Source organism: Salvia splendens, chromosome 18 (assembly GCF_004379255.2).
Source record: "Salvia splendens isolate huo1 chromosome 18, SspV2, whole genome shotgun sequence".
NCBI lineage: Eukaryota > Viridiplantae > Streptophyta > Magnoliopsida > Lamiales > Lamiaceae > Salvia > Salvia splendens.
In genome coordinates this window covers 9,022,215-9,152,592 of record NC_056049.1, presented here as the reverse complement: position 1 = coordinate 9,152,592, position 130,378 = coordinate 9,022,215, and the positions used below count along the sequence as shown (strand labels likewise).

General features: G+C 40.8%; 7 protein-coding genes, 1 long non-coding RNA gene and 2 pseudogenes across 11 annotated transcripts; 6 read left to right on the top strand and 4 right to left on the bottom strand.

The window, feature by feature from the left end:
- Positions 1 to 7,403: 7,403 nt before the first annotated feature.
- On the bottom strand, positions 7,404 to 9,199 carry LOC121775847 (stress enhanced protein 2, chloroplastic-like). Its single transcript, XM_042172923.1, has 2 exons — positions 8,814 to 9,199; positions 7,404 to 7,906 (listed from the first exon to the last, which is right to left on the bottom strand). The coding sequence occupies exons 1-2, from the start codon at positions 9,099 to 9,101 to the stop codon at positions 7,646 to 7,648; spliced, it is 549 nt and encodes a 182-aa protein (XP_042028857.1). The 5' UTR covers positions 9,102 to 9,199; the 3' UTR covers positions 7,404 to 7,645.
- Positions 9,200 to 54,049: 44,850 nt separating this feature from the next.
- Positions 54,050 to 55,344, top strand: LOC121777974. Its single transcript, XM_042175322.1, has 2 exons — positions 54,050 to 54,387; positions 55,064 to 55,344. The coding sequence occupies exons 1-2, from the start codon at positions 54,181 to 54,183 to the stop codon at positions 55,205 to 55,207; spliced, it is 351 nt and encodes a 116-aa protein (XP_042031256.1). The 5' UTR covers positions 54,050 to 54,180; the 3' UTR covers positions 55,208 to 55,344.
- On the bottom strand, positions 55,091 to 57,242 carry LOC121777973. Of its 4 annotated transcripts, none has more exons than XR_006045568.1 (6): positions 56,867 to 57,242; positions 56,571 to 56,621; positions 56,238 to 56,371; positions 56,058 to 56,149; positions 55,839 to 55,957; positions 55,091 to 55,225 (listed from the first exon to the last, which is right to left on the bottom strand). XR_006045568.1 is itself a non-coding variant. In XM_042175320.1 (6 exons), the coding sequence occupies exons 1-6, from the start codon at positions 57,233 to 57,235 to the stop codon at positions 55,216 to 55,218; spliced, it is 786 nt and encodes a 261-aa protein (XP_042031254.1). In that variant the 5' UTR covers positions 57,236 to 57,242; the 3' UTR covers positions 55,091 to 55,215. The 4 variants fall into 4 exon arrangements, 3 of the variants coding, with proteins under 3 accessions (XP_042031254.1, XP_042031253.1, XP_042031255.1); XM_042175320.1 differs by having other exon boundaries at positions 55,839 to 55,968; XM_042175319.1 differs by lacking the exon at positions 55,091 to 55,225 and having other exon boundaries at positions 55,616 to 55,968.
- A 2,093-nt stretch (positions 57,243 to 59,335) lies between these two features.
- On the bottom strand, positions 59,336 to 59,728 carry LOC121776701 (B3 domain-containing protein At2g24670-like). Its single transcript, XM_042173881.1, has one exon. The coding sequence runs from the start codon at positions 59,726 to 59,728 to the stop codon at positions 59,336 to 59,338; it is 393 nt and encodes a 130-aa protein (XP_042029815.1).
- A 9,441-nt stretch (positions 59,729 to 69,169) lies between these two features.
- On the top strand, positions 69,170 to 78,104 carry LOC121776700 (annotated as a pseudogene).
- An 8,456-nt stretch (positions 78,105 to 86,560) lies between these two features.
- LOC121776699 (cytochrome P450 71AU50-like) lies at positions 86,561 to 87,100 on the top strand. Its single transcript, XM_042173880.1, has one exon. It carries the CDS (start codon positions 86,561 to 86,563, stop codon positions 87,098 to 87,100), a length of 540 nt encoding a protein of 179 aa, XP_042029814.1.
- A 4,648-nt stretch (positions 87,101 to 91,748) lies between these two features.
- Positions 91,749 to 92,746, bottom strand: LOC121776557. Its single transcript, XR_006045323.1, has 2 exons — positions 92,323 to 92,746; positions 91,749 to 91,966 (listed from the first exon to the last, which is right to left on the bottom strand). It is a non-coding gene; the product is annotated as an uncharacterized LOC121776557 (long non-coding RNA).
- Positions 92,747 to 94,161: 1,415 nt separating this feature from the next.
- On the top strand, positions 94,162 to 94,482 carry LOC121776698 (cytochrome P450 71AU50-like). Its single transcript, XM_042173879.1, has one exon. The coding sequence runs from the start codon at positions 94,162 to 94,164 to the stop codon at positions 94,480 to 94,482; it is 321 nt and encodes a 106-aa protein (XP_042029813.1).
- Positions 94,483 to 106,046: 11,564 nt separating this feature from the next.
- LOC121776156 (cytochrome P450 71AU50-like) lies at positions 106,047 to 107,697 on the top strand. Its single transcript, XM_042173300.1, has 2 exons — positions 106,047 to 106,904; positions 106,994 to 107,697. Exons 1-2 carry the CDS (start codon positions 106,053 to 106,055, stop codon positions 107,603 to 107,605), a joined length of 1,464 nt encoding a protein of 487 aa, XP_042029234.1. The 5' UTR covers positions 106,047 to 106,052; the 3' UTR covers positions 107,606 to 107,697.
- A 15,305-nt stretch (positions 107,698 to 123,002) lies between these two features.
- LOC121776352 lies at positions 123,003 to 124,567 on the top strand (annotated as a pseudogene).
- Positions 124,568 to 130,378: the final 5,811 nt, after the last annotated feature.

The following is a 130,378-nucleotide window of genomic DNA, read 5'->3' as shown; positions in this document are numbered from 1 at the left end:
CATTGAAACATAAGACACTTTCTGTAGTACCTCTCAAGTATCGAAGGATCCATTTAACTGCTTCCCAATGTTGCTTGCCCGGATCACCCATGAACCGGCTCACTACTCCCACTGCTTGTGCAATATCAGGCCTCGTACACACCATTGCATACATAATACTGCCAATTGCTGAAGCATAAGGAATTTTCTTCATTTCAGCGCGTTCTTCTTTTGTACTCGGCGACTCCTTCTTTGACAGCTTAAAGTGACTGCCTAAAGGCACACTTACTGACTTCGAATTATCCATGTTGAATCTTTCCAAAACCTTACCAATGTAAGCAGCTTGCGAAAGATACAATTTTCTTGCCGCCTTGTCACGCTCGATTCTCATGCCCAAAATTTGATTAGCCTCTCCAAGATCTTTCATGGAGAATCGTTCAGACAATTGTCTTTTCAACTTATCCATCTCCTTTTGATCACCTCCTGCGATCAACATATCATCAACATATAATAACAGGATAAGATAGCTCTTGTCAAACCTCTTGTAGTAACAACAATGGGCAGCGTAGCATCTTTTATAGCCAATCTCCATCATGAATCCATCAAACTTCTTGTACCACTGCTTTGGAACTTGCTTTAAACCATACAAGCTCTTCTTCAACTTGCACACAAGATTTTCCATTCCTTTTACTACGAATCCTTCAGGCTGTGTCATGTACAACTCATCCTCCAAATCACCATGAAGGAATGCCGTCTTTACATCCATCTGATGTAACAATAGATTTTCTGCAACTACCATACTCAACACTAAAAGAATAGTAGTTAGTTTCACAACAGGAGTGAACACATCTGTATAATCAATACCGTATCGTTGCTCAAATCCCTTGACAACCAGCCTAGCCTTGTAGCGCTTGCTACCATCAGCTTAACATTTGATTCGATAGACCCACTTGCAATGCAATGCCTTTTTCCCTTTAGGAAGTTCCACAAGCTCCCATGTGCCATTCAGGATAAGAGAGGCAAACTCATCATCCATGGCAATTTTCCACCTTCGCTTATCAGGGCCTTCTCTTGCCTTTATATAACACTCGGGCTCACCACCATCAGTAAGTAATAAATAGAAATTAGAGGGCGAGTATCTATCAGGTGCACGTCGCTCTCTAGTCGATTTAAGCAGCGGAATAGTCGGTGGTGGAGTGCTTGGTTCTTCTTCAAGCACCTCTTCAGCATTCTGACTCTCCTTGCTCCCACTCGAGTTTGAGATGTCTAGCTCGACCACTTGTGGCTCAGAACTGCTGGGACTCGACGCCTCCAATCTATCCTTGTACAATACTTGTTCATTGAAAATGACATCTCTACTGCGAATAACCTTACGGTTCTGCTCATCCCAGAGTCTATAACCGAACTCATCGCCTCCATAACCAATGAAAGTACACTTAATAGATTTAGCATCCAACTTACTTCTCTCAACGGAACTAACATGAGCATAAGCAACACAACCAAAGATGCATATGAAAGATAGATTTACCTATTTTCCTGTCCAAACCTCATCGGGTATCCGAAACTCCAAGGGAACTGATGGACCTCTATTAATTAGGAATGCAGCTGTGTTGACTGCATCTGCCCAAAAACTCTTTGGCAATTCACTTTTCAATCTCATGCATCTTGCTCGCTCGTTCAACGTTCTGTTCATGCGCTCTGCGATTCCATTCTGCTGTGGAGTTCCTTTCACAGTTTTCTCCATGTGGATTCCATTCTAGGCGTAGAACTCCTTGAACTTTGCAAGTTCATATTCTCCTCTATTATCGGATCTTAGAAACTTCACCTTCAGCCCGGTTTCAGTTTCAACAAGGGCTTTCCACTTCCTAAAAGCGTCAAACGCATCGGATTTACTCTTCAGAAAATAAACCCATAGCTTTCGAGTAGAGTCGTCGATGAAAGTCATATAATATTCAGAGCCTCCTAGGGACTTCACAGGTGCTGGTCCCCATAGATCCGTGTGGACCATCTCCAACTTCTGTGTCTTCAATTTTCTGCCTCCTCTTGAGAAACTCACCCTTTTCTGTTTCCCAAACACGCAATCCTCGCACAGGCCAACTTCAACAGTTTTCAGGCCAGGCAATAAACCTCTTGAGCACATTATCTTCATCACTTTCTCGCTCATGTGGCCAAGACGACAGTGCCACAAATCTGCATTATTTGCCTCACTTGCAATATCAATGCAATCTTTGGAGTTAGTTGTGGTATACAACGTACCCTCCTTCTTACCTCGAGCTACTATCATAGCACCCTTGGTAATCTTCCAATTGTTGCAGCCAAACGTCACGGTGTACCCTTCTGCATCAAGCAGCCCAATCGAAATCAAACTTCTCTGCAATCCAGGAATGTGTCTGACTCCATTCAGTTTTATCACGGATCCATTGGACGTCACTACCTTCATGTTTCCCTTTCCCACGATATCTAAGGGCTCGTCATCAGCCAGATGTACCTTCCCAAAATCGCCAGAAACGTAGTCTTCCATTATCTCCACATTGCTGCAGGAGTGGAACGACGCTCCAGAATCCAATACCCACGATTCCATCGGACTACTGACACTCAAGACCAACGCCTCGCCATCGTCATCAGACATGGTAGCGTTTGCTGTCTTCTTGTTCTTCTGATCCTTATTCTTATACTTCTTCGGTGCCTCACACTGATTTCTAAAATGCCCAAACTCATCACAATTCCAGCGTTTAACTTTATCCAAATCCTTCTTGGATTGGCTCCTCCCTCTGGAATTTGATCTTCCACGATTTTGCTTTCCCTTCGATCTGCCTCTCTGTTCTGTATTCAGTGTTGATCCTGAAGTAGAAGATTCTGATTCTCTCCGGCGAACTTCCTCACCAATCATCAGATCTCTTACTCTGTCATCTGTTAGGTTTGTCTCTGCAGCAGTAACTGCTGTCACTGTGCCAGCCCAACTCTCAGGCAGAGATGATAGCAAAATCAGGGCACGAATTTCATCATCGAATTTTATATCAACCGAGTTCAGTTGCGAAGTAATCATGTTGAACTCGTTGAGATGTTGTTGCACCAGCTTTCCCTCTTGCATTCTAAAATTAAACAATCGTCTAATCAGATGTACCTTGTTTGCCGTTGATGGTTTCTGATACATGTCCTCCAAGATCTTCATCATCTCCTTGTCGACTTTGCTGCAGTCGTGTAATAAGCCACATCCTTGGACAACGATAGCCTAATCGCGCTCATCGCTTTTCTGTCTAGCAGCTCCCACTCCTCCTGTTCCATCTTTTCGGGTTTGGTTTTTAAAGGCTTCCAGAGATCTTTACCGTACAGGTAATCCTCAATCTGCATCTTCCAAAATCCGAAATCAGATCCGTCGAACTTCTCTACAACAATTTTCTCTTCGATCCCCATCGTGATTTCTGCCTCTTAAACCCTAGGCTCTTGATACCAGTTGTTGGGAAATAAACACAGACAATCACGAATATGAAAGAGAATGAACACAAGAAATTGTTTACCCAGTTCGATACAATGTGTATCTACGTCTGGGGGCGATGCCAAGCCAGGGATTTCACTATATAATTTCAGAATAAGCATACCTTAACAATGAGGGAGCACCTCTATTTATAAGCAACTAGAGAGTCCTAATTCTAGTCAAACTAGGAAACATATATCACAAGGAAAAAATACTTCAAGGAAACAAATCCTAAACATGGTAGGAGATAAATTAAGCTGCATAATTAACACATGAATCAGTATGTGCACATCATGTGACTTATGGTTAGAAAGGTTGCGCTCTTTTAAGTTGGCACCTCTTGATATGTAGGAAGCATATCCATCAGACACTTTCAAATTGCTAAGGACACTTAAAAGTAAGTGTTTTTTCAGTAAAGACATATTGTAGGATGCCGTAGGCTTTAAGAAAACTTATTTTTCATAAAGGACCTGGAATTCTCCCTTTTGTACCCCATCCAGATAAGTTGGCATACACGGGAAATTCATTAATTGTCTACATGAGAGTAGCTTTCATATTAAAATTCCCACTAGCATAAGAGTCATATGATTACTATATAATGCTTATGGTTCGAAAATGATTAAATTCATCACTAGCTAATCCTAATCTCACATTACGGGAATCAACGGTGATATTTGCATATCACTTATCAAATGCGTTCCAAGCAGCTCTATGTTCCGAATGTCTTAGAATTCTATCCTTCGTGTCCTTCTTCATGCCACCTCATAGATAAAGTTGTTTTTGATGAACTATAAAGTCATTTTAGTCGAGGAATCAATGGAAAATAGCGTAAGACCTTAGTCGGTCATTTTTTCGTTGGTAAGGTACTAATTCCATTTCCCGAATCATCACTAACATCTCTTTGTTGGTCACACATCTCGAACTCCCACAAACATGACAAGAATCTCCATCATTTTCACCCCAAAATAACATACGGTCATTTGGACAAACATGTATCTTTTCATATCCAAGATCCAACTTTTATCAAGCAACATAGAGAATGCCTCCTTGAGTAAATCAAGCAACATAGAGAATGATTTTCCAGACCATGCATTCAATACTTTAAGATGATAAAGGTTCACTATGAGCTTCTCCTTTTTGTGAAGTTCCTCCAGTTCCTCCTTTTTGTGAAGTTCCTCTAGCTTCTCCTTTTCGTGAAGTTCATACAATCATTCATTGAACTCTGCCATAGTTATCTCTGTGCCGGTCTTCTTGTCACGGCCCCTGGGGCAATCATCCGCAAAGCTAGCATATTTAAGGTTAGACTTACAACCATTACCGCAGAACTTGCAAAACTCATCGCCTTTGCTGTAACCATCATGATCCATCCAATGGTTTTGCATTCGGATTGCCAATGACATCGCATTGGTAGAGTTCCAGTAGTTGCAATCACTATGATTGTAGTAGAACTTATGCTTTCTAACCTCCTTCTTTTCCGGTTTGGTTAGATGACGAACATCTTTCTTCTTTCCAGCGTCATTCTTCACAGCATTTTTTTCATCTTGCTGCTTATTCTTCTTGTCCGAAGGTTCCCTTGGTTCCCTTCTATTATAGCGTTGCACAACATACCTTTTTTTTAAAAGCTCATGTAGAAGCTCATTCTCCATGGAGCTAAGTGAAACTGACATCAAATATGCAATTATTTATCTATAGCAAACGCGCGCGCGATAGAGAGAGCGCCTGAAATATTGGACATCATTGCCGTGAAATGTTAGAGGCAAGCTAATTAATTATAATGATAGTAGATGTATGAATTTATATTTGGAAAAAAGAGTACACAAAGATCACCGGTGATACGCGTGAAATGGATGTTATGCTCTGTGATGGAAACTATAACCAAAGAAAAAAGTAGCATCTAATCTAAAATACAATTTAGACTTGTGGTAGGTATAAAATGAGGATAGCATGAACAATAAAAAGCTTTAAATCGTTGTACTGGAGCTTATATTTGTAGAAAATTTCAAAGGAAGAGGCAGAGACCATTGACAAGTGAGTATGTTGATAATGAAAACAACAATGGTAACAGATAATCCAAATTTACTAAGGAGATCAAAACTCATTTCAACAATATGCCTATGTTTTCTCTCAAATTAATTTATTTTATTGGAGTAAGGACAAGATACCTTTGGCGAATACCTTATTTGTGGATATTCAACCATGCCTCTAATGGTATGAATTTAAGCATGAGATAGGTAGGCCAAAGACTTATTTTTGTAAGATACCACAAAAACAATACTATGAGGTTTCAGCCTAATAAAAAGTTTAAACATCGTAGAATTAATTGTAGAAAAGAGATTACAAGAAAAATGTTACATTGAACCTCTCAGAGACCAAAGAAACTCCACTTCAAAAATGGTGACTAACTCTTGGCAACTTTAATCCAAGCAATCATTTACGAAGATCCATCTTATTAGAGGCATACTCCTACTAAGTTGCTAAGTCATAAACACAAAATTTACATAATTCTGCGTCCTAGATTTGACACGTTTTCAATGTATATAAGAAATGTAAAATTACGATCTTATATTGCATATATTGTACAATTGATATTTTAGCGTGTTTGTTGAGAATTAGTAGTTAAAGGATGCAGTAGATTATTAATGAGAAAAGATCTCGAGTGAAAGGATATAGAGGTATAGTTCATAGATGAATCACCAATATGAACAATAGGATCACTATAATCATCACTAAGGTGAAGAGAATCAACTCAAAGGTATTCAGCGACTTTGTTTAGATTAGAAATACCAAAAGTAGCCGATGATAGAGTCGAGTGAACTTGAGATGGGAATAAGAACAAGGAGACATTTAGTCTCCCTCCGTACCACATTAATAGAGTCATTTCATTTTCTACATCTGTTTTAGAAAAATAATTATAAATAGTTGAAGTGGAAAAAAAGTAAATAAGAGAGAGAATATTGTAGACAAGACTTTTCTCTACATTATTCTCTCTCGGGTGGGGATCCTCTGCTGTGCATTTTTGCACAGCAGTCCCTGCTATTTCTCTCAAACCATATATTTATTTGATTTGATTATTTTACTTTCTCCGTCCGCGAATAGGAGTCTCATTTTTTTCCGGCACGAGTATTAAGAAATGTTAAGAAAAGTGGGTGGAAGAAAGTGAGTGGAATGTGAGTCTCACTTGTATATACTCCCTCCGTCCATGATTAAATGTTTTATATCTAACCGGCACAGGTTTTAAGAAATTGTTTTATGTTATAAAGTGGGTAGAAAAAATTAGTGGAATGTGGGGCCTATTTTTATATATTGATTTTATAATAAAATGTGTGTGAAATGAGTTGATGGATTGTATGGTCCACTTACCAAATATAGTATAAGTGAAATGAGACATTTATTGACGGACAAACGAAATAGGAGAAATGAGACATTTAATGGCGAAGGCAGGGAAGGAGTATTAGTTTTAACTTTTAAATGATATGTCAGTGGAATGAGTTAGTGGAGTTGAGTTTCTTTACCAATTATAACAATAATGAACCGGGACTCCTATTCGCGGACGAACCAAAATATAAAAACTGGACTCCTATTCACGGACGGAATGAATATTTTCTTGTGAGGACAGCAGGGGCTGCTGTGCAAAAATGCACAATAGAGGATCCCAACCGTTACTTTATTTTCTCTCCGTCCCAATATAGTTAAGTTGTATTCATTTTTGGGTTGTCCTAAGACAGTTGAGTAAGTTCCTTTTTTGGCAAAAACTTTATACATTCTCATATTCTCTCTCTCTTCATCTCTTTTAATTTATCTCTTCTCTTACTTTACTCTCTTCACTTTAACTTTTATCTCTTCACTTTAGCTTTTATAATATTAATTTGTTAAATTTCGTACCCAAAAGAAAGTTATCAACTTCTTTAGAACGAAGGAGTTTCATTTTTACAAAATTGAAAGCAGAAAATAAAATGCAACTTTAATACACACCATTTATATATTAATAACAATAGTACTAGTTTTCCTTACCTATTTTTACAACGTTATCACTCTCACACCTCTCCACATATTACTTGTAGAAAGTAATATTTCCAAGTACTCCGTATATACATATAAGTTCATTTTTGCTATTACATTTTGGTATTGCACCATGTGTATTTGAGCGTTGGCTACCCTAAAGCAAGGGAAATAGCATGAAAATAAATATGGCTACATTTCATCCTTGAGATCGGAATCATAAAACAAGCCATCAACAATATTGTCGATGAGCGAGTCAATGAAGGTGTTGCATCCTATGGTGAGGATCCGCCCCACTCTGTTACGGTTGATCGAAAACCACGCGAAGACGGCAGCGCTGGCCACTGCCGCCGCGCAGACGCCCGCCGCTTCCTCTATACCTACCAAATCCATCTTCCTAAACACTGAATTCCCTGTCACAATCTCCACGCCTACTGTTGCTGCAAATACAATCTTGAAAAAAACAAACAGGAGAAAAATTAAATTTTCAATAGTTGTAGTTTATTGGACAATTTTATCAATAGTAGTAGTATATTTAATTTATCAGATTCTAAAGTTTGAATTGATTTTATTTTTCGAGGGTCTGTAGGTTGTTTTGACCTAAATACTAGTAATATTGGGACTAAATCATATTAGACGTACAAAACAATATAGTCTCAAGTACTATTCATAAAAACGACAAAAGAAATTCTAGAGATTGGTTGACGAGCACATCAATTCGAGACTATTAATTATAAACCAATGTTACACTTAACAAATACAACAGTTTTTTGTTGGAGATAATTAACCTTTAACACCATAATCTCAACACTACTTCATGTTATTTTCTCCTCCTCCGTCCAAAATAGATGAATCATATTTTTTTTAGCAAACAACTATATTTTCTTTTTTACTTTATTCTTTTCTTATTATTTTTATTACTCCATCCCTCCTTTAAATTTTGTCATATTTTTCTATTTTCGTACGCCACACAAAATTTGTCACGTTTCATTTTTATCATTTGTGACAGTGGACCCCATATTTCACTAACTCATTTTCACTCACATTTTATAAAACTAACTTTTTCAATTCAATTTCCATTACCTTTATTAAAATCCGTGTCTGATCAAAGTTTGACAATATTTAATGGACGGATGAAGTAGTATGTAGTCTACTACTATGTCCTCTACTTTAATCTTTAAAAGTTAAGTACTTGTATATTATTCAATTTATTGTATTTCCTCAAAAAATTGAAAGTCTCAAATTCAACAAACAAATTGATAAATTCATCATAGATTAGATCCTCCTCTAAAACTTGATAACTAATTTTCATTTAAAATAAAAATTACTAATTTATTTATTGAAAAGAATAAAATATTACCATGGCAAGACGACCAGAAATGATCTCAAAGTCATGGCTTTTCTTGGAGCTCTCAACATAATCCGACAGCATCTCAAAGAATCTCGACATCTCATCCTCCCTTCCGGCGGCCTTGATTACGCCGCCGCGATCGCCGCCATACGTCCGCAGCGTGCAGACCCTCGGCTGCAGCACGATCTTCGCCCCGGCGCCGCCGTCCTCCGCCACATTCACCCTCACGGGCTCGGGCGCTGCGGGCTTGTCTGAGCCGAGGCGACATAGGATCGGCCGTGCTGCAGTGAGGGCCATGAGAAATTATGAGAATCTTGGATAAGATTCAGGTGTGTGTGTTTTTGGGAAGAAATTAGTTGTTGTTTTTTTTTTATTTTCTGTGGGGATTTGTTTGGTTTGAACTTTGAAGAGATTGAAGGTGGCTGAAGAGTCCACGTCCGCGGAAGGGGCGGTGATTGGTGGTGGAGTGACGTGGCGCTTCACTTTGCCGTTAACGTTGTTGTCCGTCTCATTTATTCCTTGTAATAACTAGTCACTTCTTTTGTTTGAACCAATCCTCTTTATCCATGCATCAAAACCGTCCATCATAATTCTCCTCAATAATAAGCTTTGGATTCAATCATTCCCAAATACTAATACGTTACACATATACATACCCCCTTTCATTGCATTACACCATATTTATCCGAAACCTCAAACCATTAATCATGGAACTAGGATTTGAAAATTTAACAACAGTGCATGGTAACATTCTTGTCAATTGGAAGAGAAGTTAGCCTTTATCCAAGACTTATCCAAGATTATCAATTTATAGATTCAAAGCAAATATTCAATCGTTTTTATATTTATACAAATACATATGATATAATGTAACACCCGCGATTTTCAGATAATAAATTTTTCCTATTGAATGCGATGTGGTGATTAAAATGGAATATCTGAAAAATATTATTCTTTGGAGCGGTGAATTCTTTTAGTTTCTTCGTGAACCTTGGGAATTACGAACGTTGAGGAATTTTAATAGTACTTGACATAACACCAAGAGTCTATTTATTTTGTTGGATTGGTGAAGGGGAGTGCGTACAATGATTTAATATTCATACTCGCAGAGGGTGGAATATTTTTGGTGGAGAGGAATATCTTCAATATTCGTGGAATTTATTTAAAGTACTAAATGTAGTACGCGACGTGTTTTAATCAAGGATCGGTTGAGCAATTAATATTTGGAACAACACCAAATATTAATTGTTGCGTTGGGCGATTTTAATCTTGGTTGGGAACGGAACAACAAAATTAATTAAAGTCTTCCGTGAATTTTAATTAATAGAAAAGAATACAAACTGTGAATTAATAAACTTGGGCTTCCTTGTCACCATGACACTTGGCGAAAATCACAAGCAACAAAATACTCTCAAATTTCCTCTCACACTCACACCATTCCATTCCAAACAAAGGTAATTTCCTCTCACACTCAGACTTTGTATCTTTTCCAAACAAAGGTAATTTCATATCCACAATTCCATCACAATATCCATGACTGTATTTGAACCTTTGAGGCAGAAACCGAAAGGAAATTTACAAAGAGAAATCCCAAACTTTCTTATCCCCATTTGAGTACTCAGCAAGGTATACTCCCTCCTTTCAATCAATTGCATTCCATAAGCATACCATCATGTAATGTAATCGAAAACTTGAAAACACAACTCGAAACGCAATCAACAATCAACACCGGTCGAACATCACAATTGAAACCCCTTGCTGCGATTTGAAATCTGAAAACGAAAGAACATAAGTTTGAGGTAAATCGGGATCGTTCGGGGCTGTTTCGGGGGACTGTCGGTACCCTTTCGAGGCTGTCCGGTTGTAGTCGGAGCTGCTGAGTAGTGGTTCGGGTTGGTTGCGAGGCTGTTCAGTGCTGAATCAGGGTATTCGGAGGCTGACCGACGGGCTGGGACAGCAGCAGCTGACGACGGCTGTAGCAGACCTTTCGACGGTACAGCAGCGTGCGACGGAGGGACGAACTGATGGTGGCGCGGGAGCTGTCGCGGTCAGGGGAAGTGAGCAAGGAGAAGCACGGCTAGTGTCTCTCATCGGTGAAACCGAAACCGATGGAGGAAGTGAGGCGACGGAGTTAGGGATTTCCGATTTGGGGGAATTTGAGAAAGGTAGAGAGTGGAGTATTATTGGGCCTTTTTATTGTCACGACCGCCCATACTAGGGTTACTACAAACGCAGCGATCATGATACAACATGCAAGGAAAGCGTTTTATTTGAAAACTTAATTAACTTAAAAGAATGAAAAACATTTTGGTTTAAATAAGTTTAAAGTTATACTTTTCTATTAAATAAAAATGACTCATAATAAATACCTTTAAAAGAAAGCAACAGAGGAAAATTAATTATTAAAAACCCAATTAACTTCTAAAGAACCATTTAGTTTAAATCACGTAAACACCATTTTAAAGTAACATTTCAAATACTCGGTTAAAAACCTAACACAACCATACATGCTCAACACAGTACGAAAAAGATTAAAGTCTTGAGACATAGTTCAAAATATAGCAGCGGAAATAAGGTTTAAAGAGAGTCGAGGATAACGCCTATGTATGAAGACACAACGCATCCTAAGTTCTTAGGCCAACTCAACATCCTCCGCAACATCCCGCTCAACCTGCACATAAAGAAAAAGAATATGCAGGGCTGAGTACTTGTTGTACTCAATGGGCTCATGCCGAAAACATTGTAATATAGTTATGTCATCCATACCAGTGATCTCGAGTTTTATATGTAGTAAGAAATATCACGAGAACACAAAAATATTTCAAGTCTGGCCAGACAATTTATCTCCCCACTTTTCACATCAGTCCATCAATCACAATCATCATATCACAGTGCGATGAAAGTGTGGCCACACTATTCGCCCACGAGACCGGCCGACTAGCAAGGACGGCTCACGATCCCACCAGTGTACACAGCCTGATAGGGTTTACGGCCCTACTCAGACCCGAATTCGTTTCACAACACAACCATATAGCCTAACGGAGCAAGCTCAGACGAACTAGGCATCAGGCAACAATCTCACAAACAAAATAACATGGCATGACATAACAAGTTAAACCACACTTATAACACCACATCGTATTTTCGGAAAATAAAAAGGTTTGAAAAGAAAGCCCACCTCGATTGCTTAACAACACAATTCCAACTTATGCAAATCTCATTCCTCGAGCTCACGTATACTCAATCATCCTTGCCAACGACAACACAATCAACTTTCCATAAACTTATGTTATCATGCATGTCCTATTGTTCCTTTTTCGTTTCCCTTAAATTACCCATCCCATCATTCATCGACATAAGGAAAAATATGCCATAATATTTCTCAACGTGTCACGCATAATCACGTCATAGGATACTTTCCCAAATCATACATGCATCATATAGTTCATCAAACTTAGCAATAACTGATATTTTCACATAACAACAAAACTGGCAGAACTGCGCGATTGGTTTGTAAAAATAACCCAAAATTCATCCGACCTCATATGAAGCTAAAATTTGGTCACAACACATTAGACACATTCAAGTTCATTCAGGTAAAGTTTCACACTCAAATCATGGTCAGTCAAAACATTTATACAACTCTCTGGTCGGAACATAAAAATTCTGGCAGCATTGAGCAATTTATTTAAAAAATTCACCATAAATTCATCCGATGTCCAATGAGACTGAACTTATTACACGACTCATAAGACAATTCAAATGTTCATTTAGTTCAAGAATTACATCAAACGGAGGTCATTTGTTCAGTCAAACAGAATACGAAACTTTCTGGGCGAGAACACAAGTTTCTGGCAGAATTACGCAGTCAACTTCAAACATTTATTAAAAATTCATAGTTTGACAAAAAGGGCTGAAATTCACACGAGACACAGAAAACACCTTGAAATCTACTCAGTAAAATTTTCACATCAAAATTCGATCGTTTGATAGGTCAATTACACATCAGAAACTGCAGTTCGAACGTCACAGATTTCAGGCTCACAAATTCAAATTTAGGGTTTCTTCCTCAATCATCCAAATACAATTTTTCATGCTTATAACACAAAATCATGCTCAAAAAGGTTCTCATAATCATGTTTGCACATAAACTCACATTATTCACCAAAGATTCAAATCAAACTTCACATAAACTCCTTCAAAATCGCATGTTCATCAAAGTTCTCATGCAAACACAAATTTCCACCGACTAATTTTACGATCTATGGTTCCTATACTCACTATATGCATGTAGGATTCAAGAACACGGATTAAATGGAAAGATTGAGGGAAAGTGAATCAAATATACCTTTCTTGATAAAAACGAATCGGTAGAAACAAGAATTGATGCGATTCGTCGGAAACTCTTGAAAATCAACTCCAACGGATGCAAGAACAAGGATGAATGGATGATTTTTGGAGAGAATATGGAGAGGGAGAGGAGAGGCGTGTGAGAGAGAGAGAGGGAGAGAGTGGACGGCTAGAGTAGGAGAAAATGGGGACTAGGGTTTAGTTTAGGTGATTTTATAGTTCTAGGTTAAATCCAAAATTTAATTAATTGTGGGGGAATAAAATATAGGTCAATAATTAAAATCCCCACAATTCAAAGAAGCAAATTTTCGAAAATTATGGCTGAAAATTTAACAAGGAATTATTTGATATTTACTTGGAGAGAAATAGATCCACAATTTAGGAAATAAAATAATGAATATTCCATAAACAAGAGAACAAAATAAATTAAATCTCCAAGTAGGAAAAATGAAGTAGGGACCGAAAATTTAAGAGGAATTGCACAAGGGAATTATTTAAATTCTCAATTAAATAGAATAGGATTTAAATTTGGTAATTTCTTTATAGAAAAAAAGCTCCCATAAAATAGGTAACAATAAATAAATTCCCACAAGGAAAAATAATAGCATGGGGCGTGTGACATGGAGGGTGCAACACAAGGAAATATTCACATCCCCAATTAATTTGGCTTAGGTATTAATTTGAATAAAAGGGTCTCACAAAAAGGAAACAATAAATTCTCCTCTGCAAAATAATGAGGGGGCCGAAAATAATTAGGCTTAACTAGTCAAGGAATTATTTCAAATCTTTATTTAATTTGGGTGAAGAAATAAAATATGACATGATTCAATTGGATTTAATTCAAAAGAAGGGAGTCAACAAAACACCAATTAAATCAAAGAAAATAATTCATCTCCTATTTTAAATAGGGGATTTTCAAAACTCCCAAGGATAATAGGCTAGAGTTCGAAATTCATGTAGTACAATTTAGGGATCATTTGGTTTGGATTTAATTTGGATAAATATCCCAAAATAATTAATTAAATCCAAGAAATGAAATACTATTTCAATAATTAGGAAGGGCCGATAATTCCAATGAATTGACTCGAAAAATATAAATGCATGATCCTATTAATTATTTCCCCACATTGGAAAATATAAAATATCAAGCACTTCATTCCCCATCACTCACGACAATTAATTCACGCAATTAACTTAATCACATAGAAACAAAAGTTTCATAATCGAAATTTCAAATAAACATATAAAAAGAGTCAAAAAAATTTAGGATGTTACATCCTTCCCCTCTAAACAGAAATTTCGTCCCGAAATTTGATCGTCTCACATAAATAACTCGGGAAACTATTCTTTCATTTTATCTTCTAACTCCCACGTGGCTTCCTCGGGACCATGGTGCTTCCACAACACCTTCACAGACGCTATCGATTTGTTTCGTAAGTCTTGTACCTTCCGATCTAGGACCGCCTCGGGCCATTCCTCGTAGCTCTTGTCGAGGGTTAAGACCACTTCCTCTTGATGAATTACATGTTTGGGGTCGAACACGTATTTGTGCAACTGCGACACATGGAACACGTTGTGCACGTTCCCAAAGCTGGGAGGTAACGCCAATAGATACGCTACAGGACCTACTTCATCGATAATCTCGTACGGTCCTACAAAACGCGGTTTCAGCTTGCCTTTCACTCCAAACCTCACAACTCCTCTCGTCGGGGATACTTTCAAGAACACTTTGTCACCAACGTCGAATTTGATTTCCGTTCGACGCACGTCAGCATACGACTTCTGCCTATCTTAAGCTTCCTTGATCCTTGCGCGGATTTGATGCACAATTTCGGTCATCTCCCTTATGGCGTCGGGTCCTAACATCTTCCTCTCGCCAACTTCATCCCAATAAAGTGGGGATTGACACTTCCTGCCATACAAGGCTTCATACTGAGCCATATCGATCGTCGCTTGGTAGCTATTGTTGTAGGCGAATTCAACCAACGGTAGAACTGTTTCCCAACTTTCCCCTTGATCTAGGACAATGGCTCGCAGCATATCCTCAAGCGTTTGAATAGTCCTCTCTGACTGCCCGTCCGATTGCGGGTGATAAGCAGTGCTGAAGTTTAGTTGCGTGCCCAATTCACATTGTAAGCTCATCCAAAACTTCGATGTGAACTTCGTGTCACGGTCGGACACGATAGTCTTTGGCACCCCGTGCAAACGCACAATCTCATTCACGTACGTTTTGCTAACTTGTCCGCGCCATAAGTAATTCGAATTGGTAAAAAGTGCGCGCTTTTCGTTAGTCGATCGATGATCACCCAAATCGCAGTGTCGCCTCGCACTCCGGCGTCCAAACCACTTTGATTCCTTTCTTCAACAGTTGTGTCATGGGTCTCGCGATTTTAGAGAATCCTTCAATGAAACGTCGATAGTATCCCGCCAATCCCAAGAAACTGTGGATTTCACTCGGCGTTTTTGGCGATTCCCAATTCTGCACGGCCTCGACCTTTGTTGGGTCTACTTGGATTCCATTTGCCGTCACAATATGACCAAGAAAGTTCACTCGAGTCAACCAAAACTCGCAATTACTAAACTTGGCATAAAGCTTCTCCTTTCGCAACGTTTCTAACACTGTTGGTAGATGCCATCCATGTTCCTCCTCGTTCTTCGAGTACACTAAAACTCATCGATGAAGACTAACATAAACTTGTCGAGATACTCATGGAAAACTCGGTTCATCAAGTCCATGAAGACAGCCGGGGCATTGGTCAGCCCAAATGGCATCACGACGAATTCATAATGGCCATAACGAGTGCGAAAAGCAGTCTTAGGCACATCCTCTCGTCGGACCTTTAGTTGATGATATCCCGACCTCAAGTCCATTTTTGAAAATACGCCCGCTCCTCGAAGTTGGTCAAACAAATCATCAATCCTCGGCAGTGGGTACTTGTTCTTCAAGGTCATCTTGTTGAGCTTATGATAGTCGATGCACCTCCTCATCGTTCCATCCTTCTTCTTAACGAACAACACTGGCGCTCCCCACGGTGACACACTGGGTCGAATAAATCCCAAATAGAGCAATTCTTGCAACTGAATCTTCAATTTAGCTAACTCTTTAGGGGCCATTCAATATGGTGCTTTCGATACTGGCGCAGATCCAGGTTCTAAGTCGATGGTAAACTCCACTTGCCTGTTAGGCGGTGGTCCAGGCATAGTTTCAGGGAACACGTCGGTAAAGTCTCGTACTACTGCCACGTGTTTCTCCTTCAAATCCTTCTTTTCCTCCCCGTTTAAGTACACAAGATACGCCGTACGCCTTTTTCTTATCATCGTGGTTGCTTGCAATGCGGAGATTATGGAGGTTCGTCAGTTCATGGAGATCCCATATAAGATGGTCGGCTCTTTGCCCGGGGCTTGAAAAGATATCTGCCTCCCTTTACAGTGAATCGTCGCGTGGTTCTCGGCAAGCCAATCCATTCCCAAAATTATGTCAACGCTCTCCAAGGCATGACGTGTAAAAGTCGAGCTACTACTCTTAACTCTCCTAACACAAACTTTAGTCAAACAGTCTTAACTTGGATATGAACCGATTTTGAAATATAACAATTGGTTATGATCATCCCCACGGAGCTTGAAAGAACATAAGATAGGTCATGAATATGAGATGAAATCAAATAAATGTCAATTCTCATAGTAGGTGATAAGTCGTATTCTGGGCCTTGGTTACGGGTCAGTATGATGTGCTTAATTGATTATATTTGCAAAACAGTTGTTTAAAGTGTGCAGGTTAAGCATTCTAGCCAGTAGGGAAGTTTCGGAATGTTCAGGTGAAGAAGGCGCCAGCATGATCTCATACTGATCAGTATTCGTGCTAAAACGGCTTGAGATGGAGAAGACGGATAGCTGGGACGGATTACCCACAATTAAGGGCAAAGAAGTCAAATTGCAACGAGGATTTACCCTAAAATCAAGGGTAGCCTCCCTATAAAAGGAAGCCAAATTGGAGAGAAAGAGGAGAGGATACAACATTCACTCATTCACCACCATCTTTAGGTAGAAAGTTCTCTCGGTAGTTTCAGTCTTTCAGCCGTGTCCCGCTTCTTGCCTCGCCGTAGCCATGATCACTTGACGTTCAGATGTTCCCAGAATTCCAGTCATCGTCCATTCCAGCCAGCAAGATCGTAGTTTAGAGTCTCATCGCCCGGAGTGGCAAAACACTTTTACATTGCTTTCGTAGTTTTAAATTTCTCGCTTTCCTTACGTCGGATCTTGTTTACCTTTGGATATTTTCTGCTTTTGAAATACTTTGTTGAAGATCCGAACGTGTTTATGCTATGAAGTTGATTTCCGTTTCGTTTATGGTGGTGTTTCTTTATTCCCTTGCCTAGTTAGCTTAGATCTAAAGATTCTCGGTGTTTAAAGTGCTGATTCTCTCAATTCCGTTTACGTAACAAATTTCTTTAGGATAGATAAACAAGTACTGTTTGATCGGAAAGTAGGTCGTTGCATGCAAAGCTTAGTTTTAATTTCTGAATCGTTCTTTCATGTTGACCAGTATGCAGAAGTCCAGTTTCAGTGTTTGATTTCGGATTTGAATTCTTAGTTTTGGATCTGTGTTTGTAAGTTGTTAATCTGAGTTTTTTCCGGGTTGAATCTGGAATTGTTATCTGAATTTTGGAAGTGTTTGTTGAAGAAGATGATGTCTATTTCAATTGGAGGGGACCACTTACTTTTCAAGATGCTTTTGCTTTTGTCCTTCACTTTTAGTTAAGCCCTGTCAGCCCAGTCACAAAACTTCCACTACACTCTGAATATTCTGTTTAGCCCGAAATAGAAACCCGTACCTTCCAAATATTTTCTGTTACAAAATTGTCCCCCCATTCCACGTACACAGTTACATTCCAAATGTTTTCCTTACCGTCTGACCAGTAGAACACCTCCTTTAAGTTCCAGCCTAGGTAGAAACTCAACCCAGCGTGGTAGCTAACCAAATCTTCCGATTGTCACCGCGGTAGTTTAAGAACGCACCATCTCTGTGGGATTCGACCCTTACCACCACTATACTGATCAGTAGAAGTGGGTTGAGGAATCTTTGAAACCAAGGTCTAGGTTAGTTAGGATTTCTATCCTGATCAGTAGGATATATCCTTGCTTGAACGACACCTCCGCACCTTAGGTCCTTTCAAATGGCGCCGTTGCCGGGGATGGATAGCGTTATTTGCAATTACTGTGAGTGATACTTCGGTGTATATATTGTGCATAACCTTTCTTTTTTTTTTTCTTTTCTTTTCAGTTTATGAGAAGCAGTTCGGATCCTGACCAGTGGAGGCCGAAGATACTTCAGCGAGGATCGATACTCGTAACCACTCGATCCGGGTTGTCGACGGCTTTATCTGACTTAGGTTCGAGTAGCGACGAAGAGCAATACAACATAGAAGGACCAATACCAGAGGAGATACCACTGTTGGAAGGCATTCCAGTTCTGATGGCCGCCAACGGAGATGAGGATCCAGAGATCGGTACCCTTAACGCGCATACCGAGGGAGAACCATCGCAAGCCATAGTCGTCACTCCAGGGCAAACCGCCTGCGATGTGAAGCCTCATGTGATCGCGATTCTGCCTACATACTGTGGGAAGAGCTATGAAGGGCCGTATGAGTTTCTGCATGAGTTTTGTAAAATTTGTAGGGCGCAGAGGAGACCAGCAGGAGCGAATGAAGATGATTATAGGTTGAAGGCCTTGCCATTTGTGCTCAAGGGGGAAGCCAACACCTGGTTCATGCGCCTGCCCCCGAACTCCATTGAGACTTGGGCCGATTTCAAGTCAGCATTCCTAGGCGAGTTTTTCCTGTCATCAAAGACAAGCGCGCTGAAAAGGGAAATAACTAATGTGAAGCAAGGATATGATGAACCCTTGAGCGATTATTGGGCAAGATACATGGGTCTTTTGGAATCATGTCCCAACCATCGCATGGCGGACATTGAAGTGCATCATACTTTCTACGAAGGTATGAACGCGGTAACCAAGGATCTAGCAAATTCATCGTCAGGAGGAAGCTTCACACAATTACGGGTCAGCGAAGCGAAGAGAGTCCTAAGGAAGCTACTGAATGCAAAGAAAGAGTATGACCATTCAAGGGAAGGATACAACCGAGAGCGGGCTGCTGTTGTCTTGTCTATTGATCAGGAAAATAAACTGGAGCAGAAAATGGACTTGAAGATGGATGAGCTGAAGAAGTCACTTCTGAGTGCGATCGAGAAGAGCACCCCACCACCTCCCCCAGCTGGGAATTACAAAGGTGCAGAACAGGGAAATCAAGGACCGAACTATGAACAGCCTAGTGACTACGTGAATATGGAACAGGTCAATGCTGCAGGGTACTTCAATTCCAGTGGGCATTGGATTCAGGGTAGACAACGGGATGCACCATGGAGGGATCATCCAAACTTTCGATGGGGAGACGGGGGCCAAAATCAGAACCAAGGACAGAACCAGTATAACCCCAATCCAAACCAAAACCCTAACCGTGGACTAGCAAACCCAGACTACCAGCCCAACTGGTCAGGAAGAAACCAACAAACCCAAAATCAAAGCCCACAAAGCCAAAACCCGAATCCTGTTTATGTACCACCCCACCAGAGAAACTTCCACAGTTTCCAAAATCAGCCAAATCATGCACCCCAACACCATCAAAACCAAAATCAGTTTCAAGCCCAGCACCAGAATCAATATCCTCAAGATCAGTACGTCCCTCCTGCCCAGTATAACCAATACCCGCCTAATCAAGGCCAGCAAAACTTCCAGAACTACCAACACCAAGGGCCGAATCATTTCCAAAATCCGAACAGGCCAAGGAGGTCCGTTGAGGACATGATGGGTGAAATGCTAGCGTCACAACAGAGCATCAAAGGAGAATTGCAATCCCATAACGAGGTCGTGCAGGGGATACAAAATGCCCAGAAAGAACATAAGGCGAACATGGATATGATGAATAGGCAGTTAGCCCAACTGGCCAGTTCGGTGGGTGATTTGAAGGGAAATGCAGGGAAACTACCATCTACAGTCCAAATACCCGAAAAGGCAAATGTGAGTAAGGTTACGTTGAGGTCAGGAACTACTTATGACGCGCCTCAACCCAAACGACCTAGTGGAGGATCTAACGGAACGAAGATAGGAGGCGATACCGTTTCAGCGGAAGAACTAGGGAGGCCTATGCTTCAGATGCAGGATCCATTCTTCTTGGATGCTACACCAATTGCAGGAGATGAACCCGAAACCCTACTGACCAGAAAGGAACCTCATCGAGAGGAAGAGCCCAGAATGGAAGCCCAGACTCAGGAACTACCCCGGAAAGACTCCAAGAAGGTTGCTAAGGGACAAGTAGATGAGAAAAAAGGGGAGAAACCATTCCCATTCCGATTTGTTACAAAGAGGAAGAAAGAGAACCCGGTTGACTATTTGTCGATTTTTGGGAAGTTGGATGTCACCATACCATTTCTCCAAGCCGTGAAACTACCCCCCCTTGGGAAATTCATAAAGGATTTCATAGCCGGGAGAGCCCAGAAAGATGGCAAGATTATGGTGGAAGGGATAGCGTCAGCAATAGTGCAAGAGACGTTACCACCCAAGAGAGCCGACCCAGGTATGTTTACCTTACCAATAACTGTTGGAGATGTGAAGGTCGAACATGCAATGTGTGATTTGGGGGCATCTATAAATGTCATGCCATTGTCTATCTATAACCGGTTGAAGGGAGTGAGGCTGTCAAGTACTAGAGTATTGATCCAACTGGCTGATAGGTCATGCATAAGTCCGGAGGGAGTTTTAGAGGATGTATTAGTTAGAGTGCATGATTTTACATACCCTGCTGATTTTTATGTGATCAAAATGAGTGAGCATGAAGCGAGGGAGTCTAGTGGAGTCTTGTTAGGAAGACCATTTTTGAGAACGGCCAAGACGATCGTGGATATGGCTGAGGGGACAATTTGCATTGATTTCCATGGAGAGAAATTTACTTTTGATATCAATGATGCCATGAAGAAACCTATTGATTCTGAAAATCTATGCTATGTTGATGTGATTGACCCTTTAGTCCAAGATTTTCTTGAGACCGAACTATTGCAGGAGAGACTCCAGGCTTTAGATGTATATGAACATGCTGACGTAGAAGCTGCTGCATGGTGTGATCTGATCAGTAGCCAGGGGTTGACCGATGAAGAAATTGAAGGAGCAATCAAGGATTTTTGTCAAAAGTCGGAGTTCATAGGAGCCGCAGGGGCTCAGCTACCAGTCAGTATAGAAGAACCATCAGAAGGAGATTTAGAAAAAGGGAAAGAGTCCGAGAAAAACCCCCTAACCGAAGACACACTTCCACCCCAAGTTGAGCTGAAGAAGTTACCCTCGAATTTGAAGTATGCCTTCCTCGGAGGTGAGGACTCCTATCCAGTGATCATCAGCAGCAGCCTTACGAAGGAACAAGAAGCTAGGCTACTGACCGTGCTGAGCAAGAACAAGAAGGCGATTGGATGGAGTCTTACAGATTTAGTTGGAATTAGCCCCGACGTCTGCATGCACCATATTAGGCTGGAAGATGGAGCAAGGGCACATCGAGATGCCCAAAGGAAAGTAAACCCTAACATGCGAGAGGAAATATTGAAGGAAATCTTGAAGTTGTTGTCGCTAGGGATTATCTATTCAGTGCCAGACAGTGAGTGGGTCAGCCCAATCCACATGGTTCCAAAGAAGTCGGGAATCCAAGTCGTCCAAAATGAGAGGAATGAGCTGATTCCAACGAGGCTAGTCACGGGTTGGCGAATGTGCATCGATTACCGCAAGCTGAACAATGCAACAAGGAAGGATCACTTCCCCCTGCCTTTTATCGACCAGATGTTGGAGCGACTCGCTGGGAAGTACTTTTGCTTCTTGGATGGGTACAGCGGATATTTCCAAATCTACGTGGATCCTGAAGACCAGGATAAGACCACCTTTACTTGCCCATTTGGAACTTATGCATACCGGCGCATGCCTTTCGGCCTATGCAACGCTCCAGGTACGTTTCAACGCTGCATGATGAGCATATTTTCTGATTTGATTGGGGATTGCATAGAGATATTCATGGATGACTTTACGGTCTACGGAGACTCGTTCGATTCTTGCCTTCATCATTTGGATATAGTTCTTGAGAGATGTCAAGCGAAGAGTTTGGTTTTGAACTTTGAGAAGTGCCATTTTATGGTCACCGAAGGGATTGTTCTGGGACACGTGGTCTCGGAAAGGGGAATCCAGGTAGATCGAGCAAAGGTGGACGTTATATCTAAATTACCGTTTCCTACTGATCAGAAGGGGATTAGGGGTTTTCTGGGGCATGCCGGATTTTATCGACGATTTATTAAGGATTTCTCCAAAATCGCCCAACCCCTTACCAGGCTACTTCAAAATGACGTGGAGTTCGTTTTTGATGAGCAATGCAAGGCTGCTTTCAATCTTCTCAAGGAAAAGCTGATATCCGCACCTATCATACGGGCTCCTGACTGGGACCATCCTTTCGAAGTAATGTGCGACGCCAGCGACTTTGCGATAGGGGCCGTGCTGGGTCAGAAGATCGATGGGAAGAGGTACGTAATTTTTTATGCGTCCAAGACTTTGAATCAAGCCCAGCGGAATTACGATACCACTGAAAAAGAGATGCTGGCAGTGGTGTATTCTTTCGAGAAGTTCCGGCCGTATTTGTTGGGATCCAAGGTCATAGTATATACTGACCATGCAGCCATTAAGTATCTGATTGCCAAGAAGGAATCCAAACCACGCTTGATCCGATGGGTACTCTTGTTACAAGAATTTGATTGGGAGGTGGAAGATAAGAGAGGAGTCGAGAACAAGGTGGCAGACCATTTGAGCAGAATAATGCAAGATGGAAACAGTGACGGAGTGCATGATAAGTTTCCAGAGGAACATTTATTTGAGGTGATTTTTGTGTCCAGGAAAATTGATTGGGAAGTAGTGTACAAACTTACTGGTCAGAATGATACAGCAAAAGGAAAGGAGAAGGTAGGGCAGGAGCCATGGTATGCGGACCTGGCTAACTACCTAGTAACTGGAGAACTTCCAGAAGCACCAAGTATTACCAAGGCACAAAGAATGAAGATCAAGAGTGAAGCAAAATACTACTTTTGGGACGACCCCTACCTATGGAGGGTAGGATCCGATCAAGTGATAAGAAGGTGCATTCCTGACTGGGAGCAGCGGGATGTTCTAACCCACTGCCATTCGTTAGCATGCGGAAGACATTTCGGATCCAAGAAGACGGCAAGGAAGATTATGGATAGCGGCTTTTATTGGCCAACACTCAACAAAGATGCGTACGAGTTCTGCAGAAGTTGCGAGCGTTGCCAACTGACCGGTGGAATATCTGCCCGGGACGAAATGCCGCAGGTTCCTATAATAGTTTGCGAGCTATTCGACATATGGGGAATGGATTTCATGGGGCCTTTTCCTTCGTCCTATGGCAATCTGTATATCCTAGTCGCGGTAGATTACGTCTCCAAATGGGTAGAAGCCAAGGCCACAAGTACGTGTGAAGCAAAAGAGGTGGCCAAGTTCTTAAAGAGTCATATCTTCAGCCGGTTCGGAGTTCCAAGGGCGATCATATCAGATCAAGGTACACACTTCTGTAATCGCACAATTGAAGCCTTAATGAAGAAATACGGAGTGCACCATAGACTTTCCAGCCCGTACCATCCGTAAGCCAATGGTCAAGCGGAGATCTCTAACCGTGAGATAAAGAAGATTTTGGAGAAGACTGTGAACACTTCGAGGAAAGACTGGAGTGTGAGGTTAGAGGATGCTCTCTGGGCGTATCGAACAGCCTACAAAACCCCCATAGGCATGTCCCCTTACCGGATCGTTTTTGGGAAGATGTGCCATTTACCGGTTGGGATCGAACATCGAGCATACTGGGCAGTACAGAAAGTGAATATGGATGCTACAGCCTGCGAAGAGGAAAGGAAGCTACAGCTGCAGGAGCTTGAGGAACTTAGATTGGAGTCATTCGACTCAGCCATGTGGTACAAGGAGCGAACCAAACTGTGGCATGATCAAAATCTGAGAACTAAGGAGCTCCATGTTGGCCAGAAAGTACTACTCTTCCAGTCAAGATTGAAGCTTATGCCAGGGAAACTCAAGTCCAAATGGACAGGACCTTACATCATAACTGCACTCAGATCCAATGGAGCAGTAGAAATTTCAGGGAGTTTTCCTAACTCGGAACCTTTCATAGTAAATGGACATAGGTTGAAAATATTCAGGGAGAATAGCGAAGTGGGTGTAGTGGATGAAATTCCACTGCAAACACTTACATCGGTTTCATACTGATCAGTAAGATGGGAATTTGGAATTCCACATGGCTAGTTCCTTTTTGATAATTTTCTGCGTATACTGGCCAAGTAGGATTCCAAATTACCCAAGAAAGGTGTAAATATTGTAAATACGTAATTAGTCTTTGCATGTCAGATAATTTCTAAGAAAATCCAAAAAAATATTTTCGGGCCTTAAATTTAATTTGGAGTACACATTGACCAAGAGACTACCCATTTGGTGCTATTTCAATTCTAATTTAAGTGCCCATTTGAATTATTTCCCTTATTAAGTGGGTATCGAGAAAAGACGATATTTTGAATTAAGACTTATGCAGCTTTTGCAGGGTGGCAGCGGCTGGAGTGGCGTGGAGCAGAGAGAGCAGACGTGATAGCCAATCAGGGGCCAGCATTCCTAACCGCCTTCTGTCCAAGCGTCGCGACCGGCAACTCCCTATAGCCGGTTGAAACCACCTACAACTGCTATCTCTCGCCTAAATTAAACGACCGTCCCAAACTTTATCCCTCACAAACCCTCATTTTCAAATTCCCTTTCTCAAGAGATATTATCCCATACTCTCTCAAGAAAGCGTAAATCACAAACCCTCATTTTCTTCCATTTTCTCCCAGATATCAAGACCAAATTCCATTGTTTACAAGCCCTAATTTTCAGCCATGGGGAAGAAAGCATTTGCTACCAAAATCAAACCGCCCTCAAAGAAGGTCAGTGAGGAAAGAAACCTCGAAATACCACCACCACTAAACCCACAACGTCCCGCGCCAACACAACAAGCCCCGCCGATGGTCTCTCTGGATGCAATGACGGAGTTTCTCCGATTGCAGGATCCGAATAGGAATTGGGCAGCGGAGTTAGAGTATTTTAACCGAGGTAGAGGGCAAGGGAGCGGAGCCGGAGCAACCCATGCGGCAACCATGCCAGTAACCACTACGCAACCCTTGACCCCTATTTCATCTACATTGCCGATTCCGTCGATGATTCCCCAGGAAAGCGACCCCTCAACTGAAGCCGAAATGACAGAGACGGAAGAATTTTTTCCGACGACCCAGGAAGCCGAACTTGAGGATCTCGAGGCCATTGCGGCTTATTATGCCTCTGATGAGGAAGAAAGAGCGGAAAGGCTGAGAAGGGAGCAACAAGACCAGGAAGGGGGAGAAGGAATTGAGGAGACGCCTGAAGTGGAAGCGGTTCACCAAGAAGTAATTAGGGAGGAGATCGACCTGAATAAGTCGGCCCAAAAGCGCGGCCTCATGACGGAAACGGAGTTTGAATCAATAGTGGAGGAGGTGAATCGCAGGGAAGATACTGCTCTAATGGCTGAGGGTCTAGACCTCGCATCGAGGGCAGTAGGAGAGGATGAACAAGCTTTTACAGAACCCATACCGAAGGATAAGGCATCCCAGTCAGTAGGGGAAGAGGAGAGGGAAGAACAGAGTGAAGAAAAAGGGGCAGAGCCAGTTGATACCCAAGTGGAAGCAGGGGATGATCGAATGCAAGTAGAGAAGGGGAGACCAACCGTAGACACTCAAGTGCCGGAAACTGTGGCGCCTCCCGTCTTAAAACCCCACCCAGTGAAGCGGCAATTGGTCCTGAAGACGCGGGTATCCCAGCGATGCCTGGGCAAAAGAGCAGCCAGCAAGGCCAAGACAAACACGGCTGAGAACCTAGTAGAGATCGAGAGCGAGGAAGAACAAGCCACTCCAACGAAGGCAGGGGGTGAGCCTGCACAGCCTACTGCTCAGGAGGAAGAAGCACAATATCAGCGAGAAAGAAAAAGGAAAGGAAAAGCCGTTGTGAAGAACAAGCCGAGTACCAAAAAACCGCGTACCGTGAACACAAGCATCGTGATCACTGAGGCTGACCAGAGGACCCCATCAAACCGGCAAACACAGAGTGACAGTGAATATGAGATCAGTGAAGAATCTGAATCCGATAGCGATACGACCATGGAAGATGAGGAGTACAAGGAGCAGCAACTCCCTAACGATCATCGGGAACTATTGCATCCACCTGCAGAACCACTCCGATATAAGCGATGGACGGTGGAGCTCACAGATGACGTGGTGGAGGGGATGCAATTTTTTGACTCCAAGGAGCTCCAATCCATCTATCGCACCAAGAACGCAAAAGGCAAGAAGGTTAAGTGTGGAAAGTTAATTCATCTCCCCTCGTTAGATGAATTGAAGGTTCGGGAATCGTTTCTCGCCCTTTTCCACGAATTGGGTTTTGAATGGCTGTTAAGGAATGAGAATTTGAATGTTCCGGTCGATTTGGCCAAGGAATTTTTCGCGACCTTTCGATTCAAGGTCACAACGGATTTGGATGTAGAGTGCATCAGTTTCAGAGTATTTGGAGGAGAGATTAGGATGAATTTGATTGAATGGACTGTTCGGCTAGGTATATGCAGTTTGGAGGAGGCCATAGGGCCCGAGTGGAGAGATAGGGAGCGGGGGATTCCCCGCAGGCATGTGGACTTTGAGCCCCAGGTAGCTTGGGAAGAGCTTACTCACCCCGGGGCAGGTCAGTTTCAGTCCACTATCTCCCGATCTATCCATCTCAACGATCCTAATCTACGCCTGGTTCAACTCTTCTTGGGTTACAACCTTTTAGGACAGTCGAATTCGGCAGTCCGGACATCGATGACGGAATTGTATCTTATGTGGTGTGCCAAGAGAGGCAAGAAGTTGAACTTAGGGTTCTGGACTGCATACACATGTCACCTCATCGCTACCCACCCAGCACGGAATATTTCCCTCTGCCATATATTGGGAATCTTTGTGAGAAACAATGTCACCGTTTCAGAGGACGAAGACTTAACCCCCTTGGCGATGGTGGACGCCCCAGGATTGTTTGATACCCCCCTATTCGTCCGGACGAATGCGGTATACATGAGGCAAGGCGTGCCACACTTCTACGCGATGGGAGAGGAAGCTACACCCACTGCTCGGTTGGCAGCAGCTCATGAAGCACCGGCACACGACCAGAGACAAGAGGGGATGGAAAAAGCTATGGAGAAGATAGCGGAGGGAAGCAGACAGATAAGGGCAGACATGATCGGATTGGCATCGGACCAGGAACAGCGTCAAGCCAGAATGGAGAAGGAAATGGATGAAGTTAGAGGGGAGAATAAGCAATTGAAAGCAGAGATAGTCAAGCTAGCGGCAGTGATGGAAAGGATGTTGGAGAGATCTGCAGAGCAGGAGACATTAGCTCAAAAGCAAGACGCTATGGAGACGTTAGTGACTACTTTGGGAGAGGAAAATCATCGATTGATCACGGAGATGGGCCGGATGGCATCCGTGATAGATGTGTTGTTGGAAGAAGTGACCAGCTGGAAGAAAGAACAAGCTACAGGAACAAGCGGCCATGCTGGCCAGGATGTTGAACCACAAGTCCCAGAGACCGTAGTGAAGGAGCAAGAGGAAGAGAAAGCTGAGGTGCTGGCAACTGCCGAGGAGCCGGCAAAGGATGATGAGCACCAAGCTGGAATGGAGACAGACCAACCGGAGGACCAACCGATAGAACGACCTGCACCACCTGCCCCACGAAGGAGCAGGAGACTCCGATAGACCCCCCCTACTGACCAAGTTAGTTTTTCTTTTTAAGTTTCAGTTTTTCTTTTAACTTTTCGTATTGTTGTTATAAGTTGGTTTTGTTTAGGTAGTATAATTTGTGTTTGTACGCAAACCCCACTTCAAAACACTTAGCCTATTCCATAGTCTAAGTGTGAGAAGTTAAGGGTTTGTTTCTTTGGAGCATGTTTTCTTTGTTTTGTTTGTTTTGTATTCTATGTCGCATGCATGTTAGCTCACACTTAGCCCATTGCATGGTCTAAGTGTGAGGAGTTTGTATATATGTGTTTGTGGTTATGTTTTGTTGATCTCTGTATAGGTGATAAAACCTCTCTCACTTAGCCTATTCCATAGTCTAAGTGTGAGAAGTTTTTGTTTTAGTTTTGCTGTTTGTTGTCTGTGTGTCATCATACTGGCCATTACCTTTTCCACTTCACAGCCTTATCTGAGGGCAGACACTTGTGAAGTGAGAGGGGGGACGCAATGGCCAGTAAGATGTATGTATATATGTGTAGTCTTTGTGTTTGTGCTTTTGTTTGGTTTTGTTAGGTCTAGTTTTATGTTGTTTGTGATTGGGCTTAAAACTCAACCGTCTTGAGCTGAAGGTGAGGGGAATTGAGGGAGATAGGACATGCTGGAAAACCTAAACCATCCCCGTTAGTACCTCCTAGTCAGGATAGATGAGGTGAGTATGAGAGAAAAGCCCATACTTAGAGCCAAACACGAAAGCCCTCTAAAAATGCGAGTTATAAGCCTTAAAGTGGAACCACTTTCCACATATATTGAAAAAAAAAAAAAAAAAAAGAGAGAGGCTGCCATAATTCGCCTAGGGTGAAGTGATCACGGGTAGCAAATACTGAAGGCAGTAGGAACCCCCCCTCGTTAAAAAAAAAAAAAAAAAAAAAAGAAAAAAAGCCGCCTTTAGAACCCTTTCTTCTTAACCTTTTATATACCCAGATAAACACCCCAGCCGACTGGGACTGTGTAAGGCATGAAACAATGGAGCTTACTGGCCAGGAAGAAGTGCGGAAAAGCAGAAACCAGCTGGGCGAAAAAGTTAGAAGAAAATCGACCAGGGAGGCATTCCTAGTCCAAAAAAGAGAAGAAGGAATAAGGGTGGCGAAGCCACGAAGGAACGAAAAAAAAGAAAAAAAAAAAGGGAACCGAGAAAATGAAGAAAATGGTCAGAAAGATTTGACCACAAAAAAAGAGATGAATGAAGGAATAAGGGTGGCGAAGCCACAAGATGCTACTGACCAGTGGAGATCAAAGCCAGAAGCGCCAACTAAAGAAAGCAACTGATCAGAAGCCTAACATACACAGTTCCCCCGCATAAATAAAAATAGAAATTTTTGAACCTTAGAGCCTTAGGAACATCCACCGAAAACACTACAAGCCAACAGCCCCGTTACAAGCCTATAAGTCCTTCAGTAGCCACTCGTGGAATCTAAGTCCGAAGCAATTGTGGTGAGCATAATGAGAGAATGCAGTCCTGACATTCCTGGTGAGGTATGAGCGACTGAGCGAACCTAGTGTTGGGCCAAGAGTGTGGGCGATCTTGACAAACAGATATACTGACTGGAAGAGAAAAGGGGGGCGGCAGAAGTTCAAGACTGTCTAAGGCCGGATTGCACCTGATTCAGAGGGGAGGGATGGTTGAAAATATAGCCCGATCTATGTGTTTTCAGTCTTTTATGTGTTTATGTTTCTCTGTGTTTGTTTGTGTTTTTTCTTTGCGTCATAGTTTAGAGTCTAAGTTAGGTAGAGTCGGTCAGGGGAGTAACCAGGCTAGAATTCGACTTATTCTTTTCTTTGTTTGTTCTTCACGCTTGAGGACAAGCTTGTGGTAAGTGTGAGCAGTTTGATAAGTCGTATTCTGGGCCTTGGTTACGGGTCAGTATGATGTGCTTAATTGATTATATTTGCAAAACAGTTGTTTAAAGTGTGCAGGTTAAGCATTCTAGCCAGTAGGGAAGTTTCGGAATGTTCAGGTGAAGAAGGCGCCAGCATGATCTCATACTGATCAGTATTCGTGCTAAAACGGCTTGAGATGGAGAAGACGGATAGCTGGGATGGATTACCCACAATTAAGGGCAAAGAAGTCAAATTGCAACGAGGATTTACCCTAAAATCAAGGGTAGCCTCCCTATAAAAGGAAGCCAAATTGGAGAGAAAGAGGAGAGGATACAACATTCACTCATTCACCACCATCTTTAGGTAGAAAGTTCTCTCGGTAGTTTCAGTCTTTCAGCCGTGTCCCGCTTCTTGCCTCGCCGTAGCCATGATCACTTGACGTTCAAATGTTCCCAGAATTCCAGTCATCGTCCATTCCAGCTAGCAAGATCGTAGTTTAGAGTCTCATCGCCCGGAGTGGCAAAACACTTTTACATTGCTTTCGTAGTTTTAAATTTCTCGCTTTCCTTACGTCGGATCTTGTTTACCTTTGGATATTTTCTGCTTTTGAAATACTTTGTTTAAGATCCGAACGTGTTTATGCTATGAAGTTGATTTCCGTTTTGTTTATGGTGGTGTTTCTTTATTCCCTTGCCTAGTTAGCTTAGATCTAAAGATTCTCGGTGTTTAAAGTGCTGATTCTCTCAATTCCGTTTACGTAACAAATTTCTTTAGGATAGATAAACAAGTACTGTTTGATCGGAAAGTAGGTCGTTGCATGCAAAGCTTAGTTTTAATTTCTGAATCGTTCTTTCATGTTGACCAGTATGCAGAAGTCCAGTTTCAGTGTTTGATTTCGGATTTGAATTCTTAGTTTTGGATCTGTGTTTGTAAGTTGTTAATCTGAGTTTTTTCCGGGTTGAATCTGGAATTGTTATCTGAATTTTGGAAGTGTTTGTTGAAGAAGATGATGTCTATTTCAATTGGAGGGGACCACTTACTTTTCAAGATGCTTTTGCTTTTGTCCTTCACTTTTATTTAAGCCCTGTCAGCCCAGTCACAAAACTTCCACTACACTCTGAATATTCTGTTTAGCCCGAAATAGAAACCCGTACCTTCCAAATATTTTCTGTTACAAAATTGTCCCCCCATTCCACGTACACAGTTACATTCCAAATGTTTTCCTTACCGTCTGACCAGTAGAACACCTCATTTAAGTTCCAGCCTAGGTAGAAACTCAACCCAGCGTGGTAGCTAACCAAATCTTCCGATTGTCACCGCGGTAGTTTAAGAACGCACCATCTCTGTGGGATTCGACCCTTACCACCACTATACTGATCAGTAGAAGTGGGTTGAGGAATCTTTGAAACCAAGGTCTAGGTTAGTTAGGATTTCTATCCTGATCAGTAGGATATATCCTTGCTTGAACGACACCTCCGCACCTTAGGTCCTTTCAGTAGGCTACCAAAAGATAATTCAGTTGTTCGACCAAATTTGGAAGGTCCACACATCAATGGATAATTACTTAAAGAGTTGAGGATAAAAAGGATTAGTTGCGTAAGGATTGAGAAATGTAGGCAGTTGTCACAAAGCAGTACAGATCATGGTTCAACGAAAATCTTAATATGGAATGATAGATTCACGGGTTCATAAGTTTGTGAAAGACAACCAAAGTCAAAGGGGCTTTTGAAAAAAAAATCAAGTGTATTAAGTTTGTTAAGGCAAGGTACAAAATGTAGGCCTTAACTTCGTTTTGTAGAAAGAAAGGTCCTATTATGGAAAGGATACATATAGTGGAACTGAACCAAAAGAATTTCACTCTGTAAGAAAGAACTTGACACAGACATGGTGACCAAATGAAAAGTTGAACAAAAGTTCCAAGAGAAATATCCCACAGAAAACATGTCTGCGAAACGTGATCGTATTGAAGGACATACCTGCAAGCAGTCTTAGGAATGAAGTTCAATAGCAAAGGCTCACAAAGTCAAAATATTGTGCGTATAAATAATAAGTCATAGAAGACTACAATCAATTCAAGTGTCCAAAGTTATGAAGGCAACACCACTTTCCAAGAACTGAAAGTGAGTTAAGACTCAATGGATGAAAAGAAATAATATGCATCACTTGCAAGGGGTGAACGAAACAAGCTGTCAAGTAGACAAGGGTCCACGGTTATTTGAAAGGTCCTGAAAAATAACTTCTTAAAATCCAAGTAAGAGCTGTTGATTAAAATAGTTTGTTCTAGCTATTAAAGTCGCACTCCCTCGTTCATCTTTCGCAAGCCAAGACTGGTAACATCGCTCTCCACGCTGGGATTCTTCGTGTCATCGCCACTAATAATGATAGTCGGAATCCACATCTTCATAAAATTCTTTGCATGTCATAATGACTATCCTCGTACGACATTGTTGTCATCCTCGTGCTCCTTAGCAGGGTATGAAGATCATCTCCATCGTGTTATCACTTATGCAAGATTACACTATACTAATTTAATCGCGAGTATGATCGCTCGCCGTTGCATGAAAATATCACTTAGCTTCAGCTCTTCTTCTCTCGCACCTTGACTTAAGGGTTTGCCTCAACTTTCATATTCTCGTACGTTTCATTGCTCAGAGAAGCAATAGTTAAGTTTTCAACTTAGAACTACGATTCATGCGGTCAACTAGGCTTATATTTTAGGTACTCTAAGTTCACAACACAATTCATCATCTCATAGATCATCATCTACTTCAATTTACGTCATTCACACCTCAAGATAAACACACCACATTTTCACATCCCATATCAAAACACTTTCAAACTTTACATTATATTCAAAACTTTTGAAACAAAATTTCTTTACACTTTCACACTTTCCTAAAAATTTTCCACATCTCACTTTTAAAGTAAAAGTTTTGACTCAAACTAAATCGTAATTTCGCATCAACTTTCATCATTCGTATAAAACATTCCATAGAATAACACATTGATAAGTCGTATTCTAGGCCTTGATTACTGGTCAGTATGATGTGCATATTTGAACTTTATCTGCAAAACAAGTTGCTTAAGAGTGCAGGTTGAGTGTTCTAGCCAGTAGGCAAATCTTCAGATACTTCAGGTGAAAAGGGCGTCAGGACGATTACGTACTAACCAGTATACATGCAAAAATGGCTCGAGATGGAGAAGAAGGATAGCTGGGACTGATCAACCACAATTAAGGGCAAAGAAGTCATCTCACCACAAGGTTTTACCCTAAAATCAAGGGTAAGCCTCCCTATAAAAGGAAGCCACTTGGAGAGAGAAAGGAGGATCTAATTTCATCATCATCACTCTTAGGTAGAATTCTCTCGGTAGTTCAGTCCTTCAGCCCAGTCCAGAGTCTCGTTCCTCGCCACTGCCATGGTCACTTGAAGGTCGTGAAGAAGTTCCCGGAGTTCCAGACGTTCTCATCTAGTCAGCAAGATCGTAGTTAGAAGTTCCATCGCCCGGCGTGGCAAAACACTTTTATTTCGTTTTCGTAGTTTAATTGCTTGTTTTTCCTTACGCAGGATCTTTGTTTGCTTTTGAATTTCATTGCCTAGAAGTACTTTGTTTGCAGATCCGAACTTGTTTTATGCTATGAAATTGTTTTCTGTTCAGTTTACCTCGCTGATCTCTTTTCCTTCTGCCTAGTTAGCTTAGATCTAGAGTTTCTGGTCGTTTTGAGTATCGAATCGTGTGTTTCCAGTTAGTAGTTTATTTCTTCGAGTTAGCATAATTTGTTTACTTTTATTTCATAGAGGTTTGTTTCATGCAAGGTGCAGTTATGTGTTTCTTGTCTTCTTCCATGCTGATCAGTAGGCGGGATTTCAGTTTCGATGTTTGATTTTCGATTTGGAATTTTTGATTGTAGATCTGTGTTCGTGAGTTATTAATATGTGTTTTTATGGTGCTGAATCTGGTTTGTTTTCTGATTTTAGTTTGTGTTTGTTGAAGAAGATGATGTCCATATCCAAGTTTGGGACCACTTTGCTTTTTAGATGCTTTTTGCTTTTTGTCCTTCACCTTTAGTACACCCTGCAGATCTGTCAGTCTAGTCACCACAACTACCACTTATTCTCTGCTTTTCTGTTTAGCCTTTTATAGAAACCTAGTACTTTCCGCATATTTTCTGTTACACCGCATCCACCATAATTCCATGTACACCACTACATGTCGCCACCATTCACCCTTCCTAGTCAGTAGGACACCATCTTAATTTCCCGTCTAGGTAGAGACTCAACCCAAGCGTGGTAGCTAACCAAACCCTCCAGAATATCACCGCAATCTGTCCAACCGTCACCATCTCTATAGGATCTCTATCCTGATCAGTAGGATACATCCTTGCTTGAACGACACCTACGCAAACCGGTCCTTTCAAATGGCGTCGTTGCCGGGGATGGATGGCGTTTTTGAGTTGCTATTGTGTGTGATACTTTGGTGTATATATTGTGTATAATTTCCCTTTTTCTTTTCATTTCAGTTTATGAGCAGTAGCTCGTCTCCTGATCAGTGGAGACCGAAAATACTCAAGCGAGGAACTATACTCGTAACCACTCGTTCTGGCCTGTCGACCACCTTGTCTGACCTAGGCACGAGTAGTGACGAAGAGAAGTGCACCATAGAGGGACCAATACCAGAAGAGAAACCACTGTTGGAAGGCAACCCAAGGGAAATGGCCAACCAGGGAGATGAAGACCCGGAGATCGGGACGCTGAACGCACATACTGAAGGAGAGCCCCCGCAAGCCATAGTCGTTACTCCAGGGCAAACCGCCTGCGACGTGAAGCCTCATGTGATCGCGATCCTGCCTACATACTGTGGGAAGAGCTATGAATGGTCGTATGAGTTTTGTAAAATTTGTAGGGCGCAGAGGAGACCAGCAGGAGCGACTGAGGATGATTATAGGCTGAAGGCTTTGCCATTTGTGCTCAAGGGGAAAGTTAACACCTGGTTCATGCGCCTGCCCCCCAACTCTATTGAGACTTGGGCCGATTTCAAGTCAGCATTCCTGGGCGAGTTTTTTCCGTCATCCAAGACAAGCGGGCTGAAGAGGGAAATAACTAATGTGAAGCAAGGGTATGATGAACCCTTGAGTGATTATTGGGCAAGATACATGGGTCTTTTGGAATCATGTCCCAACCATCGCATGGCGGACATTGAAGTACATCATACTTTCTACGAAGGTATGAACACGGTAACCAAGGACCTGGCAAATTCATCGTCAGGAGGAAGCTTCACGCAATTACGGGTCAGCGAAGCGAAGAGAGTCCTAAGGAAGCTACTGAATGCAAAGAAAGAGTATGACCATTCAAGGGAAGGATACAACCGAGAGCGGGCTGCTGTTGCCTCGTCTACTGATCAGGAAAATAAGCTGGAGCAGAAAATGGATTTGAAAATGGATGAGCTGAAGAAGTCACTTCTGAGTGCGATCGAGAAGAGCACTCTACCACCTCCCCCAGCTGGGAATTACAAGGGTGCAGAGCAGGGAAATCAAGGACCGAACTATGATCAGCCTAATGACTTCGGGAATATGGAGCAAGTTAATGCTGCGGGGTACTTCAATTCTAGTGGACATTGGATTCAAGGTAGACAACGGGATGCACCATGGAGGGATCATCCAAACTTCCGATGGGTGACGGAAGCCAAAATCAGAACCAAGGTCAGAACCAGTATAACCCCCATCCGAACCAAAACCCTAACCGTGGACCAGCAAACCCAGACTACCAGCCCAACTGGTCAGGAAGAAACCAACAATCCCAAAACCAAAACCCACAAAACCAGAACCCGAACCCTGTCTATGTGCCGCCCCACCAGAGAAACTTCCAAAATTTCCAAAATCAGCCGAACCCAGGACCCCAACACCATCAGAACCAAAATCAATTCCATGGCCAGCACCAGAATCAATATCCTCAAGATCAGTACACCCCTCCTGCCCAGTATAACCACTACCCGCCTAATCAAGGCCAGCAAAACTCCCAGAACTATCAACACCAAGGACCGAGTCATTTCCAAAATTCGAACAGGCCAAGGAGATCCGTTGAGGACATGATGGGTGAAATGCTAGCGTCACAACAGAGCATCAAACGAGAATTGCAATCCCATAATGAGGTCGTGCAGGGGATGCAAAATGCCCAGAAGGAACGTAAGGCGAACATGGATATGATGAATAGGCAGTTAGCTCAACTGGCCAGTTCGGTGGGTGATTTGAAGGGAAATGCGGGAAAACTCCCATCTACAGTCCAAATGCCCGAAAAGGCAAATGTGAGTAAGGTTACGTTGAGGTCAGGAACTACTTATGACGCGCCTCAACCGAAACGACCTAGTGGAGGATCCAATGGAACGAAGATAGGAGGCGATACCATTTCAGCGGAAGAATTAGAGAGACCTATGCCTCGGATGCAGGATCCATTCTTCTTGGATGATACACCAAGTGTAAGAGGTGAACCCGACACCCTACTGACCAGGAAGGAACCTCCTCAAGAGGAAGAGCCCAGAATGGAGGCCCAGACCCAGGAACTACCCAAGAAAGACTCCAAGAAGGTTGCTGAGGGACCAGTAGAGGAGAAAAAAAGGGGAGAAACCATTCCCATTCCGATTTGTTACTAAGAGGAAGAAAGAAAACCCAGTGGATTACTTATCAATTTTCGGGAAGCTGGATGTTACCATACCATTCCTCCAGGCCGTGAAGCTGCCCCCTCTCGGGAAATTCATAAAGGACTTCATAGCCGGGAGAGCCCAGAAGGATGGCAAGATTATGGTGGAAGGGATAGCGTCAGCAATAGTGCAAGAGAAGTTACCACCCAAGAGATCCGACCCAGGTATGTTCACCCTACCCATAACTGTAGGAGATGTGAAGGTCGAACATGCAATGTGTGATTTGGGGGCATCTATAAATGTCATGCCATTGTCTATCTATAACCGGTTGAAAGGAGTGAGGCTGTCAAATACTAGGGTGTTGATCCAATGGCTGATAGGTCGTGCATAAGTCCTGAGGGAGTTTTAGAAAATGTGTTAGTAAGAGTGCATGATTTTACATACCCTGCTGATTTTTATGTGATCAAAATGAGTGAGTATGAAGCGAGGGAGTCTAGTGAAGTCTTGTTAGGAAGACCTTTTCTGAGAACGGCCAAGACAATAGTGGATATGGCTGAGGGGACTATTTGCATTGATTTTCATGGGGAGAAGTTTACCTTCGATATAAATGATGCCATGAAGAAACCCATCGATTCTGAAAATCTATGCTATGTTGATGTGATTGACCCCCTAGTCCAAGATTTTCTTGAGACCGAACTATTGCAGGAGAAACTCCAGGCTTTAGATGTTTATGAACAGGCTGACATAGAAGCTGCTGCATGGTGTGATCTGATCAGTAGCCAAGGGTTGACTGATGAAGAAATAGAAGTAGCGATCAAGGAATTCTGTCAGAAATCGGAGTTCATTGGAGCCGCAGGGGCTCAACTACCAGTCAGTATAGAAGAACCATCAGAGGGAGATTTAGAAACAGAAGGAGAGACTGAGAAAAACCCCTTACCCGAAGACACACTTCCACCCCAAGTTGAGCTGAAGAAATTACCCTTGAATTTGAAGTATGCCTTCATCAGTAGCAGTCTTACAAGGGAACAGGAGGCTAGGCTGCTGACTGTGCTGAGTAAGAACAAGAAGGCGATTGGATGGAGTCTTACAGATTTAGTGGGGATAAGCCCCGACGTCTGCATGCACCATATTAGGCTGGAAGAATGAGCGAAAGCACATAGAGATGCTCAAAGGAAGGTAAACCCGAACATGCGAGAGGAAATATTGAAGAAAATCTTGAAGTTGTTGTCGCTAGAATTGTCTATTCAGTGCCGGACAGTTAGTGGGTCAGTCCGATCCACATGGTTCCAAAGAAGTCGGGAATCCAAGTCGTCCAAAATGAGAGGAATGAGCTGATTCCAACGAGGCTAGTCACGGGTTGGCGAATGTGCATAGACTACCGAAAGCTAAACAATCCAACGAGGAAAGACGATTTTCCTTTGCCTTTCATCGACCAGATGTTGGAGAGGTTAGCCGGTAAGAAGTATTTTTGCTTTTTGGATGGATACAGCGGATATTTCCAAATTTACGTGGATCCTGAGGACCAGGACAAAACGACCTTCACATGCCCATTCGGAACCTATGCATATAGACGCATGCCTTTCGGCCTATGCAACGCTCCAGGTACATTTCAACGATGTATGATGAGCATATTTTCCGATTTGATTGAGGATTGCATAGAGATATTCATGGATGACTTCACGGTTTATGGAGACTCGTTCGACTCTTGCCTTCACCATTTGGATATAGTTTTGGAAAGGTGTCAAGCAAAGAGTTTGGTTTTGAACTTTGAGAAGTGCCATTTTATGGTCACCAAAGGGATAGTTTTAGGACACGTGGTCTCAGAAAGAGGTATCCAAGTGGATCGAGCCAAGGTAGATGTTATATCCAAATTACCATTCCCTACTGATCAGAATGGAATAAGGGGTTTTCTGGGGCACGCCGGATTTTATCGAAGATTTATCAAGGATTTCTCCAAGATCGCCCAGCCCCTTCCCAGGCTACTTCAAAATGACGTGGAGTTCGTTTTTGATGAGCAATGCAAGGCTGCTTTCAATCTTCTCAAGGAAAAGCTGATATCTGCACCTATCATAAGGGCTCCTGACTGGAACCATCCTTTCGAAGTAATGTGCGACGCCAGCGATTTTGCGGTAGGAGCCGTGCTGGGTCAGAAGATCGATGGGAAGAGGTACGTAATTTTTTATGCGTCCAAGACTCTGAATCAAGCCCAGCGGAATTACGATACCACTGAAAAAGAGATGCTGGCAGTGGTGTATTCTTTCGAGAAGTTCCGGCCATATTTGTTGGGATCCAAAGTCATAGTGTATACTGACCATGCAGCGATTAAGTATCTGATTGCCAAGAAGGAATCCAAACCACGCTTGATCCGATGGGTACTCTTGTTACAAGAATTTGATTGGGAGGTGGAAGATAAGAGAGGAGTCGAGAACAAGGTGGCAGACCATTTGAGCAGAATAATGCAAGATGGAAACGGTGACGAAGTGCATGATAAATTTCCAGAGGAACATTTGTCTGAGGTGATTTTTGCGCCCAGAAAAATTGATTGGGAAGAAGTGTTCAAACTTACTGGTCAGAATGATACAGCAAAAGGGAAAGAGAAGGTAGGGCAAGAGCCATGGTATGCGGACCTGGCCAACTACCTAGTAACTGGAGAGCTTCCAGAAGTACCGAGTGTTACCAAAGCCCAAAGAATGAAGATCAAGAGTGAAGCAAAATACTACTTTTGGGACGACCCCTATCTGTGGAGAGTAGGGTCCGATCAAGTGATAAGGAGGTGCATTCCTAACTGGGAGCAGCGGGATGTTTTAACCCACTGCCATTCGTTAGCATGTGGAGGACACTTCGGGTCCAAGAAGACGGCAAGGAAGATTCTGGATAGCGGCTTTTACTGGCCAACTCTCAACAAAGATGCGTACGAGTTCCGCAGGAGCTGTGAGCGTTGCCAACTGACCGGTGGAATATCTGCCCGAGATGAAATGCCGCAGGTACCCATAATAGTTTGCGAGCTATTCGACATATGGGGAATGGACTTCATGGGTCCGTTTCCTTCATCCTATGGGAATCTGTATATCCTAGTTGCTGTAGACTACGTCTCCAAATGGGTAGAAGCCAAGGCCACAAGCACGTGTGAAGCCAAGGAGGTGGCCAAGTTCTTAAAGAGTAATATCTTCAGCCGATTCGGTGTGCCCAGGGCGATCATATCCGATCAAGGTACGCACTTCTGTAACCGTACAATTGAATCCTTGATGAAAAAGTACGGTGTGCACCATAGACTATCCAGCCCTTACCATCCGCAAGCAAATGGTCAAGCGGAGATTTCTAACCGCGAGATAAAGAAAATTTTGGAGAAGACTGTGAACACTTCTAGGAAGGATTGGAGTGTAAGGTTAGAGGATGCTCTCTGGGCGTATCGAACAGCCTACAAAACCCCCATAGGCATGTCCCCTTACCGGATTATTTTTGGGAAGATGTGCCACTTACCGGTTGGGATCGAGCATCGAGCATACTGGGCATTACAGAAAGTGAATATGGATGCTACAGCCTGTGAAGAGGAAAGGAAGCTGCAACTGCAGGAGCTTGAGGAACTTAGATTGGAGTCATTCGACTCAGCCATGTGGTACAAAGAGCGAACTAAATTGTGGCATGATCGAAATCTGAGAACTAAGGAGCTCCATGTTGGCCAGAAAGTACTACTCTTCCAGTCAAGATTGAAGCTTATGCCAGGGAAACTCAAGTCCAAATGGACAGGACCTTACATCATAACTGCACTCCGATCTAATGGGGCAGTGGAAATTTTAGGGAGTTTTTCTAACTCTGAACCTTTCATAGTAAACGGACATAGGCTAAAAATTTTTAGGGAGAATAGTGAGGTGGGTGTAGTGGATGAAATTCCACTGCAACCACTTACTACGGTTGTCTACTGATCAGTAAGATAGGAATTTGGAGTTCCACGTGGCTAGTTTCTTTTTGAAAATAGTTTGCATATACTGGCCAAGTAGAATTCCAAATTGCCTAAGGAAGATGTAAATATTGTAAATACGTAGTTAATCTCTGCATGCAAGATAATTTCTAAAAATCCAAAAATATTTTCGGGCCTTAATTTTAATTTGGAGTACGTATTGATCAAAAAAAAATAAAAATTGCCTATCTGTGCTATTTCAGATTTTATTTAAGGGCCCATTTGATTTATTTTCCTTATTAGGTAAGTATAGGGGGGATTATGGAGAGGACGAAAATTTGAATTAAAGTTGGTGCAGCTTTTGCAGGGTGGCAGCGGCTGGGAGTGGCGCGTGAGCAGAGAGAAGGGACACGCTGACCAATCAGAGGCCAGCAATCTCAACCGCCTCCCATCTGAAGCGTCGCGACCGGCAACCCCTGATAACCGGTTACAACCACCTGCAACTGATCTCTCTCATCCAAATTAAACTCACCGTCCCAACCCTTTTCCCTCACAAACCCTCATTTACACTTTCTCTCCCAAAAGTTTCTTTCCCATTTCCACCAGTTCAAACCCTACTTTCCACCACCAAATCGTAAATTTCCGATCATGGGGAAGAAAGCGTTCGCCAAGAAAATCAAACCTCGCCGCCAAGAAACCCTGAAGGCACAACCACAACCAAATCCACCACCACCGGCACCGACCGCTCAGCCGCCACCCATGATTTCCATGGAATCCATGATGGCATTTCTTCTCCAACAAGACCCGACAAGGGACTGGATGACGGCGCTGACCAGTTTCGGCCAAATGGGGGGCGTAGGAACCGCACCCAGTGAAATTCCGCCTACGCCGGTCAGCCATACAACAGTACATTCAGAGGAGGGAACTCCCTCGGCGACCGCGCCATCGGAAACCTCAGTACCCAATTCAGCGGAACTTGACGCTGTCGCTGCCCATTACGACTCTAACCCTGAGGAGCGTGAGGCCAGGACGAGTCAAGAACAGGGAGACAAAGAAGGGAGCGGTGAGACAGAGAAGACACCGATAGCAGAGCCGGTTCCTCAAGGAATAGCAAGAGAGACCATAGATCTAAATAAGACGGCCAGGAAGCAGGGCCTTATGACGGATGAAGAATTTCAAGCGATTCTGGAAGGGGTATATCGGCAGGAAGAAGACGCTGCCAGGATGGTTGAGGGACCGGACCTCAAATCCGGGGTAGCAGGAGGAATGGTGGAAGACAAGTCAGAAACTCCCCAGCAAGAAAAAGGGGCAGTTGAGGAGCATACTACTCAAAAGGAGACGGCAGAGAGTTTAGAGGAATCTGAACAAGTAGTACCACCCGTGATAAAACCAAAGGCAGTTAAGAGGAAGTTAGTGTTGAAGGGAGACCAGAAGGAGGTACAACAGAAGCCGCAAAGGGTATCGTAGCGATGCTTGGGCAAATGGGCAGCTAGTAAGGCGAAGCCGAACACAGAGGCAGATCCCGTGGAGATCTTGAGTGAAGAAGAAAGGACCACTCCCACAAAACCTGGGGAGGAGCCTTTACCTGTTACCGACCTAGAGGATACTGCAATGGAAATCGGAGCGGTATCTCCAACACTGAGTGGCCAAGGACGGGATGGCTGAGGGTCTGGACCTCGCATCCAGGTCAGTAGGCCACAAGGAGACCAGTCCTACTATCCAGGATCCACTTTCAACACAAGCTGAGAAGGAACCCGAAGAAGAGAAAGACATAGATGACGGAGAGGAAGTTAGATACCGTGAAGAGAGAAAACGAAAGAGGAAGGCCCCTATGAAGAAGAAGCCCAGCAACAAGAAACCACGTACAATAAACACTGGCATAGTCATTACTGAGTCAGTTCAGCGAGTCCAGGAACACTGGAGGGAGCGAAGTGATAGCGAATACGCTGCCAGCGAGGAATCAGCCTCCGACAGCGATATCTCTTTGGAGGATGAGGAGTACAAAGAACAACAGCTTCATAATGATCATCGAGAGTTAGTCCACCCACCGGTAGAGAGACTGAGGTACCGGCGCTGGACAATGGACCTTACTGATGATCTGGTGGAGGAGATGAAGCTTTTCGACTCGAAGGAGCTACAGAAAGCTTTCGATAGCAAGGATGAAGGGAGTAAGCAGGTGAAGAGTGGAAAGGTACTTCACATTCCTTCTTTAGATGAGTTAGGTGCCCGCGAGCAGTTTCTATCTTATTTGCACGCGTTAGGATTCGAATGGTTGTTGGAGAATGGGGATCCGAGTGTCCCGGTTAGATTAGCGAAGGAGTTTTTCACGACCTTTAGGTTTAAGGTCACCACTGATGTAGATGAGGAATGTATCAGTTTTAGGCTGTTTGGCGGAGAGATACGGATGAGCTTGATTGAGTGGACCGTGCGTCTGGGAATGTGCAATTTAGAGGAGGCCATAGGGCCTGAGTGGAGAAGTAGGGAGCGGGGAATTCCCCGCAGACATGTGGAATTTGAGCCCCAGGAAGCCTGGGAGGAACTTACTCACCCTGATGCAGGGCAATTCCAGTCCACTATTTCCCGCTCCGTTCATTTCAACAACCCAATTCTGCGTCTTGTACAGCTTTACCTGGATTTCAATTTATTGGGGCAGTCGAACTCCGCTGTTAGGACATCGATTACGGAGTTATATCTTCTCTGGTGCGCCAAGCAGAGAAGGAAGTTGCATCTGGGTTTTTGGACCGCCTACCAATGCCATCTAATTGCCACCCACCCAGCGAGGAACCTCACTCTCTGCCATGTCTTGGGAGTGTTCGTCAGAAACAACATCATCATCACGGAGGCCGAAGACTTATCCGACCAGATCATGGTGGATCCTCCTGTCTTTTTGATACACCTTTGTTCGTCCGAACGAACACCGTTTACATGAGGCATGGCGCACCCCAATTCTACGCAATGGGAGAAGAAGCTATACCGACTGGGAGATCTGCAGCCCATCCGGGAACACAAGATCAGGAGTAGAGACAGGAAAAGCTAGAGAAGGCTGTGGACGAGATAGCGGAGGAAAACAGACATATGAGATCAGAAATGACACGGTTAGCATCAGTAATGGAAGGAATCCTGAAGGAGTCTGCAGGACAGACGAGGCAGAGTCAGAAGCAAGAAGCTTTGGAGACAATTGTTACCAGGCTAAGAGAGGAAAACCACCGGTTGATAACAGAAATGGCCAGGATGGCGTCCGTGATAGACGAGATATTGATGGAGTTAACACAACGAGGCCAAGAGGAAGCTGTTGAACCAAGTGGCCATGGAGGCCGAGCTAATGAACCACGAGTATCAGAGGAGGTATTAACCGAGACGAAAGAAGCAGAGCAGAAACTAGAGGCGGAACAAGAGGAAGGAGATGCCGAAGAGTCGGCAGAATCTGGGAACAAGCAATCCGAGAATGAGAAGGAGAAACTGGTAGAACCACCTGCACCACAACCTGCCCCGCGAAGGAGCAAGAGGAACAAGTGACCACCACACCTACTGACCAGTTAGTTTTTTTTTTATGTTTTTAGTTTTCCGTATTTCTGTTTGTGTTTTGTTTATTTAGGTAGTATAATTTCTGTTTGTGCGCAAACCCCATTCATAACACTTAGCCTATTTTATAGTCTAAGTGTGAGAAGTTAATGGTTTGTCTTTTTGGCGCATGTGTTTGTGTTTTCTGTTTTCTTTTTCGTAAACATGTTGGCTCACACTTAGCCCATTGCATGGCCTAAGTGTGAGGAGTTTTGTATATATGTGTGTTTTGTTTGTTGGTTTCTGTTTAGGTTTTCAAACTCTCCCACTTAGCCCATTCCATAGTCTAAGTGTGAGAAGTTTTAGTTTTAATATGTTGTTTTTGTCTGTTTGTCTATGTGTCCATCATACTGGCCATTACCTTTTCCACTTCACAGCCCTATCTGAGGGCAGACACTTGTGAAGTGGGAGGGGGGACGCAATGACCAGTATGATGAATATGTATATGTGTGGTCTGTGTTTGTGCTTGTGTTAGTGTCCTGTTAGGTATAGTTTTTTTTTTTATTTTGTGTGTTGATTGGGCTTAAAACTCAACTGTCTTGAGCTGACGGTGAGGGTAATTGAGGGAAATAAGACATGCTGGAAAATAGAAACCACCCCCCTTAGTACCTCCTAGCCAGGATAGATGATGTGAGTATGAGAGAAAAGCCCATACTTAGAGCCAAATACGAAAGCCCTCTTAAAATGTGAGTTATAAGCTTTAAGTGGAACCACTTTCCACATGTTTAGAAAAGAAAAGAGCGGCTGCCACAAATTGCCTAGGGTGAAGTGACTGCGTGTAGCAACACTGAAGGAAGTAGGAACCCCCCCTAAAAAAACCACATTTAGAACCTCTTTTCTAACTCTTTATACCCAGATAAATACCCCTAGCCACTGGGACTGTGTGTGTGCAAGGCATGAAGCGAATGAAGCTTACTGGCTAGAAGGGTGTACAAGAAAGTAGAATCCAGCTGGACAAGAAAGTTTGGAAGAAAATCGGCCAGGGAGTCATCCCAGGTCCAAAAAGAAGTTATAAGGGTGGCGAAGCCACGAGGGAAAAAGAAAAAAAGAGAAGAAGAAAGAATATGAAGAAAATGGTCAGAAAAAAAAAACTCGTCCACAAAAAAATGAAGAAGGAATAAGGGTGGCGAAGCCACAAGAAGCTACTGACCAGTTGGAGATCATAGCCAGAAGCGTCAGCCAAGAGAAGCAACAACCAAGAGCCCAAATGCACACAGTTCCCCCACCTCAATGAAGCAAAAATTTTGAACCTAGAGCCTTAGGAACATCCACCCCAAAACATTACAAGCCAATAGCCCATTTACAAGCTTTTAAGTCCTTCAGTCGCTGCACGTGAGATCTAAGTCCGAAGCATTTTGTGGTCCAACAATTAGAGAGAACAGTCCTAATACTCCTGGTGAGGTATGAGTGACTGAGTGAACCTAGTGTTCGGCCGAGAGTGTGGGCGATCTTGACAAGCGGATATACTGACTATGAAAGAAAAGGGGGGCGGCAGAAGTTCAAGGCTGTCTAAGGCCGGATTGCACCTGATCCCGATGGGAGGGATGGTTGAAAATATAGCCCGATCTTTGTGTTTTAGTCTTTTTATGTTTGTTTGTGTGTTTTTTCTATGTTTGTTCAAGTGTTTTTCTTTGCGTTGTAGTATAGAGTCTAGTTTAGGTAGAGTCGGTCAGGGGAGTAACCAGGCTAGAATTCGACTTATTTCTTTTTTTTGTTTGTTCTTCACGCTTGAGGACAAGCATGTGGTAAGTGTGAGCAGTTTGATAAGTCGTATTCTAGGCCTTGGTTACTGGTCAGTATGATGTGCATATTTGAACTTTATCTGCAAAACAAGTTGCTTAAGCGTGCAGGTTGAGTGTTCTAGCCAGTAGGCAAAGCTTCAGATACTTCAGGTGAAAAGGGCGTCAGGACGATTACGTACTGACCAGTATACAGGCAAAAATGGCTCGAGATGGAGAAGAAGGATAGCTGGGACTGATCAACCACAATTAAGGGCAAAGAAGTCATCTCACCACAAGGTTTTACCCTAAAATCAAGGGTAAGCCTCCCTATAAAAGGAAGCCACTTGGAGAGAGAAAGGAGGATCTAATTTCATCATCATCACTCTTAGGTAGAATTCTCTCGGTAGTTCAGTTCTTCAGCCCAGTCCAGAGTCTCGTTCCTCGCCACTGCCATGGTCACTTGAAGGTCGTGAAGAAGTTCCCGGAGTTCCAGACGTTCTCATCTAGTCAGCAAGATCGTAGTTAGAAGTTCCATCGCCCGGCGTGGCAAAACACTTTTATTTCGTTTTCGTAGTTTAATTGCTTATTTTTCCTTACGCTGGATCTTTGTTTGCTTTTGAATTTCATTGCCTAGAAGTACTTTGTTTGCAGATCCGAACTTGTTTTATGCTATGAAATTGTTTTCTGTTCAGTTTACCTCGCTGATCTCTTTTCCTTCTGCCTAGTTAGCTTAGATCTAGAGTTTCTGGTCGTTTTGAGTATCGAATCGTGTGTTTCCAGTTAGTAGTTTATTTCTTCGAGTTAGCATAATCTGTTTACTTTTATTTCATAGAGGTTTGTTTCATGCAAGGTGCAGTTATGTGTTTCTTGTCTTCTTCCATGCTGATCAGTAGGCGGGATTTCAGTTTCGATGTTTGATTTTCGATTTGGAATTTTTGATTGTAGATCTGTGTTCGTGAGTTATTAATCTGTGTTTTTATGGTGCTGAATCTTGTTTGTTTTCTGATTTTAGTTTGTGTTTGTTGAAGAAGATGATGTCCATATCCAAGTTTGGGACCACTTTGCTTTTTAGATGCTTTTTGCTTTTTGTCCTTCACCTTTAGTACACCCTGCAGATCTGTCAGCCTAGTCACCACAACTACCACTTATTCTCTGCTTTTTTGTTTAGCCTTTTATAGAAACCTAGTACTTTCCGCATATTTTCTGTTACACCGCATCCACCATAATTCCATGTACACCACTACATGTCGACCACCATTCACCCTTCCTAGTCAGTAGGACACCATCTTAATTTTCCGTCTAGGTAGAGACTCAACCCAAGCGTGGTAGCTAACCAAACCCTCCAGAATATCACCGCAATAGTTTTAGCGCACCATCTCTGTGGGATTCGACCCTTATCACCACTATACTGATCAGTAGGAGTGGGTTGAGGAATCTTTGAAACCAGGGTCTAGGCTTAGTTAGGATCTCATAAGACAGCATTGCGCAGTTTATTTGAAAAATTCACCATAAATTCATCCGATGTCCAATGAGACTGAACTTTTTACACGACTCATAAGACACTTCAAATGTTCATTTAGTTCAAGAATCACATCAAACGGAGGTCAATTGGTCGGTCAAAAAGAATACGAAACTTTCTGGGCGAGAACACAAGTTTCTGGCAGAATTGCGCAGTCAACTTCAAACATTTATTAAAAATCCATTGTTTGACAAAAAGGGATAAAATTCACACGAGACATAGAAAACACCTTGAAATATACTCAGTAAAATTTTCACATTAAAATTCGATCGTTTGATAGGTCAATTATGTTGTGGTACAAACCCATCCCACATTGGATGAGGGAGGGAAGTTGGAAGGTGTATATAATTCCTGTCCAACCCCAATTAGTTTGAGGCCTTTTGGGAGTGACCCAAAAACAAATCCGTGCGGGCTTGACCCAAAGCGGACAATATCAAACTAATGTTGCAGTCGACGATCCTAACAAGTGGTATCAGAGCCCAGGTGGCTATGGGTTGTGCCTGGATGAGCCCCGGTTAGGGTCGGGCCCTGAAGGACTCAGAGTTAGAGTCGGGCCAGGATGACCCAGGGGCCAGGGCTGGAACGACCCATGTTCGTGTCGACTGCGTTCCCGATGTGGTCTCGGTTTGAGGGGAGGTTTGTTGGGGTACAAACCCATCCCACATCGGATGAGGGAGGGAAGTTGGAAGGTGTATATAATTCATGTCCAACCCAATTAGTTTGAGGCCTTTTGGGAGTGACCCAAAAACAAATCCGTGCGGGCTTGACCCAAAGCGGACAATATCAAACTAATGTTGCAGTCGACGATCCTAACAAATTACACATTAGAAACTGTTGTTCGAACGTCACAGATTTCAGGCTCACAAGGGTTTCTTCCTCAATCATCCAAATACAATTTTTCATGCTTATAACATAAAATCATGCTCAAAAAGGTTCTCATAATCATGTTTGCACATAAACTCACATCATTCACCAATGATTCAAATCAAACTTCACATAAACTCCTTCACAATCGCATGTTCATCAAAGTTCTCATGCAAACACAAATTCCCACCGATTAATTTTGCGATCTATGATTCCTACACTCACTATATGCATGTAGGATTCAAGAACACGGATTAAATGGAAAGATCGAGGGAAAGTGAATCAAATATACCTTTCTTGATAAAAACGAATCGGTAGAAACAAGAATTGATGCGATTCGTCGGAAACTCTTGAAAATCAACTCCAACGGATGCAAGAACAAGGATGAATGGAGGATTTTTGGAGAGAATATGGAGAGGGAGAGGAGATGCGTGTGAGAGAGAGAGAGAGGGAGAGAGTGGACGGCTAGAGTAGGAGAAAATGGGGGCTAGGGTTTAGTTTAGGTGATTTTATAGTTCTAGGTTAAATCCAAAATTTAATTAATTGTGGGGGAATAAAATAGAGGTCAATAATTAAAATTCCCACAATTAAAAGAAGCAAATTTTCGAAAATTATGGCTGAAAATTTAACAAGGAATTATTTGATATTTACTTTCACAATTTAGGAAATAAAATAATGGATATTCCACAAACAAGGGAACAAAATAAATTAAATCTCCAAGTAGGAAAAATAAAGTAGGGGCCGAAAATTTAAGAGAAATTGCACAAGGGAATTATTTAAATCCTCAATTAAATAGAATATGATTTAAATTTGGTAATTTCTTTATAGAAAAAAGGCTCTCATAAAATAGGTAACAATAAATAAATTCCCACAAGAAAAAATAATAGCATGGGGCGTGTGACATGGAGGGTGCAACACAAGGAAATATTCACATCCCCAATTAATTTGGCTTAGGTATTAATTTGAATAAAAGGGTCTCACAAAAAGGAAACAATAAATTCTCCTCTGTAAAATAATGAGGGGGCCGAAAATAATTAGGCTTAACTAGTCAAGGAATTATTTCAAATCTTTATTTAATTTGGGTGAAGAAATAAAATATGACATGATTTATTTGGATTTAATTCAAAAGAAGGGAGTCAACAAAGCACCAATTAAATCAAAGAAAATAATTCATCTCCTATTTTAAATAGGGGATTTTCAAAACTCCCAAGGATAATAGGCTAGAGTTCGAAATTCATGTAGTACAATTTAGGGATCATTTGGTTTGGATTTAATTTGGATAAATATCCCAAAATAATTAATTAAATCCAAGAAATGAAATACTATTTCAATAATTAGGAAGGGACAAAAAAATTCCAATGAATTGGCTCGAAAATTATAAATGCATGATCCTATTCATTATTTCCCCACATTGGAATATATAAAATATCAAGCACTTCATTCCACATCACTCACGACAATTAATTCACGCAATTCACTTAATCACATAGAAACAAAAGTTTCATAATCGAAATTTCAAATAAACATATAAAAAGAGTCACAAAAATTTGGGATGTTACATCTATTTTGATTGAGGAGAAATAAGGATGGGAGTATAGTCGTTTGGGCTACTTTTTGGGCATCACTAAATAAATTGGAGAAATAAGGTGGGCTAAGATAAAAATTATCTAGGGTCAAATTAATTAATCCCTGGGCCGATAATTTAATTGTGGGGAATTATGTAGTTAATTCCTGGAATATTTCGAAGGATGAGTAATTTTATCCCAAGTCCGAAAGAAATATAAATTTCGAAGGGAAATAGTTGCGATAATTTAGTTATGCGCTTATGTAATTTTGGGAATTTAATTCGACATCGTGGTGGAAAATACGAGGAGTCAACGGAGGAATTTTGGGCGTACGCGGCCGACCGACATCGCACACGACGCCTTGGGCGGCCGCCGAATAATAAAAATACACGAAAAACTGAGGAACGAGATAAAAGACTTTAATTAGGGTGCATGCATTCTAATTAGTAGTTTTCCCACGCTAATTGTTGTGTTACTACCTTGTTTTATAAAGGGAATTCTTTCGTGAGACTCTAAATTCGGAATGAGGAATACTCAAGTGCGATATCTGTTAAGCGAACAAGGTGGGCTTTCTTTTAAGTACTGTTCATGAAATATTTTGGGCTTTGTTCCCAGTGATGATAAATACTTTGACGTGAAATGAATGATTGTCATGCCGTGTTTTGGATTTTATGGAATACCTATCTGCCCTGACTTTGTGTCGGATGCCTGGCTCTGCCAGAGGTTTAATCGAATTCGGGTATAAGTGTGGGCGACAAACCCCGCTTAGACTAGTGATCACCATGTGGGGAACGTGAGCCATTTGTCACTCATTTGGCCGGTTCAGTGACCGTCGTGGAATGTGGCCACGTTCCCGGTACACGAGGATAATTTCATATAGTGTATGGACAATGGAAAATGGTTGGCCGACCGATTTTATGGAAATGAAATACTTTGGTGTACTTGGGTTATTTTTGAAAGCTAAAACCCCAAGATCACTCGAAATTGGCTTGACAATTATTTTTATGCAAATATTTTCGGCAACTGTCCACTGAGTATCTTTTCAAGTACTTAGCCCTGCATGTGTTTTCCCTATGTGCAGGTTGAGTAATGACGAGTCGTGGTGGGTGTTGAGTGGAGCCTCTGAAGTCTGCTTGTTATCTCGTACAGAATGAGTCGTGTCTTCACACATGACGTCATTCCTTTACTCTTGTTTGCTTCCGCTAAAACTATTTATCTTTTTGATAATGTGTTGTGCACTGAGATACTTTAAACTCGATCACTCTGATACATCCTTTTTGATGATTAAATAAAATGTTATTTGGTCTACTTCTGTTCAAGTATGATATTGCTTCAATTCCCCTTTCTTCTCCACTTCTTATATCCCTCCCCAGTCGCGATAAACCGTTCTTTCTATCCTTAGAAAAGGACGGGCGTGACACGTAAGGATATAGTAAAATTTTTATTAAAATATGTATTAACGAAATAGTAGTGATAAATTGTAAATATAACAAATTATACTCATATTATAGTAATTAAGAATATTTTATTCTCTAAATTTTCTTAAGAAATACTCCACGGTCCCACCAAATATAAAATATCTATTTTTTGAATAAAGAAAATTTTCTTAAGAAATACTCCACGGTCCCACCAACTGAATGCATCAGGATTCAGCTTTACCAGTGGGGTGTCTCTATAGTTTTATGAAATGTTGTTTAATTGTTTTGTGAATTAAGTGTAAAAAGAATAAAGTAAAAAAAGGTAAAATATAGATTATATTATTTTCATTTTAGGAAATGTATCATTTTATTTTTTGGTGGGATAATTTAAAAAGAAAAATATTTTATTTTTAATAGGACCGAGTGAGTAATAATAAAAATTAAAACATTAAATTTTTCCCCATGTTCCTCAAGATTAATTATACTTCTTTCGTCCCCAGAAAATAGACAAACATGTAAATGACGCAAGTTTAATGTGCAATAGCAAAAGTAAGAGAGAGATGAGAAAAATGTTTCGATTCTCGAAGACCGAGCCTCACAGGCTTGGTCCGGATGACAATGCAGAGAACGTTGTGGGACACCGTCATGTCCCTCTCGGTGTGCCAAAACCCACAATAGAGAGAGCTCCTCCTGGGACTCATCAACCAACTCAAAAGCCAATTGGGATGAAGTGCTCTGGTTTTTATCTGCAGCCTACTATTTTTTTTTCTTCTTCTTTGCAACTTTTTTTTAGTTAAGCATTTTTAGTGTTACCTTTAATTTGTATTATTCTATTATTTATTTTATTTACAAAATTAAAAATTAAAAAAAGATAAAAACAAAATAGTGGTGATATTAAGGTGTATTTATAGAGCATAATTTAAGGGGATATTGCATGTGCATGAGCTGAAAGATAAAACACTAACGTGGAATGGGGAAAAATGAGGATGAGATGATTTAAAAGGCGTAGTTATGGGCGCTACTGTAAATGGCCTTAGGGACGATATGTGTTTCAATGCATAATTGGTAAAGCTTGATAAAGATATAAATTAAAAGTATTGATGTAATGTTAGTGGAAAATGTGGCACAGAGTTATTAGTAGGAAATATTTTCAATAAATAATTATGAATTATTATTATGAAACAAACTAAAATAAAAAATAGTGTCTATTTTTATGAAAAAGGGAGGATATATGTCTTTCATACTATAATGTAATTAAATTCACCTAGATTTAATTCTATTGTGAAAAAGAAAATCATAATTATGATTAATAGCGTTAATATTAATTTAGCATACTATTCTCTCCGTTCCCGGAGAAGACATGAATTTAATTGCAAAATCTATCATAATCTAAAGTGCAAGTTGGGTGAAAAGACCTTGATGCCTTTTCTGGATGGAAAATGGAAAGATGGAGTGTCTTCTATCCAAAAACAATTTTTGAAGGCAAAAGTAATTGGACAAATAATAGTCCAATAAAATGCCAGCTTCTTGAAGAAGTTTTAAAGCACATTTAAATAGTGCACTACCATTAATTTTTTTTATATAATTAAGTTATTAAATTTATAGTATATTATAAGCCTTATATTTGGGTTAAAATTGGAATTGTGCCAGAGAACTTAGTTTGCCTTCCATTTATTTAGGTTAAAATTGAGATTTAATCATTTATTGCAATACTTTTTCTCCAAATTAATTCACAAGATAAACGACAAAAAAATATGTAATGTTTACAATTTTCATCCTATATTTACTCAATTAAAGTTTTTAATTCTTATATTTTAATTCGCCTCTAATTAATTAAACAATACTACTAAGTTTTAGATTAAACTACGGAATAAGATGAAATTATAGTATATATTTAATATTAAATCTAACTTATAAAGTTTGTATAACTTCTTAATATAAAGAGTAATGTAAATTGTCATATTATTCAAAACAAACAAGATGCATAAAATATTATCGTATCTTAAGTTATAATTTACTTTTTATACGTATATGTGGCGGGAAGTAAGAAATTTATTTGTTCCAATATAAAAAATTCATTTTGTCTTTGGCCATGTATATCAAGTTATGCTATGGTCTGAAATTAAACGGAAGAAATAAATCAACTAAAATGTGATTATTGGATAATACAAATTTTCTAACTTGACTCCTCAAAGAAGTTTTAAATTTTTATGATTTAAATTATACATATATTTAATGTGGATATGTTTAATATTCCATATATATTTTTCAAATTAATTTTTTTTAAATTAAGCTATTAAATTTATATATTAATTTACCTTTTATTTGGATATATTTTCCATAAACATCTTTACTCACACATATTTTCTTTATTTGTATATCTTATTTTAATTAACTCATACTCTTTGATCATTAGTCACACATCTTTTGGTCAATAATTTTATTATTTTTACTCCACTTAGATTATAAATCAAAATTGCATAAATGTTTCATGCATTAGGGAGTAGTAAAATTTTCATTTAGAGTGAGCCAAGATAAGTACATTTCTATTTTTTTAAATCTTCACATTGCTTTGAATTCTTATTTTTTATATATTTATTATATTTTGTATACATTATTTGAAACTCTTATTTCCGGTACATAGCACGGATGTTAATACTATATAGTTAGTAAAATGGAAGAGAGATAAAAAGAAAAAATGATTGAAGTATTGTTAATGGAAAATGAGACTCTCCTTAGTAGAGAGAAAGATTCGTCAAAAATGAAAATTGACTAATTTCGCGGAGCAGATCATAATAGAAAAAATGAGATTCTGAATGACGAAAGATGAAACAAGTGTACCTTGTTGACAATAACGACAATATAGGGGACCTAGTTGACAAAACGACAATATAGGGGCCGGTAGGCAATATAACTTTTTTTTAACGAAGTAAACGGTCTCTTTTTTTTACTACTTGGTTTCCCACACGACAGTTTTCCTGATTAAAATCCATTTCCCTCTCTCTCTCTCTCTTGATGGTGCAAAGAAGCTGAAGATTTTGGGCGGTGGGTTAGTAGAAGAAATGGTGGGTTTTGGGGAGGAGTTGATAATAGAGAGCTACAAAATCCCATGGCTAATTTGGATCCAACTTGTTATCACCATTCTTCTCCTCCTCCTCTTTTTCGGCTTCGCTGCCTTCACTTATGACGCCTCTACCAGCTCCGTCGCGCCGCCGTCTGGTTGCCAACCTGCAGCCAACAACTCCACCTCTCCAAACACAATAATTACGGTTAGTTGGTTTTGGATCAATTTTTATTCTTCTTTATGACACTTCTCATTTAACTTTCGTACTTTGGATTTTGAACTTCTATATTAGTTGGATTTATGGGATTTGCATTAGTTTGGAATTGAGTTGATTTAACCAAATGCAAGTTCAAGGTTCAATAGTAGATGAAGAAAAACAAAAGAGAAGCAAAAGTTCAATTGATCAATTCATCTAGTTTTGTACAAAATACAGTCTTTTATTTGATGATTTGAAACATTTCATAATAGATTTTTTTGGCTTTAGCTGCTTTCTCTGAAGATTAATTAGCTTGTGTTCTACCATACTATCATGATTCGAGGTGTGGGGTGGGTGGATATTTCCTTGATGAATAAGGTTCGATTTTTAGTCTCTTATTCTTTACTTGGAGTCTTAGACATGAGAAGGTGAAAAAGATTGAATTTTATCAAAGAATTTTGTGTCCCTACACTTATTTTGGAGAATGCTTCAGCTACTCGCAAACACTATTCCACTCTACTTTTTAACACTTGCGTATAATATTAAAGCGAAAGACAATTTTTGTGGTGGTGGTGCATTAGCATTTGGAACATTAAGAATGACGATTGTACATAAGATATAAATTTGTAACATCTGGAAATGTTAAACATTTGTTTTAGCACACATCTAACTCGTTGTCTGCCAGGTGGAAAACGAGAGGGCTGGAGGGGACGCAGGAAGTAGTGGAGGATCGAGCAGAGAAGGGGAAGATGAGTTGTCTCTAAAGGATACCGTAATTCTGGGCATTTTCCGGCGTCCAAACAAGCGATTTTCAAGTGCTTCGGGATAGAATCTATCTCAGAGAGCTCTGCAAGTCAACAACATGAAAAGCAAGATTGACTATGCTACAGCCCCTTTCTTGTTTGCAAACACAATTACAAGCTCAAAGATCTAATGCAAAATTACTAGTGAGCTTCTGTTCAAAAACTGTGTTTTGGGGCTTTAATTGTATCATTATTTTTTGTAGCATTAGTCTACTAGATTCAGGCCGCGATTTTGGGGTAAATCATGGGACGTGTCTTTAGTCGAAGCATGTACGCTGCTAGCAAACATAGAATCCGAGCTCTTATTAGTAAGAATTGAACCCTAGCAACTACCTCAATCGAGTACCAAACTCAACCCTATAACTACTCGGAGAAGGTGACTCCTTGGACCAAACTCAACCCTCCAAATTTCCGATTCCACAGTAAAAAACACATCAAAAAAAGAAATTCACAACTGTAAGGCTTAATAAAATCACATATACAACTAAGGTGAAATACTAGTTCTCTACTGTGCCTAGCCTCCTTTGTTAAGAGCTCAAAAACTCTACCCAAACACAGTATGTACAGAGGTGGATTGGCCTCAAATTCATATTAAACCAGATCATAGATTATGCCTTCGAACGAGAAGTGAAGTAGTTAAGGATCATTTTGGAATACCGGGTTAGAGTAAAGAGCATCTGTACAACTCCACGGCCTTTAACAATGCCTTCCCTCATGCTCCGTGTAGTTCTAGCTAGAACCGGCTCGCCTATCTGGGCTCTCACTGGGGCGACCTCCTGCACAGATACTACTCAAGTAAAGATTAGGCGGAATTCATCACTTCAAAACAAAGTTGAGATGAGAAAATGAATGTGTATGAACCCCTGAATTACTAACCTACTGGTTTCATGCTTGTCAACCGGCTCCATCTCTCCTCTGCCATACGAACAGCTCGAGTAGAGCTTCTAACTCCCTGCGTTAACTCTTGACTGCAAATGTAAGGATACAAGTTCGTAAACATGATAATCTCTAAAGAGCTTCTGTATTTAAAGAAACTCGAAAGTGAAAGGTACCAACCCGAGGTCACTGAGCTCCATTGTCAAGTCGCTGATCTCCATGCCAGATAATCGAGCAGCAGCCATGGTGTCCGGCAGCTCTTCCCTCGTGGCATCCATTAGCTTCTCCAGTGATTCCGCAGCTCTCTTGAAGGCCTTCAATGGAGAAAAACAGAGGATAGTATAGCATGTCACCACATCCAATCAAAGAAACAAAATCATTGCATTTTACAACCATTGCCTAAAAATCAATATAATTTCACAATCGCATGGTCCTTGAAACTGAGTTCTTCATTAACATTAACTTGCATTAGAGTTTCCCCATAATAGCTACAGGAATTGAAAAATCACTAACCAGTAGGGCTGGAATTGCAGCGCAGAAAAGCCAGGTTGCAGAAACTGCTGTCTGCAAATCAACATCTAATTAGTGCTAAGATCCCTAAATTTGTATAATAGAAGAACACAAATCAAACAACGGAAGCTAAGAACCCTAATTTTTCAAAATGTGGAGATATTCATCTTCAGTTCAATTAGGCTAGCTGAACAACGCAGCGAGCAATCTCCAATCAAAATGCAATGAATCAATCACAAGCTAAGCAGATTTTCCCCAAATATATCAAATTCAGGTAGAGAGAGAGAAATAGAGAGTACGGCGCAGGCGGTGAGACTGAGGAATTGAATGTGGCGGTGAGACAGGGTCAACTGAGGTGGAGATCCGACGGAGGCAGTGAGTTGCGAGGCGGCGGAGGGCTCCGACGTGGCATTCTCGACGGAGAGATGAGTGAAAGAAGCGAAGCGGCGGGGAGCGGGCAGCCGGAGACTCAGCCGGCTAGGAGGGGAAACAATGCGGCCATTTCCGCCGGAGCTAGACCGAAGCGCGACTGGATTTGAGGCCTGCAACCTCACCGCATTAAACATCTCCGGCAAGCACAGATATATGGAGTGTATACTACTTTGAATTAGCTCTGGTTTTCTCTCTGGGTAAGAATTTCGTTCTCGCAATCTCCGAACTCTTATCATATTCAAACTGATGTCACCGAATAAGAATAAAAATAAAAATAAAAATAAAAATAAAAATAAAAATAAAAATAAAAATAAAAATAAAAATAAAATAAAAATAAAAATAAAAATAAAAATAAAAATAAAAATAAGAATAAAAATAAAAATAAAAATAAAAATAAAAATAAAAATTTGGAGACATAGTAACACTCAATTCGAATAAGTTCTTTTGAAAATTCTATTAAAAAAATACTCCACAGAACTAGAAAATTAAATTGAGTGATGTACATATAAAAATTTTAAGATTTGGAGTATGCACATCGAAGGTCTTAAGCCAATATATATATAGGAGTGCATTATAATGATAACCCCAATTTCCGTAATAACCCTATAACTAAATCTGGACCACACATTTTTAAAATCACGTGGTCTAGATTCAAACTTAGATTTACTTCATAAAAAAAAGCGCGGTGGTAAATATGTCATTTCGCTCATGATAAAATTTATGTATCCAAATTTCTCTCATTTAATTTCTGAATTTCGCTCATTTTATCATTTTATCAGTCAGTCAAAAGAATCATTTTATCAACTTAGAGTATCATTCTATCCGGCAAAAATATCATTATATGCAATAAACCTAACATATATCATTTTATCATTTTATCAGACAGTCAAAAGTATCATTTTATCAACTCAGAGTATCATTCTATCCGGCAAAACTATCATTCTATGCAATAAACCTAACATATATCATTTTATCATTTTATCAGTCAGTCAAAAGTATCATTTTATCAACTCAGAGTATCATTCTATCCGGCAAAACTATCATTCTATGCAATAAACCTAATATAATCGGCACAATACATAATATACAAACCTACAAAGCAGTAAACGTATCATTTTATCAACTCAGAGTATCATTTTTATAAGGTTACTGTCATTTTATCCGCTTAGATTATCATTTTATCAGGTAAAAGTATCATTTTATTAAACAAAAATGTCATTTTATACACCAAAAATACCTATCATTCTATCGGCTGAAAGTATCATTCTACCCGGCAAAACTATCATTCTATCGGCTGAAAGTATCATTCTATCCGGCAAAACTATCATTTTATCAGTTTTATGTCATTTTGTCACGTTAGAGTATCATTTTATCAGCTTATATGCAATTTCTTCAGCTAAACTATCATTTTTATAAGGTTACTGTCATTTTATCCGCTTAGATTATCATTTTATCAGGTAAAAGTATCATTTTATTAAACAAAAATGTCATTTTATACACAAAAAATACATATCATTCTACCCGGCAAAACTATCATTCTATCGGCTAAAAGTATCATTCTATCCAGCAAAACTATCATTTTTAGCAGTAGACCTAACATTTATAAGCTAAAAGTATCATTTTACCAACTCAGAGTATCATTCTATCTGGCAAAACTATCATTCTATGCAATAAACCTATCATTTTATCATTTTATCAGTCAGTCAAAAATATCATTTTATCAACTCAGAGTATCATTCTATCCGGCAAAACTATCATTCTATGCAATAAACCTATCATTTTATCATTTTATCATTTTACGTGATATTTGGAGAAATTCAGAAATTAAATGAGGGAAATGACAGTTTTACCCCCGCGCTTTTTTTATGAAGTAAATCTAAGTTTGAATCAAAACTATCATTCTATGCAATAAACCTATCATTTTATCATTTTACGTGATATTTGGAAAAATTCAGAAATTAAATGAGAGAAATGACAGTTTTACCCTCGCGCTTTTTTTTATGAAGTAAATCTAAGTTTGAATCTCAACCGCATGATTAGAAATATGTGTGGTCCAGATTTTGTTATAGGGTTATTACGATATTTAGGGGTTATCATATGATCACGACTCTATATATATATATATATATATATATATATAGGTCCATGATCAATTGAGATTTTTTAGGCTAATTGAGAAATGAGATGCAATATTAGCCACTCATTTTTATTAAATGAGTGGTCCAGAATTTGCCACATGAAAAATATTTTTAGATTAATTAATTATAAAAGGGCGGAATGGTAATTTCATGTTTAAAATGGGTTGTTCAGCTTGTGTTCTCCCTCTCCTTCCCAAATCACCGACGCAGATCCACGACCCTCACGTCCACGCGGCCCTTCCTCCTCGCCCTGAGGCGGCGCCGCTCCTCCTCCGTCAGGAAGCCGTCGCTGATCTGGCTCGCCGGGATCGAGAGGCGGTTGTGGTTTTTGCTCACGTCGGTGCGGAACAGCTCCTTCTGAATCACCAGCGTCGCCGACGCCGTCAGCTCCTTCCCGCGCGCCATCTCCTCGATCGCCCTCCTGAATTCCTCCGGCAGCCGCGGCGGCAGCGGCCGATCATGTTCCTGATGCGGCGAATTTTGCCTTATACTCCTCGGCGGCGCTAATTTGGATTGCGCGCTGCGCGGGCGGCGGCGAGTACGTCGAATTTGTGGCCTTCTATTGTGAACAACAGAACAAGTCTTCCACATCTTTCAATGTTAAATCCCTAAATCCCATGAAAATCTGTCTCTGCGGCGTTTCTCGGATGTTGTTTATTTGTTGAAAATCTGCGGCATTGGCTGTTGGTTTTTGGGTGAACAAATTTGCTGTTGACATTATACTGAAACTTCAGTTGTAGACATTTGCTGTTGACATGTTGAAATGTAGGAGATGCTGGTTTGTTGACATTGTGAATTGAAGATGAAAATTTAGGATGACATTTTGTAGGTGCCTTTGGAGGTCTGTTGACATATTGACATTTGCGTTGCTAGTGACATTTCTCTGAAATTTATGAATACATTATGGGATGTTTTTTGCTGACATTTGTGGAATTAGCATGAGAACATACCTTGAGCTTCGTAAGACATATCCATAAAATACCAATTTGGTAGATGAGATTGTATAAAATATTGACATGTCATGTCAACTACGGTACATATCGTGTCAACTACACGTACAAGCCATGTCAACTGTGTTACAAGTCATGTCAACTACACGTACAACCATGTCAACTGCACATAGAAACCATGTCAACAATAATTATAAGTCATGTCAACTAGACATACAAGCCATGTCAACAATCCGACACATTAAAACACGAAATGACACTTATACCCCCGTGTTGACATAATGTGATAGCTGTTGACATGTCGTTAATCTTGTGGATTAGTGGCTGAGATTGCATCTCATTTCTCAATTAAGCTAAAAAATCTCAACCTAACAGGACCCTATATATATATATATATATAGGGTTTTGATCCATGCAAAACCATTCTTAATACAAAAATGCAGAACCAAGCATACAAAAGTCATTTTTAGGTCATTGTAAGCTTATTTTTACGTCATTATAGTAAGGATGACATGAAATGATCTTAACATGACCTCAAATCCAAAGTTTATAATATGACCCAAAACTGCTTTACAATGACCCTCCGTGTTTTTGTTTAATTATTGACCATTGGATTGTCAAATCTCATGGTCAGGATTTTGTCTGGATTTTGTATTGAGATCAAGTTTTGTATTGATCATTTTCCTATATATATATATATATATAGGGGTGTGTTAAGGTCCTTCGCAACTTTTCAGTCCAAGCTTCAATCAGATCACAGCCCTTGGATCCTTGAATTGGATGGTTGTGATGATCTGCATTATTACACTATAATGGTGCATTATTAGGCGGTGTGCATTATTCAACTGAAAATCTGCATTATTACACTATAATGGTGCATTATTAGGCGGTGTGCATTATTCAACTGAAAATCTGCATTATTAAATGACACGTGACATCAATCTAACCGTCGATGATAAAATCGTGGGGCTGAGATTAAAAAGAACAATAGAACAAAAGATACAAAAAGGAAATGAATACATCCCTATATATATATATATAGTAGTGGTCTAGGGTAAGTGCTCATTAAGTATATAACTAGAGAACAAATCATAGCCACAAGATCAAGAAAATCAAGGGCTAATATTAATACATGTGATTTTCAAATTTAACGGAAAATCAGTTCACTCTTATCACAAATTTACTTCACTATAATAACGCGGGGGTATAATGGTCACTTTACAGATAAAATTAGGGCAGAAAGTAAAATGCTCTCATTTAATTAGGGCAGAAAGTAAAATGCTATCATTTGAAAATTAACATCGTCGCGCCATTCAACTTTCTCTTCTCTCTTTTGCAAAATTCGCGTGATTCAACCTTCTCGTCGCCGGAGGCAGCGGCGGAGCTGTGGTCGGACGAAAATGGGGATGAGGCCACAACGGAGGCGGAGGGGGACGAGGCGGCCCGATTGCCGATGGAGCTCGAGTGGCGGAGCTCCGTCGCTCTCTTCGGGTTGAACGTCAGCTTGGAATTCGAGATGCTGCTCCAATTGGCCTTGCCTTCGATTTTGTTCCCGTAATTTTAACCATTTAGAACAACCCGATCAACCAATAGTCGCCATTCAATTTCTCTGTAATTTCTCGATGGGTGATGGGCTGTTACATTAAATTATCTTTAATTGGTGAAATAAAAAGGCTTACGGTGAAATTTAGGTTGAGTTGACTAATACATACTGTAATTTTTTGAGTTTGATTTACAATACCATATGTAATGATTAGATATTCTCACAAATAAAATAGAACAAATAAAATAGAAGCATTAGAGCATCGCGGACCGGCTAGCCGATCTCCGGCGCTCGCCGGTTCGCTCGCCGAACTATTGTAACCGGCGAGCGCTATTTCAGCAAAAAATCGGCGAGCGCACGCCGATCCGCGAGCGCTGGGCGATGCGCTCGCCGGTCCGCTCGCCGCTATTGTGGGCTCCGGACCAGCGAGCGATTTTTTTAATTTTTTTTTAATTTTCGAAACACTATATATACGCGCTTTGCACGTCATTTTCATTCGCACCACTTGTTTTAAGGAGTACTCTCTCTATCTTAATTTCTGTACAAGATCAACAACGGGAAATGGGCAACGTTGGTGGTAGTAGTGGTGGTAGTGTTGGGGATGCTGAGGAGTACGAACGTCGAATGAATGAAGCGTTAGAGGCCTATACGAACCGTGAGATTGATCGGCTGATGCAGAGGGCCTTGCAGCCGGCGGTACCTCGACCACGACCAGTTGGCCACCACCGAACAGTGATTGAACGTGATCACGTAGCTGCACATCAGCGCGTATACGAAGACTACTTCGCACAGGAGCCGCGGTTCAACGCCAACCTTTTCAGGCGCCGTTTTAGGATGAGCAGAGCCCTGTTTATGAGTATTGTTAACGCCTTGGAGCATCAATATCTGTATTTCCGCTTCAGGCACGATGCGGCTGGCATACCCGGCTACACACCTATTCAAAAGTGCATTGCGGCAATCAGGCAGTTGGCCTACGGAGGCGCGACAGACATGAGGGACGAGTACCTCCACATCGGTGAGACGACTACCCTTGAATATATGAAGTATTTCTGTCAGGGCGTGATTGAAATTTTCCGTGATCAGTACCTTCGAAGCCCTATCCCCGAAGACTGGCAGGATCTGATGCAGATGCACGGGGAGAAGCATGGGTTTCCGGGTATATTAGGCAGCATAGATTGTATGCATTGGGAGTGGAAGAACAGTCCCGCTGCCTGGAAGGGGTTCTACACGACCGGCTACAAGGGAAAGAATCCCACGATGATCCTCGAGGCCGTAGCTGACTACCAGCTGTGGATTTGGCATGCGTATTTTGGGATAGTCGGGTCGAACAACGACCTCAACGTCCTCAACTCGTCGCCCCTTTTCAACGAGCAATGCTAGGGCGTCGGTCCGGCCATTAGTTTTGTCACCAACGGCAACCGGCATGATATGGGCTACTACTTGGCGGATGGGATATACCCTAGGTGACCCGTCTTTGTGAAGACGATCAGATGCGCATCAGATGAGATGAAGGCCTACTTTGCGGAACGGCAGGAGTCGGCGCGCAAGGACGTGGAGAGCGCATTTGGTGTGCTCCAGTCTCGATGGGCGGCAATTAGGGGTCCAACGCGTTTGTGGCATATTGACTGCATTGCTGATATAATGTACGCCTGTATTATCATGCACAACATGATTGTCGAAGATGAAGGTGTACAACTGACTAGTTGGGCCAACGACGATAATGAAGCCGATCCAAGCCACGGCATGGCCGCCCCCAACGTACGAAGTGGGGTCTCGCATGATGAAGCCGGCCTTCTCCAAGCACATGCCGACATGCGCCAAAAGGATGCTCATATTCGACTCCAAAAGGATTTAATTGAAGAGTTGTGGGCGCGGAGGACTGCACGGCGTTAGTTTTTTTTATTATGTAATTTTTTTAAATGTACTTTTTTTTAAAATTTAAATAAAATTATTGGATTTTCCCGTATCGGTGTCGTCAATTTAATTCCGTATTTTGTGTGATTGTCAATTATTTAGCTTATATAATTTTGAGTGATGTGGCTAGGTTATTGTTAGACTATTGCTGGGCTATTTGCTTGTCCTGATGATGTGGCAGAAGGATTTTTAGTGCTGATGCTGTGGCAGGAGGAGTTTGTGGCTGGGCTATGGCTGGGCTATTGTTGGGCGAAAGCCATTGTGGATGCTCTAAGAATAGCCCAGCAATAGCCCAGTCATAGCCCAGCCACAAACTCCTTCTGCCACATCAGTAGCACTAAAATCCTCCTGCCAGATCATCAGGACAAGCAACTTGACAAGCAATAGTCCAGCCATAGCCCAGCCACAATAAACAAAATTATAAAAACAAATAATTAACAATCACACAAAATACGGAATTAAATTTACGACACAGATACGGGAAAACTCAATAATAATATTTAGATTTAAAAAGTACATTAATTAAAAAAAGTACATTAATTAAAAAAATTACATTAATAAAAAAAACTCCTCCGCCACACACGAGCCCCCCGCCTCCGTCTCACACCTCTCCGCCGTCGCCGCCGCCGCTATCCGGGAACCCCAAATCTGGGGCATCTGAGCCCGCGTCTGAGCCCTCCTCCTGTGCCACGGCGGGATTCAAATCGGCCCGCATACTCACGAGCATGGCGTGAAGAAAACTCTTCTCCTCGGGGTCCGTTGCCGCCCTCCATTCGGCTAAGTTCTTGTACATCTGAGTTCGCGCTTGTTAACGCGCGAAGAAGAGGAGCTCGACCCTCAACCCGCCAACAGGGGGATGCCAACTGGACCTCCAGGGAGGCCTGGCGCGCCCGCCTTTGACCAACCGAACTCCTGTACATCCTCGGGGAGGTCGTGGGAACCGCCGCTGCTGCCGCCGCTGTAATCACCAGCATAGTTCAGGCGCTGCTTCTTTGGCCAGCCAGCATCGACACCTGCCTGAAACTTCTCAGAGTCCATCAGCACCTCATAGCAGTTCTAGTGGGTGAACTCCTTGTAAAGCCAGGGCACGGGGAAGGCTTTCTCCGCCATCCTCATGCAGTACTCGTCAGTTTGGCCACTGGACTGCATGCGGAGGGCGTTGGTGTACAAGCCCGAATATCAGGAGACCCCAGCCCTGATTCGGTACCACCCCTTCTGGCACTCCTCCCCGCTGCGTGGCCACCCCTGCGGGCAAAATGCCTTGTAGGCTGCTGCTATTTTAGCCAACGAGTTGACGATCCTCTGATTGTTCGAGGCGAGGGATCATCACAAACACTCACCTACGCCTTGGACAATGCGACGTTCTCCGCGTCCATCCACTTCCTCCGTGCCGGGCTGTCGTCACCAGCTGGCTACAAAGACATACCGACCACCCTCTTCCCCTTCTTCTTCTTTAGCGCGCCCCGACCCCGCCCTACTCCCCCCGTTTGAACAGGAGTGTCCGCATCCCCGAGATCTATTGCCAACTCCTCTTAGGAGAAGGTCTCAAACCAAGTGAACTGCGTCTCCGCTGGGGTCGATGTGTGCGAAGAAGCAGTAACAAAATCAAAACTGAGGCGATAGACGTTGTCCCCCCGGCGTCCCCTGCATCCCTGGCTGCATCCGCGGCATCATCTGCATCCCGAGTGCCCACCCCGGCATCATCTGCATCCCGGGTACTTCCTGCCCGCCCGGCATTGCCACCCCCCCGGCATCCCCTGTCATCCCGGCATACCACCCCCGGATGCCATCCCGGGCATCATCTGCTGCCAACGGTACATGTTGTAGTACCCGGCCATCGGACCCCATCCACCTCCCACGGGTACCGTGGTAGTTTGAGACCCGCTCGTCCTTGGAGTAGGCTCGTTGTTGTGCTCCATTTCGCGTTGTTGATATTGTACAGAAACTAAGATAGAGGAATACTCGTTAAAACAAGTGGTGCAAATGAAAATGACGTGCAAATCGAGTATATATAGTGTTTCGAAAATTAAATAAAAAAAAACATCCGCTTGTCGATCGCTCGCCGATTGGAGCCTGCAATGGCGGCCAGGCGATCGGCGAGCGCATCGGCCTGCGCGCAGGAATCGGCGTACGTTCGCCATTTTTCTCGCCGATTTGGCACTCGCCGGCTGCAATGGTTCGGCGAGCGCCAAGGATCGGCTAGCCGGTGGGCTCACCTCCATTGCGGATGCTCTTAGAGCATCCACAATAAGAATAGCCCAGCCATAGCCCAGCCACAAACTCCTTCTGCCACATCAGCAGCACTAAAAATCCTCTTGCCGCATCATCAGGACAAACAACTGGACAAGCAATAGGCTAGTCATAGGCTAGCCACAATAAACAAAATTATAAAAAACAAATAATTAATAATTACAAAAAATACGGAATTAAATTTACGACACAAATACGGGAAAATTCAATAATAATATTTAAATTAAAAAAGTACATTAATTTAAAAAATTAAACTAATTAAAAAAAACTCATCTACCACACACGAGCCCCCGCCTCCACCTCACTCCTCGTGGCCAGTGCAGTGGTCGCCGCTATCCGAGACCCCAAAATCTGTGGGACCTGAGCCCGCGTCTGAGCCCCCCAACTGTGCCGCGGCGGCATCCAAATCGACCTGCATACTCTCGAGCATTGAGTGAAGAAACCTCTTCTCCACGGGTCAGTTGCCGCCCTCCATTCAGCTAAGATCTTGTGCATCTGAGCCCGCGTTTGTTGACGCGCGAAGAAGGCGAGCTCAGTTGGCGACTTGCCAACAGGGGGGATGCCGACTGGACCTCTTGGGACCCCTGGGCGACCCCCTCGCTGCCCGTTGCGCCCGCCTTTGACCAACCGGGCGAGTGCGGCAAGTAAACGATGGAGGGGACGGGAACTCCTGAACTTCCTCGGGGAGGTCGTGGGAACCGCCGCTGCTGCCGCTGTAATCACCGACATAGTTCAGTCGTTGCTTCTTCGGCCAGCTAGCATCGACACCTGCCCGAAACTTCTCGGAGTCCATCAGCACCTCATAGCAGTTCCAGTAGGTGAACTCCTTATAAAGCCCGGGCACGGGGAAGGCTTTCTCCGCTATCCTCCTGCAGTCCTCGTCAGTTTGGCCACAGGTCTGCATGCGGAGGGCGTTGGTGTACAAGCCCGAAAATCGGGAGACCGCAGCCCTGATTTGGTCCCACCCCTTCCTGCACTCCTCCCTGCTGTGTGGCCCCCTCCGGGCAAAATGCCTTGTAGGCTGCTGCTATTTTAGCCCACAAGTTGATGATCCTCTGTTTGTTCGAATGGAAGGGATCATCGCAAACACTCACCCAAGCCTTGGACAGCGCGACGTTCTCCGCATCCGTCCACTTCCTCCTTGCCGGGCTGTCGTCATCAGCCGGCTGCGACGACTCGCCGACCACCCTCTTCCCCTTCCCCTTCTCCTTCTTCTTCTTTGGTGCGCCCCGACCCCGTCCTACTCCCCCCGTTTGAACGGGAGTGTCCGCATCCTCGAAATCTATCCCCAACTCCTCTAAGGAGAAAATATCACGCCCAGTGAACTGCGTCTCCTATGGGGTCGATGTGTGCGAAGAAGCAGCCAAAAAATCAAAACTGGGGCGATAGACATTGTTCCCCCCCCGGCTGCCACCCCGGCATCATCTGCATCCCGGGATGCATCCCCGGCATCGCCTGCCCGCCGTGCATTCCCTGCCTTCCCGGCATACTACCACCGGCTGCCATCCCGGGCATCATCTGCTGCCAAGGGTACATGTTGTAGTACCCGGCCATCGGACCCCATCCACCTCCCACGGGTACCGTGTGAGTTTGAGACCCGCTCGTCACTGGAGTATACTCGTTGTTGTTCTCCATTTCACGTTGTTGCTCTTGTACAAAAATTAAGATAGAGAGAAAACTCTTTAAAACAAGTGGTGCGAATGAAAATGACGTGAAAATCGCGTATATATAGTGTTTCGAAAAATAAAAAAATAATAAAAAATTGAGCTGGCCAATCGCTCGCCGATCGGGAGCTTGCAATGGCGGCCAGCCGACCGGCGAGCGGATCGGCAGAGCTTGAAAATCGGTGTCAGGTCGCCAATATTTTCACCGAAATGGAGCTCGCCGGTTCCAATGGTTCGGTGAGCGGACCAGCCAGCGCCGGGAATCGGCTAGCCGATGCGCTCGCCGCCATTGAAGATGCTCTAAGATGTGAATTTTGACGTAATCAAAGTGTACTTAATAATGAGAAAGTTTTCCGCGCCATTAACTTGTCGCATTGAGAAGATGTAACTCTTCAATTTTATGGCTTTGGTTTTCCAAAATCTGTCCTATTCCCGTGTTTGATTTTTTCTTTCCCGTTTTTGTCTGTACTATCATGACTTGTAAATTTCTTCCTCTCGACGAATTTACGCGACAAATGCAATTTAGTTATTCAGTGCATTATAGAATTATTTTTCCACATGGACGCGATCACTAAGAGTGTCCACAGTAGTTAGGCCAAGCCCAAGCCACAAATTCTTGTGCAAAAATATAAAAATTTGTCCATAGCCAAAAAAAAACTTGAGCCTAATAGTAGATAAGCCACAACCACAAATCTAATTATTTTTTCAATTGTTGGTATATTTTAATTTAATTAGAGTAAAAATTATCGGACAATAATAATTAGAAAAAAATGCGTAATTTAATAAAAAAAATATAGAGAGTGAAAATTACCATCTCCACCTTGCATATTGAGACTACAAAAATATAGAGAGTGAAAATTAGGATGTAAAATGTGTGTGAGGTGAAAATGTAGTATAAATAGAAAAATTTCGAACAAAAAAAGTTGGGTAGAGCCATGGCTCTCGGCGCCCTGCAATAGAGCGCCGCGGGCAGAGTCCATGCGCTGTGTACGCGCCAACTAGGTGGCACGCCGTGGCCCAGCTAAGTCCTTGGACAGGAGCTGCGGCTCCCTATTGTGGACACTCTAACGAATTCAAATCATATCACTCTCTTCGTCCTATAATAAATGTCATACTTTCCTTTTTAGTAGTCCCACAAGATATCACAAAAAACTCCCTCACAATAATATAAATATACTCCATCCGTTCTATTATTAAATGTCACATATATGATCAGCACGAGTTTTAAGAAATTGTTCGACTTTATAAAGTAGAGTAGGAGAAAAAGTTAGTGGAATACTGGGGCTATGTTTATATATTGATATAATAATATGCCAGTGGAATGAGTTAGTAGAAGGTAAGATTTACTTACCAAATGTAGTAAAAGTAAAATGAGACATTTATTGACGGAATGACATAAAAGGAACAATGAGGCATTTAATGACGGACAGAAGAGTACTATTTTCTCTCTCCACTTAACACACAAAACAATATCTCCTATAATCCCGTGTAATTCCCCAAAAATGACCTCTATTCTGGGTCAAAGGGAGTGCAAATAACGGCTGGACGACTTAGGAGTGCAGATGACGCCCGGATGACTTAACTATTGACCTTGACAAACCTCTAATAAAATGCCCAAAGCAAGTAGTAATCCAACACTATCAATTTATTTCTTTAAATATACTATCACTCCATATTAATCTTTATACTATCAAGATCTTCACTTCCGAAAATGGAGTGCATTTGTTCACTTGCAGCATTAGCACTAGCATTATTTCTCCACTTCCTAAATAATCAATGGCCGAGGAAGAAGAAAACAATGTTACATCTGCTACCGGCGCCGAGGGGGCTTCCGGTGATAGGCCACATCCATTTATTAGGCAAAAATCCCCACCAAGATTTCCGCCGCCTTGCTCAACAACACGGCGAGATCATGCACATGCGCCTCGGCTCTCTCCGGCCGCTGCCAAGCTAGTGCTGAGGACACACGACGCCGTTTTGTCTGACAGGCCCCACTACCTCTCGACCGCGCGCCTCACGTATGGCCACAGGGACGTGGTTTGCGCTCCCTGCTGTTAGGATCGTCGACTGCAACATTAGTTTGATATTGTCCGCTTTGGGTCAAGCTCGCACGGATTTGTTTTTGGGTCACTCCCAAAAGGCCTCAAACTAATTGGGGTTGGACAGGAATTATATACACCTTCCAACTTCCCCCCTTCATCCGATGTGGGATGGGTTTGTAACCCAACAAACCTCCCCTCAAACCGAGACCACATCGGGAACGCAGTCGACACGAACATGGGTTGTTCCAGCCCTGGCCCCTGAGTCATCCTGGGCCCGACTCTAACTTTGAGTCCTTCAGGGCCTGACCCTAACCGGGGCTCATCCAGGCACAACCCATAGCCACCTGGGCTTTGATACCACTTGTTAGGATTGTCGACTGCAACATTAGTTTGATATTGTCCGCTTTGGGTCAAGCCCGCACGGATTTGTTTTTGGGTCACTCCCAAAAGGCCTCAAACTAATTGGGGTTGGACAGGAATTATATACACCTTCCAACTTCCCCCCTTCATCCGATGTGGGATGGGTTTGTAACCCAACACCTGCGGCCCGTACTGGCGCAACATGCGCAAGCTATGCACGCTCGAGCTGCAGCGAGCCAAGATCAAGGAGTTTCAGGCGATGAGGCGTGCCGAGCTGGAGGTGGCAGTGGAGGGGATCCGCCGGGCGGCCAAGGGGAGGGAGGTTGTGGATGTTAGTGCTATAGTGGGGGGATTGTTGGGGATATGAATTTTTGATGGTTTTTGTGTAAGTTTTATGTCTTACATAGAATCCTAAATAGAATTGGATTTTTAATATAATACATAAATTTGGTACAAGACACATTTTTCCCTAATTAGCTATCAATTAGCTATTAATATATATTTGAATGGGACGTTTCTTAGTATGTGATTAGTTAGCCATTTAATTGGCAAAATCAATTAGTAGTCGATCACCATAAATAGAATATTTGATTTCTATTAATAAGGAAAATATACGTGTATATATATAACTATTTGATTAGCATTATGTAGGCAATCAAATGAGAATATATATATGGGTGTGACCACAAAGATTGATTCATATTATTGAGCAATTAGTCATTACCGATTTGACTATATATTTCATATGATTTGGATCAAATTAGTAAGTATATTAATGTAAAAGAATCGTCCATCTTATTATATAGCCACTTTGATGGAAATGGCTATAATTTTTTATAATTAGGGTTTTGTCCTCTCTCTGCCTATAAATACAAGTGTGGTGATCCCATCAAATCACACACATTACAGAGAACACATAAACGAGGGAAAGAGAGAGAAACAAATCCTTGGAGTTGCGCCACTACACCAAAGTGCGAGGAAGTTCTCTCCGTCTCCCCCAATCGCTTCCGCTATGGATCATAAAGTAAGTTTCTGATCCATTATGTTTATGGTTAATATGTGAAATACATGATGTTCAAAGATCTTTCTTTATTCATATTCAATTATGTATTCTTGAATATATTATGATAAATAATTTCCAACATTTTGGGGGGAAGTTTGTGGATAGGGATTTGGACGAGGAGTTGGGGTTTAAGGATGTTATTGATGAGACGACACGTATGGCTGCGCAGCCTAATGTCGGGGACTATTTCCCCGCGGTGGTGGCGCTTGATCTTCAGGGGCTCAACCGCCGCATGGAGAAGCTCAGTGCGACGTTTGATGGATTTCTCGACGCCATCATTGATGACCATGTCGCGAAAAAGGAGGAGTAGGAGAAGGAGAAGAAGAGCCGTGATTTTTTTGATGTTATGATGGCAATTATGGATTCCGGTGGGGCCGGGTTTGACTTTGACCGTCGTCATGTTAAGGCTGTGCTTTTGGTAATAAGTACAATGTTGTTCTTTACATCAAATTAAAAAAAAATTCCACCTGTCACGTCAACTTTTATAATATTTGATTTGTAATTTATTTTGAAGGATATGTTGATTGGTGGGATTGATACAACAACAACAACTATTGATTGGATAATGTCGGAATTGATGAAGAATCCAACAGTGATGAAGAAGCTACAAAAAGAAATTGAGGAGGTTGTGGGTTTGGATCAAATGGTGAACAAATCACAACTTTCTAGTCTCAAGTAGCTTGAGTGTGTGGTGAAGGAGTCAATGAGGCTCCACCATGTGGCACCGCTACTATCACACGCCGCCCAAGAGGAGTGCGAGCTCATGGGTTACAACATACCTAGTAAAACACACGTATTTGTGAATGTATGGGCCTTTGGAAGAGATTCCAAAGTCTGGCCCGATGATACGAGGCTCCCGACCATGCCGCTCCCAACTATATCTCCGGCGGCAGAGCAGACCGCAGAGCAGCCGGCAGACCAGGAGCTGGACGTTGACGCGGCGCCGCCGAGGGCGAGGGTCCGGGAGGAAGAGAAGTCAGTGACGAAGAGGACCTTGAGGCCCCGAGACAAGCTCAAGGCCCCAAGCAAGTTCGCGAGCTAGAAGTAGTAGCCGTGAGATTAGAATTAGTCTTTTACAATTCTTTCCTTTTATGTTTTAATCCTTTTTGGACGTTATGTTAATTACCGTGGAGTCGGGCCGAGTTATAAGCCCCGTTCGGGTTTTCTTTGCGGTTCTTTCCCGAATGCATTAGGATACGTCGAACCGCCCTAGGGTCCTTAGTATAAAATAGGGTATTTCTTCAACCATTATTTTCATGAATGAAATATTTTCCCTAAAACCTATCTTGAGTTCCAAGAAACAAGCCAATTACCGTCTCTTGTTGCTAGGTGGAGGACGTCCACTAATCAACAATTTATTGTGATCTTCCCTTCGAGGTTGTCGAAAGGGCGATCGCTAGTCTCGCGAGAAGGAGGATACTAAGCGTTACGGAGTACGTCCGTAACAACTGGTGCTTTCATCCCGTAACTCATCATCAATCACAGCGGAGGAATTGAATGGCGTCGGATTTTCCCGTCGCCGAGACATCGGCAGCGGTGCATCTAGGACCGCCGCGTCCACGAGAGGCATACGAGATCGGGGGTCGGTCCCAATCCATGGACCCGATCACGCAGGGGTTCGCGCAATTGAATGCGCGATTTGATAAGATGGACCGTAGGGTCGAATGTTTGGAGCGTCGACCGTAGAACCACGTCGACAACCCCACATCCGTTTGGGACGACGCCGACCAGGAATGGGAGGAATATCGAGGGAATGGTCGGCCAGTACGTGAGGATCTTGACCGCCCGTACCGTCCGCAGGGTCGGGGTCGGGGATGACCGAATCGGGGCAGTCGTGGTGATCGTGGTGGGGGAGGCCGCTTTTCTCAGCGGCGTGATATTCCAGAATATAGAACGGGTCACCGTCGGGATAATTGGGACCCGCCCCAGAGGCACGACGATGGGGACGAGGATACGTACGAGGATCGCGGGGTCTCCTGCTGGGACCCACCTCAACGTCGAGAGCGTTTTCCCCGCCAGGGGGCGGATTATTCTTCGGGGATGAAGATGGACGCTCCCCACTTTAACGGGGCAGATGCGCCTAATTGAATCTCCCGAGTACAATATTATTTCGATCACAAACGGATTCCAGAGACTGAGCGTTTGCATTATGTGGTGATGCTTTTTGACCCCCCCGCGTCAGAATGGATATTTAATTACAGAGAAACCAATGGGTTCGTTACGTGGCCAGAATTCCTGGACGACGTGAGACATCGCTTCGACCCACAAAGTTTTAGGAATTATACGGGTCTGATCGCCAAGCTGGTTCAGACGTCGACCGTCGCGGACTACCATGCAACGTTCGAACGGTATCTCAATCGGGGTGACCGATTTGTCGGAATCAGCCTTGATTCCTATTTTCATCCAAGGGCTAAAGCAACCTTTGCAGGAGAAGATAGAGTTGCAAAACCCGGAGTCGTTGGCGGAGGCAATGGCACTGGCACTGCGTTTAGCCGCAACACAGGACGAGCGTCCACCCCAGCCGTCGCCATATCCGCGACGGCCAATGGTCGGGGCGAGAGCAAAAGGCCACCTGGGGCCCTGTCTCGACCCCAGCCTCGGACCACAGCTGCAGGAGCCGCAGGGTCGTGACACGGAGAAGGCACGGACATACCCAATCCGGGTGTCAAACGCGGAGAAATCGGAGCGAGCCCGTCGAGGGCTTTGTTACCATTGCCCCGAAAAATGGGTCGCGGGGCACGTCTGCAAGGTCAAGCTCCTTTGCTATATGGACGACGACGCGGACGAACCGCAGGAGGATACCCCGGGGGTTCAGGTGCCCGATGAGGAGCTCATTACCGCGGACTTATCGCACCTCCACGCCTTGGATGGCCGGGGAAGCTCGAAACCCTTCGTCGTACAAGGGACATTGGGCGATACAAACGTCCGAGTTTTGATCGACACAGGTGCGACGTTGGACTTCCTCCAGCCGTGAATCGCGGAGCTACTCCAGTTGGAGCTTACACCCATCAGACCGTTCCGAGTGTTAGTGGGTAACGGCGCATCCCTGCTCTGCACTCACATCTCGCGGGGCACGAAGCTGAGTCTGCAGGGAAATACATTTTTGGTCGATCTCCACATTCTCGCTCACCATGGACCGGATGTGATTTTGGGAATGCACTGGTTAGAGTCGCTGGGGAAGGTCTCGGCGGATTTTGTTCAAAAAACGCTGGAGTTCACGCACGGGGACCGGACAGTATTCTTGCAAGGCGTGATACCGGGACCGAAACAGATCTCCCTTCACTCGTTATACACATTGACGGCCCAGCCGAGGACCACGAGTTTTATGAGATTGTGCCGATTGACAGCGCGTCCGACACCTTGGAAGGGGTCGGCAACGAGGGTTTCCCTCCTGATCTACCTCCCGGAATTTTGGAGGTTTTGACTACGCATCGCGCAGTGTTTGAGCAGCCCCGCGGGATGCCTCCACTGCGCCCATTCGATCATCGTATCCATCTTATGCCGGGTACACGACCAATTAATGTTAGACCATACAGATATCCCTACTTCCAGAAGACGGAAATCGAAAGGCAGGTTCGGGATATGTTGGAGCAGTGGTATTATTCGTCACAGTCACAGCCCGTTCTCGTCCCCGGTATTGCTGATCCGTAAAAAGGATGGCACGTTTCGGTTTTGCATTGATACCGGGCCCTCAATAGGGCAACCGTCCCCAGACCATTTCCCCATTCCTACGGCAGAGGAACTTTTTGATGAGTTGGGCAGTGCCAAGTACTTTACAAAGTTAGACCTTCGATCAGGATATCACCAACTTCGGATGAGCGAGGACGATATCTTCAAGACCGCGTTTCGGACTCATGACGGCCATTTCGAGTTCCTCGTAATGCCTTTCGGGCTGACCAACGCCCCGTCCACCTTTCAGGCTGCGATGAATGCGATTTTCCGGCCGCTTCTCAGACAATGTGTTATTGTCTTCTTCGATGACATATTGATTTACAGTCCGACGCTTGAGCTGCATAGTCGGCATTTGGAGGCAGTTCTTGAGTTGCTCCACGAGAATAATTTTTTCGTCAAGCTGTCGAAGTGCTCATTTTGTAGTATGTCGGTGGAGTATTTGGGGCACATTATTGACGACGGTCACCTCAAAGCCGACCCGGCGAAAGTACAAGCAATGACGGCGTGGCCTACGCCGGGGACAGTGCGGCAACTGCGAGGCTTCTTAGGTTTGACGGGCTATTACCGCCGTTTCATCGCACACTACGCGATGATCGCAGCGCCCTTGACAGATTTACTTAAGAAGGAGGCGTTCCGATGGTCCGCTGAGGCCGAGACCCGCGTTCGCAAATCTGAAACATGCAATGACATCAGCACCGGTCCTACAATTGCCGGATTTCACCGTCCCTTTTTGCGTAGAAACAGACGCTTGCGAGGTGGGAATTGGCGCGGTATTAATGCAGCAAGACCATCCCATTGCGTTTTTCAGTAAGAAGTTGGGACCTCGCAGACGAGTCGCATCGACATATCATAAGGAACTGTATGCTATTGTGGAGGCCGTGCAAAAGTGGCGACAATACTTATTGGGGCGCGAGTTCATTATTAGAACGGATCAGAAAAGCTTGAAGGAGTTGTTCCAACAAGTGGTTCAGACACCGGACCAACAGCTTTACGTCAGGAAGTTGATGGGATACAAGTTCGTGATTGAGTACAAGCGGGGTAGCTCGAACAAAGCGGCAGACGCTTGTCCCGGCAACATGACGCGCCGGGACCGCTCTCTGCCGAGCTCGCCGACGACAGTGCCCCGGCCCCAGATTCAGCAGGGCCGTCCGAGACCCAGCTTCTTGTAGCCGTCTCTAGACCCATGCCCGATATAGTGCGTGTTCTGCAGGAAGAGACAGCAACGCTGCCCGACTTGGTGGAGCTGTCGGCCAAAGTCAGGGCAGGCGAGGCGCCTCGCACTTGTCATGGGCCGAGGGCCTGATATACTTCCATCGCAGGTGTTAGTGAGTGCGGAAGTCAAAAGCAAAGCGTACGTTACTGCAAGAACATCACTGCTCGCCCATTGCAGGTCACCCGGGGCATGAAAGAACATTCCGTCTATTGGCGGCAGGTTTTTATTGGCCAAGGATGCGCAAGGATGTGGTGGCGTTTGTGAATGAATGTGTGGTGTGCCATTGCCCGTGCCGTCGCAGGTGTGGGAGGATGTGTCGATGGACTTCATCACTGGGCTGCCCCAATCCCGTGGGTATACGACCATTATGGTGGTGGTAGATAGGCTTTCAAAGTATGCTCACTTTGCTCCCTTCCCACCAAGTTTGACGCCTCTCGAGTAGCGCAGCTATTTGTGAATACGGTGGTCCGGCACCACGGGTTCCCTAAGACCTTGGTGTCGGATCGAGATTCGGTATTCCTTAACGCAACATGGGGAGGAAATGTTGCGTCTAAGTGGCACCAAACTTCATTTCTCGACTGCTTACCATCCGCAGTCGGACGGCCAGACGGAGGTCCGGAACCGGGGTTTGGAGCAGTATTTGCGAGCATTTGCTGCAGATAGACCAATCGAGGTGGACGAATTTTTTACCTTGGGCGGAACTAGCGCTAAATTGCTTCCATCACGCCGCATTGGGCACGTCGCCTTATAAAGCCTTATATGGGCGTGAGCCGCCGGCCCTAGGTGGCGTCCCTCCTTCGGCAAAAACACCGCCTAATGTGGCGGAAATTATCAGGCAGCGGGGGGAGCTACTGGTCACTCTACGTCGAAACCTCTTGCGAGCCCAAGCAGAGGATGGCGGAGGTGGCAAACCGACACCGCAGGCACGTGGAGTTTGACGTAGGCGATATAGTTTGGCTGAAGTTGCGACCGTATCGCCAACATTCGGTGGCAAGCCTCTATCGGCGAAGTTAGCTCCAGGTTTTCTACGGGCCCTTCGAAGTTTTGGAGAGGGGTTGGCCCGGTGGCTTACAAATTGCGTCTCCCGGAAGGGAAGTAGAATCCACAATGTGTTTCACGTGAGCCTGTTGCGCGAGTTTTGTAGCGGGTGACGGAGATGTTGACGGCGTTGAAATTGCCTCCGGATTTTTGTAGGGGATCGGCCGGTGGTCCGACCCGTGACAGGTTGGAGGAGCGGGGTCAGCTGGCGCGATGGCCGACCGGAGAGACAAGGCTTGGTGCAGTGGGAAGATGATGCTTCCACGCCTACGTGGGAGCCAGTCGAGGAAATTGGTAGGCAGTTCCTGGAGGTTTGCTTGCGGACAAGGAAAATTCTAACGGAGGGGGGGTTGATACGAGGCTCCCGACCATGCCGCTCCCAACTATATCTCCGGCGGCAGAGCAGACCGCAGAGCAGCCGGCAGACCAGGAGCTGGACGTTGACGCGGCGCCGCCGAGGGCGAGGGTCCGGGAGGAAGAGAAGTCAGTGACGAAGAGGACCTTGAGGCCCCGAGACAAGCTCAAGGCCCCAAGCAAGTTCGCGAGCTAGAAGTAGTAGCCGTGAGATTAGAATTAGTCGTTTACAATTCTTTCCTTTTATGTTTTAATCCTTTTTGGACGTTATGTTAATTACCGTGGAGTCGGGCCGAGTTATAAGCCCCGTTCGGGTTTTCTTTGCGGTTCTTTTCCGAATGCATTAGGATACGTCGAACCGCCCTAGGGTCCTTAGTATAAAATAGGGTATTTCTTCAACCATTATTTTCATGAATGAAATATTTTCCCTGAACCTATCTTGAGTTTCCAAGAAACAAGCCAATTACCGTCTCTTGTTGCTAGGTGGAGGACGTCCACTAATCAACAATTTATTGTGATCTTCCCTTCGAGGTTGTCGAAAGGGCGATCGCTAGTCTCGCGAGAAGGAGGATACTAAGCGTTACGGAGTACGTCCGAACACCCGACCCCGAAACATTTTCCCGAACGGTTTCTCGGGAGTAATGTGGACCTTCAAGGCAGAGATTTTCAGCTTCTGCCATATTGGTTCCGGTAGACGGAGTTGCCCGGGATTGCAATTAGGGTTGATGATAGTTCAATCTGTGGTGGCACAGTTGGTTCATTGCTTTGATTGGGAGCTTCCCGATGGAATGTTGTCTGATCAGTTAGACATCAGTTAGACATGTCTGAAAAATATGGCATGGTGATCACTAGGGCTAAGTATCTTATGGCAATTCCAACATACAGATTAAGTAAAATTATTTAATTTTTATTATATTACATTGTATCTTACTAGTATCCACAACCAAACATCACCTATATGTACTTTCCTATTTGCTTTGACCACGAGACCCCTGATGATGGATAAATCCAAAAAATTATTCATCAAAGTCAGAATCCAAACAACTGTATCTTTAATTCATGTGCTTATTTTTTCTCTTAATATTTTATCCTTTTTTCATTAATTATTAGAATTTTTTTTTGCCATATGTCATATTTAAGTATTCCTTTCTTAATCATATTTATAGGGATGATTTATTTCATTTAGTTTCAATTATATGTATTTTATTTGAAGTACTTAGTTCTTTTGCTAATCCTTTTATTTTAATGATTGAACTTTTAGTACTGTTTTTAGTATTTAAAAAATAAAAAGATGTTTCCTAAAAATATTTAAAAGGAAAAGAAGTAAATGGATCATGCGTTTGATGGACAAACTGGAGCATTTATTCCTACTTGAAATTCAAATCTGTAGAAATTGCAATTTATAAATTGTACTCCTTCCGTCTCCGTCTCTGATAATTTGTCACTTATTTTCATTTTTGTCTGTCCCTAAAATTTGTCACCTTATACTTTTACTATTTTTTATAGTGACTCTCATATTGCACTAACTCATTTTCACTCACATTTTATTATAAAATTAATGTATAAAAGTAGGACTCACATGCAGAGGCAGAGCCAGGATTTCAATTCAACTGGAGCAAAAATATACTTAAGAAGAAATTTTAAAAATTCAAGGTGGGGCATTTACAAAGGAAATCAAAAATGCCCCTTGTCCTCTCCTACTAGATGCCCATGTCCACGTGCCATTAAGTTTTTAATCCACTTTCTATTATACCTTTTGAAATTGTGCCGAATCAAACAATGGTGACAAATTATAAGGAAAGGTTGGAGTAACCGTTAATTATGAACGAATACGTCTAAGCTTCTAGAATATTTTCACTACGAAAAGTCTTTGTAGGTAGAAGTCAGCTATATAATCCAGTTATAGTGTTTTGTGATATTATATTGAACTCGCAACTGCAAGAATTAATTTGGATTTTCAAATCTATTTCGTGGAAATTAACAAGAAGCTCGGGGGTGGAATTGAAAGTGAAATATAATTTACTTCAATCTCCAGATAATATAATACTATTAAACTAGCTAAATGATGTATGCAACGAATCTGCAAGAGATGAAATTAATTCTCAATATCTATTAGTTAACGATCCATTGTAAGGAAAATGCGCTTATTAATACATGCAATGGTCATTATCATGTGCATATGTAATTAATTTTGCCGTCGATTTTTTGTACAGATAAAATAGTTGGTTTTCTAAAGATAAAATATTTTTTGTATTCTCTAATTCCTTATAATTGAGTTTAGCCGCCTTTCCTACGGAAAAAAAAAAAGAATAATTGTTCACCTACGGTGGGACGGAGGGTGTATATAATTATACAAAATGATGCATATTTCGATTTATTTAATGATGTCACAATATTTATCAGATTTTCATTGTTTAAATCTTGGGAAAATTTGATCTAATCTCTACCTCTTGCCAACCCATGACTTAGGCATTTCCTAAGAATTTTAAAATCGTCGCCATGCATCAGCAAATGTGTTATCAGTTTTGTTGAAAGGAAAGGAAGTGATTGCATCTCTCAACTTTTTTATCTTTATAGGAGAGTTGTATTCCATTCAAAACTTCGACTTGAGCTCTTCAAACAATGCCACGTTTGTAGCCCGATATTGAATCATAACATTCTCTTGTTATCTATCTCTAGTAAAAAGGAGAATAAAGCTCACTTGTCTTGATCGTGTAGCATATGATGCGGTCTATTGTTGACCGTCAACTCATAAAACGTGTTCAAATGGTATTCGAGTCTCAACATCTTGCCCTTAGAGAAGACTACCACGGTTCATGATAGGTCTTGTTTTAGGCCTTGGTTACTAGTCAGTTGTAACGTACTTAATTGGATAATTTCTGCAAAAATAGTTGCTAAGTGTGCAGGATACGGTACAAGTCAGGAGGAAATTTCCAAATGCCACAACAAAATATGAAACACATCGTCTCTGTGGGATTCGACCCTTTATTCCTTTACTAATTATCGTATTGTGGGTTGTTAGGTAAGGTCTTGAAAGCCCCGAATTTTGTTGTGCGCCCACCCAGCGACACATTAAATGGTTTCATTAAGTAGACTTGATTCAGTTAAATTTCTGCACTCTTGATCCATTTACAAAGCTAGCGTATACGAAGGCAAGGCATACCACCTGGATCGGTCAAGCATTTCCACTGGATTAGTTCGCGTAAATCAATTCACCATTCAGCGCGTGCGAATAGAAGATTTTGGACAATCTTTCACTAAGTCACCTACTATGATGACTTGTTACACTACTCAGTCAACAATGAAATAAACTTTGAATTTGATAAGGATCTTAATTGTTTAGATCCATTAAAATACCCAAGATTATGCCACAAGTGTAGATCTACCAATATCACACAAATTGAAACAAAGATAAGGTGGATCTAGCCATAAAAACTAGATCCAAAATAGTGAATTATGGAAGATAAGAAATGAAAGCATGTGTATAAGATGAAGGAAAAGAGTTACAATCATAGGACCTTGACCAAAAGGATGGAAACAACCCTAGGCAACTTTCATTAACTCTAATCACCCCTTGACTCCACTACCCAATGGCTATACTTCCATTGGTGCATACATCTACTTGAATCTATATAGGAAAGTGACAAGCAACCTTCAATAAAGAAATTGGATACACCTCAAAGAGGAAAAACTCACAAAGGAGATATCTTAATTCATCAATCAACGTACTAGAAAATGAGAGGATGTGATATTTATAGCTTTGGCCCAAATTCCAAGAAAAAGGCCCACAAAATCTAGTCCCTGCGTGCATCACTCGCTCGGGTGGAATTTCGTGGCCGAAAGCCACCCGTCGGGTGGAATTTGCTGTTTCAACCATGCTTTCGGGTAGCCACCCGCCCGGGTGGAATTTGCTGTTTCAACCGTGCCTTCGGGCAGCCACCCGCCCGGGTGGATTTGGTAGGTCAAAGTCACCCGACAGGGTGGAATATTCTGCGCTGCGCGACTTCTGTTAAACAACCATAACTCCCTCCTCCGGAATCCGATTGGGATGTGTAAGACACTCACTTGAAGTTCTCTCGAAGGTGAAGACAATGGTTGCAGTTTCAGAGCTTTTGGACGTCATCGCGATAGGCAGAATACTTATTGAAGCCAACTGCAGGTACAAACTTTGATGCACGGCTTCTATGATCGTATCAGAATTGTTTGCCTTTTAATATTAAAAGTTGTAAATCATATCATCAATGAATAAGTGAAGCACAATGTAATAATTAATAAATGAAGCTCAATGTAACAAAAATATTGATTCTCACTTATAGGTAAAAATGGATGAACAGATTTATATACAAGAAGTCTCGAAACATGCTTACCGTAAAATAACTCCAACATCGCATGCAAATGGCAAGACTAGGCAATAACGAGGAAGGCATGGCCATGCGGTGCTATTGACGCCGGTTCGTGTGTTGGTCAGGGGTTTCTGCGCTCGCTCCTTAGTCAATTCTGGACGAATAGCATGGGGAGGCCTGTTAGGTATGGTATACTGAAAAGCTTGTTTCGAACATGTTGCATGATCAGAATTGCTAGTATATAGTAAACTCTACAATCCATTTTTACCCAAGACGAGAAGAAGTAATTTATCGCATTGGGGTTTGCTTATGCATTTATAATGTGTTTCTCAAACATTTATATGTATAAGAAACAAACAATTCTAATTCTTCTGCATAATAAACTGGTTGTGAACGACAATCAAAGAAAGTGACGCAATTGGTTCTCTGTAGAAGAAAAATAGTATTCCTTACTTAATAAAATAAATGACACTGGTGTGTATAACACTGAATGATTTAACAGATGAGATCAATCTTTCTTGGCTATTAATTGAAAAACGAGGTCTTAGTAATTGTTATTTCTTAATCATTGTTGACATAACATTGATCATACGATTTGATTACGAACTACTTTGCTTTATGTGTGTTTAGGATGCAATTATGAGTTCAATGTGTGAATCCGTTATTAATAGTAAAGTAAGATAGAGAGTAAAGTAAGAAAGAGAAAGAGAAAGAGATAAAAAAAGTAAGAGAGATGATAGAGTAAGAAAGAGAAGAGAGAATAAAGTAACAGAAATGATAAAGTAGGGGAGATGAGTGATTTGCCTATTGCCAAAAAAGGAAACGTCTCACTTAGGTTGGGACGTATCAAAAAGGAATACGTCTCACTTAGGCTGGGACGGAGGGAGTATGATTTATTTGTTTTTACAAGTGTTCCCGCTGTGCAAGAGGAACCAATGCAAAACCCCAACAAGGCCGAACTCGGGCAAGGGCGTGCGGTGGCTGTAGATTTTCAGCCACAATTTTGGTTGATTTCGCATGGCTTGTGTGCCTATCCGGAGTCGTGCCCGATATGTATTGTTCTGCGGAGAGGTAATTCAAAGCTTCCTTCGATCACTTTTATGCTCCGACCCATATCCTACGATGAAGAACAATAACAAATGAGTCCAAAATGCGAAAAATGAATGGATGCGAAAGGGAAAAGAGAAATCTTATTTGATTCTCATTACCTTAAACCACAAATTTAAGTCTCAATTCTATTTTTAATTCACCACTTTTTTTCTATAAATATTAATATTTAGTAATTTCTTTTTCAAAAAATTATATTTTAAATATGAATGCACGAATTAATTTTTTAAAATTTTTTCCATAAAAAATCATAACTTATGTAGCAAATTAAAACTAGTTTTCTCCCCAAAATTTAGACTTCCTCTTCCACATCACTAATCTGTTACTTTTCTCCTCTCAATCATTCTTTGTAGGGGTGGGAAAAAATACCGACATACCGAAATACCAGACTTACCGTATCGAATAAATACCGAAAATACCGGTTTTTTGGTATACCGTAGTTTTCGGTACGGTATGATACCCTACCGAAAGTTTTCGGTACGACAACGGTATCAAATATCCTATACCGCGGTATACCATGGTATACCGAATCTTCGGTATATACTGTACATGCGGTATACCGCAATATACCAAATCTTCGGTATAATATATATAAATTTAAAATATTTAATATATTTCTGTGTTGCCGTTATTTTACTTTACTTTCATTTGGCACATAATATTAGTAGGTAGCTTATGATGGTTTCATCAAGTTTAAGTTTAATCATTTCATCCTCATAGTTAATTAGGTGGTATCGATATATGGATTCTACACTTTATATATTTATTTTGGTTTGGTTGTTTCATAGTATTTGCCATTGTGATTATGCTCCACCATTAATAAAGATTGTCAAATGCAGGATGACATCTTCAAAGATTTCTTGTGGGATTGTGAGTATAAAGACAACAAGGTTGAGAGAAATGAAGATAGTGTTGATCACTTGAAATGTATTTTAAATATTTTGGGTATAGGTTTGGTTGTTTTGGATTAATGAATTTTTTTTTTTGACTTTTTTCAAATAGTTTAAACACTTGGAAATGTTATTTTTTATATTTTGGATATAAAATTATAATAGATTTTTTTATAATAGTCGGTATAATGGTATTACGATATGTCGTACTGTATTTCGGTATACCATAATACGGTATAGTATATTGCAATAACGGTATGATAATGGTATTGAAAATTATCATACCGAATTTTCGGTATACCGGACTCCTGTATACTGAAAATTCGGTATTGTATCTGTATGGAATTTTGTCATATCACTACTTTCGGTACGGTATGCAGTATGACACTCTCGGTACGGTATACCGTACCGATCCGCCCCTAATCTTTGTCATTACAGGGGTGTTCAGTCAACTCAATCTAAACAATCTAGATTATTAAAAAAGCAATTAGTAGTGTGTTAACATTAGTGGATCGAACAGAATAACCAATAAAGTATAAGTCGTTAGTGACACAATGTTTCAATGGAATAGTAAAATTATAGTACTTTTGTAATTAATAAAATAAAAATGAGGTTATTTTGATTGCCGAGTTTAATTTGACATATCAATTTGAAAGTTTTTTTTATAAAAATTAGAAAAGATTAAAATTTATGTATATAAAATAATGAAAAAAATATAAAGTTTGTATATTCACATTCAAGTAACCCTTGATTTTACTAATCTATAGTTTGATATATCAATTTAAACGAAAAAGTTATAAATTAAAATAAATGATAAAAAATTAATAATTACGATAATTAAGTGTGATGACCCACCTTAAGTTATGCAATGTGAGCATATTAATAATTAGTTATTTTTTTTATAAAATTAAAATAAATGATAAAAGAACAATAATTACGCAATTAAGTGTGATAACCCACCCTAAGTTGCGCAATGTGAGCATATTCAATAATTAGTTGTTAAATCCCTACTTAAAAAGTCTACAATATTTTAGACTGCATTGCTAAAAGAATTGCAGGCTAATTAATATTACCATGCACGCATCGACCAAGTGCTTAATACTACTACATTTTTAGGCTAGGTTGGTATAATGGAATTGGACCCACGAAAGTGAGAGTGAAGCCTTCAATTCTAAATTCAATTTTGTTATTGAAAAATATTTAGATTTAGAATTTAATTACAATTACAATTCCTTCTAATTTAAAATTTTGAATTTTATATCAAAAAATAGATAATTGAAATTTCAAGTAATTATAAAATTGTATACTTCACACACTACACACATTACATGAACAACACACACACATACAAACACACAACACACATACACTTGCACACATACTATATACCCCCTCTGTCCGCGAATAGGAGTCTCGTTTTTCCATTTCGGTCCATCTGCAAATATGAGTCTTGATTCTTTTATACTATAAATGGTAATAGACCCCACATTCCACTAACTCACTCCATTCACATTTTATCTAAAAGTAATATATACAAGTGGGGTCCATTTATCACAAACTTTTGTTCACCCACTTTTCTTAACATTTCATAAAACATATGCCGAATAGTAATGGGACTCTTATTCGCAGACGGAGGGAGTAATTTCTTTAATATTGGTTTCATAACAATTACATTATTTTTATCGAACAAATGATTTGGAATTGGATTATAATTCAATTTGTTCAAATTCAATTCCATATAATTTCAATTCTGTGTACCATACAACAGACTTCTTAAAATACCTCACAGTCATAATATTAAATAACACAAATTCTCCACTTATTTATTAAAGAAGAAGATTTTTTTAATAAAGAGGAAACATTTTACTAATTAAGATGGAAGTTCTCATTACATTTGCTCTTTTTCTTTACTTTGGATATTCATAAATCTCGTATTACAAAAGATAGGATATACATGCAATTATCAGAATGTCAATAGTTGACAATATATTGACATTTTTTATATTATTTGTAATTGTTGACATCAAATGTGAAAATCTAATGATCCATATTTTAGTTTATAATTTGCAGGAAAGATGCAGGTTGCTGGAAAGATGGAAATCTAAAGATCCATATTTTTTTGCTATATGTGTTTTCTTATAGATAAGTTTAGGTTTTAGACACCATGTCAGTGTTGCTGATGCCCTATCTGTCACTTGGTTAGGTTAATATAGTCAATACTTTTACATTGTATACATGATCCGAACGTGTTAGAGGTCGTCCCTCTAACTGATACCGGAAGCAAATTTCGCTCGGTGGTTTAGGGGGTCCGGCGGCATTGCACTTGGAGGACGGAGATGTTTTGCGCGGGATTTCCCGTCGTGCATCTTTGGAAATTAGGGTTTACGAAAAACAACAGAATATTAAATCCGATACTTCTCATTATTTTTGTGAAAATAACGCCTGTTTATAATATATACAGATGGTTCGACCTCCTAATCATCTCGTGAAAGAACTAACAAAAACAACCTGAAACGAAGCTTTTAGATATGCTCAACTCAATATTCAATAATTAAGGAGGTCGCATCTGCCTACGCAACCGAGCAGACTTCCATTTCCGGCTTGTTCGGCACCGGTTCCTCCACTCCTCTGTCGGTGTTCGGTATAGCCTCACTCCCTCAATCTATCACCGGCTGCTCGCCTTCCATTGTGACCGCATCAAGACGCCTTCACATTAATTTTAAAGCCGTTAACTAGTGCGATCAATGGACCCAAACCCTACCATAAGAAATTAATGGACCCGTTCCATAATTCCCTAGATAGTATAATTAATGTCCTATAATAAAATAGAATTTGAAGATTCAAAACAAAAATGGCTTGGATTTGGATAGCAGTGATCACATTCCTCTTCCTCCTTCATCAACGGCGAAGCCTCCTCTCCCTCCCGGCCCGAAAGGCCTTCCGATAATCGGCCACATCCACTTACTATGCAAGAATCCTCACCATGATGTATACCATCTATCCCGCAAACATGACCCATCATGTACATCCGGCTGGGGTTCGCCCCAGCCATCGTCGTCTCCTCTCCTTCCGCCGCGAAGCTCTTTCTAAAAACCTACGACCACATCTTCGCGAACCGATCCCACCACGAGTTCTCCTACCTCGTCGCCTATGAGCAGCGGAACATTGTCTTCGGACGATACGGGCCGTATTGGCGCAACATGCGGAAGCTCTGCACAGTCCAGCTCCTCAGCGGCCTTAAGATCCGGCAGTTCGAGCCGATGAGGAAGGCGGAGGTTGGGAGCATGGTGGATTCGCTCAGAGAGGCTGCTGCGTCGGTTGATCTGAGCGCAATGATCATGTCTGTCAACGGTGGCATGACCTGCCTGATGGTGTTGGGGAGGAAGTTTGAGGAGAGGGATTTGGATGATAGAGGGTTTAAGGGGCTGATGTCGGAGGCGATGGCGGGGCCGTTCAATCTCGGCGACTATTACCCGTACCTGAGGTGGATGGATCCTCAGGGGTCGGCGCGGCGATTTAAGAAGATTGGCGTGATTTTCGACTGGTTTGTTGAAAGTTGATTCAATTAATTCTGTAAATATTGGATAAGTCGGGGGTTGGTTATTATTATTAGATTATGACACTATCAGTTATGTGGCAGTTCCTATTTAATAGGAAAGTAGTTATTTGGTAGTTATTTCGGTAGCATTATAAAAGGTGTGGTTGTATACTTAGTTTATATAGATCTTACTCAATTAATAAAACAATATTTCTAGCCTACAACAATTTCTTTACTCTGATATGCTTTTACCACAATAAGTGGTATCAGAGCATAATTTCAGGTTTGATCCCCATCCAAACACAAAGTAACAAAAATGGCAGGAAATGGAACAACATCTATTTCTCAGTCCCAGATTCCAAATTTCAGGGGAGAAAAATATCATCTATGGAGTCTTAAAATGAAGACTATGTTCAAATCCCAAGAATTGTGGGATTGGGTGGAGAACGGTTTCACTGAACCGAATCCAGCACCGGCTGTGCCCAATCAGCAATTAAGGGAGACTCGCAAGAAAGATGCTAAGGCGTTGTTCTTCATTCAGTCAGCGTTAGAAGATGATATATTTTCGAGGATTTCGGTAGCAAATTCAGCCCATGAAGCATGAGAAATACTCAAGCAGGAATATCTGGGTGATCAGAAAGTAATTAAAGTACGATTGCAAACACTTCGTCGCAGTTTTGCTGAATTGATGATGGGTGAGAAAGAAACTGTGCAAAATTATTTATCTAGAGTGACTGAAAATGTCAGTCAAATGGGTTCCTATGGAGAAACTATCAGTAATGAACAAGTTGTGGGAAAAGTTTTAAGAAGTTTGAATGAAAGTTTTGATTATCTTGTTCCTTCCATTGAGGAGTCGAAGGATCTGTCGACTTACACATCTGATGAATTGATGAGTTCTCTGTTGGCTCATGAAACCAGGGTGTGAAAACCTTGTGATAAGGTGGAAGAGAAGGCATTTCAAGTAAAAGGAGAGTCTTCTTATAGAGAAAAGATTGAAAATTTTGGAGGTTGATATGACAGAGGCGGATTTCGTGGCCGAGGTCGTAGCAATGGCAGAGGACGTGGACGCCATGATGACGAACTTCAAAACAAGTACAATATTCAATGTCATTATTGCAAGAAGAATGGGCACAGAGAAGCTTTCTGTTCGATCAAGCAGAAGCATGACCAAAAACCAAATTTTACAGAAAAAGTGGAAGAGGAAAATAATTTATTCATGGCACACTCGAATGTATATGGTGATGCAAATGAAAGAATGTGGTTCGTGGACAGTGGGTGCTCAAATCAAATGACCGGGTCAAGGTCTCTGTTCAAAGATCTTGATGAAAAGCAAAAGGGGGAAGTGCGTCTTGGAGATGATAAACAAGTCTCTATTGAAGGCCGAGGTACACTTGCTATCAAAACTGTTCAAGGTGATGTCAAACTTATACATGATGTGCAATATGTGCCTACCTTAGCCCATAGTTTAATAAGTGTTGGTCAATTGATGGCTAGTGGATATTCTATTGTGTTTAATAATAAGACTTGTGCCATTACTGATAAAAAATCAGGTCATACAAAAGTTTTTATTAAAATGACACAAAACAAGATGTTTCCTCTTGACATGTTTAATGATATTGGAAGTGCATTAGTGGCTAAGAATGACACTGCAACTAAACTATGGCATTTTCGTTATGGGCATCTGAATGTGAATAGTATAAGGGTCCTAAGTCAAAATGAGATGGTTGTTGGATTGCCAAAAATAGGAGAACATGTCTTTTGTGAAGGGTGTGTGTATGGTAAACAATGCAGGCAGCCCTTTCCCTTCGGGAAGGCATGGAGAGCGTCACATGTTTGGAGTTAGTACATGCTGATTTATGTGGGCCAATGCAAACCGAATCTATTGGTGGAAGTCGATATTTTTTGCTATTTACTGATGACTACACTCGGCTGAGTTGGGTATAATTCTTGAAATTAAAATCTGAGGCATTTGAACATTTCAAGAAATTTAAAGTGTTGGTGGAGAATCACAGTGACAGGAAATTGAAGGAGGAACTTGAAGGCTCTTCGCACTGATCGTGGTGGAGAGTTTCTAGGTCATGGATTCACAAGCTACTGTGAGGAACATGGGATACGTTGAGAGTTAACGGCACCCTACACACCTCAGCAAAATGGCGTGGCTGAGCGAACAAACAGAACGGTGGTTGAAATGGCAAGGAGTATGCTGCAATCTAAAGGGTTAGCAAAGAAGTTCTAGGGTCAAGCCGTTGCAACTGCAGTGTATCTGTTGAACATATCTCCAACAAGGGCAGTCATGTATCAGACTCCTTTTGAAGCACATGGATGGGTAAGAAGCCTCGGGGAAGACATTTGAAAGTCTTTGGTTGTGTTGCTTATGCTTTGGTTCCATCTAACTTACGTCGTAAGCTTGATAGAAAATATGAAAAAAAATATATTCATTGGTTACTGTACTGAAACCAAAGCATACAAGCTATATAATCCGGTGAATGGCAAGGTCACTGTGAGCAGGGATGTCAAATTTAATGAGGAAGAAAGATGGATATGGAACACTGACGAGAAGCAACCAGGAGCATTTATTGAATTTCCAGATCCTAGGCATGAAGAACCTAAGGAAAATGGCAGCAGCGACTCGTCATCATCTGACACTACACCACCAGATAGCCCAACTCAAAACTCAAGCAATCATACATCGCCCCACAACTCAGCAAGCAGCAGTTTAATAGGCAACAGTTGAGCGAGCAGCAACACACTATCGATGGGCAAGAAGACAAAGTTTACAAGTTGAGGAGAGCTCTTTATGGGCTGAAACAAGCCTCGCGTGCGTGGTATAGCAGAATTGACTCCTTCTTTCAAGCGAGTGGATTCGCAAGAAGTGATAATGAACCCACTCTCTACTTCAAGAAGCAAGGTAACAAAGATTTCCTTGTTGTTTGTCTATATGTGGATGATATGATTTATATGGGTTCATCTCAATTATTGGTGGATGAGTTCAAGTCTAATATGATGAATGAGTTTCAGATGACATACTTAGGTTTGCTAAGTTTTTCTCTTGGACTTGAGGTGAAGCAAATCAAGGATGGAATCTTTTTTTGTCAAGAAAAGCATGCTACTGATCTGTTGAAGAAATTTCACATGAGCAATTGTGAAATTGCAGCAACACCGATTAATGTTAACGAGAAGTTGCAGCGTGTTGATTGAACATGCTGACGGTACAATGTACAGAAGTCTAGTTAGAGGACTTAACTACCTTACTCATACAGGGCTTGACATCGATTGTCCTATAAGTGTAGTGTCGAGATACATGCGTAATCCAACGAAGCAACATCTTGGTGCAGCTCGAAGAATACTCTGTTATGTTGTAGGTATAGTAAAATTTGGAATATGGTATACTAAAGTGTCAGACTTCAAATAGGCTGGGCATACCGATAGTGATTGGGCAGGGTGCTTAGATGATAGAAAAAACACATCAGGAAATATTTTCCGCCTTGGTTCCGGGGCTGTAACTTGGAGTTCAAAGAAGCAAGAAACAATAGCCCTATCATCCTCTGAAGCAGAGTATGCAGCAGCTACATCAGCAACATACCAGGCTTTGTGGCTTCAAAAATTACTTACTGATTTTCCCCTTGATCACAATGATGCTACAGTTATATATTGTGACAACAGGTCTGCTATTGCAATGGCGAAAAACCCAGCTTTTCATGGCAGAACAAAGCACGTAGATGTGCAGCACCACTTCATTCGTAAGCTGGTTGCAGATGGAAATATTCAACTGAAGTTTTGTGGTACAAATGAGCAGACCGCTGATATCTTCACCAAATCGCTTCCGCAAGCTAAACATCAGTTTTTCACATCTCAGTTAGGAATATGTGAGTTTGAATCAAGGGTGAGTGTTGAAAGTTGATTCAATTAATTCTGTAAATATTGGATAAGTTAGGAGTTGGTTATTATTATTAGATTAGGACACTGTCAGTTATGTGACAGTTCCTATTTATTAGGAAAGTAGGTATTTGGTAGTTATTTTTGTAGCATTATAAAAGGTGTGGTTGTATACTAAGTTTATATAGATCTTACTCAATTAATAAAACAACATTTCTAGCCTACAGAAATTTCTATACTATGATATGCTTTTACCACAATAAGGTTTATTGAGAGGATTATTGGTGAACATGCTGAGAAGAAAGAGAGGAGTTATGATTTCGTGGATACGATCATGGCTATTCACGACTCGGGCGAGGCTGGATTCGAATTCGACCGTCGCCATGTGAAGGCCGTGCTACTGGTATCGTCATGATTTTAGTTTTATTTGTTTATTTGGGGGTTGTTCGGTTGCCATAAATACTGATGATTAAAGGCCATGACTAATCTTATCTGTTGTTCGATTAATTTTTTCTCAAAACCTCGGTATGTGACAATGTATTTTGGGGTTCATAATTACACTGTAACGCCCGTACTTTTTAAGTACTAATTTAATATGTCTTGTTTTAATAAACATAAAATTTTGTCGTTATTCTACGCCTCTCGTTTTGTTGTTATAAAGTATAGTATTTATGGTACTTGGAACAACACCAAGGTTTTTTAAGGTTTACGAACTTTAATTAGTGATCAAGAATGCAATATAATAATAATACACTTGGAAATTCTCAAATGATGAATTAGAGTCCAAATGTTTATTTAAAATGGCTTTGGGCCATAATAATCAACAAGTCCAACCAATTAATAATTATACAAACTTGGACTTACAATTAATTAGGAGCCCAAATCTTTCCAAACAAATGGGAGCAAGCCCAAGAAGCTCTTCTTCTTTTCTTCCTCTCCCACATGGTCGACGCCCCTTCAAGTGGAGACCCTCCAGTTCCACTTCTTCACCTTCCACCTCCCACATTTAATTCTACAAAACTAAGAGTCACCCATGTTATAACCTATGTTCATTCATCTTCCTCCCTATCCTACCACTTCAACTTTTCAAGCAAAAGAAAAAAAGGGGGGTGGGAGTCGAGAGGGAGAGTGTCGAGAAGAAGGGGGAGAAATTGCTACCATCCTTTGTGTTTTCACAATCAAGTTCAACCATTTTGAGGTATAATCTCTTTCCTATCACAAAGCATGAGATTTTAATAGCTATTCATACATATTGTGCATACATCCACTTTCATAACCAATTTAAACAATTTAACAATCAACATAATCGAACACTCGCCGTATGCCATCGAAAGTCCCAAAGAACATAACTTGGTAATAAAAATACACCTTGCGGGTCTTTTCGGTGTTAATAGGGGTTGTTCGGGTGGAGTGCGGGGCTGAGCGGAGTGGTTCAGGATGCCGGCGACAGCAGCCGTGCTATCCGGCGGCAGCAGCGACGACGGCGCCTGTAAGGCGGTGCGACAGCAGCGGCTTTTTCACCGTGGCAGCAGCAGCGCAGCGAGCGACGGCGACGGCCAGTGACTCCGGTGAATAACGCCGCGAGCAGCAGCGGCGGTGGCTCCAGGCGACGCGTTGGGTACAGCGACGGGCAGCGGCGTCGCCTCTTCCCGGCGACTCGAGCAGCAACTCCGACGGCAGCGGCGAGCCAGAACAAGCGACAAAGGCTGGAAGTTTCTGCAGTTTCCGTCGATTTGAGAGAGAGAAGAATAGAGAGAGGGAGAGAGGGAGATGTGGAGAGGATAGAGTAGTAGTTGGGCCACTTTTGTTTTATTTAAGTTGGGCCTTTCCTTTAATTTTTTTTTGTTATGGGGCTTCTTAATTTAATTGGAAGTAAGGTGAGGAAAATAATTAAGTCTTGGGCCGTTGATTTAATCGTAAAGAATGATTTAAGTTAATCGTGGGAAATATTAATTAATTTCGGGAATAATTCGAATTATGAATAATTTATCCCGATTCCGAAATAAAATAATTTCGAAGAGAAATAGTTGCATTCTCGACGTCGTGGAAAAAATACGATGAGCCAACAGAAGAAAGAACGAGCGTAAGCGGCCGACCGGCGTCGCACGCGACGCCTTGGGCGGCCGCCGAATAATAAAAAATGTGCGAAAACTGATAAACGAGATAAAAGACGTTAATTAGAGTGCATGCATTCTAAATATTTTCTTTCTTGAGATTGATGTGCACTTTAATTTTCTCAAAAAGGTTGTTCGCACGCTCGTTAAAGTCGGATCGAGAAGTTGTTAAGGAAACTACTAAGCTTTTGAGGTGGGTTTTATTACTTAAACTCTTTATTTGCAATGATATGTATATGGTGAGATAAGGGTGGTTTAACTGTTATGTCATGCCGTATTTTATGTTTTGAATTGCATATCTGATTGTCTACTAGGATAATGTCCTACTAGACTTTGATGGTTAACGAATTCGGGTCTGACTAGGGAGTGAGTCCCTACTCAGACTAGTGCACTGATGGGGATCGTGAGCCGTCCAGTGATCGAGTTTGTGGCCACATTCTCGTTTCACATGATGGTTCAGATATGGTAAATGATGGAGGATGATGATGATGATGGGCTGCAGCCATGTTTTACGATGGAAATGATTTTAGTGTTTCTCGGCATTTTTAAAGTAAAATCCGAGTTTCACTCAACGGTGGCTTGACATAACTTTATGGATGAAATGTATTTTGGGCATGAGTTCACTGAGTACATCAAGTACTCAGCCCCTGCATATGTTTTCTCTATGTGCAGGTTGAGCGTGGACGGGGGACGGAGGATGTTGAGCATTTGGACAAAGATAGTATTCAATAAATTATCCGGTTGCTATTGTGTCTTCATACATAGTAGTAGCTAACTCTATATTGCTTCCGCTACGTCAAGTTTTAAAACTCTTATGTTTCCTTAATTTGTTGAACTATTTTCATTCAAACTATGTTGCTTCGTGATCTCAGACTATAATTTGATAATAAAGTTTTGTCTTTTGCTCTACATGTCGTACCCCTTGATTGTTTTCCCTTTCTTCCCCGCTTCTTAATTCCCCCATTAGTCGCGACCCACCGTGCTTCCTATCCTTAGGGAGTGCGGTCGCGACAACCTTATTAAATCTTAGACAAATCTTATTTGGTTGTATCTCGCTATTATCTTATCTAAGGTAGTGTGGCACACATAGGATATGGTGCTAGCTGGGATGGACACTTCGGCAGCAACAACGGAATGGGCAATGGTTGAACTAATTAAGCATCCGAAAGCAAAGAAAAAACTTCAAAAGAAGCTAGAAGAAATTGTAGGGTTAAACCAAAGGGTGGATGAATCCCATCTCCCCAGCCTTAAATACCTTGATTGTGTCATTAAAGAATCCATGCGACTCCACCCCGTTGGCCCCATCCTTGCCCACAAGGCAATGGAAGAATGCGAGGTGGACGACTTCCACATACCCAACAAATCACGAGTTCTTGTAAATGTGTGGGCCATCGGGAGAGATCCAGATGCCTAGGAAGACCCTGAAAGATTTGATCCGGAGAGATTTCTGGGAAGCAATGTGGATTTAATAAACTCGTATTTTTGTTGGTTTGATTGGGTTTTTGATGTTCCTATTTTTTAGTTTTATTACGTGATTAATTAGTTTGCAACCAATTCTATATCGATTGTGATATTTGATTAGTTTGTTGAGTATATGTTAAACATGGATTATGCATGTATTAAGGGATAGATTCAGATCATTTTAAATGTCATATATACAAGATATCTACTTTAATTGCATATTTTATACAAATCGGTATTTTGACGTGTTTTTTTAAGAATTGTATAAATAGACTTAGAAAAAGGCAGAAAAAGGGTTGAAAATGAAAAGTGGTGGATTCGGACCCGCCAAGCGGTCTGCTGAACGAAGTCGCGGTCGTTGAGTGCGCCAACGGGTGATGGTTTATTGTAAACTTGAGATTGACAGGCAAAACGAGTCAAATCTAGGTCTTAGAAATATGCAAAATCTATGTTTATTAAGACCCCAAAAGTAAGCTAAAATCGGATCCAGGGTGTTTCACTTCACCGCTGGATTGTCACTCAGTCGAGTGGAAATCTCTACAATGCGCGATGTTCGTAAAATGACCATAGTGTTCTTTAACGAACTCTGATTGAGGTGTGCAAGATACCCACATGGATTGTGGCGTGCAATGAGCTAAAATCAGATCCAGGGTGTTTAACTTCGCCGTTGGATTGTCACTCAGTTGAGTGGAAATCTCTATAATGAGCGGTGTTCGTAAAATGACCATAGTGTTTGTCACGATCGCCCTTCTAGGGTAGAATAATTGCGGCGATCGCGACTTAAACGGACTTGATTGCAACAAGGAAAATAGGCTAGGGTTTCATCAAAGATGTTTGACCAAAGTATTTAATGAACAATTAAGTATAAGAAAAAAAAGGTGACGCTTTAGCATTGAAATCCAATGAAAAATGACTATCATAATTTAGGTCAAAATGGCATGGTTCAAAATAAGCCAAAATGTAACATGTCTCAATATCCAAAATAAGAATCCAATAGTTTCAGTATCAACCCAACGATAAGAGTAATCATGTTTTAGCGGAAGCATCCAAGAGAAGAGTGAAGTCATGTGTGAAGACACGACGACACTCGGAGTTTCAAGACAATCACATCAATTTAATTAATTTGCTCAACACCGCCAACCACTCGTCGCCGATCAACCTGCACATAGGGAAAACATATGCAGGGCTGAGTACTATAATATACTCAGTGGACTTATTGCTGAAAACAGTTTATCAAAGAAAAAATTATTTATCTATCATGCCTTTTTTTAAGTATCCGTCGGGGTTTTATCTTTAGAAAGGCCCGAGGTACCAAAATATTTCATCGTCAAAAGTCGACTGATTAGTCATTTTCCCATAGACGTTTACCATATCCTCATTCTACGTGACAAGGAATGCGGCCGCAATCCAGGTCACTAGACCGGCCAACCCGTACGCTAACACACGGTCTACCATTGGTGTACACTAATCCAAGTAGAGTTTGCGGCTCTACGAGGATCTGAATTCGATTTAAATAATAGTGGCAGAGCCACAAGGGATAGGCACGACAAAACAAATCACGGCATGATAAAAACAGATTTCATTCTCAACGATAAATATTTAGGATGTTGTCCTTATTGCAATAGAAAGCCCACCTCGTCTGCTTAGATCCCAAGTACTTTCTTCCCCTTGCTATCACGCTGAGAGCGCGAGTTATCACCTTTAAATTATGTGTAACACAAATCAGTCTCAATCATTGACTCAAAGACATGCATGTCCCCCAACGTTTTCCTTTTGCCCATCGATTCGTTTTATATTAACATTCATAATCAAGACATGCTCTTCACATCAATTTATTCATACACAACTCCAGATCTATCATCAAATCATGGTCACGCATGAGTGTTATTCAACACACCACGCACACACCCACACACACACGCACACATCGATCCACACACACATGCATCTCATTCGTAAATTGGTTTCTTTCTTTTCACTCGATCTATATGCATGAGGGTTCGAGGACACCGATTAATCGGTTAGATGAGAAAAGATAGATCAAAGTACCTCTTCTTAATGGAAACGTTCGGTAGAAACAAGGTATAATCTTGATTCTTCAACAATTCATGAGGCTTCAACTTAAATTCTTCTCAAAAGATGAAGAATTCTTGGAGAAAAATAGAAGAAAAATTGAGAGAGAGAAGTGGGACGTGAATTTCAAGGGAGTGGGAGGCGTGTTTTTTTTAATTCCTAGGTTTAGGGTTTCTCATGTATTTGTAGAGTACAAAATATAATATCTTTAATTAAATAAATTAAAGATTTGAAAGATATGGTAGAGTGTAGTTGGCGTGATTTTTGGAGAGGCATAAGGAGGAATTCGAAATCTGGGCTATTTAATTAGCCTACGATTTAATTTGGTATTTCACGGAGTAGAATAATACGGACCAGAATAAAAATAATAATTCCCTCAATAAAATAGGGAAGTGGCGTGAATTCTGCTTCTTCCACAAGGAATAAATTTCAAATCTTTAATTTGAATAAGATAAGGCAACATTTGCTAGGATATTTGAATTTATTCATGGGAGGGAATAAATAAGGGATCAAATAATATAATCAATAATTCCTTCTCCCCATAAATAGGAGATTTTCGAGATCTCCCTAGGAACAAGCATGGGGTCGATTTTCTCATGAAGAAAATAAAGAATAATTGGGTTTTGGATTTAATTTGGGAAAATATCCCTAGCAATTAATTAAATCCAAGAAAATAGGATTCCTCTCCAATAAGTAGTCATGGTCGAAATTTCCAAAAATATGGGTAAAAATAATTATCGATGAACCTACTCAATCTAACTCACCCTTAAGAATATTTCACCACAATAAATTTCACCCCGCATCAATTATTCGCAGAGCCACCTCATAAAACTTAACCAGATTGACTATTCCACCTCCACGTCACATATTCAACGATATTGACCATTCAAACCAACACTCAACCCCAAAACACAATTAGGTCACAAAGAAATCACGCAATAAATTCACTCATCATTAAATCCACATACTTCACGGCATTAAAACATTTAATGCAAAATTTTAGGGTTCGAAAATTAGGGTTCAAAAAGTGGGGGCGTTACAGTGTTCTTTAACGAACTCTGATTGAGGCGTGCAATATACCCACTTGAAGTTCTTTCAAAAATGAAAACTTTGGTGGTCTTAAAAGGTTGTTTGAAAATTGTCTCGGTAGGCCAATTACTTTTTATATTTTAAGTAACTTCATTTTCTTCTTTGTCTTTAGTTGCTATAGGATAAGTAGATGTGATATTCCCTCATAGCTTGAGTAACTACTGCCACCCTTCGCCCTGGCCCCCCCAACCCCAACACACATCTATTTCGATTCTGGAAGAGGATGTCGGGTTCGTATCATTTCAACTCTCTCCACCAAGCGTCATATGATTTGAACCACATAGTCCTTTGTTTCAATCTTGTTTCAAGCGTGATCTAGTCCCAGAAACAATTTAGTTTCAGTATTTACGTTTATTTGAAGTTAATTTTGTTATTGGTGTTCTTATACAATATCTAGTAGGTAAATATTCCCTCCATCCTATAAAAATATGGACAATTTCCTTTTCCGTCCGTCTCATACAAATAGCTCATTTTCATTTATGTAAAATTCTCTCCAACTCATTACTATATATATCAATATATTTACAATTTACGTCCACCATAAACTGTTAGTTGAATTGGATGAACAAACACAATGTAGCAAAGCCGTTGCATGGAGCCGTTAGGAGCAGTTTGTGATCAGCTCAAGATTGAGCTAAACTAGCCGTTGGTAACTAACTCCAAGAGGGAGGTTAGTTTGTTGCTTAGCTCCTCGAGTGTGTATATAACACAGATGCAGAGATGCAGTTAAGAGATGAATGAGAGTAGTCTTCAACCAAGTGTAAACAACTAGTGTGAATCGAGGGTTTCCGTGATCTAGTTTTTTTTTTTTTTTTTTAAAAATTAACTTCATATATTTATATCATATATATGAAGGAGGAAATTACAAATCAACTACTATAATAAGGAGGAAAGACAAATTACGCCACCCAGGGTTCGAACTCGAGACCTCCAGGATGGACGCGGTATCCAGCACCCTTTACCGCTAGGCCAAGGGGCTTGGATGGTTTCCGTGATCTAGTTGTCATCAAAGTGTTTAGTAAATCTCTGGTGATCGTTTGCGATCGTGTGTGTTTGTATTCTTAATCATTCTCGTTTCAAATCAGTAAAGAGTCTCATCGTTGTTCCCGTGGACGTAGGTGAAAGCCGAACCACGTAAACCATTGTTGTTTTCTTGTTCAATATTGCCATCTTCTTTTACAACGTGGCGCCGTCTGTGGGAATCTGAGGATGGCGATTTCAAGATATGAGGCAGAGAAGTTTTTGGGTAAAAATGATTTTGTGCTATGGAGATTGAAGATGAGGGCGATGCTCGTTCAGCAGGGTCTCGCAGAGGCTTTGAAGGATCAGGATGTGAAGGAGGAGCTCACTGATCCGAAGGAGATAGCCATGAGGGATGAGATGTGCGAGAAGGCTCACCGTGCGATAATCTTGAAACTTGGGGATAAGGTTCTAAGAGAAGTTGCGAAGGAGACAACCGCGGCTGGGGTTTGGAAGAAGCTAGAGTCTCTGTACATGACGTAATCTTTGGCGAATCGCCTCTACATGAAGCAATGGCTATATTCCTTCAAGGTGAGTGAAGATAAGGGGATTGAAGAGCAGCTTGAATCGTTTAATAAGGCTATAGACGATCTTGAAAATATAGATATCAAGATTGAGGATGAAGACAAGGCAATAATATTGCTAAACGCCTTGCCTAAGTCCTATGATCAACTCAAGGATGCTATGCTCTATGGAAGGAAGGCCACTATATCTCTTGAAGAAGTTCAGTCTGCTCTGAAATGCAAGGAGTTGCAAAGGCAAGTGATTAAAGCAACTGATCCTATGGCAGAACTTGAATATCAAAGGCTTCAAAGGAAAGAAGCAGTTCAAGAAGAAATTCAGTGGGTTTAAGCAGCCTCAACATCAAAAAGGTGGTCAAGAAACTGAGAAGGAAACAAGATCTTGCCACTATTGTAAGAAGCCCGGTCAATTGAAGAAGAATTGCTTCTCTTGGAAGAGAAAGCAAGCTGAGGAAGCTGGAACTACAGATTGTGTAGAAGAGATGGAGATTCCTCAAGCCTTGAATGTATCAGAAAAGTGTGAAGAGGGTCCATGGATCATGGATTCAGGGTGCAACTTGCACATGTGTCATGTTAGACACTGGTTCACTGATTTGTCTGAAATTAAGGGCTCGGTTCTGCTTGGAAATAATCAGATCTGCAGTATTGAGGTAATTGGAAGCACAATGTTTAAGATGCATGATGGAAAGAAAAGGTTGCTCACAGGAGTTAGATATATTCCAGAGATAAAGAGGAATCTGGTTTCTCTTGGAGTATTGGAAGCTAAGGGATGTTCTTTCATTTCTACTGGTGGAGTGATGGGGATCATGAAGGATAAAGAAGTAGTCATGATGGTAGAAAGAAAGAGCAGTATTCTTTATTATCTTGTGGCTGAAGTTGTATCTGGAGATGTAAATGTTGTGTAGAGAATTGATCTCAGAAAATGGCACCTCACGCTTGGACATCTTGGAGAAAAAGGGATGAGAGAATTAATCAAGAAGCGATTGATTCAAGCTGAAGATGTGTCAGAGAGTTTGGGTGTTTGTGAGGAGTGTATTCTGGGCAAGAGCAAAAAGCTAGTGTATCCAAAAGGAGTTCACACCTCATCAGCTCCACTAGATTATGTTCATAGTGACCTCTGGGGTCCAGCAACACCACTGACTATTGGAGGGGGTAAGTACTTTCTATCTGTGATTGATGACTACTCAAGAAAACTATGAGTATTCATTATGAAAGAAAAGTCAGAGACCTTTTCTGGATTTAAAGATTGGTGCAAGGAGGTTGAGGTTGAGAAGGGTGGTTCAGTGAAGTATCTGAGAACTGACAATGGCCTTGAGTTCTTGAGCCAAGAGTTTGATCTGTATTGCAGAGAGAAGGGAATAAGAAGGCATAGGACTGTGCCTTGCAACCCACAACAGAATGGTGTGGCTGAGAGGATGAATATGACGATTTTAGAAAAAGTAAGATGTATGCTCTTCAGCTCAGGTTTGCCAAAAAATTTGATCAATCGAAGTCCTTCATCTGCTATAGATTTTGAAACCCCAGATAGCAAGTGGTATGGAAGAAGTGGAGACTACTCAAGCTTGAGGGTCCACATCAGACAGAACAAATTGGAGGCTAGGGCTCTAAGATGTGTCATGGTTGGCTACCCGAAGGGAGTGAAAGGCTATAGGTTATGGTGCATAGAGCCAAATAAGCAGAAAATTGTGATTAGCCGTGATGTTCAGTTTGAGGAGAACAGAATGCCTTTTCTTGAGGCAAAAACCAAGGAGAAGGAAGCTGAGCCAGAGAGATTAGTTCAGGTGGAGGTGGAGAATAGAGTCAATAATGAATCTGTTGAAGCAAAGGTGGTACCTGACAATGCAGAGAATGAAGTGGACACAGAGATTATTAATGATGAAGAGAGTCCAGAAAATAATTTGAGAGACTATAAGCTGGCAAGAGATAGAGTCAGAAGAAATGTAAGGCCTTCATCAAGATATAGTGATGCTGAATATGTTCTGTATGCTCTGTGCATTGTAGAGAATGTTGAATATTCAGAGACATCAAATTTCAAGGAAGCTATGGCATCTAATGAGAGCAAGCAGTGGATGAGAGCCGTGGTGGAGGAAATAGAGTCATTAATGAAGAATAGAACTTGGATCTTGGTGGATAAACCAACTACACAAAGGCCGGTCAGCTGCAAGTGGGTGTTTAAGAAAAAGGTAGAGGCTGGGAACAAGATCAGATTCAAGGCTAGGCTAGTAGCCGGAGGTTTCATACAAGAAGAAGGCATAGACTACAATGAAGTCTTCTCACCTGTTGTGAAGCATGCCTCAATTAGAGTGTTGCTTGCAGTGGCTGCTCAGAGTGATTGGGAATTGGAGCAGCTTGATGTTAAAACGACATTCTTACATGGAGATCTGAGGGAGACTATATACATGAGCCAACCAGAGGGTTTTGTGATGCATGGAAGTGAGGATAAAGTGTGTCTACTGAAAAAAAGCTTGTATGGATTGAAACAAGCTAGTAGACAGTGGCATTTGAAATTTGATAAGTATATGGGGAAGATAGGATTCCAAAAATCTGAGTATGATAGTTGTGTGTATTTCAGAAAGAAAGGTGAAGGAGCCATGACGTATCTGTTGCTGTATGTGGATGATATCCTTATCTCTGGACCTGACATGAAAGAGCTGGAGAAAGTGAAGAAGTTGCTATCTGAAGGCTTTGAAGTGAAGGATCTTTGCAAGGCTCAGAGAATATTGGGTATGGATATAGCAAGGGACAGAAAGAAGAGAGTTCTATGGTTGTCTCAAGAGAATTATATCAGCAAAGTCATAAAGAAGTTTCAGACAGAGAATAGTAAGAGTGTCTCTATTCCACTCTCACAACAAGTGAGGTTGTCTAAAGAACATAGTCCAAAGGATGAAGCTGAGGAGAAGGAAATGAGTCAGATCCCTTATGCAAACATTGTGGAGAGTATCATGTATACCATGGTCTGCAGCAGACCAGATATTGCTCATGCAATGAGTGTAGCAAGTAGGTACATGGCTTGCCCAGGCAGACAACATTGGCTGGCTTTGAAGGGTATATTGAAGTATCTAAAGGGGCATGGTGACCTTGGAATCTTGTTTAATGCAAGAGAAGAATTCAATGAAGATGCATTGGGGGGGTTTTGTGACTCAGACTACGCTGCAAACACTGACAACAGAAGATCACAGTTTGGTTATGTTTTTACTTTGTTTGGTGGAGCAATGAGTTGGAAATCAGGATTACAGCATGTGGTAGCTTTGTCGACTACTGAGGCTGAGTATATGACACTTGCTGAAGCCGTGAAGGAGAGTATTTGGCTGAAAGGGATTATTGAAGATTTCGGTTTAAGGCATAAAAGCATAGCCATCAAATGTGATAGTAGTAGTGCAATTTGCCTTGCGAAGCATCAAACCTTCCATGAACGCAGCAAGCACATCAAACCTTACAAAGGCACTTCCAGTTTCCATTTCATACGAGATGAAGTGGAAAAGGGAAGGATCAGAGTTGAGAAAGTGAGTACTGATCATAATGCAGCTGAAGCTCTTATAAAGGCACTGCCAGTTTCCAAGTCCAGGTATTGCTTGGATTTGGTGGGTCTTACTCGGATGGTTTAAGGATGATGTAAGGGATGGAAGAACGTTGGATGACTGAGGATTGGTTTGATCATCCAAGGTGGAGGATTTGTTGGTTGAATTGGATGAACAAACACAATGTAGCAAAGCCGTTGCTTGGAGCCGTTAGGAGCAGTTTGTGATCCGTTCAAGATTGAGCTAAACTAGCCGTTGGTAACTAACTCCAAGAGGGAGGTTAGTTTGTTGCTTAGCTCCTCGAGTGTGTATATAACACAGATGCAGAGATGCAGTTAAGAGATGAATGAGAGTAGTCTTCAACCAAGTGTAAACAACTAGTGTGAATCGATGGTTTCCGTGATCTAGTTGTCATCAAAGTGTTGAGTAAATCTCTGGTGATCGTTTGTGATCGTGTGTGTTTGTATTCTTCATCATTCTCGTTTCAAATCAATAAAGAGTCTCATTGTTTTGCCCGTGGACCTAGGCGAAAGCCGAACCACGTAAACCATTGTTGTTTTCTTGTTCAATATTGCCATCTTCTTTTACATAAATATTAATAATAATGTGAATCTCATTTCTAGTAACATTATATTAACTACCATTCCTTTCATCTTTCTTACTTACTAATTATACATTAATTCATATGTTATTAAAAATATTTTTATTTTTATGGGATGGAGGAAGTATAATTATTCTCGTTTGTTTGGTATTTCAGTAGTAGTATTTCAATCTCTAGTAGTTAAAACAACCTCTTGCTTGTTTTAGTTTTAGTTTAGATGATAATTTTGCACTCTATTTTTATGGTTTCTTAGATAGTAGTCAGTCAACTTAATTATATGTCATAATCGGTCCGCCCTAGTTACCAATGCTAGGTCGTAAAACAAATTAAGGCACGATGGCATCACCAAAAACCTTTTAACACAGAACACTAAATCAAGAAAGACCTTATCCTGGAGGAATAGAGAATACATCTTACCATATATTGTGCTAACCCAGCTTAAGGCATTAACACTTGGTTTGATTTGGTGAAATCCTTTTTCCATCGGCCAGTTTCAATTCTAGTTTTTAATCCATCACTTAATTTAGATTATTTATATATAAATACACAAACTTTTAATATTTTCTATTTTTCTTTTATTAGTTACTTTCTGAATACATATACCCTAACTTACAAATTTCCAATTTTTTTTCTTAAGAAAATCAACTTACGTGGCAAATTGAAAAGCTGAATTCAAAGTAGAAATATCACTAACTTATGTGGGAAAAATTAGAAAAGTCTACGAATATTTATGTATTTTAATTTAAAAATTAAAAATTAGGAGAAATATAGAAAGTCTGTATTTATAGAGACAAATATTATAATTTTAATCTCTAATTTCACAAATTTCTAAAATTCAACTAAAGGGATATTAGTCCCTAAAACCATGAAAAACTCTGTCCAAAATTTGGTATTTTCCATGAACTTTAAAATTGGTTTAGAATATCACAAACTTTGAATTTTGTTTGGTATTTCTCATGGCATGTCTATCACCATATATGACTAACTTACAAGGCTTTTATACCATATTTAACGCAATTAAATCAATGTGATTTTCAACATGACTTTTTATCCTACTTGTTATGAACTTAAAAAGTGGCTTAAAATACCATTAAACATATCACGGTTGCCCACGTAAAATAAGATTTTTATGAAAATATTTTATTGGGGTCAGGTTGGGAAATGCCAAACAAAGTGCAAAATTTGTGATATTCTAGACCAATTTTAAAGTTCGTGTGAAACACCAGATTTGGCAAAGTTCATGGTTTTAGAGACCAATATCCCTTAAATAAATTATTCAAAAAATCTATAATTATGTTATTAAATGTGTGACCCACCCTAATTAAGCTATGCAGCGTGAGCATATTAATTACTCGCTAAATCCCTATTAAAAAGTAGAAATCGTTAGACTTCAATACTAAAACAATTGTATGTTAATTGATGACCATGTATACATCGTAGCCCAAGTGCTTAATTTTCTTATAAAAGTATAAATAACTCACAGTCGGCATGTTTAATGACTCAAACTCCCCACTTATTAATTAGACGAAACATTTTACTAATCAAAATATACGTTCTCATTACAGTCGTTCTTTCTTTCGAATTTGAAGATTCATAATTCTCGTGCTCCCTTAGTTCCACAGTAATAGAGTAGTCATTTCATTTTCTGCACTCTTTTTAAATAAGAGAGAAAATAATATAGGGAATACTATTTTATCTACATTATTCTTTTTTTACTTGCTCTTTCTCCACTTTAACTAATATTTTTTACTCCCCTATTCCATAAGAATATGCATTTTTTCCATTTTCGTATGTCCAACAAGAATATGCATTTTTAAAATTTTGAATTTTTTTCTATATAATGAGGACATACTTTCCATTGCCAATGACATGTACACACCAAGTCCAGAGTCTTTGTCTTAGCGACAAGGAGTTTAGACATTATTTGTGCTGAGTTCGGACTCTTTTGACCTCACCTGTAATTTCCTCCTTCGTATAGGAATTTATTTTTAAAAAAATCGCATGTACACACAATATAATTTACTCTTGTCGTAATTGTCATCGACACTTTGTTAACATGGCATGGACGTCTTGACATGAATATCGAGGCCGATAACTATAGTGCGACCACACCATAAATTTTTTGACCCAAACCTTAATACTCTTTTATCCACATTATTCTTTTTTTAACTAATATTTATTACTCCCCTATTCCATAAGAATATGCATTTTTTCCATTTTAGTCTGTAGCACAAAAATATGCATTTTTACAATTTTGAATTTTTTTCTATATAATGAGGACATACTTTCCATTGCCAATCGCATGTACACACCAAGTCAAGAGCCTTTGTCCTAGAGTCAAGGAGCTTAGAAATTATTGTATGATATGCCGAGTTCGAGCTATCTTGACATCAGTTCTTTTGATATAAGTTGTAATTTCCTCCTTCGTATAGGAATTTATTTATAAAAACAAAATCGCATGTTCACATGAATATCGAGGCCGATAACTATAGTGCGACCACACCATAAATTTTTTGACATAAACCTTAATACCCTACGAAATCAAAGGCCACCCTTTCCATAATTCCCTACATAGTAGCATAATTAAGGTTAAAATTAGGCAGAAAAGTACTAAAATTGCAAAATTACTAAACATTCTCCACGTATTTAAGGTTCACCAGAACAAACCACTTAAAACAAAATTTGAAGATTCAAACCAAAAATGTCTTGGATTTGGATAGCAGCGATCACATTCCTCTTCCTCCTTCATCAATGGCGAAACCTCTCAAACAAGATGAAGCTCCCTCCCGGCCCGAAAGGCCTTCCGATAATCGGCCATTTCCACTTACTAGGCAAGAACCCTATCCAAGATCTATACCATCTAGCCCGCAAACACGGCCCGATTATGTACACCCAGTTCGGGTTCACCCCGACCATCGTCGTCTCCTCCCCCTCGGCCGCGGAGCTCTTTTTAAAAACCCACGACCACATCTTCTCGAACCGGTCCCACCACGAATTCTCCTACCTCATCGCCTATGAGCAGCGGAACATTATCTTCGGGCGATACGGGCCGTATTGGCGCAACATGCGGAAGCTCTGCACAGTCCAGCTCCTCAGCGGCCTCAAGATCCGGCAGTTCGAGCCGATGAGGAAGGCGGAGGTCGGGAGCATGGTGGATTCGCTCAGGGAGGCTGCTGAGGCGATTGATCTGAGCGCTAAGATCATGTCTGTCAACGGTGGCATGACTTGCCTGATGGTTTTTGGGAGGAAGTTTGAGGAGACGGATTTGGATGATAGAGGGTTTAAGGGGCTGTTGTCGGAGGCGATGGCGGCTGCGGCGGCGTTTAATCTCTGTGACTATTACCCGTACCTGAGGTGGCTGGATCCTCAGGGGTCGGTGCGGCGGATTAAGAAGCTAAGCGTGGTTTTTGACAGGTTTCTTGAGGGGATTATTGATGAGCATGCTGAGAAGAAAGAGAGGAGTCATGATTTCGTCGATACGATCATGGCCATTCATGACTCGGGCGAGGCTGGATTCGAGTTTGACCGCCGCCATGTCAAGGCCGTGCTACTGGTATCGTTATTGTTGTAGTATATTTTATTTCAATTTTATTTTGTTCAATTATTATTATTATCTTGTCTAACGAACCGTGGGCTGCATAGGATATGCTGCTAGCTGGGATGGACACTTCCGCGACAGCAACAGAATGGACAATGGCTGAACTAATTAAGCATCCAAAAGCAATGAAAAAACTTCAAAAGGAACTTGAGGAAGTTGTAGGGTTGAATCAAAGGGTGGATGAATCCCATCTCCCCGACCTTAAATACCTTGATTGCGTCATTAAGGAATCTATGAGGCTGCACCCGGTTTCCCCCTTACTTGCCCATGAGGCGATGGAGGACTGCGAGGTAGACGGCTACCACATACCCAACAAATCTCGAGTTCTTGTGAACGTGTTTGCCATTGGGAGAGATCCTGATGCCTGGGAAGACCCTGAAAATTTTGATCCGGAGAGATTTCTGAGAAGCAACGTGGATCTCCTAGGTCGAGATTTTCAGCTCATACCATTCGGCTCGGGTAGAAGGGGGTGCCCCGGGTTGCAATTGGGGCTAACCGTTGTTTGTTTGATGGTGGCGCAATTGGTACACTGCTTTGATTGGGAACTTGCTGATGGAACTGCGCCAGAGGATTTGGACATGTCTTATAATTTTGCTTTGGTCATGTCTAGGGCTACCCATCTCAAGGTTATTCCCACTTATAAGTTGAGTGTTTGAGCATTAGCTTCATGGCTTTACATATTAAATAAGGACTCTATGTTCTTAAATAAGGACTCTATGTTCCATTAAAAATGAAATGTTTTTCTTTATAGGTTGTGCCATTAAAATTAAAACATTTCATAAAGTGGAAACAACATCATCTTTACTTTTATCTTACATTGTACTCTCTTAATTAACTCATAGGAGTATATGAAGTAACTATATTATGTGTATAATTGCTAACTCACCCTTAACTTGCTAACTATAACTAACCGATAAACATTAGATTATCAAATCAAGGTTCAAGATCATTACCCAAAGTATCAATACAATGTACAAAAAATATCAATTAGGGTATTAATGTCAATTAACAATAAATTAGTTATAACTAACTTTTAAAAACTATCTCAAAACTTACATATAACTACCCGATTTAAATAATTATTCAGCACAACATATTTCAAATTAAAGATAATTTTATAAGAATTTCAACGAGATCCTACATGCATATTCTTCGATGTCAAAATTTGATAACCATTTCGTAAATGTTACTCCCTCCGTCCCGCAATAGAAGTCACATTTGATGTTTGACACGAAATTCACAAAATTAACAACAATAATTTTGAGTCAAAGTGTAATGATTACATAGTAAAGTTTGAGGCATGTCCCCATAATTAGCTCTGATGTTATTCTCTTCTTCATTTTCATCAATGATTGTAAGTTTCTCTCACAAATTAAGTTTATTTTTTTAATTAGTAATATTCCAATAAATATTTATATCTAATAAGGCTCGTTTCATGCATGTGTGATGTGATAAAACTACACTCATTTTTGTAATCTAACGTACAATTGTGAGCCAGGTGTGTATAAAGTCCGCCATTATCAGAAGTTGTATTGATCAATTGGGCGGACAGGCGGAGCAAGGATAATGGAGTCAAATCGCTGCATAAACGGATCAAGTCAGAACAAATGAAGGCAGCGCGAGCACCCGTATAGGAGATTGAGAGCAAACTTAAAATGATCCCAAAAGGCGAAGGGCAAGGAGGACTTTTCAAAGGGACAGTTGCCCTATGGATCAAGACCTCACGCCTTCCTATAAATGGAAATAGGAAGAAGGAAGGAGGTAGCACTCATCAGATATTCAGCTCTCTCCTAGGGTTGAAATGGGGGCTCACAACACTTTACATTCCTGATCTTTTGTCAACACACTTGGTTCTTGGTTTTTAGTTCTAGTGGTGGTTGGGTGTTGGTTTTTATATCAAAATTTCTCTTCTGTAATTCCGTCCCGAGAAGGGGCTAACATACTATTTCTAGCTTCCATGTTTGCTACCTTTGTTTTAAGTTTTTCTTGTTGTTTATAAGTTTGGATGCTTTTGATGCAGCACGCTTGGAGTTATGGTTTTAGTTTTTCTCGGAATCTTATGTTTTACATGCACGCTTGGAGCGTATTTTGGTTAAGTGATTTTGCTATGGTACGATTTGCTGAATCTGAGTTGCTCATCTATCAATTATGTTTGATTGCTAAGAAATCTTGGATGGAATGCGTTAGAATGTTTAGATCTAGTTGTTTAAAGCATGGTGAAGTAGATCTGAGTATGTTGTGTCGATTGGGAGTATGTTCATGTTTGATTAAGTATCTGAGTTGTAGATCTGGTAGTCGACTTCGTGATTTCTGCATGATTATGGCTTAGTCAGTTTATTTACGTGTCCGCACTTGTTTTTCTTAGCACAGATCTGGAGTTATAATTTTATTATGCAATTTTGTCTCGTTCTACATAGTTCGTTAGCATGAAAATCTTTGGAGATCTGGTTATGCTCTGTTTGTGTTAATCGTTTGAGGAAGACAAGTTTGTTAGTAAAGTTCGCTTTATCGTACGTTTTGCAGGATTCTAACACCGGTTCACTTTTACTTAGTGTGGCCATTTCAGGAAATCACTATACAGGTTCCTCAGTTCAGGCAAATTGATCAACTCAAGTTTACTAATTCAGTCATAGTTTAGCGAGTAGATGAGTTTAGTAGTAACTCTTTCAATTTATTCAGTCAAGTAGTTTTAACTTAACCCACTTTGAATGCGTGGCAGCAGCCATCCCCAACTTATCCCCAACAAATGTAGAACACATCGTCTCTATGGGATTCGACCATTACTTCCCTTTATAAATTCATAGTATTGTGGGATAAGGTTTTGAATGATCTAAGTTCCTCCGTTCGCACACTCCATGGAACAAGCCTAGGTCGAAATGAGTCAAGTTGATTAGTTAGATTTACCACTGGATCAGTCCATGGAGAACTAGCAAACAACAAAAACCATCGTTCAGCGGGATCCGTTCGGTACTTCAGCTTGATCAATCCACAACAACAAACCTGAGATTCAGTTCACGCGAAAGATTAATGACAAAATGAGGATACACACAGAAGACGAACCGACTCTCAAATAGCGCCGTTGCCGGGGATGATGGTGTTCTTCATACATTTGTCGCGAGACACTTTGCTGTAAATATTGTTAATAATTTTCTTTCCTTTCTTTTGATTTTAGTTGGAGTAGAGACGACTCAGGCCACCCAGAGTGCAGACCAGTGATCCTATCTATGATGAACAATTGTCGATTGGTCCATCAAAAGTGTGAAAAAGCCTAGCACTACCAGTTCCGGAGCATCAACTGCCTGACCCGCTGGTGTAAACCAACGGGGCAACAGAGGCAAAAGAGCACCTAGATAGGCCGAGCATCTCAGGTTTTGTTTAAGAAAATTAGTGTAAATATTGTAAATAAACTTTTCATTGTCTTTTATTTTCCATAGTTGGAAGGCACCGAGTTCGAAGGGAAGAAGGGGAAGGAGTGGAACCAGTCACCATTCAAACCAAACCACCTCCCATTTCGCCAACTGACCCAGATGCCAGCAGAGAGGAAGGTCAAACCATCACCCTCATGGGTCGGTCGGAATCAGCAGCCACCCCGAGCGAAGAAAAGGCCGACATGGTTTACAGTCAGGAGGTTGATCCAGAAATAGGTTCACTCTATGCCCATTCGGGGAGCGAATCGTCATCCGTTGTAGCTACCACCTTAGGGCAAGAAGCCGTATATGTGAAACCGGATCTGCTAGCCATCCTGCCGGTATTTTTGGGAGCAAATAGTGAAAGTCCAATTAAGTTTTTGCATGAGTTCAACAAAATCTGTTGGGTTTAGAGTTGGCCGACTGGATCAAGTGAGGATGATTTCAAGCTAAAGGCCATCCATTTATCCTTAAAAGGAGAAGCAAATACCTGGTTTAGGAGGCTACCATCTAATACCAACAAGACATGGTCAGATTATAGAAGAGTGTTTTTGGAGCAATTCTTCCCAACAGCAAAGACGAATGCACTTCTGAGGGAAATCAAGAAGTTACGCAGGGGTGTGATGTCAAACTTATACATGATGTGCAATATGTCCCTACCTTAGCCCATAGTTTATTAAGTGTTGGTCAATTGATGGCTAGTGGATATTCTATTGTGTTTAATAATAAGACTTGTGCCATTACTGATAGAAAATCAAGTCATACAATAGCTCTTATTAAAATTACACAAAACAGGATGTTTCCTCTTGATGTGTCTAATGATATTGGAAGTGCATTAGTGGCTAAGAATGACACTGGAACTAAACTATGGCATTTTCGTTATGGGCATCTGAATGTGAATAGTCCAAGGGTCCTAAGTCAAAACGAGATGGTTGTTGGATTGTAAAAAATAGGAGAACATGTCTTTTGTGAAGGGTGTGTGTATGGTAAACAATGCAGGTAGCCTTATCCATCAGGAAAGGCATGGAGAGCGTCACATGCTTTGGAGTTAGTACATGCTGATTTATGTGGGCCAATGGAAACTGAATCTATTGGTGGAAGTCGATATTTTTTGCTATTTACTGATGACTACACTCGGATGACTTAAGTATATTTCTTGAAATTAAAATCTAAGGCATTTGAACATTTCAAGAAATTTAAAGTGTTGGTGGAGAATTACAGTGACAGGAACTTGAAGGCTCTTCGCACTGATCGCGGTGGAGAGTTTCTTGGTCATGGATTCACAAGCTACTGTGAGGAACATGGGATACGTAGAGAGCTAACGGCACCCTACACACCCCAACAAAATGGCGTAGCTGAGCGAAAAAACAGAACGGTGGTTGAAATGGCAAAGAGTATGCTGCAATCAAAAGGGTTACCAAAGAAGTTTTGGGGTCAAGCCGTTTCAACTACAGTGTATCTGTTGAACATATCTCCAATAAGGGCAGTCATGAATCAGACTCCTTTTGAAGCATGGAGGGGTAAGAAGCCTCGGTTAAGACATTTGAAAGTCTTTGGTTGTGTTGCTTATACTTTGGTTCCATCTAACTTATGTCGTAAGCTTGATAGCAAATCTGAAAAAAAATATTCATTGATTACTGTACTGAAACCAAAACATACAAGCTATATAATCTGGTGAATGGCAAGGTCACTGTGAGCAGGGATGTCAAATTTAATGAGGAAGAAAGATGTATATGTAACATTGACGAGAAGCAACCAGGAGCATTTATTGAATTTCCAGATCCTAGGCATGAAGAACCTGAGGAAAATGGTAGCAGCGACTCGTCATCTGACTCTACACCACCAGATAGCCCAACTCTAAACCCAAGAAATCATACACCGCCCCACAACTCAGCAAGCAGCAGTTCAATAGGCAACAGTTCAGTGAGTAGCAACGCACTATCACCAGCATCAAACTTACGTTCTGGTTCCTCCTCAGATGGAACACCTCCGAACATTTTCTTTCACTTCGAAATATTTACAAGACATGTAACTTTGCATTATATGTTGCTGATCCAATTTCTTTTGATGAAGCTGTAGAACACCAAATATGGCAAAAAGCAATGGAAGCTGAATTGGTGGCCATTGAGAAGAATGAAACATGGCAGCTTGTTGAAAAACTAGCAGATGAGAATCTGATAGGGCTAAAATGGGTGTTTCACACAATGTACAACTCTGATGGGAGTATTCAAAAGCATAAACCAAGGCTAGTCGTAAAGGAATACTCACAACAACATGGCGTATACTATGAAGAGACCTTTTCACTTGTTGCTCGATTCGAAACAGTGAGAATGTTTCTTGCTGTGGCTGCACAATTACAATTACATGTGTATCAATTCGATGTGAAATCTGCATTTCTCAATGGTGAGTTAGAAGAGGAAGTTTATGTTTCACAACCCGAAGGTTATGCTATCGATGGGTAAGAAGACAAAGTTTACAAGTTGAGGAGAGCTCTTTATGGGCTGAAACAAGCCCCACGTGCGTGGTATAGCAGAATTGACTCCTTTCAAGTGAGTGGATTCACAAGAAGTGATAATGAACCCACTCTCTACTTCAAGAAGCAAGGTAACAAAGATTTCCTTGTTGTTTATCTATATGTGGATGATATGATTTATATGGGTTCATCTCAATTATTGGTGGATGAGTTCAAGTCTAATATGATGAATGAGTTTGATATGATAGACTTATGTTTGTTAAGTTTTTTTCTTGGACTTGAGGTGAAGCAAAGGATGGAATCTTTGTTTGTTAATAAAAGCATGCTACTGATCTGTGAAGAAATTTCACATGAGCAATTGTGAAATTGCAGCAACACCGATGAATGTTAACGAGAAGTTGCAGCGTGCTGATGGCATTGAACTCGCTGACGGTACAATGTACAGAAGTCTAGTTGGAGGACTTAACTACCTTACTCATACAAGGCCTGACATCGCTTGTCCTGTAAGTATAGTGTCGACATATATGCATTCCAACGAAGCAGCATCTTGACGAAGCTCGAAGAATACTCCGTTATGTTGCAGGTACAGTAAAATTTGAAATATGGTATACTAAAGTGTCAGACTTCAAATTGGCTGGGTATACCGATAGTGATTGGGCAGGGTGCTAGATGATAGAAAAAGCACATCAGGAAATATTTTCAGCCTTGGTTCCGGGGCTGTAACTTGGAGTTCAAAGAAGCAAGACACAATAGCCCTATCATCCTCTAAAGTAGAGTATGCTGCAACAACATCAGCAACACGCCAGACTTTGTGGCTTCAAAAATTGCTTACTGATTTTCCCCTTGATCACAATGATGCTACAGTTATATATTGTGACAACAGGTCTGCTATTGCAATGGCGAAAAACCCAGCTTTTCATGGCAGAACAAAGCAGGTAGATGTGCAGCACCACTTCATACGCAAGCTAGTTGCAGATGGAAAGATTCAACTGAAGTTTTGTGGTACAAATGAGCAGACCGCTGTTATCTTCATCAAATCGCTTCCGCAAGCTAAACATTAGTTTTTCACATCTCATTTAGGAGTATGTGAGTGTGAATAAGGGGCGGTGTTGAAAGTTGATTCAATTAATTATATAAATATTGGATAAGTTAGGAGTTGGTTATTATTATTAGATTAGGACACTGTCAGTTATGTGGTAGTTCCTATTTATTAGGAAAGTAGTTATTTGGTAGTTATTTATGTAGCATTATAAAAGGTGTGGTTGTATACTTAGTTTATATAGATCTTACTCAATTAATAAAACAACATTTCTAGCCAATAGCAATTTCTTTACTCTGATATGCTTTTACCACAATAAGGTTTATTGAGAGGATTATTGGTGAACATGCTTAGAAGAAAGAGATGAGTCATGATTTCGTGGATACGATCATGGCTATTCACGACTCGGGCAAGACTGGATTCGAATTCGACCGCCGCCATGTCAAGGTCGTGCTACTGGTATCGTCGTGATTTCAGTTTTATTTGTTTATTTGAGGGTTGTTCGGTTGCCATAAATACTGGTGATTATAGGCCATGACTAATCTTATCTGTTGTTCGATTAATTTTTTTTCAAAAGCTCGGTATGTGACAATGTATTTTGGGGTTCATAATTACACATTATTAAATCAAATACTATAAAATTTTGAAAGTTGATGGCGATTAATAAACTTGTATTTTTGATGGTTTGATTGGTTGTTTATTGTTTCTATTTTTGAGTTTTATTACGTGATTAATTAGTTTGCAACCAATTCTATATCGATTGTTGTGGAGATGATAACTCAGCTACACTGAATACTCCAGCCTGAGAATCAAAGGTGAGAAAGGAGATTGAAGTGGTTGAAGCTGATCTCAAGCTTCGAGCTTCAGCAGTCGTCCGATGCTGCGCGTTTTGGAGATTAAGTCCCAGCCGTCCGATTTAACTAGCCGTTAGATCCTTAGCTTAAATAATAGTTGAGTTAGTTAAAAGTCAGTTTTTCTTTTTCTTCTCACTGTAGCTCATTTCCGATTTCCTTTCTTCAACGCAATAAAGATTTTCTTTTGCAATTCTTCTCTCTCGATCAAAGCTTCAATCCATACACAAAATACCCAGATTTCTAACAATTGGCGCCGTCCGTGGGAAGGAGACGTACAAGTAGTTCTTGAGCTGGTCTTTTGAAATTAAGAAGGGAAGCGAATTTGCGAGGAATCATGGCTTCAAGATATAAAGCTGAGAAATTCACGGGCAGGAATGATTTTGCCCTCTGGAGAATGAAGATGAAGGCGATGCTGATCCAGCAAGGCTTGGCATCGGCGCTTGTGGTTGAAGAGAAGGATGGAAAAGGTAAGGAGGTCTTGGATGAGAAGGCAGCCACCAAGAAAGCGGATAGTGCCATTGTGCTTAGCCTCGGTGATAAGGTGCTTCGCGAGGTCGCGAAGGAGAAAACTGCTGCTGACATCTTGTTGAAGCTTGAGGATCTCTACTTGACAAAGTCCCTCGCAAACAGGCTATTCATGAAGCGACATCTCTATTCTTACAAATTCTTGGAAGGAAAAGGAATCTTGGAGCAGTTGGAAGATTTCAACAAAGCGGTGGATGATCTAGAGAATATTGATGTCTCAATTGGAGATGAAGATAAGGCCATTCTACTTCTAAATGCTCTACCGACAACATTTGATCAATTTCGTGATGCCTTTCTGTATGGACGTGATAGAACCATCACGCTTTTGGAAGTTCAAACCGCTCTAAGGGCCAAAGAGCTTCAGAAGTGTGAGATGAAAGTTACTGATTCGAATGCAGAAAGTCTTAACATAAAGAAGTGGAAGGGCAAGAAGTTGTTCAAGAAGCCGCAGGAGCCTTTCAAGAATGTTTCATCTGGGCAGAAAGAGACGCGATCTTGTCATTGGTGCAAGAAGCCGGGCCACTTGAAATGGGACTGTTATGCCTGGAAGAAGAAATTGGAAAGTGAGGGAAAGGGTGTCAACTCGGCAGAGGAAGTAGGGGATGAAGAGATTCACGAGGTGCTGAATGTTCTTGATGGTGATGTTTCTGGTACATGGAATATGGACTCGGGATGTAGCTTCCATATATGTCCCAATATTGAATGGTTTGATGACATTGTTGGCGCCACGGGATCAGTTATTCTAGGCAACAATCAAGTGTGTGCTGTAAAGGGTGTTGGGTCAGTCAAGTTGAGAAGGGAAAAAAGAGCAGTGATAGTCCTTAGTGGAGTCAGGTACATTCCAGATGTTAAGAGGAACCTGATTTCGTTGGGTTTTCTGGAGAGAAGGGGGTGCTCTTTTTCTTGTGAGGATGGGAGAATGAAGGTATGCAAGGCTGGGAAAATGATAATGAAAGCAGAAAGGAAGGGGAGTCTGTACTACCTGAGTGCACTGATTTGCAGCAAGGGATGTACAGAACTCCATCTCACTACATCTAATACTCTCAGTCAGTGGCACACCAGACTTGGACATCCATCAAATGGCAGTGTGAGAGAGTTAATCAAGAAGGGAGTCTTACACTGCACTGACAATGTTGCTCCTTGTGAGGAATGTATCCTGGGCAAGGCTAAGAAGTTACCCTATCCAAAAGGTAATCATACTTCTTCTAAGCCTTTAGACTATGCACATAGTGACTTGTGGGGACCTGCACAAGAAAAGTCCATTAGGTGGAGGCAGAGAAGGGAGTGTGTCTGAGATGTTTTAGAACTGATAATGGGCTTGAGTACTTGTCAAAAGAGTTTGATGAGTTTTGCAGGTTGAGAGGCATTAAAAGACACAGAACCGTGCCTATGAATCCCCAACAAAATGGGGTGGCTGAGAGAGCCAACAGGACTATATTGGAAAGGGTGAGGTGCATGCTTCTGGCTGCTGGAATGGAGAAGAGATTCTGAGCAGAAGCTGCATCCACAGCAGTCAAACTCATGAACAAATGTCCATCAACTTCCATTAATGGTGATACACCAGATTTTAGATGGTTTGGACATTCTAGTGGTTATTCTGAGCTGAGAACATTCGGATGTAAGGCTTTTGCTACTGTGAAGCAAGGAAAATTGGAGCCTAGAGCGCTTAGATGTGTAATGTTGGGATACCAGCCAGGAGTTAAAGGCTATAGGCTTTGGTGTTTGGAGCCTGGTAATGCAAAGATTGTTGTGAGTAGGGATGTGGTTTTCTGGGCAGGAGAACTGCCATTCAGAAAATCTGCAGATAATACTGCAGTTGATTCTCAAGGTTTGAGATCCACTTCTGGAACTGAGGTGGAGCCCACTTCTGTGAGTGAGGTGGAGCATGAAACCCAGCCTGATAAAGCTAATGATCAGTTATCTCACCAACAAGAACCTGAACCAGATAATCTGAGGGACTGGAAGCTTACTAGAGACAGATCAAGGAGAGCCACCAAACTGCTAGCTAAATATTCAGATTCAGAGTTTTTGTTCTATGCTCTATTGGTGGTAGAGGAGGTGGAATACTCAGAGCCTTGCACCTATTATGAAGCTATGCAAAGCAAGGAATGGGAGAGGTGGATGCATTGAAGAGATAGAGTCCTTGTTGAAGAATGGCACTTGGGTATTGGTGGAGAAACCGGATGGGAGGAGAGTTGTTAGCTGTAAATGGATTTTTAAAAAGAAAATTGAAGCTGCTCCAGAAGAAGGGATAAGATTCAAAGCTAGGCTGGTGGCTAGGGGGTTCACACAGGAGCAACGTGTTGATTTTGACGAGGTCTTCAGCCCTGTGGTGAAACATGCTTCAATTAGAATATTGCTAGCTATAGTGGCAAGAAGGAACTGGGAATTGGAACAACTAGATGTGATAACGGCCTTCTTGCATGGGGATCTCAGAGAGACCATCTATATGCAGCAGCCTGAGGGCTTTATCAGACCAGAAGATAAGGGAAAGGTCTGCTTATTGAAGAAATCCATCTATGGTTTGAAGCAGGCATCCAGACAATGGCATAGGAAGTTTGATGAACACATGCTCAGAACTGGTTTTGTGAGTTCCAAGTTTGATGAATGTGTTTACATTAAACATGAAGGTGGAGCTGTGGTGGCTTATCTACTGCTCTATGTTGATGACATGCTATTGGCAGGAGCATGTAAGGAAGAGATTCAGAAAGTCAAGGATGATCTTAAGTCAGCCTTTGAAATGAAAGACTTGGGATCAGCTAAAAGAATTCTGGGGATGACCATTATCAGAGATAGAAGGGAAAGGAAGATATGGTTAACTCAGTCAGATTATATCTTGAGAGTGCTCAGAAAGTTTGGATTGGATAATGTGAGAGAAGTGTCAGTTCCTATGGGCCAACATTACAAGCTCTCAATGGAGCAGAAGCCAAAGAGTGATGAAGAAGTGACTGAGATGCAGAAAATCCCATATGCTAGTATGATTGGGAGTGCAATGTATGCCATGATTAGCACTCGACCTGATATAGCTCAAGCTGTGTCTGCAACTTCCAGATATATGTCGAATCATGGGAAGGAGCATTAGTCAGCTTTGAGGTGGTTGATGAAGTACTTGAAAGGGGCTAGTAACACTGGGATTCTGTTTGATGGTAACTGGGAATCAACAGAAGAGGCTTTGATGGGCTGGTCAGATTCAGACTATGCAGGCAACATGGATACTAGGAGATCTCAATCAGGTTACATCTTCACTCTTTTATGGGTCTGCAATAAGTTGGAAGAGCAGTTTGCAAGCAGTTGTTGCATTGTCAACAACTGAAGCCGAATTTATGGCTTTAGCTGCTGCAGTGAAGGAGAGCTTTTGGCTTCGAGGGATACTGAATGATTTTGGAGTAACCCAAGAAGCAGTGGCTATTGGTTGTGACAACACAAGTGCAATCCAATTGGCTAAACATCAAGTGTACCATGAAAGGAGTAAGCACATTGATGTGCTTTTACACTTCATCCGAGAGAAGATCGAAGAAGGTGAAGTGAAGGTCTTTAAGGTGGACACTTCAGAGAATCCGGCTGACATGCTAACAAAGCCATTGCCTAAAAGCAAGCTAGAGCTATGCATGAAGCTGGTACATTTGTGCAAAATGGAGCATTAGTGAGCTGAGTGATCAAGGTGGAGATTTGTGGAGATGATAACTCAGCTGCACTGAATACTCCAGCCTGAGAATCAAAGGTGAGAAAGGAGATTGAAGTGGTTGAAGCTGATCTCAAGCTTCGAGCTTCAGCAGTCGTCCGATGCTGCGCGTTTTGGAGATTAAGTCCCAGCCGTCCGATTTAACTAGCCGTTAGATCCTTAGCTTAAATAATAGTTGAGTTAGTTAAAAGTCAGTTTTTCTTTTTCTTCTCACTGTAGCTCATTTCCGATTTCCTTTCTTCAACGCAATAAAGAGTTTCTTTTGCAATTCTTCTCTCTCATCAAAGCTTCAATCCATACACAAAATACCCAGATTTCTAACAATTGTGATATTTGATTAGTTTGTAGAGTATATGTTAAACATGGATTATGCATGTATTAAGGGCTAGATTCAGATCATTTTAAATGTCATATATACAAGATATCTACTTTAATTGCATATTTTATACAAATCGGTATTTTGACGTGTTTTTTTAAGAATTGTATAAATAGACTTAGAAAAAGGCAGAAAAAGGGTTGAAAATGAAAAGTGGAGGATTCGGACCTGCCAAGCGGTCAGCTGAACTGAAGTCGCGGTCATTGAGTACGCCAACGGGTGATGGTTTATTGTAAACTTCAGATTGACAGGCAAAACGAGTCAAATCTAGGTCTTAGAAACATGCAAAATCTATGTTTATTAAGACCCCAAAAGTGAGCTAAAATCAGATCCAGGGTGTTTCACTTCGCCGCTGGATTGTCACTCAGTCGAGTGGAAATCTCTACAATGTGCGGTGTTCGTAAAATGACCATAGTGTTCTTTAACGAACTCTGATTTAGGCGTGCAAGATACCCACTTGAAGCTCTTTCAAAAATGAAAACTTTGGTGGTCTTAAAAGGTTGTTTGAAAATCGTCTCGGTAGGCCAATTACTTTTTATATTTTAAGTAACTTCATTTTCTTCTTTGTCTTGAGTTGCTATAGGATAAGTAGATGTGATATTCCCTCATAGATTGAGTAAGTACTGCCACCCTTCGCCCTTGGCCCCCATCTATTTCGATTCTCGAAGAGGATGTCAGGTTCGTGTCATTTCAACTCTCTCCACCAAGCATCATATGATTTGAACCACATAGTCCTTTGTATCAATCTTGTTTCAAGCATGATCTAGTCCCAGAAACAATTTAGTTTCAGTATTTACGTTTATTTGAAGTTAATTTTGTTATTGGTGTTCTAATACAATATCTAGTAGGTAAATATTCCCCACATCCTACAAAAATAGAGACAATTTCCTTTTCCGTCTGTCTCATACAAATAGCTCATTTTCATCTATGAAAAATTATCTCCAACTCATTACCATATATATCAATATATTTACAATTTACGTCCACCATAAACATTAATAATAATGTGAATCTCATTTCTAGTAACATTATATTAACTACCATTCATTTCATCTTTCTTACTTTACTAATTATACATTAATTCAAATGTTATTAAAAATATTTTTATTTTTATGGGATAGAGGAAGTATAATTATTCTCGTTTGTTTGGTATTTCAGTAGTAGTATTTCAATCTCTAGTAGTTAAAACAACCTCTTGCTTGTTTTAGTTTTAGTTTAGATGATAATTTTGCACTCTATTTTTATGGTTTCTTAGATAGTAGTCAGTCAACTTAATTATATGTCATAATCGGTCCGCCCTAGTTACCAATGCTAGGTCGTAAAACAAATTAAGGCACGATGGCATCACCAAAAACCTTTTAACACAGAACACTAAATCAAGAAAGACCTTATCCTGGAGGAATAGAGAATACATCTTACCATATATTGTGCTAACCCAGCTTAAGGCATTAACACTTGGTTTGATTTGGTGAAATCCTTTTTCCATCGGCCAGTTTCAATTCTAGTTTTTAATCCATCACTTAATTTAGATTATTTATATATAAATACACAAACTTTTAATATTTTCTATTTTTCTTTTATTAGTTACTTTCTGAATACATATACCCTAACTTACAAATTTCCAATTTTTTTTCTTAAGAAAATCAACTTACGTGGCAAATTGAAAAGCTGAATTCAAAGTAGAAATATCACTAACTTATGTGGGAAAAATTAGAAAAGTCTACGAATATTTATGTATTTTAATTTAAAAATTAAAAATTAGGAGAAATATAGAAAGTCTGTATTTATAGAGACAAATATTATAATTTTAATCTCTAATTTCACAAATTTCTAAAATTCAACTAAAGGGATATTAGTCCCTAAAACCATGAAAAACTCTGTCCAAAATTTGGTATTTTCCATGAACTTTAAAATTGGTTTAGAATATCACAAACTTTGAATTTTGTTTGGTATTTCTCATGGCATGTCTATCACCATATATGACTAACTTACAAGGCTTTTATACCATATTTAACGCAATTAAATCAATGTGATTTTCAACATGACTTTTTATCCTACTTGTTATGAACTTAAAAAGTGGCTTAAAATACCATTAAACATATCACGGTTGCCCACGTAAAATAAGATTTTTATGAAAATATTTTATTGGGGTCAGGTTGGGAAATGCCAAACAAAGTGCAAAATTTGTGATATTCTAGACCAATTTTAAAGTTCGTGTGAAACACCAGATTTGGCAAAGTTCATGGTTTTAGAGACCAATATCCCTTAAATAAATTATTCAAAAAATCTATAATTATGTTATTAAATGTGTGACCCACCCTAATTAAGCTATGCAGCGTGAGCATATTAATTACTCGCTAAATCCCTATTAAAAAGTAGAAATCGTTAGACTTCAATACTAAAACAATTGTATGTTAATTGATGACCATGTATACATCGTAGCCCAAGTGCTTAATTTTCTTATAAAAGTATAAATAACTCACAGTCGGCATGTTTAATGACTCAAACTCCCCACTTATTAATTAGACGAAACATTTTACTAATCAAAATATACGTTCTCATTACAGTCGTTCTTTCTTTCGAATTTGAAGATTCATAATTCTCGTGCTCCCTTAGTTCCACAGTAATAGAGTAGTCATTTCATTTTCTGCACTCTTTTTAAATAAGAGAGAAAATAATATAGGGAATACTATTTTATCTACATTATTCTTTTTTTACTTGCTCTTTCTCCACTTTAACTAATATTTTTTACTCCCCTATTCCATAAGAATATGCATTTTTTCCATTTTCGTATGTCCAACAAGAATATGCATTTTTAAAATTTTGAATTTTTTTCTATATAATGAGGACATACTTTCCATTGCCAATGACATGTACACACCAAGTCCAGAGTCTTTGTCTTAGCGACAAGGAGTTTAGACATTATTTGTGCTGAGTTCGGACTCTTTTGACCTCACCTGTAATTTCCTCCTTCGTATAGGAATTTATTTTTAAAAAAATCGCATGTACACACAATATAATTTACTCTTGTCGTAATTGTCATCGACACTTTGTTAACATGGCATGGACGTCTTGACATGAATATCGAGGCCGATAACTATAGTGCGACCACACCATAAATTTTTTGACCCAAACCTTAATACTCTTTTATCCACATTATTCTTTTTTTAACTAATATTTATTACTCCCCTATTCCATAAGAATATGCATTTTTTCCATTTTAGTCTGTAGCACAAAAATATGCATTTTTACAATTTTGAATTTTTTTCTATATAATGAGGACATACTTTCCATTGCCAATCGCATGTACACACCAAGTCAAGAGCCTTTGTCCTAGAGTCAAGGAGCTTAGAAATTATTGTATGATATGCCGAGTTCGAGCTATCTTGACATCAGTTCTTTTGATATAAGTTGTAATTTCCTCCTTCGTATAGGAATTTATTTATAAAAACAAAATCGCATGTTCACATGAATATCGAGGCCGATAACTATAGTGCGACCACACCATAAATTTTTTGACATAAACCTTAATACCCTACGAAATCAAAGGCCACCCTTTCCATAATTCCCTACATAGTAGCATAATTAAGGTTAAAATTAGGCAGAAAAGTACTAAAATTGCAAAATTACTAAACATTCTCCACGTATTTAAGGTTCACCAGAACAAACCACTTAAAACAAAATTTGAAGATTCAAACCAAAAATGTCTTGGATTTGGATAGCAGCGATCACATTCCTCTTCCTCCTTCATCAATGGCGAAACCTCTCAAACAAGATGAAGCTCCCTCCCGGCCCGAAAGGCCTTCCGATAATCGGCCATTTCCACTTACTAGGCAAGAACCCTATCCAAGATCTATACCATCTAGCCCGCAAACACGGCCCGATTATGTACACCCAGTTCGGGTTCACCCCGACCATCGTCGTCTCCTCCCCCTCGGCCGCGGAGCTCTTTTTAAAAACCCACGACCACATCTTCTCGAACCGGTCCCACCACGAATTCTCCTACCTCATCGCCTATGAGCAGCGGAACATTATCTTCGGGCGATACGGGCCGTATTGGCGCAACATGCGGAAGCTCTGCACAGTCCAGCTCCTCAGCGGCCTCAAGATCCGGCAGTTCGAGCCGATGAGGAAGGCGGAGGTCGGGAGCATGGTGGATTCGCTCAGGGAGGCTGCTGAGGCGATTGATCTGAGCGCTAAGATCATGTCTGTCAACGGTGGCATGACTTGCCTGATGGTTTTTGGGAGGAAGTTTGAGGAGACGGATTTGGATGATAGAGGGTTTAAGGGGCTGTTGTCGGAGGCGATGGCGGCTGCGGCGGCGTTTAATCTCTGTGACTATTACCCGTACCTGAGGTGGCTGGATCCTCAGGGGTCGGTGCGGCGGATTAAGAAGCTAAGCGTGGTTTTTGACAGGTTTCTTGAGGGGATTATTGATGAGCATGCTGAGAAGAAAGAGAGGAGTCATGATTTCGTCGATACGATCATGGCCATTCATGACTCGGGCGAGGCTGGATTCGAGTTTGACCGCCGCCATGTCAAGGCCGTGCTACTGGTATCGTTATTGTTGTAGTATATTTTATTTCAATTTTATTTTGTTCAATTATTATTATTATCTTGTCTAACGAACCGTGGGCTGCATAGGATATGCTGCTAGCTGGGATGGACACTTCCGCGACAGCAACAGAATGGACAATGGCTGAACTAATTAAGCATCCAAAAGCAATGAAAAAACTTCAAAAGGAACTTGAGGAAGTTGTAGGGTTGAATCAAAGGGTGGATGAATCCCATCTCCCCGACCTTAAATACCTTGATTGCGTCATTAAGGAATCTATGAGGCTGCACCCGGTTGGCCCCTTGCTTGCCCATGAGGCGATGGAGAACTGCGACAGAAGACCCCGAAAATTTTGATCCGGTGAGATTTCTGAGAAGCAACGTGGATCTCCGAGGTCGAGATTTTCAGCTCATACCGTTCGGCTCGGGTAGAAGGGGATGTCCCGGATTGCAAATGGGGCTAACCGTTGTTAGTTTGATGGTGGCGCAATTGGTACACTGCTTTGATTGGGAACTTGCTGATGGAACTGCGCCAGAGGATTTGGACATGTCTGATCATTTTGCTATGGTAATGTCTAGGGCTAACCATCTCAAGGTTATTCCCACTTATAAGTTGAGTGTTTGAGCATTAGCTTCATGGCTTTACATATTAGTTATGCTCTTAAATAAAGACTCTATGTTCCATTAAAAATGAAATGTTTTTCTTTATGGGTTGTGCCATTAAAATTAAAACATTTCCTAAAGTGGAAATAACATCATCTTTAATTTTCATCTCACATTGTACTCTCTTAATTAACTCATAGGAGTATAACAATACTGCATAAATTCACGAGCCAGAAACTAAATGTTTCATATTTATTGGGATGAAATGAGTATATGAAGTTACTATATTATGTGTATAATTGCTAACTCACCCTTAACTTGCTAACTACAACTAACCGATAAACATTAGATTATCAAATCAAGGTTCAAGATCATTGCCCCAAGTATCAACACAGTGTACAAAAAATGTCAATTAGGGTATTAATGTCAATTAACAATAAAATAGTTATAACTAACTTTTAAAAAGTATCTCAAAACTTTAAATACATATAACTATCCGATTTAAATTATTATTCAGCACAACATATTTCAAATTAAAGATAATTTTATAAGGATTTCAACCAGATCCTACATGCATATGCTTCGATGTCAAAATTTGATAGCATTTTCGTAAATGTTACTCCCTCCGTCCTGCAATAGAAGTCAAATTTGATGTTGACACGAGTTTTAAGAAATGTAAAGAATAGTGGGTTAAAAAAGTTGGTGGAATATGAGGTCCACTTTTTTATATTGGTTTTATAATAGAATATAAGTGAAGTGAGTTAGTGGAATGCGGGACCGAATTACCATTTATGGTAAAAGTGAAATGTGTCTCTTATTGTGGAACAGACCGAAATGGCAAAATGTGACTCTTATTGTGGGGCGGAGTGAGTAATAAGCAGTTTTATATCAATACAGATTACATAATATGTCAATATAATGCTTCTACAATGTCAATATGAAATTGTGTTACATTGTCATGTCTTCGTGTTGATATATTTAATACATTATATTGATAGTGTGTTTCTATACCCTAAATTTGATGATTGTTATTTTTTAACTTTTCTCTCGACGGATCATTCGTTCCTGAAAGGTTAGAAGTAGAATTTTTCTTGGCAGAACAAGAATGCACATTCATTTGATCTTGATCCTTGTGGATCAAAAGTGAAACTAGACTAGATCTGTGCGGTTCTCTTAATAATATCCATAAATGACATGATTTTTGTAATAGATGAACATTTTCATATGTAAATTCGGGTGCATGATACACATCGGTGCTCCAGTGCATTTCTCCGTTTAAGTCAGAATAAATATGTTTTCGAACTTTCTCTTTAAAATTCAAAGTGGATGTTCTTGCGCGAATCTCACCAATCACTTGTTCTGATTCTACATATTGATCGTTTTGAACTAAAAGAAAACTTTGGGGTGGAATATTTACATTATGTCGACTATCTTCACTTTCAATAGTTACATACAAGTTTATGGAACAGAGAAAGGTAGTAAAGGTCAATTTTGGTTCTAAACATATGACTAGAATACGAATTCGCTCCAAAACATTCACTCTTTGAAAAACAGGTCCATAACAAATGAAAATGTCACCGAAGTAGTCCTTTTTTTACGGTTCCGTCAAAAAATTAACGATCAATACTAATTACACGGTGGCATGACCGTTAGTTTTTTTTACAGAACTGTCAAAAAAGGACCACTTCGTCAAGGATTTCATTTGTTATGGACATGTTTTTCAAAAAGTGAATGATTTAGACTAAATTCGTATTTTTGTCATATGTTTAAGAGCAAAATTGACCTTTACTCTTCTTTTTAATATTAAAAAATAAAAAATAAAATTACACGCTAATTTTTAAATTATTAGATTTCCAAAACCTTATGGTCTTAAATTAATTATAATTATCAATTAAGGGATGAGTTAGCAATTGATCACATCCCTATGTATATGTATAAATTATTGACAAAATTATTAAAGTTGAATTTGAAATTTTAAAGTTTCGATTTTTATCTACAAAATAGCAATTATATATTGCAAATATTCTAATATGTTATATTAAATATGATATACCTTAGTCTCATAATAGAAATAAACCAATTAGGATTCAAGACATACATATAAAATGTCAATTCGAAATTATGTTGACATATTCAAGACATCATATTGATATGTACAATATATTGACATTTTGACCAAAACCCTAAATTTGGTAGATATTTTTATCTTTTTAAATTTAAATAATAATAAAACGAATTTACACTTGGCAAATTATAGACCACTAGATCTCTAAAAATTTTATGATCTCTAATTAATTGTAGTTAGCAATTTAGAAAGAGTTGACAATTGATCACGTCGTTAGGGATAGTATGTTTTATTTTGCAACGATTGGCATACCAAAGAATTGGAGCCTTAGAGGAACCGTCCAAACATATTCTCAAATTTGGCAAAATCAGAAAATGAGATATAACTGAATGAGCAGCATCTTAGCGGTTCATTACTAGGTTTGAGACGTTTTCAAAATATCGATATTTGCATGAATTAAATATCATACAAAATATAAGTTAATGCCACTTAAATTGTGGCAAATTTTTTAAAAAATATTTTAAAATATTATATTTAAATTTTGAAAAATCCGACCTATCAGTTACGTTCTCTAGATCACTTGTATAGAAAGAGAGGTATGATCAACACAAAACATAAATTATCCTTAAACAAAAGCCGTATGTACACCCTTAGATATATTAATCCAACGGAAGCGAAAAACTGAAATTTAAGTTGAGAAAATAACTTCAATAATTCGGAAAGGGTGTTTACGGGATTTGATAGCATGGTTTGTTATTGAGATTCCTATTTTCATGCAAAAGATTAGAATTTTATGAAAATATAATTATTTCAAAAGATTTATCGCATAACCTCCATGGTCGTTGAAGCAGTAGTTTATTCACAAATTCCTACGGAGACGTGTTTTAGAACGATATATTCTGATTTTATATATTGATGGGTTAGGGTCTGTCTATTCCCCGCCCATACACCTTATCTTTGATTAAAAAAAATAATTCGTATGGAGACATGCATTAGTTTAATTTTCAAATCACTATTCCGTCGTGGATTACAGAAGATTTGTCGTTGTAGTAGTAGTTTATTAATTAGATTTGGTAAGATTGGTCAACTTTGAATGATGCAATTGAGTTTTATAGATACTATGCGTGATATGTTGTATTTGACACGAAATATCGTTTTAAAAATGTGTGATGTTGTATCACATGGCTTTACATATATTGTGACTGCCTGACTGGTGAAGATAAGGAAGAAAAAGAACAAATTATGAGGAGTACAATACAAAACGAAGACATAATACAACTTTACAGCAATAATACAATTGCATTTGGTGTATCTGTTATCCAACCATATAGAGGTTTATGATTATTTAACAAGGATAAAATATTAAATTAATATTAGAGTTGGTAAATTAAGAAAGAGAGAAATAAATGATACTGTAAGTAGTGTTAGTAGAGTGAGCTCCACATCATTAGTAGTGTAATGTAATGATATAAGTTGTATGTAAAATGGTGTGTACGGGTAATGTATTACTCCCTCCGTCCGCGAATAGGAGTCTCGTTTTGCCATTTTGGTCTGTCCATGAATAGGAGTCTCATTTTGTCATTTTGGTCTGTCCGTGATTAGGAGTCCTGATTCATAATTACCATAAATGGTAAGGAGACTCCACATTCCACCAACTCATTTCAATTACATACTCCCTCCGTCCCTGAAAATTTGTCACATATTTCCATTTTCGTCTGTCCCTAAAAAATTGTCACATTTCACTTTTACCATTTTTTGTAGTGGACCCCTACATTCCACTAACTCATTTCATACTCACATTTTATTATGAAACTAATATATAAAAGTAGGATCCACATGCCACAACTTTTTCAATCCACTTTCTATTACATTTCTTAAAACCCGTGTCGGGTCAAATGGTGACGAATTATTAGGAACGGGGGAGTATCATTTAAAACTAATACTTACAAGTGGGACCTATATTCCACAAACTTTCTTCCACCCACCTTTTTTAACATTTCTTAAAACTCGTGTCGGAATGAAATGGGACTCCTATTCGCGGACGGATGGAGTATTTAACTATTCCAAAATTAGGAAGTTCATACACACTCAATTCCCTCACACCTGAGTCGTTTCTTTTTTTGCAATCGTTTTAGGAAAATCATAAAGTGGAGGAAAAATAAAATAAGAGATAGAATAATTTAGAGGAAAGTTTTCTCTATATTACTCTCTCTCTTACTTTACTTTTTCTCCACCTTATCTATTTATTACTCCCTTTGTCCCTAATCATTTGTTACCATTTGATCCGACACAGATTTTAATAAATGTAATAGAAAGTGGGTTGAAAAAGTTAGTAGCATGTTGGTCGTACATCCTACTTTTATATATTAGTTTTATAGTAAAATGTGAGTAGCAGTGGGTTAGTAGAATGTGGAGTCTACTATAAAAAAATGGTAAAAGTGAAAACTGACAAATTTTAGGGGTGGACGAAAAAGGAAATAAGTGACAAATATTTCAGGAACAGAGGGAGTATGATTTTCTCAAAACGAGTTCAAAAATGAAGTGACTCAGCTATGAGGAACGAAAGTAGTACTTTTCAGGGACGAACTAATAAGGAAATAGTTCACTTTTTAGGGACGGAACGAGTATTACAATTTAAATCATTACACAACACTACCTAATTCTCTTGTGCCAAAATAGAAATGTCTCATTTAGGCTTAGGCTTAGGCTTAGGTTGTGGAAGAGTGGAAGAGGTAGAGGTCCCCAAACCGAACCGAACCGGCCCGGAAGCATCACCGGCGGTTCCAAACCGGAACCGGAACTGTCGGCGGCGGTTCGAACCGTGACCGGAACCGCTGGTTCCACCGGGCCGGTTCAGGTTCCATTTTTTGTCAAACCATAACCGGCGGTTCGAAACCGGCGGTTCGGCGGTTCCCGACACCTTTTCAAGCCTATTTCCGACCTACCCCTAGCCTTTTCAGAAACCGCCGATTTTCGTTAGAAAACCGGTGACGAAACCGGCGGTTTCCACTGAAAAACCGGCGGTTTCCACCGAAAACCGATGGTAAAACGACGGTTCCGGCGGATTTTCAAAATTTTGAAAATTTGAAATTTTTTTATTTAATCACAATTTTCCCCTATAAATACCCCTCTCCTCTTCATTTCTACTCACCCCATTCTTGTGTTAATAAGAATTTCTCTTCTCAATCTCAATTTCTCTATTCTCCATCCTCATTCTCTCAAGTTATTTACGTTATTTGCGCTCATAATTTACTCACGTTGTTCACGTTATCATACTAACACAATCACACTACTCTCTATTCTCCACTTTCAATTTTCATAAATATCATGTCTTTATCTCTATTTCTCCCATTTGTTTCGAAAATGTAATTTGTAAATTGTAATCAAGACTTTAACTCTTTCGTAATTTATTATTTTTAAGTTGTAATTTGTAAATTTTAAGTTGTAATTTGTAATTTTAAAGTTGTAATTTGTATCAATAAAATTGTATTTGTACATCGCATTATTCTAATTTTATTTATGCAATATATTTACATTTTTTACTTGAATTAAAATGTTAAAAAAAATTCCATGAACCGCCGAACCGGCCGAACCGGCCCGGAACCAGATAGGAACCGGCGGTTGAGATGAACCGCCGGTTCACGGTTCAAAAACCGGAACCGCCGAACCTTGGACGGGCAGGTTTTTTTTTTTTTTTTTTTTTAAATTAACTTCATATATTTATATCGTATATATGAAGGAGGAAATTACAAATCAACTCCTATAACAAGGAGGAAAGACAAATTACGCCACCCAGGGTTCGAACTCGAGACCTTCAGGATGGACGCGGTATCTAGCACCCTTTACCGCTA

Excerpts from the sequence above, each read along its gene's own strand:
- LOC121777973 (XM_042175319.1), bottom strand. The coding sequence starts at position 57,235 with ATGATAAGAGTTCGGAGATTGCGAGAACGAAATTCTTACCCAGAGAGA. Across the intron at positions 56,372-56,570 it reads CTGCAATTCCAGCCCTACTG|GCCTTCAAGAGAGCTGCGGA; the intron begins GTTAGTGATTTT and ends TCTCCATTGAAG. Across the intron at positions 55,969-56,057 it reads GACAAGCATGAAACCAGTAG|TATCTGTGCAGGAGGTCGCC; the intron begins GTTAGTAATTCA and ends TTACTTGAGTAG.
- LOC121775847 (XM_042172923.1), bottom strand. The coding sequence starts at position 9,101 with ATGGCCCTCACTGCAGCACGGCCGATCCTATGTCGCCTCGGCTCAGAC. Across the intron at positions 7,907-8,813 it reads TTTCTGGTCGTCTTGCCATG|ATTGTATTTGCAGCAACAGT; the intron begins GTAATATTTTAT and ends GTTTTTTTCAAG.
- LOC121776156 (XM_042173300.1), top strand. The coding sequence starts at position 106,053 with ATGTCTTGGATTTGGATAGCAGCGATCACATTCCTCTTCCTCCTTCAT. Across the intron at positions 106,905-106,993 it reads ATGTCAAGGCCGTGCTACTG|GATATGCTGCTAGCTGGGAT; the intron begins GTATCGTTATTG and ends TGGGCTGCATAG.
- LOC121776698 (XM_042173879.1), top strand. The coding sequence starts at position 94,162 with ATGGTGCTAGCTGGGATGGACACTTCGGCAGCAACAACGGAATGGGCA.
- LOC121777974 (XM_042175322.1), top strand. The coding sequence starts at position 54,181 with ATGGTGGGTTTTGGGGAGGAGTTGATAATAGAGAGCTACAAAATCCCA. Across the intron at positions 54,388-55,063 it reads CTCCAAACACAATAATTACG|GTGGAAAACGAGAGGGCTGG; the intron begins GTTAGTTGGTTT and ends GTTGTCTGCCAG.
- LOC121776701 (XM_042173881.1), bottom strand. The coding sequence starts at position 59,728 with ATGTGGAAGACTTGTTCTGTTGTTCACAATAGAAGGCCACAAATTCGA.
- LOC121776699 (XM_042173880.1), top strand. The coding sequence starts at position 86,561 with ATGTACATCCGGCTGGGGTTCGCCCCAGCCATCGTCGTCTCCTCTCCT.